The 140,839-nt window shown below is 47.4% G+C and overlaps 7 protein-coding genes and 7 non-coding genes across 16 annotated transcripts; 10 read left to right on the top strand and 4 right to left on the bottom strand.

The window, feature by feature from the left end:
• Positions 1-5,086: 5,086 nt before the first annotated feature.
• On the bottom strand, positions 5,087-27,537 carry LOC118795624 (DNA methyltransferase 1-associated protein 1-like). Of its 2 annotated transcripts, none has more exons than XM_036554248.1 (11): positions 27,441-27,537; positions 26,648-26,752; positions 24,972-25,063; positions 23,874-24,069; positions 23,359-23,517; positions 22,337-22,504; positions 20,600-20,785; positions 15,712-15,783; positions 12,724-12,796; positions 9,841-10,097; positions 5,087-5,726 (listed from the first exon to the last, which is right to left on the bottom strand). In XM_036554248.1, the coding sequence occupies exons 2-11, from the start codon at positions 26,744-26,746 to the stop codon at positions 5,667-5,669; spliced, it is 1,362 nt and encodes a 453-aa protein (XP_036410141.1). In that variant the 5' UTR covers positions 26,747-26,752; positions 27,441-27,537; the 3' UTR covers positions 5,087-5,666. The 2 variants fall into 2 exon arrangements, with proteins under 2 accessions (XP_036410141.1, XP_036410140.1); XM_036554247.1 differs by having other exon boundaries at positions 15,712-15,786.
• Positions 27,538-28,868: 1,331 nt separating this feature from the next.
• On the bottom strand, positions 28,869-30,795 carry tmem53 (transmembrane protein 53). Its single transcript, XM_036554789.1, has 3 exons — positions 30,636-30,795; positions 30,152-30,255; positions 28,869-29,732 (listed from the first exon to the last, which is right to left on the bottom strand). The coding sequence occupies exons 1-3, from the start codon at positions 30,688-30,690 to the stop codon at positions 29,031-29,033; spliced, it is 861 nt and encodes a 286-aa protein (XP_036410682.1). The 5' UTR covers positions 30,691-30,795; the 3' UTR covers positions 28,869-29,030.
• A 634-nt stretch (positions 30,796-31,429) lies between these two features.
• On the bottom strand, positions 31,430-31,644 carry LOC118796165. The gene has a single exon (XR_005005846.1). It is a non-coding gene; the product is annotated as a small nucleolar RNA U3 (small nucleolar RNA).
• Positions 31,645-32,158: 514 nt separating this feature from the next.
• Positions 32,159-32,371, top strand: LOC118796166. Its single transcript, XR_005005847.1, has one exon. It is a non-coding gene; the product is annotated as a small nucleolar RNA U3 (small nucleolar RNA).
• An 825-nt stretch (positions 32,372-33,196) lies between these two features.
• LOC118796169 lies at positions 33,197-33,403 on the top strand. The gene has a single exon (XR_005005850.1). It is a non-coding gene; the product is annotated as a small nucleolar RNA U3 (small nucleolar RNA).
• Positions 33,404-34,294: 891 nt separating this feature from the next.
• LOC118796168 lies at positions 34,295-34,507 on the top strand. Its single transcript, XR_005005849.1, has one exon. It is a non-coding gene; the product is annotated as a small nucleolar RNA U3 (small nucleolar RNA).
• An 821-nt stretch (positions 34,508-35,328) lies between these two features.
• Positions 35,329-35,535, top strand: LOC118796170. The gene has a single exon (XR_005005851.1). It is a non-coding gene; the product is annotated as a small nucleolar RNA U3 (small nucleolar RNA).
• Positions 35,536-36,423: 888 nt separating this feature from the next.
• Positions 36,424-36,636, top strand: LOC118796167. Its single transcript, XR_005005848.1, has one exon. It is a non-coding gene; the product is annotated as a small nucleolar RNA U3 (small nucleolar RNA).
• Positions 36,637-37,755: 1,119 nt separating this feature from the next.
• On the top strand, positions 37,756-37,967 carry LOC118796163. Its single transcript, XR_005005845.1, has one exon. It is a non-coding gene; the product is annotated as a small nucleolar RNA U3 (small nucleolar RNA).
• A 3,179-nt stretch (positions 37,968-41,146) lies between these two features.
• tesk2 (testis associated actin remodelling kinase 2) lies at positions 41,147-77,223 on the top strand. The gene is made up of 11 exons (XM_036553889.1): positions 41,147-41,759; positions 50,007-50,333; positions 56,910-57,031; positions 64,071-64,119; positions 70,776-70,922; positions 71,667-71,749; positions 73,753-73,837; positions 74,046-74,129; positions 74,245-74,331; positions 74,895-75,039; positions 76,331-77,223. The coding sequence occupies exons 2-11, from the start codon at positions 50,112-50,114 to the stop codon at positions 77,221-77,223; spliced, it is 1,917 nt and encodes a 638-aa protein (XP_036409782.1). The 5' UTR covers positions 41,147-41,759; positions 50,007-50,111.
• Positions 77,224-80,411: 3,188 nt separating this feature from the next.
• On the bottom strand, positions 80,412-85,401 carry toe1 (target of EGR1, exonuclease). The gene is made up of 7 exons (XM_036553937.1): positions 84,892-85,401; positions 84,647-84,687; positions 84,379-84,475; positions 84,094-84,252; positions 83,181-83,440; positions 82,424-82,586; positions 80,412-81,808 (listed from the first exon to the last, which is right to left on the bottom strand). The coding sequence occupies exons 1-7, from the start codon at positions 85,003-85,005 to the stop codon at positions 81,161-81,163; spliced, it is 1,482 nt and encodes a 493-aa protein (XP_036409830.1). The 5' UTR covers positions 85,006-85,401; the 3' UTR covers positions 80,412-81,160.
• A 370-nt stretch (positions 85,402-85,771) lies between these two features.
• On the top strand, positions 85,772-87,988 carry si:ch73-382f3.1 (uncharacterized protein LOC100151273 homolog). Of its 2 annotated transcripts, none has more exons than XM_036554755.1 (4): positions 85,772-86,127; positions 86,341-86,491; positions 86,836-87,014; positions 87,557-87,988. In XM_036554755.1, the coding sequence occupies exons 1-4, from the start codon at positions 85,978-85,980 to the stop codon at positions 87,929-87,931; spliced, it is 855 nt and encodes a 284-aa protein (XP_036410648.1). In that variant the 5' UTR covers positions 85,772-85,977; the 3' UTR covers positions 87,932-87,988. The 2 variants fall into 2 exon arrangements, with proteins under 2 accessions (XP_036410648.1, XP_036410649.1); XM_036554756.1 differs by having other exon boundaries at positions 86,839-87,014.
• Positions 87,989-96,773: 8,785 nt separating this feature from the next.
• Positions 96,774-101,740, top strand: selenop2 (selenoprotein P2). The gene is made up of 5 exons (XM_036553936.1): positions 96,774-96,869; positions 97,333-97,579; positions 98,753-98,965; positions 99,533-99,644; positions 100,603-101,740. Exons 2-5 carry the CDS (start codon positions 97,353-97,355, stop codon positions 100,876-100,878), a joined length of 828 nt encoding a protein of 275 aa, XP_036409829.1. The 5' UTR covers positions 96,774-96,869; positions 97,333-97,352; the 3' UTR covers positions 100,879-101,740.
• A 206-nt stretch (positions 101,741-101,946) lies between these two features.
• elovl8a (ELOVL fatty acid elongase 8a) lies at positions 101,947-110,148 on the top strand. Its single transcript, XM_036553934.1, has 9 exons — positions 101,947-102,434; positions 104,271-104,336; positions 104,927-104,992; positions 105,956-106,143; positions 106,440-106,520; positions 106,915-106,971; positions 107,062-107,176; positions 108,973-109,100; positions 109,903-110,148. The coding sequence occupies exons 2-9, from the start codon at positions 104,279-104,281 to the stop codon at positions 110,077-110,079; spliced, it is 870 nt and encodes a 289-aa protein (XP_036409827.1). The 5' UTR covers positions 101,947-102,434; positions 104,271-104,278; the 3' UTR covers positions 110,080-110,148.
• The last annotated feature ends 30,691 nt before the right edge of the window (positions 110,149-140,839 follow it).

The raw sequence follows: 140,839 nt of genomic DNA on the forward strand, positions 1-140,839 counted from the left end.
ATTTTAGATATCAATATGACTAAAAGGTTTGCTATACTCTGAATCCATGCCTTTGGTGTAGTTAGTGTGTTAGAAATTAAATTATAGAAGTAAATAATATCTGGCTTTAAAAGGTTCTTGTTGGAGCGTGTCATTATAATGATCTGAGCGCTAGTTACTTAGCAGATGTCCTTGACCAGGGCAGCCTCCATTGCCCACATTTTTACATATTATCCACTTATACAGCTGGACAGTCACCAAAGCAATTTAGGATAAGTAGTCAGCTCAAGGGTACAACGGCGGCTCCCCATCTGGGAATCAAACTCACAACCTTAAGGTTACCCAGGAAGCTCCCCCTCAGCCTCTACACCACATTGCAACCAGCTGCTGTTGTAGCAATGGGTGTCACAAGGTCACGTGACCTTATTTACAGCGATTAAGAGGTTTGCGTCTCATGCACGATGCTTACCATTCATGACATCATTATCACAGCAACAACGCAACAGTTAATATGAATTTCAACTGAATCAAAGTTGCTACTGATGTGGGTGTTTCAGGTGGGGTTTGACAAAGGGGTTCGCACCCGGCCGCACCCGGCCGCATCTGGACATCATAAACACAGAAACAGGAGAAGATGAGGGGTATCATAAACAGCTGACAGAAAAAAGGGAGCAGTAAGCACATTTTTATACCTGCAGATGGGACTGGATTTGTAAATGCTCTCCTCCCAAATGTTTATTTTTAAACTTCAATTAACTGCATTATTTGTAATATTTTTTTTCATATTTATAGTCACAAAATCCAAAAAGGAAATACCTTCACGTAGTTGCTTACAGAACATAACCAATCAGCAGACATTTACAAAAAGAATGCTTCCAACAGAGGCCCAGGTAATCCAGGTGAGTGACTGTTCCACTTGTAGGGTATGGCCAGGAAAGCAGCAGGACAGACCTTAGATGAATTTGGACCAGTTGCCTTTAAATGTCTGAGATAAAGCACTGCATGTCTGTATGCAGGTTTGATTAAGCTGGCCGCAGTGTTTTTTGACCACTGGCCGCTCTATAAGCGCCCATTGGATTTTTGTATCCTAGTGCTTGTCCATGCATTTTTCTCCATATTACTCGCACACTTCCCCCGGCCCTAATCGATAGGCATATTAATCATTTAGGAGCAAAAAAAAAAAAAAAAAGTGACAAACCAATTATTAATCTGCCCTGTCAAGTCCAATGCAGTAATGAATTTACTAAAAATGGTCTTAACTCCATCCATTCATTAACTGCTGATGGGTGGCAGACTTCACAATGTCAGTGGATTTTCTCTCTTATTGACGCCGGCGCTGGCAGCTAATTTACGGCCCTGCTTCTTGCGCGGGGCTCCAGCGAGCTAATAAAACGCAGCCTGGTAATCACTGAGGGGGCCTGACAGCGGGAAAATAGGGCCCCCCTCTTGCCATGTTTGCAATATTCCGTGCCAACTTTTACATTTGAAGTTAACATCCCCGGGATGTGGGAGGGCGGTGGACAGGCGTGTGAGGGGCGAGCTGAACGTGGGGGGCGGTGGCTGCAGCACTGAGGATAGAGAGGTGGAGTGGCGGCTTGTTGACGTCTGTGCAGCAACTCGGGTAAAGCCGTCTGAGAGAGAGGTGCCTGGACTAGCATGCCAGCTGAATCATGGAGACGCTGCTCATCATCAAGGGGAGGAAAACATCTTTACAGAGCGCTGAGAGAGGAGCTGTAAGGGAAACTCAGGCCAGCTGAGCGCGGGGAGCCAGCTGATCTGAGTGGCAGGACTGGTGGTACATGCTTGCTTTTATGGACTGCATAGGGCCACGGGGGTCAGAGTGCAAAGGTCAGGCCCTGTTCCTGTGTGTGTGTGTGTGTGTGTGTGTGTGTGTGTGTATGGCGTTCTGCTGCAGGTGTGCTCCCCAGCCGTCTCGCCACCTCTGTAAGAGGGTTCATACAAACACACATACAAACAACAACACACACATGCACATATGTGCACAGGATCAAAAACACACACACACACACACACACACACACACACACACACACACGTGCATAGCAAACACACACACACACACACACGTGCATAACAAACACAAACATACACACATATGCATACAAACACAAATACACACACACACACTCTACATGGCAGGTACTGACGGAAAACATGTAACGATAGCCACAGGCATTTCATTTCATTCCCTACTGAGCGTATTGTTTATGGAAAACAGGAATTTCAGATGCCCACACTAAAAGTTTATGCTTTCTGGCAACAGCACCACCCTTATTCCTTGTAGAGAAAAAAATACTGTGTAGAATATTTATTGTGGACCTAAACTAAAGTGAGCTGTAATGTGTTCTTTGAAATAGCAATAGAGCGCTGCTTATTGGGACTCATTTGGCTGAGGAGCTCACCACAGCGGAGTTCACACCTATGACCACCAGAGGTCACTGCTCCTCTCACTGATGTCTTCATCTCCGGGCTTCGATCGGAATATTTATCACTCTGCTGAACCTGATATTGACGAAAAAAGATCATCAAAGCAGGATGCATCAGGATATAATCGACTGAGAGAACCTCTCTCCAGCGACTTTAATTTACGATGGACCAATGAGCTCACGTTTCGGCCGGTGAGCGAGTTGGCATCCGAGTTGTTTTCTGTCTAAACAGACACTTGAAAGGGAGCAGGTCTGGTCACCCACTCCCATACATGCGATACACACTCAGTGTGTCTGATAGCCAGGAATAGTAAATTGACACTGTAACCTGCATTCAAATGGCAGCATTGCCACCCCACGCTCAGATCATACACTATTTATAAACTTTGTGTTTTTGAGAGGAGAAACCTTTTCCCTCCCCTGCACCCTAAATTTGCATACAAATGAAGTGCTAAATGGGCTCAATGATATAATTGACTTGCAATTAGGAATATTCTGGAGAATGGTCACTTTGCAGTGGCCAGAGCGCATAAAATATGAGAAAAAAAGGGCTGCTTAGCATATTAATGAAGCTCGTTAGCTGTCACTTAAACAGGGCTGACAAGAGGACTTATGTATGCAATGACCTTACAACTTAATTTGAAATGAGAATTCAACACTAATTGTTTTGGAGGACATTTTGTCTAATTATAGTAGAAAGAATGACCACGTTTGTAACCAAGTGTAAATGGGGACTGGTCAGACATGAAGATATCATGTCAAAATCACAGCAGAACTGTTTTCTCACAAAATCCCATGTCAGCATAGATCAGGGATAGAGCACTCGTGTGCCTGTAAGACACTGAATGACAGAGGCCGCAGCTGATGAGGGGCCAGCTGGAAAAGGCCTCTCGCTGCCTCAGCCACTGATCAGAATAAATGGGAACATACTCAACAGTGTCATCACAGAGGAAATACGCTGAACCGTGCCCAAATCAACCTGCTCCCATCAAACACAAAAACGACTCCCACGTGATTCAGAGTTCAATGAATGTTTTCACATTAAAATGTTAAATCTTGAAGATTTAAAAACAAAAAAAAAACGACCCCCAAACGTCTCGGAAATGTGTCATCGGAACTCTTGCAGAAAAAAAAATGAGAAAAACATGAAACAAGGTGAAAATATTTGAGTTTTTTTGTTACAGAACCAGCGTCTTTTTCCCCCCTATATATAATTTTATTATTCCCAAAATCACTGCTTTTGAGGCAGTCTTCAGACACATCACCAGCAAAACGGGCAGCACGGCACACACCTTTAATCTCTCTAAAGTTGTTCTTTTATCTTTCGGAGCTCCGCTGTGACCGCACGCTACGCAGTGGAAAAAAGAAATAATAATAATAACAATGAGAGTGGGCGCGCTGTTTGCCGGGTTCCCCCCGCTCCCCGTGGCAGCGGCGGGGAGACATGCTTTATCGCAGGGACAGGTTTAGCACCGGCGCACTGTAAACACGGACCTCGCTGGCTCCTGCAGCTTGTTAACATCATCTCCGTCACTCAGCGGGCCGTTACTGTCAGGCCTCTCGCCGAGCCGCGCGCAATCAGCATTAACCATGTCAGGGGCTTAATGGGAGAGCCATAAAGCAGCTGACAGCGGCTGGCAGCGCCCCGCCGCCTGCAAGACAAACTGCCCCCCGCGCCTGCCTCCCCGAGCCCTGCCGCCTCGCCGGGGCTCTCCGCCGTTTCACCGCCGCACCGCTGACGCGGCGACGAGGGAGACGCCGCTAACGCGAGCCGGGCGAAACGCAAGGCCAGGGGGAAAACACCACGCCGCTAACATAGGCTAAAGCGGGGCCGGGGATAACGCGGGGCCGGGGATAACGCAGGGCCGGGGATAACGCAGGGCCGCTAACACAGGGCTAGGGGACAAACCGCTGCTGTCAGCTGAGTGAAGAAACACGGCCTGGGAAAATTATTTCCTTTTTTGGATCTTTATCTTTTTCAATTTGGTGGCAAAGCTGGCGTTTTGTCAAAGCACCAAGTTCCAGTTGCTTTTTTTTTTTTTGAAGCAAAACATGTTTTGTGTCACAGGGGCAAAAAATCAAAGCGTTTACCTGCAGCGTTCCCTTGGTCGGAGAAGAGTGATGGGGGCATCTGAGAATTGACTCCGAGATGTCTTATTTATGAATAATTTAGTCATGAAATTTGTTTTTCCACCAATTAGTGTAAATAAAGGGACACCAGGGGTAGCGTGTTCCCCGATGTTCAGCGTGTGCATGTGCAACAGACAAAACCCATCCCTGAGACAGACAAACTGGCCTGTGTGTGAATGAGGGAAGCCTCCCAGGCGTTAGTAACCCTGTGATTACTAATTAGTGGCAATTTAAGCTGCCAAAAATGACATTTCCTTCAGTGCTGCGGTCCAGATATATTCCAGTCATTTTTTAAGAGAATAAACACAGATAAACACAGATGTGAACACGCTATGCTGTTTTTGGGGAAAAACAAAAACAGACCTGGGTACCAGCGAAGGCTGAGACGAGTGTTGTCATTATTTTTGACAAGGTACTCCAGAACACAGAGAAAACAAAGACTTAGCTTCTGCTCCAAAAATGTTTCTGTTTTTCAAGAAATGAATTCACACCGAGGCTTGTTTGTGGATGAACACATTCTTTTGAATTCTTTTCATAGGAGAGACACACCGAGCTAACAGAGGAGTGGAACATCTTTGCCTCTGTGTGCGCTGAGACATTCACCCGCAATCTTCTACCAACAAACACGGCAGAAACACAATGTGAACAGCTACAATAAACAGGACAAAAAAAAAAACTATACAATGCCGGTGGAGAGAAAGGTACACATTTAACTAGCGGCTTGTCAACATTTCAATTAAACAGACAGTCTCACTCCCTGGCCGCTCTGATTACTTCTCTGTGGCAATTTTCAGTTCATATGACTTCATTTCGGTAAAAAGGGTGCACCGAAAGGGAATAATGGAATAGAGTGGAATGGATTGGAATGGAATGTCAGTCAAAGTCCACTCTGTGGGTGGCGGTGCTGTCCAGCGGCTGGAGAGGGAGGGAGAGGGAGAGAGAGAGCGAGAGAGAGGTGTGTAGACCCCATGTTCGGGGGACTGGGCCGGCCGAGGGCGGATTTACGGGAAGATAAACAAGCTTCTCTCAGCAGGGTGACTGGCGCCGGGTTTACAGTGCCCGGCCCAGACCGTTTCCAGTCCCAACAGCTTCAAACACGCAAAATCCGCATCAGAGTCTCTTGGCTTTCTTGATGGGTGAGGAGCAGGGGGCCCCCTCTCTCTTCTTCCGCTGTGAAAGAGAGGGAAAGAGTGAACACGTCAGTGGTGTACCTTCAGTTGATCTTGAGAGACCAGAGTCCAGGCTGCTCTTGCGCAATAAAGACAGTCCTCCAGACCTGAGATATAATATTCAAACACCCAACGCCACACGGCAGCAGGGGTATCGAGACTGACAATGATGTGGGGAATAAAGAGAAGCCGGGAGACGAAGGCGCTCCTCTGGAGCCGAGGAGGCCGTAATGAAAAGCGAACATGTGACCCGCCTAAGATGTTGCCCTTTGCGCAAACAGCTCCGAGGGCACGGGGGCTAACTACCTCCCCGCTTCCAGGCAAGGGGTGGCTCTCCGAAGCCGCTGTGAAACAATCTCTCGCAGGTAGGGCTGGGACGGCCACAACTGTGAATGCGCTTGACCTTTCTCTCCCCGGACTAATCTGATTGTGCCTTCTTTATGTAATCAGCCGGTAAAGGTCATTGAGCCATTTAACATGGGAACCCTTTAGCTATGGAATTTGCCTTGCAGTAAATTACCTACATTATGTTTCACTCACATGCCACCCATACAAAAGACTACTTAACTCCTTGGGTGTCAAGAGGCCTGGTTCATAATGTTAACAGTTAATCCTTAATGTAACAGTTTGCTGTGTTTGGGAGTAAATCTTTTGACCGATTAGAAATTAGGTAAATGGTACCGATTGGAGCCCTGCAAACAGTATTTCAGCACACTAGATTTTAAACCTAGAAAAGAACATATATATATATTGCCTTGTGCTTGAAAATGAAATAGCTACAGCTGCCACAGAAATAATCCTGCCTGTAGATTGTTTATGCATGTGTGTGCACATGTATTTATTTCTTCATTTAAATAAAGGACCCTCTGAAAACATTACGCTGAGGAATGCTTCCCCACAGTGGAGCGCACACACAGAAAACGCCAGATAAAACAAATGCCCGAATTCGACCCTCTATATCTTCATCACAGCGATTGTTCAGCCGAGAGGATGAAGAATAGGCCTTCACACGGCGGATCCACGCAGGAAAAGGACGCCGCGATCGTCCCCTCAGTGGGGGAGCTTTCATTCTGTAACCTGCATTATTTGCTTTGCCACGATGCGCTTCCTCTCGGCTATGCTTTGCAATGCATTCTCTGCACCTCAGGGCCGCATACAGGAAGATGCCTGATGTCAAAGGAGCCCCGACATGCGCATGGTGTGTGTGTGTGTGTGACGGGGGGGGGCGTTTGCCCTGGCCTCCACACCCATGGTGCAGATAACAGATACACAGAGCAGTCACATGACTTGAGGCGGAGAAGAGGGCACCAAACCCGTGTGAGTTATAATCAGACGGCAGGACCGCTCTGCTGCAAAGTGAAGGGCATCATGCTCTGAACTCTGAGGCACATGCAGAATACTCATTCTGTCCCTGCGTGGCGGGTGGGGGGGGGGGGGGACGCTCAAACCCAGGGGACAACGCTTTAGATTCTGGCACCCCACCTGGGGGCACAGGGGTGAGCAAAGGGCCCACAGGTGATGAAATTGAATCAGCAAAGGATGTCACCCGCTGACCCCCCCCCCCCCATCAAACGGTACGCAGAACAAAGCAGCGCTTTCTCAAAGCTCTGGGAAGGCATGCATTTCTCATGCAACACATGCAAAGAGGGGAAAAAAGGTAAATAAAATGTACCCACGTTAAACATAAAAGCTGTTAAAGCAGGTGTAAAACTGAAACAAGTTTACAGCGGGCACATAAAATTTGCTTGCTATTAGAGGTCGGCTGACAGATTAATCCATTTTGTCCTTCAGGTTGTTGACACTGGCTTGGGGGGGGGGGGGGGGGAGAAGGTGTGTACTCAGTCCCTGAGCCCACGCTGTCCTCAGATGTTATCATGGAAATACGAGCTCCCCAACCCACACAGCTTAATCCAGCATTGTTCTGAGAGCATTCCCCATGGTGTTATTCACATCTGTTTAGTCTGAGCCATGTGAATGTGAATATGCTAGCCGAGCTAAAACCCTCCCCAACAACAATTAAGGATAACAAATGAAGGTTGATTTATTCAAACAGGTCCCATATGCTGCTACAGTTCTCATCCAATTGCAAAAATTGCCTCTTCTGAACGCGCCGCGATTTTTTTTTAATACAATGTATTCGGGAAAAACCCTTCCCAGTCGTTAATCAAACACTAATGAGATTGCAGCTACAGTGTTGATTTGAAAGGGAGCCCTTGTTGTTCAGGTTCTGGGAACTAAAGATTTTTATAGTGTAGTAATCGGTCACACTCCTGACTGCCTCGGGACCACTGGAAGGCTGAATAACTGAGTAATGCACAATTTAGCGTGGATGCTGGCACTCTCCGCACGCGTGTACAGCTTGTAATTCTGTGCTCTGAGCACGAGTACTGGGAAGTACTTAAAACCTGGTGCTCAAAGCCCTTCAAACCAACACGCTGCACACCCACTTTAGCATGTAAAAGTGCCATGTCTGTCAATTCCAACAACTGGAAGCAGTTTACATAAAACAAGACAACGTCTGCAATGCAGCGAGCCTCATCTTGCATGAAAACTCTTGTTCGTTGTTAAGATCTTTTTACTCTCTTTTCTTCCGACTGGTAATTAATTGTAGTATGATGCAGGAGATGCAAAATAAGTCAAAATACATCATTTATAAAAAGGAAAAAAGCTTTCCAAAATGTTACCTCGTTGTGTCTTACTAAAACATTCACATTTAGCTACATATTCATATTAACCAGCACTGTAAAGTTTTTAAAATTTTACTCATCAACAAAGCAATATATGAAAGCAAATTTACTACATTTAAGAAAGAGAAATAATAATGTTCTATTTCTTACTGTAATGAGTCTGGGGTTGCAGGTTCCAGCTATCTGCAAGGCAGTGAAGTTGTCTTCCAGACTGTGTGCACACCCATTCCTTAAAAATGTATTTTGATTGGGATTTTGCACGTTCTAAAACGCAGTTCCATTTGCTGTTTTCCAATGAATATAATAATGGCCTTACAATTCATTTTTAGAAACGCGGAAGCAACGCAATTAAGTAGGGGAATTTATTGATAGCTTCTAAGATCAATATTTGATTAAAAAGAAAAGCCCTTTAAAAGGGGAAGCCTTTAAACAAGTCTCAAGGAAAAAGAAAATCATAAGCCAAATTATAAAACCAAACAACTCTTAATTAACCCTTTCAGTGTACACCTTATTGCCAGCTAGAACGTTATGCAATTTTTTTGGGGATCTCTTCAATAGATAATACACAGACAAATTTTTTTCTTTATACATTTTCAAAATCAATAGGGCATTTTCACTCTGGGATTGCAAAAACAAAACCCATTTCAGTACAAATTGATGGGACCTAAGAAATTCGCAATCTCTTAAAATTTGTGACATCATTGTATTCCAGTGAATGACCTCCATCAAACTGTACATCATGATAATCTAGTGGCTATTACAAAAACACAGCCAATGAAACAGCCTATGACACAAAACCTATGTAGCGACTGTAGCGACAGCATGGAAAGTCACACAAGACATTTTATTTATTCCGTTTTAGGAATACACTAATGTGCAAAGTTCACTCATTTTCAGTGCTCCCTTCTCCTTGCTGATGTGTTCATGTTCAAAGGAGTGCAGTTACTTCATCTGAAGCAATGATAACCTTTCAGCTCCTGGAATCCTTCTATAATAGGCCCATTTCAGCAGCTATATACAGCTGTCGGTTCATCTAAAATTTTATTATTGGTGTTTCACAGATACGCGATATATGACATAAAGACCTTAGTACAGAACAAATTTACTGACAGACTTAGGGTTGGGGTTTGTGAGAGCCAGCTCAGGGGTGGGAAGAATATGAGGGATTAGTGAATTCATACAGAAAAAATACCCAGAATACACCTCCCTGCTTACCTGAATCCATAATATATCCCACTCTTAGATTAAACAGAGCAATGGCAGAGGCTGCATTCCATGCACCGTATTTCGCTGATGCACTTAAGGCTCTTCCAGTTAGTGTGGCCCGAACAGTGTGTAGAGGGAGGTCGGGCTGGGGTGTGTGTGTGTGTGTGTGTGTGTGTGTGCGTGGGTGCGGGGGGGTCATTTCGGAAACGGCGGGACACGTACCGGGCTGGGGGTGAGCGGCGCCCCCGTCACGTCCAGGGCCTCCTCTTTGGGCTCGGCCTCGGCGTTTTCGGCCTGCCCGTTGGCCGCCGGGCCCTGCGCCCCGCCCAGCTTGAGCAGCGCCTCGTAGCGGTGCTGCAGCATCTGCTGCTCGTACGCGCAGCTCTCGTGTGCCTGCTTCAGCTGGTACAGCAGCACCAGGTCGCTGCGCAGCTCGTTGAACATCTGCGCGATCTCCTCGGTGGGAATCGGGTTCAGATCTGCAGGGGGTGGGAGCGAGGGAGAGTCAGTAAGGACTGCAGCACAGGGACGCAGCAGCCAGGGGAGCGCGTGTCATTACCAACACATCACTGTTCATTTTTACACAGGTGTTAAAGCTCTTCCTGTTTCAAACCTCTGACCTTTCAGGGACAGCATTTAACTTTTTTGTGCTAAATATGGAAAGGGATTTACCATACTCACAATCGTAAGGGGATTTTCCAGGTCATGTGGACAGTCAAGTGTTAAAAAAAAAAAAAAAAAAAAAAATGGATTGTAATACATACATTATATTCTATCCATTAAACTTACAATTTCTCCGCCGATATATTTTATACGCAGCACACTTCCCTAGGTAGCTCCGCTTGTACTGCTTCTGCTGGTGTTTGTAATTATGTACACGCTGCATGAGAATACTGGATATGAAGCAGTGTTATGCTCCCACTCTCCCCGTAAATTCCACAAAACGAACCGCGGTGATGATTTCAGAGGCCTGGGGACCTGTAAACGGGGGGGGGGGGGAAGAGCCGGCAGGTTCCAGGGAGCTGAGGGACCAGCATGCATTTCTCTCCTCAGCAAATCTCTCCCAGCTCCTGACACAAATCAGATCCGCCGCCCAGGCGCGGGACTGCACACCGCACGCGGACCGCTTTGCATTTGTATTGGGTTTAATTGATGCCGTATGCGCACTTTCCCCCTCTGGGAGGGGGGGTAGGGGGGGGGGGGTCTGCCACGCTGATGAGCTTTCTGCTTTACAAGAGGAAAATCATTCAGAGACAGGGCCTTATCTCACCCCTTCCCCCCCCCATGACCACATTGGTCTTTACGCCTCCACCAAAACGGTTCTCATGGAGCTGGGCTTGTGTAATCAAACGCAGGAGCAGGAAGAGGGTCAATCCTCACAGAGGGCCAGGATGCAGGCAGGAGAGCGCGCTGCTCCCCCCCCCCCCCCCCCACTGTGATCACAGGGCCCTCTGAGGACGGATCGGCCCCTCTGAAACACCTCAAAGGGGGCGACAGATCCTGGCCAGACGGAGCTCTCGCGGATCACCTTTAACTCGAGAGCAGAGATCTCCCAGCGACAGCGACGGGGCAGAACTTAAAAGGGGCCAATTTCCCCCGGGTCAGAGGTCGGGTAAATAAGGCAGACCGGGTCATGTAGCTGCAGAACCTCGCAGAAGGTCTAATACGCCAGTGACATTGGTGGAAGCAGGCCGGCCGCCGGCGAACAGCTGAACAAGGTGATTTACTGAGACGGGGTGGAATAAAACGTCATTAGCAAATTAGCTTTTGTCAGCCGAGGTGATCCCGTTGGCTGCTAACAGCACTAGCCGCTGTGCAGGTAGCAAATTACATGCGGGGGTAACGCTAAGCTAAGTGCCCCGCGCAGCACTTTCGCTCAGAGGGCCCGCCGCGGTCACAGCTGCTCCGGAGAGTAAGCCGTGTCACTGCGAAGGACACCCATGTTTAATTCATGCCATGCGCGCGTCTGACTCAAGGCCAGAAATTAGCTGAAGTCCATTAATTAACAATGGCGGCTCTTCAAAAACAGGATCCGCGTTCACCGAGGTCGCCCGCTCCGCCCGTCTGGGGGCGCGGCCACACTACGCTGTAAAGCCACGCTCGCCGCAGAGACAAAACACCGTGAACAGCCCGCTCGTCTCCACGGCGACGGAGATGCGTGCCGACCCACAGGAACGGACGAGCACTCCAATACAAGAAGATTAGAGCCTTGGCGCTAAAATCGTTGATGCTTGGATGACACTGTTATTGGTTTGGTAATTGCGGGAGATTTACAGGTAGGACCTGAGCAGAGAAGGCTGGCGAGAGCAGATCTGGCCGTTTCCTGAGGTGCCTGGCTGCTGAAATGGGGGGTAACTGACACTAAGTGACCCAAATCGCTCTGCGTAGGAGGTAGGGAGCCCCCCTGTGTAAAGGGGAGACAGCACCCCGGATCACGAGCGCGTGTGTGCAGAATATGTGCACTGGCAGGAGGGGGGGGGGGGTTGCACGGAACTAACTGGATGAACATTTAATTTGTTTTGCAAAAAACTATCCCATCCAAGCACACGTGCATACAGGGAATAGCTCAGAGTTACCTCTTATAGCATCAGCTATTATGTCGAGAGAGGATACACTTTCAATTCTATGACAAATCATAAATGTGAGACTATAACTAAGATCCTGTTACACTTCTTTCTCGCCCAGCTTTTGCATACATTTGACGTTAACTTCTAACAAGCAGTCAGGACAGCGGGACAGCTGACATGCTGACCATCTACCACTGCAGACTGAGAATCCGCCGCTGCTGACTGCATCTCAGTTCTTTCCGTTACTTGCATATTCTTCGCTCTGGTTCGCTAGGGTATGCTGTACTGCACTTGTTAATGTTATTGTGTGCACTGTGTATCCATGATGGCAGTTTACACGCGTTTAGATGTGGTCTGCTGAGTTCCGTATGTACAGTTGTTAGTGTGACTTTATTAGATGCATTTTGTTACTCTGGCATCCTAAGCTGCTCAGGGAGAGGATCTGCTTAGTGCGCATGTTATGTGACGAGCAGAGTGATCTGAACGCTGCTGCTTCTGCTGCAGTAGGAATGTCCCGTCAGTAAGATCCCGCACTCACCCACTCCCTGCTCTGTCAGAATCTGCTCCATGGCTTTCACCTTCTTCTGTCCAACCGAACTGGGGAGCTTCATCTGAAAAACACACACCTGGTCAAACACAGGCCTGCACAGGGACAACCCGAGCTCTCAGAGCACCACCACACACCCGACACCTAACCCCAGCACTGGTGACCACATATGCACACTCCAAAACCCCAGCACTGGTGACCACATATGCACACCCGTCTGTGTACTCTCTCTCTCTCTCTCACTCTCTCACTCTCACTCTCACACACACACACACACACACACAAACACAAAGTTGAGAGAACACACACCCCATCCCAGACCATTACAGACCCAAAATGATTCATAATAGGTTTTCAGATAGGAGACTGAAATTACTGCTACTCGCCAATGCTTCTGGCGTAAAAGAAAATAAAAGATGTGTAATTGCACTTCAAACGCCCAGTAAGATCCTCAACAGCCTAAATATCTTGTACTAATTCCATTATAACTCATTTTCAGAGCAGCAATAAAGGTGATGACCTATTGTACAATTACAGAGAGGAAGGAGCGGGATCAGCACTAAGATGCGGAGATGGAGGACTCTGGCAGGACTGTGCACTCTCCAGGAGCTCAGCCAAATTAAGCAGCTTATTCATGTCATTTTTGCTCCAGAGATAAAGCATTAAAGATAACGAATTCCTACATGTTTAATTAGTTGACTTTTCATGCCAAGATACCTGTCATTAGCTCAGAGGCCACTGAGGACATTGGGAACGTCTCTTTTAAGGAGTCTGTCGTTTCTGCTCAGATCTCACCCGCGCAAATGTTATGCAGACAGAGCAAGACAAAAACACGTGTCAATGTGAACTTAACCAAGATCAGATTTCGCTGTAATAGTCCCTGTGTAAATACAAGTAAAAACCCTACTTTACATAGCTTTTCTGTGCCCTTTAGGGGTCTGGAGTCTACAGTAACCGCAAAGAAAAACATTTGTGTTGTTCAGGCTTTCTTGTCTTTATAAGCAGAGCAACGAATATCTGGCTGTAATTTAAGCAATGAATTCACATATACATATCTATATTCAGATAGGGAATAAATGCAGCACAGGCATCAGTCAGAGATGATGGCAGAGATCCATATCACAGCTAAGTGATCAGTGGAGCAGCAGCGGGCAGCTGTGTAGCATAGTGGCGAGGAGCATGACTCATAGCCGAAAGGTTGCTGGTTTGATTCCCTGCTGGGGCACTGCTGCTGTACCCTTGGACAAGTTACTTAACACAGAATTGCCTCAGTAAATAGCTAGGTGTATACATGAATAATATGTAAAAACTGTAACCTGTGTAAGTTCCTCTGGATAAGAGCGTCTGCTAAATGACAGTAATGTAATGTAATATAAGAGGACAGCCCAGCATGTCAGTCAACGAAAGACACAAAGTCACACGTCACACCCAGAGCCACACCAACGTCAGCTTCACGTTAGAATAAACACGACACCCGAAACGAAACGGATATTAATCATTTCCAGGCCCGCCCCCTTCGTAGAATTAAACACCAAGCAATAGAGAGAGAGGCACTTATGTCACCATGTTAATTCAACATAATGCACTTTGGGGGGGGAGAGGGGGGAAGGGCGGGGCTGTTGCCACGGTGACACGTCCAAATCTGTTTAGTTAGTGGAGTCTAGCTAACAGATTATCATCCAGATTTGAGTAATAGACTCCTCATTTAGCTTTAATGCATTTTGCATAGAGAGCATTCTGCTCTCATCACTCTTAAAGATAAATCGGCTTCCTGGGCTGAATTCTAAAGATATTAGTCTGCCGGCAACTGCATAAATCATAACATTTTACTAATGAGAGGGCTATAAAACATAGCGCCGTCCACTTGGGCGCACAGCGGAGATTATTACCGTCTAATATTTCTTTGTTTTGCAGGCGAGGGCCGGGTTGCTGGGCTGATGTTGGGAGCCCAGCGTGGAGGGAGGCCAAGCGTTTGAGCGGGGGATCGGAACAAATTTCCCCTCTTTATCGCGTGCCCGGGTTCAGCTGTCAGAGACGCGGCGGGGGAGGCGCTCTCCAGCAGAGACTCAACCGCCCCGCGGTCCGGAGACGGGCTCGAAGCCAGGGTGGAGAGCGGCGCGTACAGTGCTGGGGTCCGGACCGGAGGGTCATAGGTTCGGATCCCTTGTGAGAAGCTGCTGCTATAACCCTCTGTGCAATCTCCAATGCTCATTACATCACATTACTATCATTTAGCAGCTGCTCTCATCCAGAGGGACTTACACAGGTTACCATTTTACCCATTTATACAGCTGGATATTTACTGGGGCAATTGTGGGTTAAGTACTTTCCCCAAGGGTACAACAGCAGTGCCTCTGTGGGGAACTGAACCAGCAACTTTTCGGTTATGAGCCCTGCTCCTCAAAACCCCAGCCGTCTACACCACGCTGCTGCTCCATTACAGGTGCCTGCTTGACACATGCTTGGCATGGCTGCACAAATCTTAAATATTCAAAAGCAGGTGTGGTAGGAAACTTGAGCTGCACTGAAAACACATTTCAAATTCCTCCTACCCTACCCATTTTTTCTCCGCCCCCCCTCCCCTCACCACACACTACTTCAGGTAATTGGCAGCCAGGTAGATGGATGGGTGTCTGAGTTGGAATTCTTGGAATTCTTCTTATGGTGAATCTAACATTTTCATTTAATATCAATATTTAAATAATATTTTATACTGACATTTCCATGTAAATCACAACCTATATCAGAGGGCAACAGTAATATTAAGCTTGCCTCTGCTTTGCTTGGGCTTCGGTTACCTGTCACAGAGCAGCCCTCGGTGTTTAATTAAATAAAGCGTGTGGAATTCTGCCTGGCTACCTGAGGTTACCTGACACCTGGGGGAGTAGCACAGGTAGGATCCTGAGGCCTTGGTGTGCCCCAGCCTCTGAGAGCTTGCCCACAGCCCCGCCCCCACCGTGCTCTGTGATTGGTTCTTACCCTCTGGCTGCGTAGCGTGACGCCGGCTGATTTGAAGTCGGGGAACTTGATGCCTGTAGTCTCGGGAACAGCCTGCTGGGGGAGGAAGGACAGACACAGTCAGACAGATGGACAGACACAGCGCAGGGTGCCCTGTACTTCCACTACGCCCCAGACACTCGGGCTTTTAAGGATCAGATACGGCTTTCTGAGCTTAGCGGGAATCTGCACGCTCCCACCTGGTGCGGCCCCTGCTTTTCCAATGTTCACAAAATCACTGACAGCACAGAGCAGACAACAGTAAGAGCAAAAACAAGAGGAGCGGAAGTTCCCTTCTCCAACAGAAGGGGGCGCTGCAAAAGAAGCAGTCAATTGACAATGGAAACAAGTGGTTTCCCCAGCGAGGCAATTTACAGCAGAGCAACTCACATAATACATGTTAAAGAGGCAGCACCGTTCGGCTGTTTTATCCAATAAGATAAGGGGGAGTGCCTACTGACTGACATTCAGCCACACAACAGGGGAAGCAGAAATTAACTATGTGTAATTTTTGCAGTGCGTTTGCGTTTGGCGTGTAGCCTCCTCTGGGCTGATGCATTTCTCCTGCCGTTTGACGCAAACACGCATGAAGAATCACGTGTGTGTTTTTCGGACAGGCTGAGGACTCAACCATGGAGATAACAAGCAGCTCTGTAATCAATAGCAATGGCGCCTGTGTCCTAAAAACCCTCGCGCTCAGCCTGCACCCAGGAGAAGAGGATTACACTCATTAATACTCATTATACAGTCATTAAGCACTGTTTAATTGAAGTTACTTGTTTAATTTTGCATTGATTACTGAAAGTGTGTCTCTGTTGCAGTTTTGAGCAATTGTTGTGTTATCTTATTTAAATAGCAGGGACGGAAATTACACTCGCCTGCTCGCCTGAGGTGTGGAGTTTCTGGCACGGCCGAGTGAAATTAGAGAAATTTCGCTTTTGAGTGACACAGGATAAGGACTCTGAGACTGTACCATTTTGGCTGTAAACCGTTTTGGCCTGATAAGTATCCGTACCGAAATAAATTCTAATGTTAGCAGCTGAGGGAAGGCAATTTTAAAAAAAATGATCAATGTGGGACTGAAAACGAAAAACGGAAACGTAGTGGAAAGAATGAAAAAAAGGAAAGAATGGAACAGGACATGGCAAAGAATGGCACTAGCCCTTGTTAAAATTGGAAAGGCAGTGGCATTAGAGAAGGTGTACATATTGTATTTCTGTTACGTTTTTAGGTACTAAAAAAAGCGCAGAGAGAAATGCAGAGCCGGGGAGTGTGTGGTGCTGGGAGCCTGCCGGAGGAACTGCGGAGTGTCAGGGTTTTACATCTCCAGTCCGGAGGAGGGCTGAACTGAACCTACAAGAGCCGCACGAGTCCTTTCATTACCCAGACGGAGTCGGTTCACTCTGCGGCCCCGTCTCGCTCATCCCCGCTTCTTCCTTTAGCAGAACCAGTGTCGATCCAGGAAACCTTCAAGCACCACATAATGACGATAAAAAAAAAAAAACAAAACCCTGTTTTATCTCCGTTTTGAGTCTTTGCTGAGGACCGCGCACGCCGGGCTCCGGCTGCCGGGCGACGCCCTGCCGCGGACGCGCCACGCCCTCTCGGCGACGCAGACGGTGGGCCCGGGAACGGAGCGGTGAGCCGAGGCCGATAACGAGCCCGGCTCCGCTGCCACTCATCGGCGGCGCGCGCCATTGGAGGGATTTAAAGAGATGAAACGCGGCACGACGAGGGGAGGCCGCCTTTTAAACAGGCCTCAGACGGCGAGGGGAAGGCTGCTATCAAAGGCCTGCAGGCTGCTGTCTGTGCCTCTGCCTGGCCGCCAACCCCGCTCTGCAAGGCCTGTCACATACCCTCATTAGAGCTGCCTCAGCGTGATCACCCCACACACACACACACACACACACACACACACACACACACAGAAACACACACACACACACAGAAACACACACACACACAGAAACACACACACACATACACGCACACACACACACAAACAGAAACACATACATACACACACACAGTGCAGATTGATATTGTTCACAATATCATACACACAAACACACACACACCAAGCTGAGTACACACGTACACACACATACACGCGTGCGCACGCACACACACACACACACACACACACACACACACACACACACACACACACACACAGTGGGGCCGAGCACACACACCCAGCTCTGCCGGCACGCCGTGCGGTTTGTTTTGTATGTCTAATTTGACAGGGCTTGTCAGGAGCGCAGTGGCTGGCAGCGAGACGCCGCGCGGGAGACGGAGCTGCTCATTTGAAGCCGCGCATAAAGGGGGGAGGCTTTGAGCCGCTCGCGCTCGCCGCCCACTCCGAGCCGCTCTTCGCATGCTGAGGGCCCCTTTCCCGCTCCTTCCATCTCCCTCTTTGTCTTGCGAGAGGAAGGCTGGGGGGGGTGGGGGGGTGGGGTGCGTGTAGTCCGACCAGAACCCCACGCCGTGGGATCTTTTTCAAGTGTCGCCGAGCGGAAGCGGCTTTGGTCCCGGCTCCCGCTCCTGTCTGCAGATAATGACTCGTTCTGCCTCTTAGAGCACGCTGGGAGTCAGAGAGGAGGGTTTTGATTGTCCCCTGCATGCGGCTTCGGACACTTTGCTCATTAGAAAACACGGACCCGCCAGCCGGGCGATAAAGTTCAGCTCCGCAATGTGGGGGGGGTGTAACAGCTGTAACCGCGGTGTGCCTGAAGGAGAAGGGAAAGAGATGAGGGGAGAGACAGGGGGACAACAGCCTGTTTCCTGACACCGATTCAGAGGACACTCCCGAGGCTTGCAAAACAAAAGCCATCGGGCTGCGGAAAGTGGATGCCAGCGCTTTCAGACTGCTCCGATCTGTACGTTTCAGCTCGAAACAGCGCTGAAAATAAGCCCTCAGTGACCAGACTGGGGATGGAGAGTTGCGCAGGACAGAGTGAAGAGCCTTCGAGGCCGGCAGCGCCACGAGTGCCTTCCATTTACACCGTTTTACACGAGCCGCAGTGCGGCGCAGTCGTTAAGGATCTTGACCCGTAACCGGGAGGTTGCACGTTCAGATCCAGGCAGGAGCACCGCTGTTGAACCGTTCAGCGGGGTACTTAACCCAAATTGCTTCGGCAAATGCACCCAGCTGGATAAATGGGTACGATGCAAAAGAGCAAGCTGTGCAAATGGCCCAGGAAAGGAGCACCTGCCAGGTAAATAAGGAATGCAGCGCAACACTACGAGCTTCCTTCAACAGCGACAGACCTGGCCAGCGCTCCCATTCGGAGCAACCCTGGCTCCGACAGCTATCTGATATTGTAGCGTTCTTAGCTAATGTCCTGGCACGCACCAGTCTGGAGCAGGTCTGTAGTTCAGTGTCCCTCCAACCCCCTGTCTGTGTGGATGCCAATAAGGACGGGGGTGGAGGGGCACACAAATTACGGGGTTTCTTTTCCCAATCTCAACAGGCGCGTGGTCGCTACTGGATATTTGAGTGTTAGAAGGTGGGGGCATTTAATTAAAGTATGTAACACCTTGATATTTCATCATTCAGTGCCTCATGTTCTGTGACAGCAGGTCTGCTTTGCCATTCTAGGCGGAGCTATTTTCTCTTGCTCCAATCAGACCGTCAGTTAAGTGTTAAAAAAAAAAAAAAAAAAAAAAGAGGCAACTCTATTGTTTTCGAAGACCCATACAACCCACAGTTAGCCTGTAACAACAGGGAATAAACGTTCTCTGACAGCAGTCCTGTCCCCGACTCCTTCTTCTATATCTTGGCCAAAACAAAGCCACGCGTGCTTCAATATCAACTGTCCCACACAGACTCAGGACTGTTCTGATCAGCAGAAAATGTGAAGACGTCTTTTTATCACCAGCACACTCGTGCTAAACGAACACTAGGTGGCTTCACGCTTTTCCTCTAAATGAGAGAACTGTCCGTGGTAACAGCTGGGGGAACCACGGCTTTAATCTGAGCATCGGTTCAACACAGCCTTAACATCCTCCATATTTCTGCACTTCAGAACCCCTGAAAGCTGCATCTAAACTATGAACGGTAATCCGGCCTCATGCTCCCAGCACAAGTGGCTTCTCCTCACGCTCAAAACAGATTAGCGAAACTCCCAGCTCGGGCCTCTGCATAAACGCTGTCGATTGACTCCCGCAGAAAATGTCAACAGCTGTGAGTCAGGCTGTTTTGGGATCGATGGGCATTAAAGATACACCGTGTAAAAGCAGGGAGGTGAACTGTAAGAAAGGCAGGAAAGGCCTTATTTGCTTATCAAATGCACTTATCCAGGGCAACTTAAAATATGGTTACGGTTCCAAAACTCTCACCCATTTGTAAAATTAATTTTTTTTAATGGTGTGATCGTGGTCCCCTGGGATTCAATCTACCAGAATTCTACCTGTCAGTACAACAGCAGAACAGTAGCCCTGATAAGAAGAGAGAGAGAGGGTAATGTCGGGTGGAATCAAAGCTGCGCAGCTAATCTTAATAATGACTGAGAAAGGTGTCAGGTAGGTGTCTACTAGCAGCATCGTGGGCTGAGAATCTTTGCGCCCGCGGTGCAGGTGAGAGTGCGTGTGTGCGTGTGTGTGCGTGCGTGTGTGTGTGCATACATGGTGCAAAAGCATGCGATTAAAATGATAAAATCCGGATTTGTTCAGCATGTACAGTTAGACCGTCATGCGTGCACTCAGCGCACGGCACAGACTCCCTAATCCTGCAGCTTCATTTACACTCCGGCAGAGAGGCAGATGCAGACGGCACACAACCAGGGCAGCGTATGTGCATTCAGAGACGGGGTGTGAGGGGAGGGGTGACCGCAGGCGTGGAGGTCAGAGGTCACGGGGGCGCGCTCACCTGCGTCTCCGGCCCTCGCTTCTGCGGGAACTTCTTCTTGGTGGCCTTGCGCTCGACCCGCTGCGGCTCCGTGCTGGTGTCGGCCGCCGTGATCAGCTTCTGCAGGTCCTGGGCCTTCTTCTCGCGCTCCTTCTTCTGGGCCTCCATCTTGCGCAGCTCCTGGATCAGGTACTCCTCCTCCGCCACCTGCGGGGCGAAAGGGGAAATGCGCTCTGACCAGCCCGCCAGCTCAGTCTCCTCACCTGAGGACCTTGTAAAAAGAGCTACTTCCGGTTTAAAGACTGCGCTGTGAGGCTACACTGTGGAAATGGGATTCAACATCATTCAAAGAGAGTTTCAGTGTTTCTCAGTGCGTATTACACGCAGCCCCCAGAACTGGGTCGAATTGGCACCAAATTAGGCTCAGATTTTGTGGGTGGGAGTCTGCTACAGGAAAATCTCCATAAATGTGCAAGGGGTGCTTTTTCCAGAAGGTGACGGCAGCTGGAACATCTCTGGGCCCTGTGCCGAGTGCAGCGGCCAGCAGCGGCCGCTCTCCATGCAGGAGGGTGCTGGAGAGCGCTGTTGACCTCTCTCCATCTTGGAGGGCTCTCCTGCTCTCAGCCAGCTCATTATGAGCTTTCAGTACCACCCAGGACCATTTCAGCACTCTGAACAACCGGCACTGTAAACCCGGAGCACATTACTGTCAAACACCACCGCTCCTCACTGTCAGAGCAGCTGTGGCAGGGGGGTTAGCGCTGGGGCTCCACGACCACCACGCCAACACGGTGAATTAAACATGTCGCCGTTTCACGATTCATCAAATCGCCATAGAAACACACTGACACAACATGGTTCCAGTCTCCACAGGAAATACCTCAACAAATAAAGACTGAGAATAAGATTTTACAGTTATGTAGAATAAAAAGATTAAATATGCATGCCTGGTAAGCTACTGCAGTTGTCATACAAAGCTCATTACTTTTAAATGCACATTTTGAAATGCACACAAATTCATATACGTTTAGTCTGTATATTTGCACACATTTATATCCAGCCATTTGTAAAAGTCAACCTTTTAATATATACTTTTGCATGCAATTAAATACAGCCAATAAATTAAAATAAATTGCGTAAAAAATATTTTAAGGTGACATTCATAGTCAGAAAAACAGTTTTTTAAAATAGTCTGAAATATCTCTAGCTTAAACGGACAGGCAGTCCCAGGCTTGTGTGCTGCGTTGAGATACCGTGCAGCTGCCTAACCCAAGAGTGACAAAGAAAACTGGGGAAATGCTGCCCTCTAGAGGTACAACTGATGAATTCCAACAAGCCGACATTTAAACACAAAGGGGACGGAGGGGATTGTAATAAACACATTCTCATTTAACACTTATCTATGCATTGGCAGTAGTGTTAATCTCTTGTTTGTGAATGGACGGAGGTAGTGGAAGTCTGCTTAAACATGTCGGTCAGACAGAATGGCCTTTTTGCTTTTTCAACAGTGCAGCACAGAGAACACAGTTATACCTGACTGAAATCAAGCCCAAAAACGCTGGCAGGAAAACACATTGCCCCATCAAAAGAGTTAAACATTCATTTTTAAAGAGATGGTACACTACTGAGCTCTCTGCCAGGAGTTGTGCTCAAGTCTCATCAAGATGCACCAAGCGGAGAGACACGTCACCGTTACAGGATTGCATTGGCTGCTGGCTGTGTGATTGGGGCTGAGGGTGAATGGGGGCGGAGTCTCACCTGCTCAGGTGTGCGGTTAAACAGCCTCTCCAGCTGCTCCTTTCTGCGCCGTTCGTGGTTGGCATCGAACACGTAGACCTTGGGCTCGCCCCCGGGGCCGGCGTGCGCCTTGGTCAGCCTGGCGCAGACGCTGTAGTACCGCTCCTTCAGATCCTCCACTGAGCGTTTCTGAACACACCGGAACATTCCGCCGTTACGACCGTGAAACCCGCACCCACCTGACAATCCTGCTGAGCTGGAATCGGGTTTTAAAACACTCATCCCTCCCCTGGGCTGCAGTGTGAAATGGTGGCTGGGTCACTGTAGAAGAGGGGGGTGCAGCTACAGACCGAGGCTAGAAGCTTTACCCCAAACACTCTGGTACAAAGCCAGGTCAATCACTGTGCAAAATTTACACTCACTCAGACCTCTACTCAATCAACCTGTCACCCACATTACCCTTCACTCTCAGGGATCAACTTTTAATTGCCAGTTCTTACACAATATTGAGTGAGCTCTGCGGAAATTAGTGAAAAATGTCCAAAAAACAAATAAAACCTAACATATGCTAAAACGTATTTTTTCAAGATAAGACCAAATCACATTACAGTTAGACTGGATATTGGTCATCTGAAATGAGATCTGGTGCCTGAAAATATATATAGTATGTCAAACACAGTAAGTGAAACAGATTTATGTTTTTATGATGAGTCTTGTTCTGCTATCAAAGCTGTATTTAAAAACTAATAAGGAGCGTGGTGTTTCAGTACAGGTGGAGGGAGCAGGTAAGGCAGGCAGCAGGTGGAAGGTGTGAGGAGTAAAACCTGAGCAAAGACAGAGGTATAACAGCAGAACTGTGGAGGTGTGTCCGCGCTCAGGCGTCGCGGTTCACCGCAGCTGCGGCGTGGAGACCGCCCTCGGTTGGGACACAGCGGCCGGGCGCCAGCCACCCCGCTCACCCGGAACTGCCCCACCCTCCCCGCTCACCCGGAACTGCCCCACCCGCCCCGCTCACCCGTAACTGTCCCACCCTCCCCGCTCACCCGGAACTGCTGGTGGTCGTAGCGGTCCTGCACCACAATGAAGCGCAGGTCGAAGCGCTTGACCAGGTCAAACAGGTGGTCCGTCTCCGATTTGGTCCATCCGTCATCGTGCAGGTACATCTGATACTCCTGCTCAGAGTACACCGGCACCTGCACCTCCTGAGAGAGCAAACACACACACACGCACACACACAGTTTTAAACTAGAAGTGTTGCTGCAGTAAGCAATGTTGCCACTGACCACATATCTGCCCTGAAATATCAAAGGATTATAAAATATGGCTTATACCATTTACAAGTTAATTTAAAAATATGCATTTTCACTTAAATCTTGACTAATGATACATACGCTATTATTTCAACCACTGTCAAAAAATCCCCTGCAAAAAGTAGCTCTTTTCACTATTTACTCTGTATGCTTTGTGATTACTGCTCAGGAAACAATCTGTGGGGGTCACAAGTCACGCCGCCCACCCTCTGCGGAGTCACAGAGTCCCACCCCCACCAATGCCTCACCTTGTTGAATTTGGAGAAGGGGTAGTCCTTGCCCTCCTCCCCGACGCGCCTCCAGTGGTAGAAGACGGTCCCGTCCCGGCGGGCGGGGTTGGTGAAGGGCATCCACTTCCAGGGCCGCACCTTCTTGCAGCCCAGTTTGGCCTTGGCTGTGTGGTAGCCCTGGGTCAGGTCGCTAGGCTGCAGGGGAGGGGCGTCTCTGCGAAAACAGGGCGCTTTTAGGCCTCTTTCTGCTGACAGTGCAGGACAGGAGCCCCTCACTACTCACAGGGTTAGGGTTATCTGCTCATTCTCTAGCGTACGATAATAAATACTTAACCCCTGTTTACTATACAGTAATAAAGTTTAAAAACATAACAGGGCTTTGCTTTCCAAAGTGGAAGTGACTATCAATGTCATAATGGTGTAAGAAAGTGATGTATATCCAGATCTACATAATGCAACAAACTTGTGTAATATGTAAACCAGGGCAAGTGAGAGTGTGGGTTGTCCTGGAATATGTACAACAGGCAGCCCAGGAGCAGAAATGGAGGCAGGAACAGAGAGAGCTGCCTGGCACCAATATTCAAAACCGTGAATCGCTAATAAGTAGAGGGTGAGAGGCTCCTGTGTTTATTTGAGACACTGCTCTCCTGCAAGGAGTGGGCTGCTGGTCCACGTTTGGCAGTGCTGCTGTGAGCCTTGAGGAAGAGAACTGATCTCAACTGCTCCAGAAAAAAATGCAGCTGTAGCAACAGATTACAGACTATAAACACAGTGGGTAAATATAATGTAACCAGCGTAGGTCTTGAGTAAATGCTTCTGACAAAAAAATTCTCTAACGGAATAACTGATGCTGAGCTACTGAAATTTAGATTATTGGCATTAGAACCAGAAAATATTTAGTTTAATACAGAGTACATATTGCATTTCTTCAGACGGTTAACCGCACTTTGCTGTGCCATTCAACAAATCACTACTCAGACGCACACATATTCTGCATTCATTCTGACGTTCTGTACAGTGGTCATAATATTCCTGTACCCCGAGACACCTGAACCATATTTCTCCGGGTAAGAGTACACTTCTACGTTGTGGCAAGTTTTCACACGGCTTTCATACTTTTTATCCGCATACAGCAGGGCGTAGACCTCTCTGTGCATCCCCTCCGGCCTCTTGTGTGTCGGCACGCCTGTTGTTTTCTTGGGCTTCTTCTACCCAGAGAAAGAATGAATAATTAAGAGAAACCGTGAGCTCACCGAACAACTTCATTATGGTGAAAAAGCAGTTCTTACCGTTACCCATACAACTTGGGCAGATTTCTACAGTAACGCGTTTTCTATGCATATCTAATAGCCAGACAGCTTTTCCTGAATGACTGTAATCAGCACTTGCAGACCCCCATCCCTCTGATTTAGCCCCTACGGGTAAAGCATCATCACTCTGCAGCAGACACTTAACGGCAGACATACGAAGTCAAATCCAGTTCCTTCGCAGCAATTGTAAAATGGATTTGTGTCAGCAATGGGCAGCGTGCAACCACAGGGGGTGATGTACATGTGGCATGCCCCATTTCAATTTCTTGCAGCATTTAGCACTTAAGATCGAAGGCTGGTAGCCGTCAATGAGAGCAAGTCCATGCGGCCCTTGTGCTCTTCAGACCGAGGATTCCCTTTATTCAAATGTTCTGTGTCACTTTTTATGGCTGTTTTCAGTTCCGTGAACCATTATTCTGTCTACATCGCTTTCGGCGAATAAAAAACGGACCTTGTCTGCATTTACAGACAGGGATGTTCATAATTCTATACATTCTTAGTAAGTTTCGACCTCGGTCTCCAAGGGCCGGGTTCGGTTTAAACCGGGGCACCTCTGCTGGTGTCTCCAGCCTCCTGTTATCAGCACCCAAATGACAGTTTAGCGAGGGCAGCTACCCTGTGGGAAAAATAAAAGGCAAACTGTGCACTCCAGTAAGCGATGTTCATCTGTCTCTACAAATCTATAAACTTTTCCCTTCTCCTTTTCCTCCGACCGGCTCCAACTGATACATTAAGAAGCAGAGTGAGCTTTCCGGTGAGACAAATGCCAGTGATTCGCTCTGAAATGTCAAATATGACAGCCAAAGACATTCAATACACGTCTCTCCTTTCAGGCCTGAGAAGACGTGGGGCCCTAAGGAGGGTGAGAGCTGGATCCGTCCGCCTTGAGGAGAAACGCCTGAGACAAGCGGAAAGGTAGCCGCTTCAAACCCGCCCTCCTCAGTAAACACTGCAGTGGGAAAACGTCTTTGTCCTCAGCATGGAAAAGTAAAAAAGTCAGCCCTGAATTTTTCAAAAGTAAGTGATGCACCTCCACCGTACAGCACACAACACAGCCCTTTGGTGTTCATATCACATCCTTCAGAAGCGATCCGAAGTGCCCTTTCAAAGATACACTTTTAACCCATGGGTACAGAACATTACATAATTCACTTGCTTAACAAGATGCCCTGATGCAGGGTGACTTACATTGTTCATATTTTCCCCGATAATCCACTTATAGAGCTGGACATATGTACTGAAGGTTGCCAAGCAACAACAATAGTGTCCTGCCTGGCATCCGAACCCAGCCTTAAGCTCTGACATGCTTACATGTGCACTTAAGCTATACTTCTTTTTATCAATATGACGCGAAATTGCTGCTGAAAGACTCAGATTAAATTCATGCCAATTCCGAGACTGGCGTCTGAAATGCCTGAAGCTTTTAATGTAGATGAGGCATATATTTGATTCATTATGGGGTTTGGAGGACACATTTCTTACCTTATCTGCATTAATGATGTCCTTCTTACTGATGGGGCCGGCATCACTGCCCCCTCCGCCCAATTCCAGGATGTCTCTGGCATCCGCACTCGTTGCCATTGTGACCTGCGAAACAAATTTTTAATATCAGCACAACATAGGTACGTGACGCATAACATAATAATTTCATTTTACTTTTTAATAGATTGGACAATCACACGGGAAGGCAGACAGTGTAAACCGACATCATTAACAGTCCGCCCGAGATAAAGTGTCTGGCTAACCAAATGGCGCCAGACAAAGCAGATGCCACTTAGCTGGCTAACGAACCAATTTGGGTGGGTTTTAAAGGCAATTATCTGGTTAGGCTACTTGAATTACATATAATGTAAAAATATATTTAGCACTACAGTCTAACTCCCGCAAGTCTTTAGCCACCATTGTGAAATGGCTACAGCTACACCTCGAAGAGCCGGTGGCTAGCTAGCGCCTAGCTATATAGCTAGCGGTTAAGTGTGGCTACATATTTTTAGTTTTCTCTGTACTAACACGACTTGCAAGTGTAACTGTGCAGATTTTCCAGGTTTAGCTGATTACCTGTGTCTTCACTACGTAAGCATTTAAGAAAACGTTGATAATGTTAGCCAGCCAGATGGCTGATAGCGTGGATAGCTTTAGCTTCCGAGGGCCTAGACCGGGAAGGAAAGACCGAGGATATCAACACGACTTAGCCTACCAACCTAATGGGACCGATATCTTGTTAATAAAAGAAAATAATATCTTTTACCCGTTATATGTATATATTAATCATTACCTGTTCGTAAGTTAATGTCCTTGGCTTCCCTCAAAATAAGACGTCCTCCATTCACTTAGCCCCAGCTAGCTTGCAAACGTTCAGTCCGTCATTGAAGCAACTGCCGCACGTGTGTGTAAACTACAATTCCCAGCATTCCAAGTGTTACCAAACAGCGTCGCAGACTACAACTACAATTTAAACTACTATTCCCATTGTTCCCAGCGTAGCGACGACGAGCACGATCTGGAAGGGAATGAGCACGCACAGGTGCTCATACATTTCCTTTCGTTAACACAAAGGTTCACTGTAATCCTTTAAAGATTTTGGGTGAAAATGTTACTGTAATATGTCCGTGCCCCTTCCACGAATTTTGGAACAAAACTTAAAGAAACGAACGAAGCCGTGGTGGCGGAAGCTGCTTCTTGTCAGTTACAGGTTGCCTGGTGATAGCAACCCCAAACAGCACCCGGTTAGGCCTATTTAGGATTTTGTACGGATAGATGTAAAATGTCAGAGGTCCCAGCCCTTAAAAACTTTTGTACCGCCGTAACTAATACTAACACGTTGGTGCAACAGCGGTAAGGCCCTATAGGTGCTGGTTAAAATCCCAGTAAGAACACTGCTGTTCCCCTGGGAAAGGCAACTGACCCAAATTGCCTCATTAAGTGCCCAGCTTTATACATGGATAGCATGTAAAAATTGTAAACTAAGTAAGTCTCTCAGAATATGAACGTCTGTCAACCAAATGTAATGTACCTAAATTCTGATACAACTTCAGACTTGTGCTTTATTTTAAGAGACATATTGTCATTGTTCAGGACAACGAAATTACAGTTGCAATTTTACATTTTATTTATTGCATGCCTGCCTACTTAATTTTTATCTCCATTGTTTCTGATACTGTAACGTGAGCAATCTCTGGCACAATAATTTCCTTCGGGATAAATAAAGTCTTAATCCAATGCTGTACTTAAGATGATGCCGAACATTATGGAATGTGAGACATGTCATTGTAAAACTACTTAAAAAGAGTGGAAATGTCAGTGTTGTTTAGGACCTTTGTTAAGAACTATCTTGATGTGTTTGTCATTTTTAAGACCTGTTTCATCAATTTAAGATAATTTAATATCACGTATATTAAATTATACCAATTATCTGTGGCATTACTAAAAACTACATTTAGCAAAACTAATTTTAATAATATGGTAATTCTTTTCAAAGACAACCTTACACAAATGTGTACTTTGTTAGCACAATAAAAAAACCTCTTTATTTTTAGAAGGCACATTCATTAAATACAATTCAAAACAATAAAATTAAAATGCAATCTCAGTTATACATTCTAGTGACATATCACAACTTTATTAGAAATTATTTTAGAAATAGCATTTAGTAGAGGTATTGACATACAACTTAATTTCACAATGACCACTGACTTCAGGCTGACATTCAGGCATTCTTCTTCTTAGACATTTTGCACCACTTCAGTCCCTACAACAGATGAGTCTGAGGTGTACTCTTAATACATTCATACATGTAACTTTACAGTAGATTCACAACAAGCTTCCTCCCCATCTTGCGTGCCTGGACCACCACTGTGATCCCGTTTTAATTTGGCACTGAGAAACGCTGCTTCTTCTTCTGGGCTCCCGCTGCCTTCTGCATGCAGCTGGCCAGGAAATCCAGGCACCGCCTGGAGTACTCCTCAGGGAAGTCTCGGAACAGGCTGACGTGGGCAGGGGTGCCGAAGTCAAAGCTGTCCACCGGAACCCCCTTCTCCTGCACGGCCTTCACCATCAGCTCCACGTCCCTGTGCCGGATCACCCTGTCCGCCCGGGAGTAGAGGTACAGCTGGGGCCAGGGCGAGGGGCTGTCCCGGAGGGCGTCGTAGTGGTTCTTGTGGATGTACTTGGTCACGGAGTACAGCACGATCCTCAGCAGGAACACCATGCAGGCGAACAGCGCCAACAGGAAGTAGAGCAGAACCACGTTGATGTTGGGGCCCAGGGAGGCGGTGATGGCCCGCAGCGCCCCTCTCACGTTCTGACTCCCGGGGGCGCTGTCCACCACAGTGCCCACCACCTTGAGGGTGCTGAACCGTCCGTGGCTGCACAGGAGCTCAGCCATGTACCTGTACAGCATGAAGCCACCGTTGCTGAACACGTGGAAGAATATGGGGTTGTTTTCCACCTCGTAGTCATACAGCAGTTCCAGTAACTTGTGGGCAATGGTGCTCAGCTCTTTGTAGCCGAAAGACTCCGATATGAACACTGTCTTCAAGGGAGCGGTGTAGCGGACTGTGATGCATCCCTGTAGGGATAAAAAGAGGGTGAAGTGGTGTGAGGAATGTGTAAGCTGAAATTACTCTTGACATTCAATATGCTTGTATAATTACATTACATTACATTCATTTAGCAGACGCTCTTATCTAAAGTGACCTCCAGCACAAAAGAACATAAGTCTCTCCGTTCAAATTGAATGAGCAACAGTGTCAGACCGGACTAACAACACTTCCAGACCAGTGAGTGTGAGCGTAACACTATTCAAGCCCTACCACAAGTTATCTTGTGTTAAATTGACTAGACAGCCTAGAAACTAAGGGAAGCCAAGCGCACACAATGCCACCCATCACAGGCACAATAAAATATACAAGCAAATAATTTCAGTACAGGTCTGCCATAGGTTATCATCACCAAAATTTTAAAACATGTATAATGACAAGCACTGACCTGTTCGTTATAAATTGAGCTGTACTTCGACAGATGTTTGTCTTTGCAGCCAGCCCAACCCAACAACATGACCACTGGCTCCTTTGATCCCTGCCAGTACTTTTCTGCAAGGAGAATGCGGAATCATTTCATATTTTTCAACAAGTTCCATAGAAATTGTTACCCAAGAGACAAAGTCCACTGACTGAACAGTTGAAAGTTTAACTTGAAAGATTTTATCAGCAGAAACGATTGCCTACAGAAGACAAAGAAATAACATTGGTAGCTAGTTAACACGTTTTGCTTTTACCCCACGTTTATCTTTCTGCATAGGAAATCAGTTATGTAAAAATACGCGAATGAAAAAAACGGTACAATTCAACAAACAGCTAACATCAAGATGAATTACCCTTACATGCAACAGAATGTTAAATTAACTTGCGAGGTGGGGTTTGCTAGTTAGCATGCTATACATCTTTCATTTAGCGAGCTAAGTTTATCTTACCCGTAATGCACGCTTCTGGAAATACTATATTGTAATCTATGTCGACATCTCCCATACTGAACTTGTTTAAATCCCCTGTAACATTGGACTTGTTTATCCGTATCAATCTCACAAGCTAGCCGTCAATTGTTGCTAGCGAGCTGCCGTTTTGTCTCATAAACTCACCCTTTCACCTCTACGAGCGTAACCAGCATCACCAGCGTCAAGACAACGACACCAAGAACAACTTCCGGGTGAAGAGCACAATACGTCAAAATAAAAGTGCTTAGAGGCGTGCAAAGAAGCGCTTCAAACAATACACTTTTGGGTCGAGCATCCTATGATGATGACGTTATACACATATGTGAAATATGAAACATGTTGCGCAGAGGAATTTAGAAGAATTCCTTGTTTAGTATGTAATAAAATAAAAGCACGTCGGAAAATTCGTATGTAATGGTATGGTAAATTTTGTGTGGGGGGAAAAAAGAGGCATGGATTTTTTGGTGCCACTAAATGAAATTCTGATGAAATTTACAAAACCTGGCGATCCTTGACATGCCATATGAAAATAATCAGCTGATAACCAGCTGAAGGGGCAAGTGTAAGTCTCTCATTGTGGATAGGAACACTATCGAAGCTGTGACTCCATTTCCAGAGCTGTTTTGAGGTGCAATACTGTAGGCAACTGACAAAACAAACAAGATGCCCTGGCCATTTTAGTTCTAAAACGAAATATGGTTTCTTAACTTCCTCTTTTAGCTTGGGGCAACAGTAGCAAAACTTTGCTTGTTTTCAGACGTGGATGAAAGTTAATCACTCAGAACGCATCTTTTTCCTCCAAGCATATTAGTATTGCTCGGAACGATCACCAATAGGACAGACATAGTACTGTAACTACAAGCCTGTACTGGTTTCACGTTCAGAAAAGGATGCCAAACCTCTTCATCGTGATTAGCGAGACCAAACTTTCACGAAAGGCATTTCTCCAGTTGAACACTATAGAAATGATCCCTGAAAGTATAGTCTTAGTGAAATGCTGCCGCGCGCACAGGAGCATGTAAAGTGTCCGTACGTTTTACCCACGGTGTCTTTCTACATCGCCTTTACGCAATGCGCGCCAAAGGAAATGCAACAGGTGCGATTAAAAATGCAAAGCTCTTTGGCAAAGGTATGCTCTCTTAACAGTACCAAAGCTGAGCCCAGGGGTAAATTCATGTTACATTCTCACCGCGAATCAAGGTATCCTCCTAAACCGGAGGCTTTTGTTGTGAAAACAGTCCGTTGACAGCTGTAGGTTTTGGAGCGTATTGCTTCTTGTTGTCAGAATGTAACATGAAATTAACCCTCAACCCAGCTTTCTTTCTGTTTTGAGAACGTACCTCTACCAATAAGCTTCGTATTTTCAATCCCCCCTGTAGCACTTGCTTTGGTGTGCGTTCAGATCGTTGAGCCTGAATACCGAGCACGCCGATGTAGAAAGACACCGTGGGTAAAACGTGCGGGCACATTACATGCTCCTGTGCGCGGGTCAACATTTCACCAAGACTATACTTTCAGGGATCATTTCTATAGTGTTCAACTGGAGAAATGTGCTTCGTGGAAGTTTGGTCTCGCTACTCACGATGAAGAGTATCGGTATCCTTTTCTGAGCACGAAATGAGTGCAGGCTTGCAGTCGTTGGACTACGTCTGTACTATTGATGACTGTTCCGAATATTATTAATGTTCGGAGGAAAAGGATACGTTCCGAGTGAGTTGTTTCAATTAATATCACAAATGCAAAAGGTAATGTGCATTTAATTTTTTTCATGTTTTTTGTGCCTGTGTTTTAAGGCAAGGTCGCCATTTCAATGTAGTTGTTCAGTTGCTCTCTTAATAAGGATTATAGTTTTAACAATTTAATAAAGGAAACTAGGTGTCAAACTGATATACTGCTGATCGACAACACTTAATTTCTTCGACCTTGTTCACTTGTTCTTTCAGTTGGTCTAAGGTTTGGTTGTTAAAGTTTTTTTTTTAATCATGAACACATTCACAAAGATATTCATGAGTACTACGTATTGCATTGATAATGATAAAAACAGTCTCATTATTGAAACCTCTATTAACCATTGCATGTAAAGTAGGCCTACGTGAGGCAGTTATGGCCTGCAAATATGGGAATCTATGAAAACCTTTTTGTTTTTTTAAATAATTTCTGTTCCAACTTTACCAAAAACATGGTGATGTATGATACTTTTCATAGTACTTTGCTGGGCTGTGTTGTACATTGGACAAACGGTTAGTAAGAAAGATATCAGATAATTCTTTGGCTATTGTGAAAACAGTCCATCGACAGCTTTAGGAGGATATGTTACATGACGTTAATCCTCAACTCGGCTTTCTTACTGTTAAGAGAACACACCTTTGCCAATAACCCTTGTATTTTTAATCGCACCTGTTGCACGTCCTTTGGCGCTCCAATGCGCACAGGCGTTCGGATCGTTGAGGGCGACAGCGCAGCACACTGATGTGGAAAAACACCGTGGGTAAAGCGTACAGACACTTTACATGCTCCTGTGCGCGCGAAAACAAAAATCTAAGGCTATACTTTCAGGGATTGTTTCTATAGTTTTTAACTAGAGAAGTGTGTTTCTTGAAAGTCTGGTCTCGTCAATCACGATGAAGAGTATTTGTATCCTTTTCTGAGCGCGAAATGAGTACAGACTTGCAGTGCTGTCTGTGCGATTGATGACCGTTCCGAACCGTACCAGTACGTTCGGAGGAAAAGGGTACGAGCTGAGTGATTTGTTTTGATTAATACCATGAAAAGGAGACTCTTATTATAAAAGTGTTATGCTGTTTGCAATGTAGTTTTGTTCGTGCTTTACAGTGTTTGTTTAACAAATAGAGTAGCCTGTTCGTATTATTACGGGCATTTAAACATGTTCAGTTTTCGGCGCTATATAGTTTTAATGGAAAGACGCACTTCCAATATGGTTGGTCACTCTTAAGAGTTGCAGTTGTAACTACTTAACATTGGAAACTGAGCCTAAAACGGGCGATATCTTGCTAGTTGGCAACTCTGGATTCTCTTCATAATCCCTGCAAACTGTGACCTCAGGTCAGAAATGTTTTTTTTCACTTGTTCTTTCAAGTATGTAATGTAAATGGTGTATGGATTATATGGTTAAGGGGAATGTGGCATTCCACTTACAGATGTCTATTATTTATAGATATGGTTTGTTGAATGAAGTTACAATACAAACGTATTCATGAATGCGACCAATTCCCGTGATTCTGGCCAAAATAGTCTCAATATTGAAGCCTCTGTTAACCTTTGCATATAAAGTAGGCCTACGTGGGGCAGGTATAGCCTGCAAATACGGAAATCTATGACATTTTTTAAAACTCTTTGAACACCAAAAACAGGCTTGTCAACCAGATACATATTGAGGAGGGTGATTCGGACCAGTTTGAACCTTGAAATCCAGTCAGTAAGCGTTTTGCACAGTTTCTGTTTAAGTATGAAATATAGCAGATAACCCTTGGATACCTGTTGCCCTCCCTTCGGCGCCCCGCAGCGTGCAGGCGCTCGGATCGCTGGTCTTGGCCACCCTGCACGCCGATGTAGAAAGACACCGTGGGTAAAACGTGCGGGCACATTACATGCTCCTGTGCGCGGGTCAACATTTCACCAAGACTATACTTTCAGGGATCATTTCTATAGTGTTCAACTGGAGAAATGTGTTTCGTGGAAGTTTGGTCTCGCTACTCACGATGAAGAGTATCGGTATCCTTTTCTGAGCACGAAATGAGTGCAGGCTTACAGTCGTAGGACTATGTCTGTACTATTGATGACTGTTCCGATTGTTATTAACGTTTGGAGGAAAAGGATACGTTCCGAGTGAGTTGTTTTACTTAATATCACAAATGCAAAAGGTAATGTGCATTTATTTTTTCTTTTTTTGTGTTTATGTTTTCATGTAAGGTCGCAATTTCAAATGTAGTTGTTCACTTGTCCTCTTAATAAGGATTCAAGTTTTAACAATTTATTAAAGGAAACTAGGTGTCAAGCTGATATACTGCTGATCGACAACACTTAATTTCTCCGACCTTGTTCACTTGTTCTTTCAGTTGGTCTAAGGTTTGGTTGTTAAAGTTTTTTTTTTTCAATCATGAACGCATTCACAAAGATATTCATGAGTTCTACGTATTGCATTGATAATGGTAAAAACAGTCTCATTATTGAAGTCTCTATTAACCTTTGCATATAAAGTAGGCCTACGTGAGGCAGTTATGGCCTGCAAATATGGGAATCTATGAAAACCTTTTTGTTTTTTTAAATAATTTCTGTTCCAACTTTACCAAAAACATGGTGATGTATGATACTTTTCATAGTACTTTTGGGCTGTGTTGTAAATTGGACAATCGGTTAGTAAGAAATGTATCAGATAATTCTTTGGCTATTGTGAAAACAGTCCATCGACAGCTTTAGGAGGATATGTTACATGACGTTAATCCTCAACTCGGCTTTCTTACTGTTAAGAGAACACACCTTTGCCAATGACCCTTGTATTTTTAATCGCACCTGTTGCACTTCCTTTGGCGCTAAATGCGCACAGGCGTTCGGATCGTTGAGGGCGACAGCGCAGCACACTGATGTGGAAAAACACCGTGGGTAAAGCGTACAGACACTTTACATGCTCCTGTGCGCGCGAAAGCACAAATCTAAGGCTATACTTTCAGGGATTGTTTCTATAGTTTTTAACTAGAGTAATGTGTTTCTTGAAAGTTTGGTCTCGCCAATCACGATGAAGAGTATTTGTATCCTTTTCTGAGCGCGAAATGAGTACAGACTTGCAGTGCTGTCTGTGCGATTGATGACCGTTCCGAACCGTACCAGTACGTTCGGAGGAAAAGGGTACGAGCTGAGTGATTTGTTTTGATCAATACCATGAAAAGGAGACTCTTATTATAAAAGTGTTATGCTGTTTGCAATGTAGTTTTGTTCGTGCTTTTCAGTGTTTAACAAATAGAGTAGCCTGTTCGTATTATTACGGGCATTTAAACATGTTCAGTTTTCGGCGCTATATAGTTTTAATGGAAAGACGCACTTCCAATATGGTTGGTCACTCTTAAGAGTTGCAGTTGTAAGTACTTAACATTGGAAACTGAGCCTAAAACGGGCGATATCTTGCTAGTTGGTAACTCTGGATTCCCTTCATAATCCCTGCAAACTGTGACCTCAGGTCAGCAATGTTTTTTTTTCACTTGTTCTTTCAAGTATGTAATGTAAATGGTGTATGGATTATATGGTTAAGGGGAATGTGGCATTCCACTTACAGATGTCTATTATTTATAGATATGGTTTGTTGAATGAAGTTACAATACAAACGTATTCATGAATGCTACCCATTCCCGTGATTCTGGCCAAAATAGTCTCAATATTGCAGCCTCTATTAACCTTTGCATATAAAGTAGGCCTACGTGGGGCAGGTATAGCCTGCAAATACGGAAATCTATGACATTTTTTAAAACTCTTTGAACACCAAAAACAGGCTTGTCAACCAGATACATATTGAGGAGGGTGATTCGGACCAGTTTGAACCTTGAAATCCAGTCAGTAAGCGTTTTGCACAGTTTCTGTTTAAGTATGAAATATAGCAGATAACCCTTGGATACCTGTTGCCCTCCCTTCGGCGCCCCGCAGCGTGCAGGCGCTCGGATCGCTGGTCTTGGCCACCCTGCACGCCGATGTAGAAAGACACCGTGGGTAAAACGTGCGGGCACATTACATGCTCCTGTGCGCGGGTCAACATTTCACCAAGACTATACTTTCAGGGATCATTTCTATAGTGTTCAACTGGAGAAATGTGTTTCGTGGAAGTTTGGTCTCGCTACTCACGATGAAGAGTATTGGTATCCTTTTCTGAGCACGAAATGAGTGCAGACTTACAGTCATAGCACTGCATTTGTACTATTGATGACTGTTCTGGACATTATTAATGTTCGGAAGAAAAGGATGCGTTCTGAGTGATATCTCTTTCTTTGTGTCGTAAAATTACAAGCATCCGTTACTAACAACCGGAAAAAAACTAATTAGTTTTGTTGGTCTTAATCACTATCAAGCAAAACCGTTCAACTGAACTTGTTTAAGAGTTAAATTTCTAATGATTTAATGATAATGGAGCATTAAACGGTTTGACCAAAAGGAAACATAGGTACAGAGTCATGTACAACGGTGATGGTGAAAGGGTTATTGTACATTGCAGTGAATACAGCCAGTGAATGACAGGTGAATTACAGTCTATAAACCTGTAGTATACAGTCACAGATAAAGTATTCAAAGCTCTAGGGCACAGAGTGGGACAGGACCTGGAATGACTCACAGTTGGTGACAGAGACACCTGTTAACAAAAAAACCCCCAAAAACAATATATAACATATTATGCAAAGGAGTTGTGATTAATTGTGGGTGTCCCTTACCATAGTGCAGCCTAATCGAGATGTTTCAATTCTAGGAACACACCTCAATGTATTGTTTATTGATTTGCGTTTGAATGCATCATAGAAAGTCTCTTTCTATTGTGTCTTATGTATCGCTGCTCATGGCATGATGATGGAAAAGTAAACGCTTCCCTTTTGAGCACCGATTTGTGTTTTCCACGATGGGTTATGAGTGGCGCCGAATTCAGTATATGGACTCTTGCACATGCGCACTAAAACACATCGCCTGATATGACAATAACCCAAACATTATTGATAACAAGTACAAGTAAGAAAACAATGGAAACAGTAATGGGAAAACAATGTAACAAATAACTTTGTACGGCCTAATAATATGGCGACTTACTGTGACAATGTTACATGCCTCCTGCCTTCTGCCCCGTTTGTCAGATACCTGCTTTGGAAAGCTTACATAGCTACAGATTTTCCGATAACGACTTGCTGTATCAATTACGTGTATGCATGCATGATGTGTTCATCATCGAACGTTGGCATTCTAATTGGGCACTTGTCATAAACCCGAGGCGCATCAAAACGCAGGGCGCGCAGGTTATTGACCATCAGCACATGCACATTGCTTGCGGGAAAAGAAACCATGGGTACTGTGTATAGCTGCTTTGTAGACTTCTCTGGCGCGCCGCATTTGAGGCAAGACTATACTTCTAGGGATCATTTCTATAGTGTTTAACTAGAGGAATGTGTTTCGTGAAAGTTTGGTCTCGCTAGTCACGATGATGAGCGGTGGTGTTCCCTTCCGAACGAGAGCCGTGTAAAAGAATGTGTTCTATCATGTTCTTTTGTATCGATGATCGTTTTGTTTCACATTAGTGAAACAAGAGGAAGGGAGCACGGTCTGAGTGATTAATGTGCTCGCAATTCGTTTAACTGCAGTGAGAGATAAAATAGTGATATAGCACGCTGTTTTAACTTATTCTTGTCATACATGTAGTCTGCGTTCTTTCGTCTAACACTTTGCGCGCACACTTTACACTAGAACAAAAGGTTGAAAGTGCGTTCTTTGGAATGTAGTTCTTCAGTTTCCCTGCACGCCTGTCGCTAACCCATAATGTTGGTATAATTATCCTTTAGGACAAACATCTAGGAAATTAACGATTTTGACGAAATTAACTTGCTCCCTAACTAGTTGAGTGAACGTTTCAAGTATGGTAGTTGCGAGCCGATTGTGTGCATTATATATATGATCACCTCGCAATTTCTCTTAAGACTGCTTACTTTTTAAGTTAATTACGTTTAGTGGTTTAGTTGAGTATTGTTTTAGTAAACACTTCCCAATCTTGTGGAGTCAGTGGTCCACAGGGATCAATAGGCCTTGACCCAGGGTAAGTTTATTTATCTTTTCATAACAGGTGTGACTAGAGATAGCCCGTCCTGGATCCCGAATGTTGCCATATCTGGGTGCTTAAGGCCTTATCGCCCTGCAACCCCACCCTTTTCATTGTTACCATATAACGGTGAACTCTATGTGATATCCTCTGAGTGACAAAGTTACAATTTAATCTCGCCATGTGCTCTCGTTTTTCAGCTATTGAATTTATGTAGAATTTGAAACAATATGAAGAGACACTAGCATGCGTGCAAATAAAAAAATAAAAAACTACAAAAGAATGCAACAGGAAGCATGTTTCTACGCAGAAACCTGAAGCAGATTCATATCAAACTGCTTTTCCACCAATGGCCAGAGGGTGGCAGTAAAAGCTTTCTCATAGTGTCCTCCTTTACTTTCGTGAAACTGAGTGGTCAGATGCGCCCAATCGTAACTACAGGTCCCAGGATATTGTAACGCAGTTGTTGGTGACCCACAGATGCCCCTCCACATAAATCACCAGTTTCATTGTGGACTTCAGCATTTACTTTAGTGCGATCCTTACTCGTTTCCACAATGCTGAAGTGTTGCTTGGTTATTTCTCAGACAGGAAGATAAAATAGACGATGTGTTAAAGAGGGAAGGTGCATTCCAGCTTCAGATATTATGATGATACATTAATCTTCCATTAGTGTAGTCTTACTCTGTCCTGTACAGCATTATTCCAGTTAACACATTTCACATGCATCATTTGTCAGGGTGATTTACAGGGCATCATAAAATACAAATGCAGAATTCAAATGAACACACTACAGCATTAGCATGATATAAACGCAACCAAATATCTCTCTGTCTTTATACAATTTGAATTAATTCTTTGGTAACACACCCAGCCCTGTGGTTGTAGCTTTCATAACATGTACATCATAATTGATTGTTTTTATGATTATTTATTTTATGATTATTTCCCCTTCCAAGATATACATCACAACTGAAGAGTTGGGGAGAGAAGTATGCCACAAGAGAATATATTGATTCATTCTCATATATCTGAGGCATGGCAAACCTCAACAGCTGCTGGAATTAAACTGACAAGTTCAATGGACAAAGAAGATACAAGTACATGTTTAGTATAACCAGATTGCTCACTCAACTTTACAAGCACAGCATAAAATGCAGACCCATAATGTGCCATTCCCTTATATGCTGCAACAAGACAGATCATCTCTGGGTGATATTCCTACAGCTGACTTATTTGCCACCCAGAGCTCAACAGCTGGAAGAGGTTATTTCTCACTCTATCAATCAGAGATCAGTAATGAATTATGCTGTGTCTAAATTCAGTTTATTGACACTTATGCAATCACTTCCATCCATTCATTTTTGTAAAAATGTTTACTTTATCAAGTTAATGCTTTCATTTATGTCTGTGTATAACACAGTTGTTGTGTAATATCTGCCTCTCTGATCTCCCTTCCCTTGAACTCGTCTTTTTTGCATTTCAGCGGGATTTCTAACATTTTGACATTCCCCGGGTCGTGCATGTGTGAATGAATGTGATTAAATATTGACTGAATCCAATAAGAGGACTTTCCTGAGGGTCGTGTTGATCATGGCCTGAAAATTGCACTAAATGTGCTATGCATCCATTGGGGACACTATTGGTTGCAAAATATCGGTCCTCATCTATTGGTCCTTGTTGTAGAATATTCACTAGGTTCTTCACAACATTATTTTTGTCACATGGCCATTGGAACCTATACTTGCCTGTTTTTTCATGGCATTCTGTTCAAGAGAGGACAAACGTCAGATTGTGTAGTCCTGCGTGGACAAGTTGTCCTTTGGACACATGTGGGTGTTTCTTGTCTTGTCTCTTCCAGTGATGTCACTCAGAAAAAATCCATTACTTCGCTGAAAATAAACAAAACACACAAAAAAAATGCAAATGCAGAATTTACAATTATTTAAAGTGCTCATGCTCAGACCAGGTCATGGTAAATCACAAGACCAACTTTTTGTTGTTGCTTTTCATTCAGCCTGAAATGTACGCCAGTAACCATGCAAAATGGCAGTCAGTCCTCATAATTTCACACTTATTAATACAACACTGAGACATCCGATGCGCCTTGCCTACTGAAGAAGCTATGCTGTTCACCATGCTGTTACTGTGTACCTGCTATAGACCACCTTTTGAGGCACTCCCTAGGCTGAAAGGCAGATGACATCTTTGTCATATTTACATATGCTACGTCATGTTCACATTACGCGGGCATAAAAAAATATTCATATTTTACAGAATGTAAAATTAGCGACATAAAATGTTAATGGTTTTCAAAAGTTTTCTTTTCAACAGTGTTGGTAAAAAGCTGTGTTTTAATACCGCTGTAATTTTGAACTTGTAAGGATTTGACAAAGATCCGGTGTTACCTGCTTTATGGTGTAAATTCACTGTAATCTACAGCTTGTCGATGTGCGAACGCACATACTTACCCCTCGCCCCCTCAATCATAACAGAGCTTGTTCGGTCATTTCTGGCGTTTAGGATTGGTGTAGCAATAGCTATCCAATTGGTTTACGTAACCGTCAATCATATTCAACCCAATGACGTAAGTTGACAAGGGTGTTAGTGTCAAAGTGTCCTAACGATTCGTTGGCAATCCTAGCTGTCAATCATATTCGTGGGCGAGGTGGGTCAAATTGCAAGTTGGGTCCTTTGGGAGAGGCGAATGTTTGGAGAAGTCAAGACGCGATGTTTGGCGGCGCATAGGCGCTCAATGGGATGACAGCAAAGACGGCAAAAGGAGTTTTTGTTGCTAAATTGTTGATGGGGAGAAAAACATCACAGAAGTGGAACTTCAAGGCTTGGTTAATTTACTAGATAGCAGAGCGAGAGTGATTTCATACCATTGCACGAAGTACGGCCGAAAATAAGAGGATTTCTTTTATTTAGCTTGCTAGCGAGCTATCCAGACAGGGCACAAATACACAATGCAAGTCGCGAGTTTTGCGCACTTAAGTCGTTAGCTGGTGGGCTACTACGTTAGCTAACTTTTTAGCGTTAACTGGACTGGACTCACTTGCTCGCTCGCCAGCAGAGCTTTTTTTAATGCAGCAAAATTCCTTTGTATTTTTTGCGTTTTGCATTTCACATGTTTTATGAGGGCTGTAAGTAACCAGATCGCTTGCTCGTTCGCTAGCCAGCCTGCTATTCATGGCTAGCCACATGAGCGTGTTATGCGTCGTATGGATAACATGCCAGGCATTGGATTGAAATGAGGGCCGCCGTCCCGACCCCAGGATCGCTTCAGCTACACCATGACAAACAACAAGGTAAGGCGTTTAGCAAACTTTGTCAGCTTACTTGTTAGCAAGCATGCTGGCTCCTGCCATTTTCCGAAAAGTATGACCAGCTCTTGAGCTGGGTTGTGTTGTACTGGGTCTGCAAATGTTAACGGCGTTACATGTTTTGATGGCAGCTACTAACGTTACGTTAGCCGAACTCCCCCAGCATACTGACTGCACAACAGGCGCATTCCGCTCCAGTGCATGAACTTTGCTATTAACGCACAGCTCACATTAGCCAGCTAGTAACCACCTCAACATACTTGGGGTATAACCCTACAACCTATTTTGGTCTCCCGTATCATTTTAAATTTGGAATAATGTAAATTCTGTGCAAATAGTCTACATCACAACTGCCTGTGTTGTCCCCACATGGTTCAGCTTATTAGCTAGTTTAGTTGTACTGACGAACAAGATGGGTTACAAATTCAAGGTGAATTGCTTGTTTATTCCAGATGAGTTGATAGCTAGCTAGTTTTCCAGCTTGCTAGCCGGTGTGAATATCTGGCTTAAAATGGTGTTTACAAGTGGCTCGCCAACTTGCCAGCGTCCTCATGGACCCGAGAAAAAGAATGCGCACTCAGCTGTGTTAGCTATGTGGCTAACTTGCTACACAGCGTAGTTAACGTAGTACAATTGCGTTAGTAAATATTTGATTTGACAGTTAATATTAGGTAACAGTTTCCATGCCGAGTTTATTGTATATGGGCGTAACGGTAGCTGCTGATTGCCTTGCTCTCGCCATAAATTCAAAAAATTCCGCAGTAGTCTAGGTACTTATTCTTTTAATTTTTAATTTTTCCATCGTGTGTTATCAAGAGGTCCCCTTGAAGAGAACACCGTTGAACAATTCGTACTTCTTTATGTTTTATTATGAAGTGCAGTACAGTGGGGGTGTTATGTTTTTGAGTCTTACTAAAGTTGACCGACGAAGTTACGTGACATTGAACTATATTCTATAAGTGTATCAGGTATTTTATTTACTTTGCAGGCAACGCAGTATTTAAAAGTGAAATTAAAGCAATCATTTAGTTGGCTTCAGTAGCTCACTGATTTGTGGACACTACAGTAACTCACCCACGGCAACTCGCTGGAGGTACCGGCCTTATTAACTTTGACAGTAAGATTTTGTGAATGGTACTATGTCTCCGCTAATGTGCGAAGTTACTCAAACAGCGTGAACTTCAAACTTAGTCCTGGGTTTGGGTTCTCCGATCTCTCGAAGGCGTTTTTCATAGAGGTACCGTAAAGCCCAGTAAATACGCGACCATATTAAATCCCAGTTCATACGCGACCGTACATTTGACAGCCAGCCACAGAGTCGCTGTGGGTTATGACTCCGCTCGCAGCGTAAACATTTAGCCTCGAAGGGGAAATGTTTTGAAAGCAGGCTTTTGGGGACTTCCCAGATGTCACCTAAAAATTTGACGGCATTCCCGTAATGTCACAGCAAGGGAAAGCAAACATGAGCGTGGCCTCATAGAAATTTTAGCTGCTGTAAGCGTGTTAATTATTCACATCCTGCCTTTCTCTGAATGAATGGTTCGTCGCGGTCAGAGTTGGGGGCAGTTCCATTTCGGTGCAGCCAGTGCAAGAAAAGAACTGAATTACAGTTTATTATTTGAAGAATCTTAGTAGAAAATGACGGGGGTATTTTCAGTTCACGAAATGAATGTCATTTAATTCCCTGAATTGATTGAGCTGAGATGGAATTCACTGACAGCTCTGGTTGTGGTTTGATCAACTCGCTCCTTATTAGAAGCGAGCCCCACTTCTTTGATATTACCGACGCGACGTCAGTCATTAAGATCGTTAGTATTGGGTAATACTGTTGTTTGCTTAGGGGTCCTCCATTTTATGATCTGCAGGGGCATGTGTCTCACTCCTCATAAATGTGATGAATGTTTAATTTCACCAGCCTGTAATTTGGAACTGAATGTCCCCTTAGTCATGTAAGAAGTGAAGGAAATACCATACTGACAATGCCTTTTTTCCCCTCTTTCTCTGTGATGGGGGGCATTTCTGAAGTCATTCTGCTGAAAGAATTCAGTTGTAGACTTCACATTTCCTTGTGAAATTGCCATTGGTTATGCCAGTTCATCAGATCTATGCTGCCAAAATGAACTAACACCTATACTGGTGGCTGTTACTGATTTTTATCAATGTACAAATTCATGAACGTACAGTTTCCCAGTTTTTTGTGTTAAGCATTCGCTGAAGACATGATCACAATACCCATGTTCATTTTGTGTCACATTATAAAGTCCATTAACAACTGCTGTCAACAGATTCACAGCTCAAAACAAGTTTAAAGTGTTGAGTTACTTCACTGCAGACCCTGTGGGCATGAACTTGAGGTTGAACATTTTGTTAATGTTCAGAACATACTTGCTTGCGGGCAATCCTGCTCTCTGCTGTTCCAGACTAAACTTGCCCTGGTCACCTGCTTCCCATCTTTGTGGATGTTACACCCACACACGCCCACACAGTTGTTTGGGCTTTAATATCTTTAGCCTAAGAAAGATGGATCTGTTATGTGGTCTTCGGAACCAGTGATGTCTCAGCCAGCTGTAGTTAGTGTCTGATTCTCGGGAACATTCAAAGCTACATTTTATGCTTCAGCTTTTTTCCATTTAGCCTATACTACAGTTATGTGAAATTGAAGTCCTGTATTGAATCTCTTATGAATTTGACCCATTGTGATTCTAAAGCTCCACAACAATACTAAGTGAGAAAGAGAGCAGTTAGCTATCGTCTGTCCTCTGTGAAGCTGGCACACCACTATCAGCCTCCTAAAGTGCACTCTGTATGCTGGTTCCTTTAGTTCCAGTCAGTCTCTCTTTTCATTGGTCAGATTGATTTATTGGCCGTGTACATCTTCATTTATTGGACACAGGGCAGAAAAACAGCCTTCAGCTGTCAACTGTCGTTTGTAGAATTTAAAAACAGAAGTAAATGGTTGGACAGATGACATATTGAAGAGGAGATGGTGACGCAAAAAAAAAAAAAAAAACAAACAAAACTTGCAGGAAGCTCAGGTTGGGTCACCCCAATAGGGAGAGAATACTACTGTCAGCTGAGCCTCCATCAGGCCTTTATGAGAGCTGCCTTTCCCTTCACATTCACAGATGTATACAGAGACCTCGTTGCTTGGTGACGTCTCTGGCTTGGAATTCTAAGTGTCTTTGGCAAACAGTCAGAAATGTCGATTGGCTTTCCTGCGCTCTGTTACAATAATAGTCCGGTGGGGGTGTGTGTCTGTCGCTTTGGCATCTTTGGAAATTGCGTAACTTTCTTTTTATTATTTATCTTGTCTTAAAGAATGGCAGCGATTTTCTTCGGCTTGTTTATTTCTTGTACGCGCATAATTGAAGAGGCTGGACTGAGACAGAAAGTACCTCGCACCGAAACGCAGACCTGCTCCCTGGTTATTATTTCCGATGGCTGGAATTTCAGGCATGCTGCTGTTCTGATCCTCTCTGTGTAAAACACATTGCGTAACTTGATCACGGGAGTCTTACAGTACCTACCACCTGTCGAGATGAGACAAGCTGAGCGCAGATTTGGTCTGATCTTTGCATATTTGCCTTTGACCTCAGAACACCAAGTAAAGATATGGACCAGAAAACAGTTGGTGACAGAACATTTAGGTTTGTGCTATTTTTGTTTGGTTCTAATAGTGGATACTGTGGTTTAGTCTGTAATGCACTTGGCCCACTCTAACATTTTTCTTTCAGTTATGCGATTTGCCTAACCCTTCGGTCTTAAACTAACAATGGAAAGGTACAGCTTTTGCTGCAGATCAGGCTTTTTATATTGGAGATTTTTTTACCACGGCTCTCTGCTTTGAAGATCTTTCTGTCCTTTGTGAGTGTGCATCAAAGGTATCAGTATTTGATTTTTTATTATTTTTTTTTTTTATCTTCATGCTGTGTTGAAGGAAGGGTTTTTAATATCTCAGTAGAGGGCATGGATCGCTGTGTGACCTGAGGGTAAGTTCAGTGAAAAATGAAGACCGTCAGTCATCCCAACTCCACCTCCTTGCGCCTGTGAATACGTTATGTCCCAAATTCATAACAATTCAGTAACTGTATGTATTTATGTAAATAAAACACTCATTAGTGAATGAGTTTTATAGTCAAAGGGAACAAAGTTTAATGAAACTCCCAAGCTTTTTATTTAGAGGTGGAAAACTTTAACTGTGTTTTCTCCTTAAATACAGTCTTTACCTCTGTATACAGTGCCATTGTATTTATTTATTTTTGTTTTCTTCACAGAAGCCTTCACGCATAGAGGTTTACAGTGGTCTTAGTATTCACCAAAAGAAAAACACATTTCGTGATTGACGGACCCACCTCCCATACAGGTTCCACTGCATATGTTGATTCTTACAACAGTAGGGTATTTCCCCCCTTCCCTAGCTGTTTAGCAAAACTGGCACTGTGTCCATAGCAACACTTATCTAAATCGTCCGCTTTGAAATTCTAACTCATCCAAAGATAGATATCGCAGAAGCAAAAAGTCACACTTGAATCTTAGAAATCTGAAACAGTGAAAGAGTTCTTGCAAATGAAGTCTGTGAAGCTTTGAAGACACAGTCAACACTGAATGCAGGCTTATTTGATGGACCATAAAGCAGAGAGTTTTAATCTGCATTTGACTTTTTTCCTCAAACTGAAAGTGATACATTTTCAAGATGAACCATGAAAGTGTCTTTGCACCTTTTTAAAGTATGTGAATAATACTAATTTGCATATCACACCAAATGTATTAAAATGAATTGAAAATTAGTCAAACTGTCAGTCACGCCAATATTAAAATAGATGCATCAATCAAGGTTTTGCAAGGAGCAGCAGACGGTGCTGCGATTGTCATAAGTCACACTTTCAGTAGAGAAAACCTGGAAATCAGACTGAGATGTGCCTGTCAAATGCCTACAGAAGGTGCTTAATGTTTTGGAAAGTTGCCCTGAAGATGATCTGTTCTGAGTTAACTTTCAGGTTCCTTTGTCATATGATACTGTGCGAGCCCAACAACACTTTACATTTAAGAATAAAAAATGAATCATTTGTGTTCCTCCAGTTGTATAAATAGTATTATTCTCCTGACAAGCATATTGGAACTAAGGTCCAGTGCAACATGTTCCGCACACACAAATTCACACACAAACACACACACTCTTTACTGTGTTACTCAATACCCGTTACATATCTTGCAAACCAAAGTTCACCTGCAGCGGCTCATTTGTGATAGCTGTGATGGTGCCACTGTGCTTCTGAGCTGGCATTCAGCAGCTCTCAGCTCCGCTCTTTGTGTGAAATTAAATTACAATTGTTTAATTATAATTTTCTTAGCATTTGATTGGCATATTATGAATTTGGAGTAATTCAAACACAGTAAGTCAAGACGCAAGTAAATCAAACATATTATTTCTGCTTTAGGCAGGAATAATATGCTTTGGACTGCATCACCATGTAAATGGTGTGTCTGTTTTGCAAAAGCAGGAGATAAAGTCGCCTGTGAGCTTTGGATGGATTTTAATCTGTCACTTTTATACCAATATAATTCTTTTGATGTTTTGAAGTAAGTCGCTGAAACTTTTTTGATTATTCAGTCCGGTGTGCAAAGTTCGTATATTTTATTCCATTGCGTAATCAGTATTTGAAGAGGCGCGGGCTCGGTGCCTCTCTGAACGCCGCTCGCTGTGCAGCAGTGGGTCTCTGTGTGCGTTGCTAGTACCCTCAGCTGTGTACTCTGGGTTATTGCCTGAGTCAGCCCAGGGATCGGATCTCCGTGCATGGCCCGGGGGTTGGGGGGGGGGGGGGTTGGCAGGGGCGGGGAGAACTTAAGTGTCTATTGTACAGCCTTGTAAACATGTGTGTGCCGGGGCAGCAGCTGAGGCTGTTTGTGGATTGGCGCCAGGTGTTACACTCCCAGGCCACCCCGGGGCTGCCCCCACTTGCCCCCCCCACACCCCCCTCCTGCTAGAAGTGTTCACCCTCGCGCTCTCAGCTCTTAACACCTTCACTGTTCAGTATGCTGCTGTGCTTCATGGGATTTGCGTGCAGACACCCTTGTACAGTGTCAGTTGGTGTCACACGGCTCTATTCCGCACGCACCCTTTGACCCGTTTTATGACGCTGGCTTTTTCACGGTGCGGTTGAAGTGGATCACCTTGCGCCACACTGCCACAGCTGTCCCCCCCTCCGATTTCCACCTGAATTAAACTAATCGTGCTAATGCTCACAGGAGACTCTTTCCCATGTGAAGAGACTCCACTGCTTCCTGAAGAATGAGGTGAAATTTATTGCACTGGTGAGCAGTGAACAGTGTGTGAACGCTGTGAGAGCCAGACAACAGCGTTTTTGGATTGGCAACGGCCCCCGACGTGAAATCGTTCATGTTTGTGCATGTGGTCCGTTTTAGGTGCCATTAAACGCTGGTTAAATTATGAGTGAGATTTCAAGGAAGCGTCAATGTCTGTTTGGTGAGATTTTGTGCTAAAATTCCTTGGGATAATGAGTGGTGAGCTGTGTGAGAGTCAGGCAGCAGCTTTTTGGAATTGGCAAACGCTCCCAACGTGAAATAGCTCGTGCTCGTGCTCGGACACTTGAGTTCATTTTTTAGTGCCATTAAAGGCCGGTTACACCGTGAGTGAGATTACAGGGAAGCGTCTGCGTCCCGTTTGGGGAGGTTTTGTACTGAAAGAAGGGAAATGTGTCATAACTGCCGCGCTGTGGCTGCACTCCCTCACCAAACAAGCAGAACTCCGGCCAATCGCCACCTCCGGCACCGCGTTTGTGCCTTTCCCGAAAAGCCCGGCCTCGCATTCCCGGCAGGGGGGGTTTTACAGCCCAGCTGCAGAATTGTGCCAGGAGCGGAGCAGAGCGGAGCGGAGAGGAGGAGGAGGAGGAGGAGGAGAGAGCTCCTTTATAAGGAGCGACTCTGAGCTGCAGCAGTGATGCAACACTTTCCACTCGATGTGTTATTGATGCACCAACGGGGAATCGATCTCCGTTTTTTCACTCTCACTTCGTCTCCTGTTTGCGGATCAGCCTTTTGTCAGCTGCACCGATGCTGTGCCTCTAGTGTACATTCCATAACCTTAAAACGGCTTTGGCCGCTTTAAACGTTAAATACAGTTGTCTGATAAAGGCGCTGGTCTGGGGAGTTCAGTGCTGCGAAGTGAACGCGTTGCCATAATGATGTTATAATTGGTGAGGAAGGAGTGTAACTCCTGGCTCTCTGTGTCAGCATGGGTAGTGTAGAGAGCACAGGAGGCAGCGGGTTTGGTGTGCAGGGGAGACGCGGTGGCAGAGGGTTTGGTGTGCAGGGGAGACGCGGTGGCAGAGGGTTTGGTGTGCAGGGGAGACGCGGTGGCAGAGGGTTTGGTGTGCAGGGGAGACGCAAGCTGATCCCCTCATTAATGCTCTGTTTTTGTAGGCTGCTAGGCCGCGGGAGGAGGAGGAGAGGCCGTTTGATAAACACACACACACACTCACACTCAAACACACACACACACAGCACGATTGTACCGGGAGAAGGCCGCCGCCGCTGCCTTAATCTGATGCATCGCTGTGTAAGCAGAAAGAGAGGAAGGATGTCATACACAGTGATGAATCGGGGCTCTGTTCTATAAAAAGCCCGCTAATGAAAGGGTCTGGGGCCGCGCGGGGACTCGCAGGCCGCGGGGGGCGGAATCGGGGGAAACGGGGGAGGCTGGACTCCCACTGGAGGGGTGACGGCGTAGGAGCCCCGCGAGGAGTCAGCCGCGCCCCCCCCCACAGTGCTGCGGTATGGGGGTGTGATTGGCCTGTTTGATTTTCAGGGGCAGTCCAGCATGCTCTCTGTGTACTTGTCTGTGCTGTGGTTGGGTGACACCTGTGTCCCCTTCCTGAAAGCTCAGGTCTCAGCCTCCACTCAGCCTCTTATTTCGGAGTTGTACAGGGGACTGATGAGGGAGGGAGATCGACCTACTGTGCACACATTTGCTTTCATCCTGGCTGTTGAAAGGGGGGGGGGGGTGAGATGGAAAGATTATGTTTCAGGATTTTCCTGAACACCGTAACTATGATGAATTGTCTCAGGGGGTCTGAGGCCGACAAATCGTTTGAAGTTCCTGTTCCAGCAATAACAAACCCGGAGTGCAATTCTAATTTTAAAACCTTTTTTTCCTCTGTGTGTGTATGTCCGTGCGTGTGTGTGTATGTCTGTGTGCCTCTCTCTCTCTCTCAGGTCTGCCACAGCCTCTCACCTGCGTGTGAAAGCAATGCGAAGCTCGTTGCCGGTTTCCCGTTAAAGTCGTTTGTGCAGCAGTAGCCCCCCCCCCCCAGCGAAGCCATGGACCGAAACAAGCGCAACTCCATCGCAGGGTTCCCCACGCGGCCGGAGCGGCTGGAGGACCTGGACGGCGGGGGTGCGGGGGACACCACCCCCTCCCCGCTGGGCCGCGTCTGCCCCTCCTCCTACCGGGCGCTCATCTCCGCCTTCTCCCGCCTCACCCGCCTGGACGACTTCATCTGCGAGTGGATTGGCTCCGGATTCTTCTCCGAGGTCTACAAGGTCAGCCGGTCCCGTCTGCCTTGATCGTCTGCTGTGGACATTACATTACTTTATGTTACATTGCATTATGTTACATTACATTAAACTACATTACATTATGTTACATTATTGTCATTTAGCAGATTCCCTCATCCAGAGCGACTTACGTACATGTGTGTTACAGTTTCATCCATTAATACAGCTGGATATTTACTGAGGCAGTTGTGGGTTTAGTACTTTGCCCAAGGGTATAACAGCAGTGCCGCAGCCGCGGGAATCAAACCTGCAACCTTGTAGTTACAAGCCCTGTTCCTTACCACTGTGCCACACTGCTGCTCAATTCAAATGATTAGAATCCCCCAAGTGCATTGAGTGTAGAACCCTTACGTTTTGTACTTACTGTGTTACTGTGTCGCAGCAGTTTAGCATGGACAGATTAGTGTGATCTTGTGGTTTTATTTTTTTCCCCAGCTCCATTCACTTGTAAAGCCGGCTCGTTCCCAGCCTGCGCTGCGCTGTGCTGTGGTGATCTGAGTTTGCCCTCTGGCTGTGGGGAAAGCCTGCGTGTTTTCACCCTGGCGCTGAACGCCTCTCCCGGGGCCCCGCGCGCTCTCTCGCGTTCGGATTCTCCGCATTCCTCCTCCGCTGGCGTTTCCACTCGAGCAGTGAATCCGGAGCGGCCTGCAGCGAGAGCGTCTGGCCTGCGCTGCAGCCGCAGAGGCAAGAACAGGACAGCTGTCTGCGCAAACGCAGCTATGAATCCTCAGGTTGCGCCTGTCAGCGGAGCCCCGATGACAGGCCCAGGGAAACCCGCTGAAGCCTCTCTGTGCTTTAAACATACATGAGGCTGGAGCTCTGCCAGGACAGGGGGGAGGATCTGGAGAGGCCGATTCAAGCGCGCGTGAATCAAAAGCACATGTGTGCTCCGCCTTTATGAGGGCCGCAGAGCATCAGACAGCCAGAGGCAGCGCGGATACTTCAGGCTGGCTCAGTGGCTTTTTAACTGCGCCGAGGAGAAACCGGTCTTCACCCACCCCCCACCCCCACATCCCTCATTCCCCCACCTCCCCCCCCGATGGCTCACAGTCAAACATTTTGAAGCATTTTCGGTTTCCACGACTTTGAAAAGAGATCAGTCTTTTTTATGGAGTGAGAAGACTTTCACCCCCTTTTTATTTGGTGCTTAAAATCGAATTATGCGGCTGCATTACGCACTTCACAGGCGAAAGGGCGCTCTTGAAGTTAGCCGCGTTACACTCTGATCTGGAGTAACGGGTGAGCTTTTTACAGACAGGCAGAACGCAATAAGTTGTCCGTCATTACAGAGCTCATGGAGTAGGCCTAAGATTGCAGCCACACACAGGTCAATCATGTTTACTTTGCTGAAGTCTGATAGTCTATTAATAGCACTGCTAAAAGGCCAGCCAAGAGGCATGTATCCCCTGTGCCAGGACCAAGAGTGAAACCGTTATTACCGAGGATACAAATGAGTGATAGTTCCTTAGGTAAGGTTAAAACTGTAACCTATGTAAGTCTCTCTGGGTAAGAGCATCTGCTAAATGACAGTAAGACAGTTAAATAATGTGTAAGAATTCAGACAATGACCAGACTAGCTGAGTTTCTGGTTAGCTCTGTCCAAACCCTTCTGTACTTCTTCCATAAATAACAGGGACTAAATAATCCACTGACCTAAAATGTTTATCTCTTTTTATTGGATTGTAAGATTCAGTCCACTGTATTTTCTGTAATAATCCATGGACAGGAAGAGGGCTGTTGGAAATGACAGGGACTGGCCTGTTTGGCATTGGAGGTCAGACAGGCCCCGGGGGCGTGGTGTTTTTCGTGTGGCGATGGATATTCCCATCGCACGGGTCGATTCGCTCATATCCGCGCTTCGGGGTGCGCGAAACGCAGCGCGCCTCTTTGTCACGTCCGCGTTAGTGCTCTCGCTCTCACCCCATGGAGATATGCAGAGGTCTGCTAGCCCTGGTTGGTTTGTTCAGTTAATATTGTCCTCAGTTTGGATTATTCTGTAAATCTGAGCGAACAACACTGGTTACTTCAGACTTAGACAGAGCCCTTGCCATAGGGGCTTATATATATATATATATATTTATATTAGCTGCCGATTACAGAATTAGACAGACTTAAGGGTAGAGGGTGTGCTGTCATGATAAGTACCCAGTTTGTAGGTCTCACGATAGGTCTGCCATCGACGAATCAGAGAGATTGCTAATGGCTCTGCTCAAACTCAGGCTTCACTACAAACCCTTTCAGAGCAATGATGAACATTAATGGCTCCTGGTGATGAATGCTGTAGGGAGTCTCAGTAGCATCGGTCTGCCCTTGTAGAAAGCTGCTCAGCAGGGATATGCATCCAGGACGTGGATGGATCTGTTTGCTGTAGTTTATCATGTAGCCGCAGGGGTGCTGTGATAGGCTGCATTACTGCGTGGAATATTGGAGTGGAATATGCTGGAAGCTGTGCTTATAACAGGCGCATTCCCTGGCCAGGGATTCAGGCAGCAGTGTGGCGTCATGGTCATGAGCAAGGCCTCCCTCCCTTACAAAGCAGGCAGAAGTAGCAGCAGTAAAATCTGACTTGGTTACAGTCAGGATCTTTGCATGAATGGAAAGACTCTGTGGCCAGGCGGGATGGGAGTTGGGGGTGGAAGGCTTGTCAGGCAATCCTGTTAGTGCAGGGCAGTGCCTCGGTGCCCCGCTGTGCGGCGGCATGCCGTCTCAGTGGCAGGCTTTGGCACAGCGTGCGGGGATTAAAGGGTTAACGCGCCGGAGCAGAAACGCGGCTGGCGGGGGATGGGCGGCCTGCCACTGGCCCGGACAGCGCTGACATCACCGCCGGCGGCCAATCGGTGCGGCCTCCGTGGAGCCGGCACCCCGCCACGGGGCAGGGCAGGGAAGACGTCCCTCAGGCCTGCGGTGTTGTATGGCCCCGGTGTGAAGAAGCGGAGGAGTCGGTGTGAGTTACGGCCTCCAGCCTGAGCGGTTTATGCGCGTTCAGCGCTTTTCCTGCAGGCCGCGGGGACCGGGGGACCAGGCAGCTGCGATTCTCGGGGCCCCGTCCAACTGTACGAGCCGCGCTGGTTATGTCAGCGCTGTGATTTGCTGCCGTGGCGATGGCACGGGGACGGCCCATCTGCGAGCGTTTGGGAGCGCGCCCCGCGCGTTTATGACATAATGGGATTAGCGTGTTTTATTACGGGTCCGAGGCGCTGGAACGCCGGCCGCTTTGTCCCGTCCCTGAGCTCGGGTGGAGGAACCCCGGGTTTTATTCCGCTGCCAGCACTGAGGGGTGGGATTAGTCTGACAGGAGAGCCGGAGCGCTGCGTGGATCCAGCGTGTTTGGAACAGCTTGGCAGCGTCGGGGGGTGGCACAGCGGGCTGTTCCAGACCGGCTGCTCTCTCCGCAGGTGGGGTATCGGGGAGGCGGGGGGAGGGGGTGTTTGCAGAAGCCCCCTTAAAGCAGCCAGCCCCCCGATTTCACAAGAGAACTCTCTGTAAGCCCTCAGAGTGCCATACTCGGCTTTGATTGCTCCACCCTGTACCTCCGTGCTTCTATCCCTCTGGCTCTCCCTATAGGCCTCTCTCCCTGTAGGGCTGTCTCTCTCTGTGGACCTCTTCCTGTAGGGCTCTCTCTCCCTATAGGGCTGTCTCTCTCTGTGGACCTCTCCCTGTAGGGCTGTCTCTCTCTGTGGACCTCTTCCTGTCGGGCTGTCTCTCTCTGTTGGGCTGTCTCTCCCTGTAGGGCTGTCTCTCCCTGTAGGGCTGTCTCTCCCTGTAGGGCTGTCTCTCCCTGTAGGGCTGTCTCTCTCTGTCGGGCTGTCTCTCTCTGTCGGGCTGTCTCTCTCTGTCGGGCTGTCTCTCTCTGTGGACCTCTCCCTGTCGGGCTGTCTCTCCCTGTAGGGCTGTCTCTCCCTGTAGGGCTGTCTCTCCCTGTCAGCCTCTCTCTGCAGGGCTCTGTCTGTCCTTGCCCTGGTGTCTCTCAGCCTCTCTCTGCAGGGCTCTGTCTGTCCTTGCCCTGGTGTCTCTCAGCCTCTCTCTGCAGGGCTCTGTCTGTCCTTGCCCTGGTGTCTCTCAGCCTCTCTCTGCAGGGCTCTGTCTGTCCTTGCCCTGGTGTCTCTCAGCCTCTCTCTGCAGGGCTCTGTCTGTCCTTGCCCTGGTGTCTCTCAGCCTCTCTCTGCAGGGCTCTGTCTGTCCTTGCCCTGGTGTCTCTCAGCCTCTCTCTGCAGGGCTGTCTCTCCCTGTCAGTCTCTCTCTGCAGGGCTCTGTCTGTCCTTGCCCTGGTGTCTCTCAGCCTCTCTCTGCAGGGCTCTGTCTGTCCGTGCCCTGGTGTCTCTCAGCCTCTCTCTGCAGGGCTCTGTCTGTCCTTGCCCTGGTGTCTCTCAGCCTCTCTCTGCAGGGCTCTGTCTGTCCGTGCCCTGGTGTCTCTCCCTGTCAGTCTCTCTCTGCAGGGCTCTGTCTGTCCTTGCCCTGGTGTCTCTCAGTCTCTCTCTGCAGGGCTCTGTCTGTCCTTGCCCTGGTGTCTCTCAGCCTCTCTCTGCAGGGCTCTGTCTGTCCTTGCCCTGGTGTCTCTCAGCCTCTCTCTGCAGGGCTCTGTCTGTCCTTGCCCTGGTGTCTCTCAGCCTCTCTCTGCAGGGCTCTGTCTGTCCTTGCCCTGGTGTCTCTCAGCCTCTCTCTGCAGGGCTCTGTCTGTCCTTGCCCTGGTGTCTCTCAGCCTCTCTCTGCAGGGCTCTGTCTGTCCTTGCCCTGGTGTCTCTCAGCCTCTCTCTGCAGGGCTCTGTCTGTCCTTGCCCTGGTGTCTCTCAGCCTCTCTCTGCAGGGCTCTGTCTGTCCTTGCCCTGGTGTCTCTCAGCCTCTCTCTGCAGGGCTCTGTCTGTCCGTGCCCTGGTGTCTCTCAGCCTCTCTCTGCAGGGCTCTGTCTGTCCGTGCCCTGGTGTCTCTCAGTCTCTCTCTGCAGGGCTCTGTCTGTCCTTGCCCTGGTGTCTCTCAGCCTCTCTCTGCAGGGCTCTGTCTGTCCTTGCCCTGGTGTCTCTCAGCCTCTCTCTGCAGGGCTCTGTCTGTCCTTGCCCTGGTGTCTCTCAGCCTCTCTCTGCGCTCAGTGTCGGCTCGCGAGTCGAGAGGCAGATGAGAAGGGAGCGAGCGTTTCCTGTTCTCGAGGCGATATTTACAGGCCTGTGCCCGCATGCACGGCCCTGCCGGTCCACCCTGGGGGACCCGCTGCAGGGCTGACGGCTGCTCCGCACCTCTCTCTCTCTCTCTCTCTCTCCCTCCCTCCATCTATCTTTACATATCAGCTGTAGGAAGTGATATAGCGGCCTATTCTTCTCACACTTCGGCTTCCTGCGGTCGCGCTCTCCCGCGGCGACAAGCCAGCGCTGCTAAAAGTGAAATGTTTCTGTAACGTGAGCGAGTGAGTGCAGTGGGCTTTATGAGGCAGGCGCGTCCTGCAGAAAGCAGCAGGCAGCGCGTCACCCCAGCCTTTTTAAACCCGGCTCTATTCTGGAAGGACTGTGTCATATTTACTGCACTCTACGCGACACGCTCTCAGGCTGCAGGAGGGCTTGTGGCTGTGCCCAGCCGTAGCTTTAGATGACTCAACGTGAAGTGAACTTCTCTTTTCCCCCCCTGTCTAATGCTCTTTTATCGAGGCCAGTGTGACCCGACCGGCTTCCACCGAAGAGGAAATGCACATGATACACGTTTGTTTTGCAATTCGACCTGGAACAAGCTTGTGTGTGTGTGTGTGTGTGTGTGTGTGTGTGTGTGTGTGTGTGTGTGTGTGTGTGCGTGTGTGTGTGTGCACGTATTTTTGTGCACAGTTCTGTGTGTCATCATCGCTGCCTGTTCTCTCAGTAGTACACAAAGGCAGGCCCATTACTGGCGGGGCACAACAGCGACGGAGCCCTTTAATTACATCAGCAAATTGAAGGCAGAGCTTTTTCAAAGTGAAGAGAAAGTGAAATTCCCTTCCGTGAGTCAGGCGGCCCTGGCATTCTTACCAAATGACATAACGCGCTCCAAATTTAGCCCCTGAAAGAGTTGACAGCCCTGCGCATGCGGCTGCTTCAGGCTGGCTGGGGTGTGTGAGGGAGCGTGCCTGTGTGTGTGAGAATGCGGAGGAACGAGAGGTCGAATTGGTCAAACCGCACTGCTGTCTGTCTCTCCAATCTCCTGCTGTCTAATGACCCTCCTTCTCTCAGATTTAAATAAACTTTCAGCTGATTCAGTGTGATTCATCATTTCGCTGTTCCAACTCGATTCAACCCCATTTCTCTGCTTGCCTGAACATCCCCAGCTTTATTTGCATAGTAACAGGATGTCTAACTGGGTTCGTATACGGAAGGATGTTATTGATAGTTGTTATGTAATATATTATGTATAGGATATTATTGATGTTTGTTGACTTCAGGATTTCAGATGTGCTTTGTCTGTCATAGGTTCCATGTAGTCAGGGCTACTGTAACACTATCCCAGAATGCCGTTGATAACTGATGTCCTGTTTGCATGTGATGCGCTGCATTGGGAGGGGTGCGTCAGAGCGGGACAGGGAACCCACTGTGTGTCTCTGTGTTGCAGGTGCGACACCGGGCCTCCGACCAGGTGATGGCGCTGAAGATGAACAAGCTGAGCAGCAACCGGGCGAACATGCTGAGGGAGGTGCAGCTGATGAACCGGCTCTCCCACCCCAACATCCTCAGGTGAGCTCCCCCCCCCCCCCCCCCCCCCCCAGCCCCCGCTCACATTCTCCCACCCCAACATCCTCAGGTGAGCCCCCCCCCCCCCAGCCCCCGCTCACATTCTCCCACCCCAACATCCTCAGGTGAGCCCCCCCAGCCCCCGCTCACACCGCTCTGTTTTCAGGACAGAACTCGGCTGTTTCCAAAGCAGTACCAGCACACACGCGCCACGGCCTGTTACCATCATCTTACCTCTGTAAACAGTAAATAATCAAACAGGATGTGCGACTGACGTTAAAGCTGCTGCTTCCAATAATAGCCATCTGTGAAATAATGTAAAATTATTAGGGGACCGTTACTCCTCGTAGGGGGGAACCGCTCCTCCAAACTGCCGTCTGCCCGCTCCTTCCATCAGAAGCTCACCTTCTCGTACAGAGTGTCTTACTCACAGTAACAGGAAACTGTGACGCAGCCGTTAGTGGCTGGGAGGGTTAAGTAACTCCACGCGGCTCAAGAACATGCAAGTGGGGCACTGAGCACAGCATGAATCGGGTGACCTTTTACCCTTTGTGTGTGTAGCAGCCTGTAAATGCTGTTTCTGAAGCCATAACTCTGTCCAGCAGCGATTATCGCAGTAGCACAGGATGGTATGTTCTCTGTAATTTCCACAGAGGCAAGTTGCCACTAGTCTTCTATGGCCAACATCAATCAATGTGACAGCCGTTCACGCACACACAAAGCAAACATTACAAGAATGTTGCTGTAAAAGTGATTTTACCGTATTGATGGGCCATATTGATTCGCTGGTGAGAGAGCCCAATCCACCAGCCAGCTGGACCTCTCTAAGGTTAGCTCACTTCCTGGTGGCTTGTTGTGATTATTGACTGATGCCACTCAGCTATGCTTAGCGAGGATTAGCGGAAGTAAACCAGAGCTGAATCGTGCTCTGAGTCGTCATTGAATATGCTCGCAAAATGACGGTATTGTGTCCCATGATGATTATGAGGGCAGCAGTGTTGTGTAGTGGTAAAGGAGCAGGGCTCGTAATCAAAAGGTTGCTGGTTCAATTCCCCACGGGGGCACTGCTGTTGTACCCTTGGGCAAGATGCTTAATCCACAATGGGCTCAGCAAATATCCAGCCGATAACATTGTTATCTATGTAAATCAGTGTGGATAAGAGCCTCTGCTAAATGATAATAATGTAACGATATTGGTCTTTTTAGTGGCATTGGGGAAAGCTGGAGGATTGCAGTAATCTCTGTGTGATGCCCCATATGAATCACTAACAGCGGGACTAGAAATAACTGGAAATTACAAGAAACCACAAACTGTAGCTAATACCACATGATGACGAAAGTGCAACAGAATCAGAGTGGGTGCATCAGTGTGTCGTAAACACACAGAATAGCAGGAGGTGCTCCTGTCTCCCAGCCTTTGTTTGGGGCTGTGTGGTTAGCCTGTCCAACTCGTCTGTGCTGTGTTGTAATCACACGCCAACGTATACAAATAATGGCATTTTGGCATTGCGAGTGTAATCATTTTCCCACCTTTACTGTTGGGACACGTAATGGCAGATTGGTGTAAAATTGCTGGAAATTAATGCCGTTACAATGCTGGGGTTGCTGTTAACCCCCCAATCCTATTAAATCTGTAGTATTTCAGTTCTGTAGTATTCTTGGTATTTTTTGTGAAAATGCTGGCATTTCTTTGGAAGCAGGTGTAGCGTGAACAGGTGTGAACAGGATTGCACTGTGAGGGAGTTAAGCCATGCTCTCTCATTCTTTCCGATGAGAGACGACTCTGAGGAGCATGCCTGGGTTCAGCCCAAGAGGCCACGAGCGCCTCACTTTCTCCCCGAACATTAAGTCAGAAGTGAAACAGCCCCTTGGCCGCACCTGAGGACGGCGTGCCTGCATAAAACATGTGATCTGGAAAGCAACACAATCAGGGGGAAAACAGGAGGGTCAGCTCGGTTACCAGTGCTTAGCGACGGAGCGGCTGTCCAGCGTCGCCGCGCAGGAGAGGCCCGGAACGTTCACTGCACCGCTCCAGAAGTAAACAGATGCAGGGTGTACCAGCGGAGGTCCTCGTTCGCGGGTGACGCAACCGTGCCTTCGCCCGCCGTTTCCCCTCACTTCTCCTTTTGCGAGTGTGAATGAGGGGCGGAACGCTGGCAAAGCTGTAACACTGTAACTGACTGATATTATGACACGCTGACACTCGCAACACTTGAGCCACCGGGGCCTGCCATTGGCTTACGCTTTGACAGTAAATAACTGTTTATAACGGTTCGGTAAAGTTATGCTGACCGTGGCCCTAGTGAGACAAGTACTGTTGCATTGCAGTCTGGCTCACTTGACCATGTGTCTCCCATTTCAGTGGCCACTCTTAAACATAGCCTCGTTCTTGAAGGCACAAGCTTTATAATCTATAATTAGTCTGGCCAGGTTATTTTTAACCGATTACACAGAAAAATAAAATGTTTAACGACACCCTGTTTTCAAAACAGTGCCAGTAAAAAAAAAAAAAAAAAAGTGGTGAACTTTTCAAAGAGGAGAAGGCAGAAGTCGACGAGGTTCTGTAAAACAGTCACGAATGACGGCAGTTTAACAGATTGGCTTTTTTATTTTTTAAACTCGGCAGACATGTAATCCTCTTCATGTCCACCAGATGTTTGAGGACTGCAGTTAGCAGACCTATTATATTTTTAAGAGACCCGGGGCTACAGCTTTCAGTTTGAATTGCAAGTGTTTTCCTCCGTTCGTAATGGAAGAGGCTGCGTGGCCGCTTTGCAACCCCCTCCACAGAAACCAGATCAGAGCCCCATTAACAATGCATGCGGTGGAAAAACGTATCCCGCGGTTGTATTGCGTTGTTTGCTTGTCTGTGACATCCAAGGACACCGTGCCCGTGTTTCACTTTCCTGTAATTAGGGCCATTCACTTTTCAGCTGTGCGCCGTTTTTGTGCAGTGGTGATTCTGGAGGGATGGTGGTGGGGTTGGGGTGGAAGGGAAGAGGTTGGTTTCGGGTGAATATTGACCGCATCATATTTTACACACACCCCCCCCTCCAGTGTAAATACCGCCTCTGGAGGAAGGGTGGGGGCTGATCTGATGTTTCCAGGTGTCGCACATTCTTCTCTGGAGCAGTTTGGCAGTGTCTAACAGGGATGTTTTCCAGCGTAAATGAACATTCAGAGCTCTTCAGTGCAAGCTCTTGTATTGTTCCTGAGTACAGAAACATTTTACATTACATTACATTGATTTAGCAGACACTGTTATGCAGGGCGACTTACAGCACAAAAGAACAGAAGTGCATCCATTCAAACTGAATGAGCAACAGCGTCAGACCAGGCTAACGACGCTCCCAGACCAGCATAACACCATTCAAGCCCTATTACAAGCTGTCTTGTGCAATCTGACTAGACAAGGGAAGCCAAGTATACTACCGTGTATCAGTCACTAGATCGCATTGCAATACTACACGTAAAATAAACAGCGAGTAATATAAGTAGCAGGTGCTGGGGGTGGGGATTGAGGTGAAGCCTCCGTCTGATTCAGATCGGGGTCACTGTGATGTGATTACAGCTTTGTGTGTCATCACTGTGACCTTCCTGTCAGAGTCAGCGCGTAGCCCAGCTCCTGCAGTCACTCACTAATCCCACCAATGGCCTCTCTGTTTGTGCTGTGACGTCACTTCCTGGGTTATGTTTTCACCTGCCGCTTCAGTCCGCTCTCTGGCTTGTCCGCCTGGCCTCCGCTGTGAAGACGCTGCTGTTCTGTCTGACAGGCCTCGGGCTTAAAGGCTTGTGCGTGTCGCGCGCTCGCGAGAACAGCAGCGATCCCTCGCGCACCGCGCGGAGGGAGAGCACTTCCTGCCGAGCCCTGCCGGCTCAGTCAGAGCGCGAAAACCGCCGTTCAGGCACGGGAGGTTTCTCAGGTGGTGAGACACTCACGCTCGCCACAGAGCTGACTCTCTCTGTCTCATATCCTCCTGCACTGTCACTGAACCACACGCCCAGGCAGAAGCTGACTGTTCTGAGCTCTAAACTGCCTGCACAGAATGAAACCAAAACAGCGTTTGTAGCGGGGTGTTTAATTGCTGTAATCGGTGTAGTCCCTATGTTTTTTTAATAAATAAGTTCATTTTGTTTTTTGGTAGCTGACCAAGCTCTGTTGCTGTTGGTGTAGGTGTAGTTGTTCGTGTTAGCATCCGCAGGTTTGGTTGTAAGGGGTCGAGATTGACGAGAATCTGTTTTGGTCTGAAGCCTGAGCTATTGTGTGTCCCACTGGATCCGTTAAGTAAAACCGCCCTATCCAGTATCCTGATAGAATGTCCACACAGGGGCACCTGGTATTCCAGAATGTCGCTGGCTTCTGTTTTAGAACAGTCTTTGAATTTGAAATTTGGGGCGAAAGATTCTGACTTGAGTCCATTCCAGCATGGCTGAACACCCAGGACACTTTCAGGCATTGCGTTTGATAAACGGGTTCATTAGCAGTGATGTATCTGTGAGCCCAGCTCCATATAGGCGCATTACTCTGTACTCTGTTCTGTACAAAGGAGAAAGTGTGCTTAATATCAATTGGTTAGGTGAGTCTGGGTTTGTGTATCAGTGTGTGCATTTCACTGTGTTGCAAACAATTGCACCCTTGTTACAGTGAGATCTATGGGGGAGAGGTCTGGGGCCCTGCTGTTGACAAGTGGGTTCTGAGGGGTCTTTGTTGGAGAAATAGTAAAATGAGTCACAGTAGGGTCCAGCTCCATGCACAGGCACATAACTCTGAGCGCGCTAACAAGTAACACTGTGGCCACTCTGTGAGGAAACTGGTGTGTTCAGCTTATTAAAAAGTTATGAGTTGCCCAAAGTCTGACTCCTGCTAGATTTGTACATGGAGGCAAAGAAAATAGACTAAGGAATGCCAGTCGAGAGGAAGCCCTACTGTCTTGTTTTTCCTCCAAAAAATGCCTTTCTCGGTTATAACGCTTGTCAGGTCTTGCCTGTCTGCGAGGAAATATTTAACCATTCACATATTGAGCGCGATGCGGTTTTGCCCAAAAAAGGGAATGCTGAAGTCTGATATGTTTGCGTAAGGTTTCGTTGTGTCTCTCGCACTCGGAGGAAATACTCGCTCGGCGTTCTGTAACCTGCCAAAAAAGTGCTCCGCTGTGTCTTTAAACACATGCAGGCAGATTCTTTCCATAAATCTCTCACTGGGCTCTGGCTACCCAAGAGCCTCTGCTCTGTGTGAGTGTACCGCTGTAACCCTGAGTTATGGGCATCGTTAAAGTGCCCCAATAAAGCTGTCCGTGTAGATGTGGGGGAGGATCACAGGCCCTGTGTCCCGTCAGGGCTTCCTCACACTGCCCTGGCCTGTTCCCCATTGCATCCCTGTCTGTGAAAAAGCGCTAGCGTACACGCCGGAAAAAACGTTATAATCTCCGTTAAGGCGCAGGAAACTTTGCTTTTTATAGATATGCACGCTTGTTTCGCAGAGCTCTCTTATCGCAAGGAGCCGCCGGCCTGCGTTATTTCAGAGTCCGTTTGACTGGAGGGAGGAGGGGATGGGTCAGGGAGGGAGTAGTGTTTCGGCGGAGGGGGGGAGGCCTGCGATCGAGCCCTCCTGTCACTGACTGACCGCCAGGCTGTCAGGGCTTGTCTGTCACAGGCCAGCCTCTCGCTGAGGGAAGCCGCAGAGGTCCTAATGAAGAGGGCTAATAGATGGCCTCTCTGTGCATCAGTAACGCTGACAGGACACTGCTGGGGAAGCGGTGATAAGCCAGGGATGGGCAGATGCCAGTTCTGTGCTGAGACAGAGAGCCGTTATGCTTCCTGACAGCGCCAATCAAGTACAGTCCTGCCTGTACAGTCAAATATTTCTGACCCTCACCGGCTCAATGCTACGGTGAACCGTGACAAAATTATAGAACAGAGAATAAACAGAGGGCGAAACATTGGAAAAGCTCCCTAAGAGTGATCCGGTGAACCCTACAGCGAGGCATGCGTAGAGAACAGAGTCACCTTGCCATACAGATCGGAGTGAATAAAAGAACACTAATAGATTAAATAAGTGCTACAGGCACTGTTCATGGGCTGTGACTACTTTACTGGGTCCCCTTAGTGGTGAATTCTTTGCCATCTAGTGGTAAAATGAAGGTAATATTGTTGCTCAGGGTGAGGTGTTCAGTCGATGACGTGAGTGTGTAGATTATGGCCCTTTCAGGGCTGCTTCCTGAGAGCCTAAAGCATGCAGGTTCAGGGCAAAGTCCTGATCTGCTTCTTCACCCTCATACCTGTATCTTAACTACGTTGTTCCCCTGGATCCTCCTTAAGAATTCGTGTCTCAGTATTGACTGCAGACACAGCAGCGTGGATATTTCTGAGAAAACGATAGTACTGTGATAATGGGAGTGGGTGACTGAGTGTCCTGTACTTTAGCACGCAACATGTCACAACATTACGTTACATTACTTTCATTCAGCAAACACTCTTACCCAGAGCGACTTCCAGCACAATAGCACGTAAGTGTAACCATTCAGACTGAATGAGCAACAGCGTCAGACCAGGCTAACGACACTCCCAGACCGGTGAGTGTGAGCATAACACCATTCAAGCCCTACCACAAGGTAACTTGTGCAACCTGACTAGATAACCTAGAAATTAAGGGAAGCCAAGTACACACTCTACCAGAGGTGGAAAACCCCGGCTTCAGAAAGTAAAAGTCCTACCATGTATTTTGTTCTAGCCATTCACTAAACAAGGTGATTTCACTAATTAGCTCCTCTACCTGGCTGAAGAGTTGTGCTAATTAAATTCAGCTGGTGTCGTGCATGGATGCTACAAATACGTGGCAGGACTTTTACTTTCTGAAGCCGGGGTTTTCCACCTCTGCACTCTACCATACATCACAATCACTAGATAACAGAACCCATAACACATTGCGATACTTGCCGTTTATTTCACGCATAGTAATACAAGTAGCAGGTGGTATTAAAGTCATTAAATGCTAACGGTTATTCTCTGCTGAAACGCTGCTGTGTTTCGCTTTATGTTGCAGGTTCATGGGCGTCTGTGTTCAGGAGGGCCAGCTCCACGCTCTGACCGAGGTAAGAGTCAACGCTGTGTTTGGAGCTGCTGGATTGGGTGGAGTGTTTTGTGTGGTGTATATTACAGTTCTGTTTGTTTTGGTGTTTGTAATGGCCATGTACACAAGGAACAGCAACTTGGAGCTGGTTAGTACAGCACCTTGTGTCATATTCATATAATGACACTACTAGTGGAATTATTTTTGAGTTGGAACGCTTTGGTTTGGTTTGGTTCTGTCCACTTTGAATGCATGTTTAGCTGATGCTTTTATTGAGTTAGAACGTTTGAATACTTCTGTATATATGGATGTATTTTTGGGGATGGAGTTTGGTGACGTCTGCTTTTGGTTCTTCCTGTAGGGATACCTCAAGTGTTGATGTATTGTTAATTGCTCATTGTTAACCGGTTTTGAAAATGGAGAATACACAAAGGCATAAAGCACACTGCTGGCTGTGTTTGATCGTTCAGCAGTGTGATAGTCTTGGGTTTCTCTGGAGAGGAAGTCGGGAGCGTGGTCTGTTTGAAGGGTCTTCAGATGGGAGCAGATGTCAGGTGGTTTACGGTGCGCGTGTCAGTGTAGCTGAGCAGGACGTACAGAGTGTTTCACCATCCAAAGGGATGAAAGGTCTTAATCCCAGAGATCCTAAAGCTGGGTAGAGTAACAGGTCAGATCACCACAGCCACCAGCAGCAGCGGCATGCAGCCGACCGAGTGCTAACGCGCTAAAGCGTGCCACTGTGCAGATCCATACTGAGGAGAGGCTACACGCACGCACATACACACACGCGCGCACACACACACACACACCTCATCTGCCACGGCCAACTGGTCCCCTCTGCTTGCCCTCCCTCTCCTGTTCATTATACCGACAGCCAAAGATAAAGCGAGCCCTGGCGTGACAGATCGTAAGAGGTTTCTTCGTTAAGCTGGGTTGCGTGCGTGCGTGTTTGCATGCGTTTGTATACGCCTGAGTGCATGCGTGTGTGCATGCGTGTGTGCACATGGTCATATGTGCAGGCTGGGCCTGAGTGTGTGTGTGTGTGTGTGTGTGTGTGTGTGTGTGTGTGTGTGTGTGTGTGTGTGTGTGTGTTGTACCCATGTCTGGTTTGGTGTAGGTACATGGGCTTGTGTCTGTGTCTCTGTGTTTGTGAATACGTGAATGTACATAGCGGTAGGCATGTGGTATTAGTCAGCGGCACTATAAACACGATTCTCCATAGCCTGACGCAGGAATGTCTCCCCTGTAATCAGGAAAGCCTGCACAGACCATAATTGCACACATCACAGAGCAGGACTTCACATAGTACAACTCGTAAATTTTGACAAGCATGTACGCATAAAGAGAAAAAGGCCAACAAGAGCAGCACAGCTGTGATCTGTGAATAACGTAAACAGTGACCGCATCAGAGGTTAAGTGCCACGAGGAAATGCGGAGTGCATGCTGTTCTCACATTAGCACACTGAGGGCACTCCCGGCTGTTTATGTAATAGTCTAGGCCTTTTCGCTCATTTTGTGACTGTAGGAGTCACGCTGTGAAGCCGTCCATTGTTGTTGCCGGGAGGCGACTCTGCAGCATCCGTGTCCTGCTTAGCGGGTGAGCAGAGGTCGAGAGTGGGAAGCCCCAGGTCCTGGCGCTCTGGGTTTGCGCCCACAAACGGAGCCAAACCAGGACACCCTGTCCACCGGGCTTCACGGCGCTCCCTGTCCGAATCGGGCCAAGCGGAAAGGCCACCCGCGGAGCGCATTTTCCCCACCCGATACCCTCCCTGGACAGCGGGCGTTTTTAAAGGATGAATTTTACAGAGTCACAAACAGCAGGCTTGACCTCACACAGGGCCACCTACCGCGCGGCCGATTTTTCCGGCCCTCTGATTGGTGGTTCAGGTTGAGGAGAGCTGATGAGATTCAGAGCTGTTTTAAGCGATGTGGCTGAATGCTCCGGTGCCGGTTGAGGACGGTCAGATCCGCTGCTGTCAGTGTGTGTGCCCAGTGTTTGAGCGTGGTTTGGGCTGCCCATCCTCCCTCGGTGCCAGGCCGAGCAGAAACCCACACCTCCGGCCTCGGGAGTGGGTCGGGCCGTGTGGAAACACGAACAGCCAGCTCCCAGCCTGTTTCCAATGCATTATTCAGAAATCAGTACAGATGGCCATTGTCTGAAAGGAGAGCAGCGTGCTTCGAATTGCTGCGTTCCAGCCCGGGCTCTGAAGATTCCAGCCGGTGTCCTACGCATCGCTGCAGTGTTTGGGGGCATGGCAACATTATCTAAGTTCTCAAACACTAACCGGGCAGAACAAAGACATCGTGTGTCATACAGCAGCTTACAGCTGAGAGCGTTTCAGTCAGAATAGCTGCTTATGGCAGTGGCTGGGCTTCGGACAGAGTGGTGCTCTTATGAACACACTGTCACCCCCATAGCTCAGCCACATTCCACAGAGCGCGGTTCCTGGTTGGACAGACACAGCGTGGGGTCTCTGGCGTGTGTCACGGAGGTGACGACTTGTGCCCGATGAAGCTGTTGCTCCAGTCAGGTCAGGGCTTCTACCTCTGATCCGCGGGGTTATTTTTAGGCCTGTGGCCTTTGTTGTGGTAAATAATTTGTGCAGCTCCATGTCCCGATGAGGACAGATAGGGGGTGCAAAGGTAGACCTGGGCCCAGCCCCGCACCGGCCGTGGTGAGCTCTTGGCTCTGACCGATTGGCGGGGGTCTCTCTGAGCAGCGTGTGCCGGCTTGGCTTTCATGGGGCGTGCCAGTCCTTTTGAAACTGTCCTTTTCCCCTTTGCCTAGATGGGGATTCCCCAGGGAGAAACCACAACAAACGGAGTGGGTTTTTTTTTTTCTTTTTGTTTAAATAGCAGCGTTTCATCTCTAATACTGCCTTTCGTGGGTCTCTGTTCTCCGCTGTAGGGGAGTGACATTTCGGTGGCAGCTTTCAGTCGGCAGGTCTGTCAGCTGTCTCACTGTGTGCCTGACATTGACGGGTCTGTGTTGGGGCTTGCACCAGGAGAATGGGAGCAGGAACGAGTGGGGATGTGTGTTTGGAGGCAAAACGTTGCAGGCTCAAAGCTGGGATGCTGCTGTTGAGAGAGCTTACATTTTACACACTGTAAAGCCACCCCGGTGAGCAGCCCTGGCTTAGCACATGAATGATGGAGTGTCACAATAGTTTCTTTCTCTAGAGAGACAAAGGAAAGGTTCTGTTAAACTGTCGAGGATCGCCACGGGCAGGACGGGTTATTTTTAGTCCCGTTTAAAGCATTCTGCGTGACAGCCTGTGAGTGGATTCTTGTTGTTTCCCAAATGGATAACCTTGCGCCCGTGATTAGGGCTGATTATGTGGAGGGGAAAGGCGTAAGAGTGGCTGATCTGAGAACTGTGGAGTGGGGATGGCAGGGGGTGCTGTTGGGGGTGGGGGGGGGGTGGGGGGGGGGGCTACTGGCCAGCCTCCAGTTCAGCCTGTTCCTGCCCTCTCACAACCCCCACGTAAAGAACCCAGATAAGACAGAGCCGGGCGGAGGACATTTTCCATACACAATAAACAATCGGCATCAAACATGTGTTTTCTCCCCCTTCAGCGTGGCCTTTTTACCGCGCGTGTCCGTTTGCTTTCGAGCGCGGACAACGTCGTTTCACAGTGTCGCGTGTGGAGCGATACAAGCTGTACTGAGCCCTGCGGCGGAGCCGAGTGTGTCCCGATCTCACTGGAGTCGCTCCACCCGCATCAGCACAGCAACCTTTGCTCCGTTTCCCCACTGCCTGATGTGCATAACCCTGAGAAGAATTAGCGCAGTCTTAATCCCTCGTAATCCCCGGACTACGGGGGATTATGCTATTATTTGAAACTTCGGAGACTTGCTGGTAAAGCCCCTCGGTCTGAGGCTGGGGCGTTCTGATTGGTGGAACACTCAGGTTGGGTCTGCTTCCGGAATGTTTCTAGCGCAGCCGCCGCCCTGTTTCTCTCTCCTCTGTATTAGAGGCAGTTACAGACTCTTTAATTAGAACCCTTAGAAATGGCCGTGTTTGGGCGTGGCTCTTGCTGCTGCTGACCTGCACGGCTCCTCTCTGGCTGCATGAGCAGGTGGGTGCGGACGGTTCCAGGTTACAGGCCCAGCGGGGATCGGCCCTGCAGAGTGGAGGTGGAGGTGGGGAGGCCTCGTGGGATTCCAAACGCAAACGTCACGCTTAGCCTTGGCCGCATGCTAACCTTCGACGCGGGTTCAGAGATCGGATTGGCTGGCGTCCAGCCGTCTGAGACTAGACCCAGGATTTGAGGGAAGGGTTTACCCCTTTAGATGGGACTGAGTGGGGGGCAGACAGCAGGTGCAGTGGGGCTGTGGAGTAATTTGCGGTCGATCTCTGTAATCCTCTCCAGCGACTCTGGGGGGGGGGGTCTTGCAGGAGTGGTGACAAGGAGGGTGGCAGAGGGGGCCAGGATGCGGCCGGTTGGCAGGAGACAGAACTGCCACTGTCACCTCTGACCACAGTTGGACACGGTGTGGAGGGCCAGACCGGTTGGACGCTCTTGGCACACATTGAGCTTCGAAAATTGTTGTTTTCCTTTCTAATGTGGCCCTGTGTCTGTTTGTGAGACAGTCTGTGTGCAGCTTAGAGTTCCTTGAAGTAAACAGGGCAAAAATAGACAGGGACCTGCAGCAGAGAGAGTTGAATAGTAGGCTTTTAGTAAGGTTTATGTTTCTAGCATACTTTCTCAGGGTGAGCACAACAACTGTCTTAACTACCCTGTCCCAGGCTAATTTATATACAGCACATCGTCGTTTTCGGCATAAACATGTAATTTAGCAAAACGGGGCGAGGCACAAAGACTCTCTTATCTGTGTTTCTGTCTGTATTTTCATTGTTGACATTGTGTTTTCACTTGTTAGAGATATTTACTTCATCAGCAGTTTCTTAAAACTAAAAACGAGCTCGGAAACTCACAAATTGCATTGCTTGCAAAATTTCTCGGGGGGGCTGGTGGGGGTGGTGGGGGGGTTGATTTCCTTCTGCGTTCTGTGTTTTTTTATAAATTTCACAGATGATACCAAGCTCTTCCCGTTTTCGCGAGAGCCTTTTTTAAAAGTGTTGGTACGTAGTCATGACAGACCGAATTGTTTATTCCGCGGTGACGAAATGTATCGCAGATTTCTGAAACTGGAAATGTCCCGTCTTGTGAGCGTGTAGCGGAGGAAGCAAACAGACGCAGAGGTGAAGCTCCTGATTCGATAAGAACAGTCACACGCGATTGGTTACCGTTCAACTCACAGTGCGGGCAATGTAAAGTAAGGGTTGGTGTTCATCCGCGTTCAGTCGTGGTGAGAGAGACTGCAGGAAGGATGGCCTTCGTGCAGAATAACGGCGCTTTGGCGGATTCAGCGCTGCCCGGTAATCCCATCGAAGCAGATTAACCTGCAAGAGACACGCCGGAATAAAAAGGTCGACCTCACAGCTTGAATGGAAACAAACTGGGTGTACCTGCCCAAGGGGTCATGACCTTCTGCCTTAACTCCTGTCAGTGCAGCTGAAAGTCTGTCATGACAGCCAGCCCTGCACTTTTCTGTATGTTTAAGCAGATACTGTTTTTTTAAATGCCCACTTTTTTCACTTGTTTAGTTTAGTTGTAGGGATGATGCACAACACATTAGTTGCACCAGATTTAGCTATGTAGCTAATGTTGCATTGGCAGTGCTTGGGCCAGAAGCACATTAAAATATATATATATTTGTACCAGAATTACTGAGGTGGAGTGCCCTGATGAAGGGCACAATAGCAGTGGCCCCCTGGGATTTGAACACACAACCCTCAGGTTCAGAGAGCAGTATATCACATGCAGCATATCGGTGATTCATCCTTTGCTGTCAGAATGCCCTGTCTCACAGCGGCCGACTCTTTGTGAATGACGAGCTTGTCGCAGTTAGAGCCGGCAGACGTGTCTTTTCTGGGCGTCATTACTGGTAAAACCACTTAGAGGATTGTGGTTAGGCTCTCGCTTTCTCCACAGGCGGACGCTCCTCTTACAGAGCTCGCTGCCCGCGTCACCGCTGTCAGCCTCACCTGCAAATAGACTCCAGGTTAAGTTTGTGAAGCGTAAACCCCTTCACTTCCTGGCTCTGTCTTTCCCAATATAATCAATCCTCAGCACACTGGCCAAGGGGAGCTGCACTTCATGCATTTTAAATGGAAGGCCGGAAGCAAGTTTTAGAGACCTTGGATGGCTAAATAGAAGGGGTCAAAGGTGAAAGCAGGTCACTGTTTTCCATTGTCCAGTGAAGACAGGTTCTTTCTTTTGGGACAACATGCCTCCCTGCCATCCAGGAAAACTTCCTCTGTCCCTGATTCAGTCAGTTTTGTCTTGTGTATCAAATGTGTTATGCTTTATATAGGCAGACACAAGCCACCTCACAGAGAGGCTGATGGGAGATGAAGTCCTTTGCTTTGCATCAGCACTTTGCTGTTCTGCTGTTAGCTGCCTGTGCAGCTCTGTATCAGGACACCTGCTGAATCGAGCAGCGTGAATCGAGCTAATTGATGCTGAGATCTCCGAGACCTTTACCGGGAGCTCCCTAACAATCGAATAGTGCAATTCACGAATCTGTTAGTTGTCTCTGTGTTGTGGTTTGTCTTTGCTAAGGCTCGAGACCACTGGTGCAGGTGGCTGACCCTGCTCTCTGCTCTTTCAGTACATAAACGGGGGGAACCTGGAGCAGCTGCTGGACAGCAACAAGCACCTGAGCTGGACGGCGCGGGTGAAGCTGGCCTGTGACATCGCCATGGGGCTGGGCTACCTGCACTCCAAGGGCATCTTCCACCGGGACCTCACCTCCAAGGTGTGTCAGTGCAGCTCCTCTCCACTCTACCACCTGTCCCTGGGGCTCTCAGGCACACGCACACACGCACACGCACACACGCACGCACACATACACACGCGTGCGCACACGCACACACACACACATACACACATACACACACACACACACACGCACACACGCACGCACACACACGCACACACGCACACACGTACGCACACACACATACACACGCGTGCGCACACACACATACACACATACACACGCGTGCGCACACGCACACGCATACGCACACGCACACACACATACACACACACACATACACACGCACACATCACAACCACAAGCATCAGTCTTAAGCACAGCTTTCTAGGTCATGAGTAGCTACCAAACCCACCAGCTGAGCCCACTGTGGCTGATAGCTTTAATCAGCTGGGGTTCTCTGATTTAACTGCTTGCGTGATTGCATTGTTTATTTGTCTTATAAGAGTCAGAGGGCTCATTTTTTTTTACCCTCTGCATTTGATAATACGGCTGTTTTTTAATGGGGATTTCCTTTTTTTAATAAAAGCCTTCCTCAAGCCAGAGATCCGGAGTTCATCACTCTAACCACTACATCACCTGATGTGCTTAGTATGGTTGTTAAAATGAACAGCAGTTATTGAAAGTAACTGCAGACTCAGTGCGGTTTTTCAAGGGCATGTGTTCTCTGTGTCTGCTCTGCCACGTGTGAGCAGCTAGATGTTGACCTCTCTTTCTCCACAGAACTGCCTGATCAAGTCCGACGAAAACGGTTACACGGCCGTAATCGGGGACTTCGGCCTGGCAGAGAAGATCCCGAGCCACGAGTGAGTGCGATTCAACGGTCGCTTCCCTTGCCCAACCGACGCTGCCCCTCTCTTTCTGCCTCTGTCTGCGGAACGCAGCCAGTCACGTACTCAAAAACAAACCGTAAACAAAGCAATCGAAAAAAGAGGAATGTGCAGAGGAGAAACTGTGGTTCTGCGATTCAGCCGACTGTCATATCTGACTGTCCTATCGGGGAAATAAAGGCATGACTCAGCCGGCTATTTTTAGTGCACGTTTTTTTACGTTGGCCTTGGGACCTCAGAAATTCCCCACTAAACGATGATTAATCCCAACCAGCTCACGCCTGAGGCGGTATTCTAGTTTTCGCTTAACTAGCGTTGCTCAGCACTAAGGAATCCTCCAGCTGCCTGAAACTGAGTAATCTGATGACATGCGAAAGCGAGAAATTAGCGTTTTCATCCTTTTTGATTCATTCAGATGACACAGTGTACCAGACATTCTGGGTTTCCTGTAATGAGGATAAATTTGGCGGAGGTTAATTAGGGAAAGCTTATGTGGCGCGGCCCGCTGATGACTCCAGCGGCAGCTGATGCAGTGTTTGTGAGGCACCGGGTCCCGGTAAGGTGATCAGTGTCCGTTTGGCCTGCCAGCTCCTCCCTCCCCTGGCCCCTTCCTGTCTGTCCACAGGGCAGCTCTCACTGTGTTAAAGGTCATCTTTAGATGAGCGTTGATGGACAGCTCTGTGTGTTCTAAGTTTATCCTTCTGATAGGCCAGCGCCGTGCACCTTGTAGGGGTGGGACCAGCCCGGGTTTTACCGCGAAACCCCCACATCAGCTGCTGTCCCGGTTTTGTCTTTCAGCGTAACGCGGATATCCTTCCCTTCCTGCCAGTGACCGGCTCGGCACAGTTCTCAGAGTTTGGGCACACGAGCTTGATTGACAGCTCGTTTGGGGGCTGCATGTGTGGTCAGTGGGGATGCTGTAATTTGCGTCCGCACCTGGCAGTACGCCGGGGGGTATTGAGTTGCAGTCATGTTATGCCCCCCCCCACACACAAGGAGGGGCCTGTGATGGCTTGCTATTGTGCCCTCCTGTCACCACAGTCATGTGACCCCAGTCATGCTTTCACTGCATCGCCGCGGCGCATATGGAAACCGTGCACCAGCGGAGACTTGCACACCTCTTACTTTCGGGAGTCTCGTTACATTCTGAGTATAAATATCTGGCCAGACTCGACCGGCTGGCGTGGGACAGCCTGACGAAGAAACGGAACCATCACGCGTGTTTCGCGTCCAGTCGGCCATGATTCACCGGCTGGTGTGGCAGTGTTCCCCGCCGGTGGCCGTGACGAGCCGGCTATCTTCAGATCTCTGTCTAAATCAGGCTTCAGACGTCTGCTGAGCCACGCCTCTGCGTGAAGTCGTGCAGAGAGGAGCAGAGGGAAGGCGAGAGCGTGCTCGGAGAGCAGGGCTAACCTGTGGGGGAAAGGGTGGACCTGTGCCAGGGGGAAGGGGTCACCAGGGTGCACAGGAACATAGCGTTCGAAAGCAAACTCCGTGAGGGCCAAAAATAACGGGCTGGGCCAAGGAAGCCCGCCTCTCCCATGACTGCTGTACACATGAGCCTGATAAAAATGTTCCTCTAATAGATTATTCTTTTTTTTTTTTTTTTCCCTTCGCTAGTGTTTGACCTCAGTGTTCCATATTAGATCAGCAGTTTCAGGGAGCATAACCAGTTTATAAATGAAAGGGTACGAATAAGCTGTTTGTGGTATAAACCGGATGGGCTCTGGCCACGGCAGCGCAGGCTGTAACCAGGGCTGTCCAGCTTTGGGCTCGGTGGGCCTGAATCCAGCAGGTTTTCCTGTCCTCTGCAACACCACTCGGAACTGTGGAGGGAGGCCAAACTGGCACAGCCGGGGCAACAGCTCCTTGAATCAGGTGGTTCAGGACCTGGCTGTAATGAAAGCCTGCAGTCGCTGTGCCTCGGTGGTCACTCCCCGGGTTTAAGTGACCCCTCTTGGCCTTTGTTTGTCTGACAGAGCTGAAGGGGAGAAGCTGGCAGTGGTGGGCTCCCCCTTTTGGATGGCGCCGGAGGTGCTGCGGGACGAACCCTACAATGAGAAGGTGAGGGTTCGGTCTCGGGGAAGGACTGTTCAGCATCGGGGGCTGCTGGGGGGGGGGGGGGGGGGGGGGTGCTCTTATACAGGGTGGTATCCTCTCTGAATTCGTGGTGAAGTGATTATATTAATATGAGTGAGGCACACTGTAGCTCTGCTGGGGGTTTGATGGTAAGGCACAGCGCGGGCCTGATGCAGGGTCTCCTTGTTTCCAGGCCGACGTCTTCTCCTACGGGATAATCCTGTGTGAGATCATCGCTCGCATCCAGGCCGATCCCGATTACCTGCCCCGGACCGAGGTGAGTCAGAGCGGCCGTCTGGACGGCTCACTCCTTTCAGGTGCGGATTACCCGGGCACCAGCGTGAGGTCTGGAGTTCCAGGCTAACCTATGACCCTCTTTGCTCCCCTGGCAGAACTTTGGCCTGGATTACCACGCCTTCCAGCACATGGTGGGGGACTGCCCGCCGGACTTCCTGCAGCTGGCCTTTAATTGCTGCAATGTGAGTATGGCTGTGTCCTAAACCGGGTCCTTCGACCCTGCTTCCTCAGTCTCCTCTGACCCCCCAGCAGCATTCAGCACATCACACAGAGTGGTCTGACTCAGTAGTCTGGCCAAGTAAGGATCTGGCATATAAAGCTCATTTTATCAGTTAAAAACACAGCGTGACTGTTGATGTACTCTGGTTAGCCCCTGCACTGGTCTGATTGCATTGTGTCTGTGTGTGTGTTTGTGTTGTTTCCTTGTGTGTCTGTGTTTGTGTGTTTGTGCTGTTTCCTTGTGTGTCTGTGTGTGTGTGTTTGTGTGTTTGTGCTGTTTCCTTGTGTGTCTGTGTGTGTGTGTGTGTGTGTGTGTGTTTGTTGCTGTTTCCTTGTGTGTCTGTGTGTGTGTGTGTGTGTGTGTGTGTGTGTGTGTGTGTGTGTGTGTGTGTGTGTGTGTGTTTGTTGCTGTTTCCTTGTGTGTCTGTGTGTGTGTTTGTGTTGTTTCCTTGTGTGTCTGTGTGTGTGTTTGTGCTGTTTTCTTGTGTGTCTGTGTTGTGTGTCTCTGCGTGCCTGCGTTCTCCAGATGGACCCCAAGCTGCGGCCCTCCTTCCCAGACATCGTGAAGAAGCTGGAGGAGATCCAGAGCCGGCTGAAGGCGGAGGAGTCGGAGCGAGAGAGGGAGAGGATCCACCTCGGCATGGATGTGGACCGCAAGACCATCGCCAAAGGTGCCACCTGCTCACCGCTCCCCCACATATGCACACACACACCAACCACACACACACACGCACACACACACACGCACGCACGCACACGCACCCCGCCTCAGCAGTCAGTAAAACCCCGCACTCACAGCTGCCTTCTCACCAGTGCTTCCTGCCGGTGTTTACGCCGAGGCTAACAGAGATTACAGTTCTGCGCTGCTCCTCACCACTCCACACCCACTCTCCATGTCCCTGTGGAAAAAAACTTGCTTCATGACAGATTCTTGGAAGCAGCTCAAAATCGTGCTGCACTGAGCCTTCCAGTAGCTCCCTGTGAATGTTAAATGCCCATTTATGATATCAAGGTCTAAATGGGCTCTGCATCGAGGCAGTGATACCCCTAGCCCACCCCACCCCATCCCTGACTCTCTCTGCATTAGTTTTATTATAGACAGTATCTCCTTACAGACTCAAATTGCTACACCAAGTTAGACCTTAGGAAATTATCTGTGAAGCTTTTTTTTTTCTCGACTCGGCCAAGAAATGCAGGCCGTGGAAGAATCGGTGATTTGCAGGCAAGCTGCCTAACCTTTGAGCCACAAGGCAGGTTCTCAGGAGGGCTGCAAATCACACGAGCTTCTTGGATTCTGTTCTATTTCTAATCCGGTACATTTCTCAGCCTGCGGTCGGCTGGGTTTCCTGCATATTACACAGGCCATTCCTAAAAGCTGTAAACAGCCTCTTACAAGCGCCTTATACACTGATACTGTAAGTCTGTAATATCATTCAGATTTTCTCCTGTTAGGAGGTTGTGTATAGCATGGGTATACTGAAGACATTTTCAGATGTAATCAAATTATCTAACGTAAACTGACATGTGCAAAATGTGCCACAAGAGCCAGGGTTTCTTGATAGTCATATCCTCGTGACTACATTACTTCATTTAGCAGATGTTTATTACGCTGTATTTCTGGATAGTCATATCCTCATGACTACTACACTCTGTTTCTTAATAGTTATGTCCTCATAACTGTTACATTGTATTTCTTGATAACCTTGTCCTTGTGACCATTACGCAATTTTTTTATGTGATTTGGCTTCATTTTGCAGGTTTTATGATCATTTCAACCCTCCATTGGTGTCAGAGATGCATCTCTGTCTTCTGTTGTTGTGGAGCTTGGAAGCAGAGTTCCGGGTGTACCCGGGGTGTCAGAGATGCGTCTCTGTCTTCTGTTGTTGTGGAGCTTGGAAGCAGAGTCCCGGGTGTACCCGGGGTGCGGTGATGTGTCTCACAGCCGGTCCTCTCTGTGCACAGGTCCCGGCGAGAAGGTCCAGGGCATGAAGCGGCTGAACCCGCTGGGCCTTCAGGACGATAAGATCCCGCCCAAATCCCCGCGGCCGCGCCGCAACATCTGGCTCTCCCGCAGCCAGTCGGACATCTTCTCCCGCAAGCCCAGCCGCAAGGTGAACGTGCAGGACCCCTACTACAACCCGGGTCCCAGGGCACGCAAGATCAACCCCTTCAACGCCCGCGAGGACCTCAAGGGCGGCAAGATCAAGTTCTTCGACATGCCCAGCAAGTCAGTCTTCTCCCTGATGTTCGACCTGCACTCGCCCCCGAGCGGGTCTGTCACCTACCACTCACAGCTGGGCCCCGGGGCCCCCGACCCCTGGCAGGAGCCCTGGCAGCTGCCCGGCCGCCGCTGCCATTCGTTGCCCGTGTCTCCCCAGCTGCCCCCCCGGGACGTGCACAAGGCCGACCCGGCCCCCCTGGGGGGCAGGGCTCCAGGGGGCTGGGGCGGGAAGTACTCTGTGCTGGAGATCCCCCCTTTCCAACAGAGGGCGGAGGAGGGTGAGGAGGAGGAGGAGCAGGGCTGGTCGCCCCTGCCCTGCGAGAGGGGCGAGGCCATGGACTGCTCCAGCAGCTGTGGGACCCCCGAGGGGGAGGAGGACAGCCCCTTCCTCCCTGCCGAGCCCCAGAACGGGCCCTGCGCGCGGGGGTGGGCCTGCGAGGACATGGAGGCCGAGGACCAGGAGCAGGGGGCCACGCCCGATGCCGGAGTCCCCGGCCTGGACAAGGCCTCCTTCAGCCTCAGCCTCTCCGTGGAGCCCCTCTGCCCCACGGCACCGGAGAACTTCAACTCCATCGTGCTCGCCCCCTGCGGGGCCCAGGAGGCGCCTGGCATCCACTCCAAATGTGACATTTAGTGCACTCCAGCGGCCGGCGAGAACCGCGCAGGAACCGATCTCCGGACGGCGGAGATTTAACCCGAGAGAGAACCCTCCTCAGATCCAAGATGATAAGTGATTTTACTGGACGGCCTGCAGACAGAGATTATTTTTAGATATTGTTATTTAATATAATGAAAAAAAAGATGTACATATTGTTTCTTGAAATGAGGAATCCCTGAACTTTCACAGGGCTGGTATTTAAGCACTTGGAGTGGAAAAAAAAACTATCCAAAGTGTGAGGAATCGATCCAGGTCACCTCCAGAGACCGTAAATGAAGGGTCTGTCAGATTACCTTGTGACCGAATTTGAGGTCCCCAAATGAACAGAAGTGCCTTCAACAGTGAAACGTCCCTCCACCAGCAACTCTCAGCTGTAGCATTAAGGCAGTTCCATTTGGCGCAGCCCTGAAAGTCGGGTCACATGGTAAACAGATCCTTCGTGTATAGCTGTTGCTTCCCTTCAGGCCTCCTAGTATTACCACATGGAATAACTCCTCTTTCTCCTCTAAGAATCCAGCTGTAGCATTAAGGCAGTTCCATTTGGCGCAGCCCTGAAAGTCGGGTCACATGGTAAACAGATCCTTCGTGTATAGCTGTTGCTTCCCTTCAGGCCTCCTAGTATTACCACATGGAATAACTCCTCTTTCTCCTCTAAGAATCCAGAGGTTTGAATGACCATATCGAAACAAATGATTGATGGATCTATATCAGCTACTTTTACAGAAGCAAGTGGGCCGATCGACATCTGATTTAGACCTGGCTCAGCAGAGAACCTGACTTCCTGTGCAATAATGACCTCAACTGGTCAGTTGGGAGAAGATACAAAAGTAAAACCGGCAGGCCTAGCTCCTCTTTCAGGGCTGGTTGCCCATTCCTGCTGAAACACAAAGCTAACAAGGAAACGGAGAGAATGTGACAGCTGCAGAGGTCTCTGCTACGACAGCAACCGAACCCACAGCAGAGCTCCTCTCACACAGTAAATAGCCAAGAGAGCCAGAGTGTGGCTTCCCTTATATATTTCCCCGTGAAATATTGATGTAAAAAAACAATCAGTACATACCAGAGGTCTGCCCTTATATTTAAACACTTTGTTTGTCCTGATTTATATTTGTTGTCCCAAATGACTTACTTCATGTGGTGGCTGAATTCAGAAGAAAACAATGCTAAAACCTCAATCGTTAGTCTGCTAAAATGCCTGATTTACAGCCCTTGGTTTACTTCAGTTCATAATAAAAAGCTGAGATGTACCCACAATTTCCCAAACTGCTTATGGGACATCCTGTGTTGTTGGCAGAAGTCTGTTTCAAATGCGTTGTCACAAAGAGCAAATTTAATTAATATAGGTTGGTTATTTTCTAAATGTCAGTCCCGGAATATGATGAACATGTATCTCCCTAGCTCATTGTGCAACAAGGGCAACGTTACCTTTTAACTTCAGCTTCTAAACCTTCTTTGACATGTCGAATTGATCTCTCCTTATCTGCTGGAAGTCGTTTTCCAAAAGGTGTTCCGAGCGCTGGATGTGTGACCCCCGCTTTAATTGCTTTGTTCGGGCATGACTCAGCTTCTCTGTCATTGCAGTATGGCGTGAGAGTCCAAAGGAGCATTTTACGGGGTCGTCCAAGTGCGTAAATCAGAGATGTGTCAAAGGCGACATTTCAACATACAATGATGCCTGTACACAGTCGCTGGTTTATGATAATTCAACAAAATAGAGATTTACAACGACAGACAAGGGAGTGAGAACGGCCGTAAACAAATGCAGAAAGGGCTAAGGAGGCCGCACGTTGGGGTCGTGTGCGTCTGTTGTGTTGTCTTTCGTGTTTTAATTTGTTCTGACTCGGTGAACACATATAGAGGAGCGGAAAATCAGTTTCTTCGCGATGTTTCACTAGCGCTGCAGCTACACAGAAAAAGCCGTCCAAGGCCGTTATACGCCACGGTGTTCCCAAGCCGCCACGCAGCGCGCGCAACTATTCTCAAAATTTACGATGTACTTCATGTGCGAGTGTGGTTAAACGGACAGATGTTTAAACTATATGAATATTTGATGCCATCTTAATATTTATCTGACCCCTGGATACGTATCCCACGCAACTCCTGCTTATAACATTGCGTCTCTGGGAAAATAAGAATCCGTTCCTGATAACAGGGTTTGCAACGGGTTTCCAGAAGTGCATTGTGTCATAGAGGCAAGATCGGCTCGTACTGACAAAATCTCTCCTGTTTTGCACCTCCCCTAGGTTTTGATTATTGTTTGATCTGTATGTGGGGGACGCCTGCTTGTAAAGGCCTTCAGTCATTAAGGTCACCATCTTTTAATGGACATCAAACTACACTGGATGCTTAGGAAAGAGCTTGACATGAGGCGACCTCAGCAGACAGTGCAGGCCAGCACAGATCTTTCTCACACTTTGTGATCTTCGGGGCTGCCGCAGAATCCTGGCCTGTTACTACTTAAAACATTAATTGCACTTGAAAGGAAGAAAAAAAAAGTATACATGTATATTTAACCATGTCTGCATTTGTCTTACATTTCTATGCAATAAATAACTGCAACAGGATAGCTACATTTTACAGAGATGATCTATTTTGATATTTATAAAAAAATACTATGTCTTATTTCGATATCTGTAAACAGACTTGTGTTTAAATACTAAATGTGCTGTCTTTGTAAAATACTGAAATTCGTTGTAATGAATGCCATTTACAGTAAGTTCCACCCTGTTCTTTGTAAATTCATCTTTGGTCTGAAATCCTGACTGTTTTAATAATACTGTAAATTTGTGTTTGTTCCTGAACAGCAAGTGTGTATTTAAACCAAAGACAGATCAGGACTAGAACTTTTCATACATATTGCTTTTTACAAATGTTTTTGAAAGAACAGTGTCTATATATAAGCACATGTATGTATTCTCAATCGCTTTAAAATAAATTTAAAACTACTGCACTTGTCCAGTTTATTTCAGCAGAAATTAAGCTCTCATCCCCTAAATACAGTATGCAGCGGTAATTTATTTTGGAAATCAAAATCCCACTGATGGAACTAATTTAAAATGTAAAATGTAATGGCAATAAAGGCCGTCAAACCAACCTCAAACCACACAGCAATCCAGCAATACTCATCAGCGTATTGGTTTTGTGTACATTCTTTGCCTGTTGTTTTCAGAGATGACAAAATTACAACAGTAACAGAATAATGGCTACAGGAAAAAAAAAATATGGAAGATGACTGTAAAATTGGAAATACTTTAGCACTCTGATACTTGCAAAACAGTTCATTTTATTTTTCATTTTCATTTTTCATCTAGTGAGTTTTTGGTCACACAGAACCTTACGCTGACAGATCCCGCAAGACCAAAGCTTGGTAAAGATACAAAAATGTGTGACTGTTTTGCAGATATCAGTGTCAGAGGACTCTTTCCAAGTTCACAGTGTTACCCTACTCTCAGGCCCCTGAGTTTAGCTGGGTTTGGATGCACAAATGTCTGTGGTCCTACTCATTAATTATTCAGAAGACAACTTGTTTCCAGTCACAGATAGTTTCATGAAATTTGCAGCTTGGATAAATGCATTTCTAAATGAGCTGCGATGTTTGCTTTCCTGTTGGACCAGCTGACTCCTTTGTGTGTGGTTTATATTGTTCCTGTCACCAAGAACTACACTCAAGAAAAAGAAAAAGCCTTTTAATGAGTTTCTCCAACATGTTAACCACCCAGTCCATTGTTAATCTAATTCATAAAAAAGCCTCCTGAACCAATGCTGTTCTCAAAATATTTTTCCCTGACATGAGAAATGAATCCCTAAGCTGGCAGGACCACGCTCCTAAAGAGTGCAAGTTAAGTGTGATTCAACTAGATAGAAAATCAACCATCCTTCTTGCCTAGAAGTCCCCACTCCCTACATATCTAGATCAGCTCTTCCCCCACACCATCTCCATCTTGTGTGTGTGGGCTTTGGAGGACTTGGAGAAGGTGCTCTTCACGATGTGAAGGGGGACAGATTTTCCGCTGAGGTAGAGCTTATTCTGACACTCAGGGAGGCGTGTGTCTGAGCTCGACTCGTCTGGCCTGCCCTTCAGGGTGCAGGCGAAGGAGAAGATGTACCCTGTCATGAAGGCGTCGAATCCCGCCCGGTGGGTGCCGCCCTCCGCCTTCTTCCCTTCAGCCCCCGTCTTCGCTGCGGGTGGGGGGTCGTCTGGCGTCCCATCTGCGGACGCTGCTTGAGGCTCGTAAGCCCCGTTACCGCAGTTCCCCTCGGCTGCCAATGTCGGTGTTCGCTCGACGTTCAAAGGCTCCTCTTCTCCCTGGGGCTGGTCATTCATTGGTTCCCCTTCTGCGCCAGGTGCCGTCACTGTGTCGGACACCCCCTCCAGGCATGGCTTCTTGCCCGAGGGCACACAGTCCTCCTCCTGGGACCCTGCCTCCTGGGCCGCCTTCTGCTTCCTCTTCTGCTTCCTCTTCCTCCTCTTGTCTGCCTTGACCTTCTCATCCTGCTGAAGGATCAGGTCAGTGTTGTGGGACATGGGGCAGCTGGATCCGTTGGGGCACCAGCCGTAGGCCTGTCAATAGGTAATTCAAATATTTGTGAGTCCTGGCTCATTTTTCAATGATAAGCATTATTATAAATCTCCTGGTTGATGAAGAGTGCAAAGGAAAGTGTTGGAGACATGAACCTCTTGGTGTAGAATGCATAGAACTAGTCCTCAAAGTCAGGAATGGTTCTCACTTCTCATATATCTTCAACAGGATGAATACAACCTTGGACTCAAAGTAAGGACTGTAAATGTATATAGGAGATCTTTCAGCTCTACAACCAGAACATGCTCAGAGGTATATCTATGAGTTTAGGTCTCATTCTTTGGTTCCTGGTTTAATCTCGAGTCTGATGCGGCACTTGTTATGTATCTGTCACAGTACAAAAAATGCATCTGAGATGCTCAGCAGTTTATTGTGATTGAAATAAACCCAGACACTTTTTGCTTCTCATCCCCGAACATCTAAATTCTTAACATTTCTTTTTGGAACAGCATAGCTGGGTGGGTCTCAGAGATGGTCCCGGAATTACAACCGGTCCAGACTGAAGCATGGCAGGCACTGAGATAAGCCCCCCCCCCCCCCCCCCCCACGATGAGCGGAGCCAGGCCCCAGCGGGGAGGAGGTGGCTGAGGACTTACAGAGAAGCGCAGGCAGATGTCCAGCCGCCCCTCCTGGCTGGAGCAGTCCGAGCAGGGCCGGTAGTCGATGTAGCTGCGCATATTCCCTGAGTAACTGCAGAACTCCAGGAACAGATGGGGCCCGCCCCCGCCCACCTCCACCAACTTGCAATTTTCCAGTTTGCTGAGCAAGAGAAGGAGAAAAAAGCCTTTCAGGGGACATTTTTGGCTCTGTTCTGCTGAACATTTCTTGACTTTCACACACTAAGGGAGTTGGGGTTGAAGATGCAGCCTGCCACATCATTTTAAGTACTGAAAATCAGTCATTTCTTGAGTTATTCTTCAACAAATCTTAACATTACAATGATAAACATTTGTGTGGCAAATACCATTCATAAAAGATTATTCAGTAGACTTTTGATGATCCATTACTTTACATTAAAGTCATTTAGCAGATGCTTTTATCCAAAGTGACTTACGCAGGTGACAATTTTATCCATTTATACAGCTGGATATTAACTGAGGCAACTGTGGGTTAAGTACCTTGCCCAAGTATACAACAGCAGTTCAAGGAATAAAACCAGCAACCTTTTGGTTACGAGCCCTACTCCTTACCACTACGCCACACTGCTGCCCCTTCAGATCCTTTCAGTGAATTTTCACATTAACTTGTACTTTGGGATACTCTGGTGTTTTAATTCTTATTCTGTTTTTTGTTTCTTCATTTGCTACACAGTTAAGGGGCCAAGACCACAGTCTGGTGACAACGTGCACCCACCACTTCTTGTAGGCGTACTCCAGGTACGAGGCGGCGAATCGCAGCTCGTACTCCGTGGCGTACTTGGTGTCAAAGATGCCGGCGGGGAACATCTCGGACAGGTCTGCAGTGAAGGTGCCCAGCCGCTCCGGCAGGTGGGCGTAGAAGCACTGGTACAGGAAAACCATGTCGATCAGTCCGTTGTGCAGCACCAGCGGCTTGCGGGCCCGCAGCAGCTCCACAAACAAGGTACGCATGTTCTGCCCGTGGACATCCCCGCCCTGGGAGACATGGAGAGAGAGAGAGAGAGAGAGGGCTCAGCACAGCATCACCTGACCTGCGGGGGCGTGTCTGGTCAAACGTACACAAACACTTAAGTAGTGATCATCTGTGTAGAGCGATATACCAAATAACTTAACCTGCTCAGACATGTCTGAACAAAGAAAACACACACCTGTTGAATGACCTAAATAACAAAAGCAGAGATTAGCCAGGGGGGATATGCGTACCTTACAACCTCCACCATTAAAGCTGAGATGAACCAAGACGAACACATACTCTTAAACACTTTAGTGTGTGTGCACCAGGAGGAAGATTACATCAGCATACTTCCAGAAGAGTTCCTCCAAATTAGAGGGAACGAATTAAGTGCAAACACATTGAGGACTGTTGTTCCGCGCCCACACATATGCACTTTCCCCATTAAGAGCAGTTAAATCAGAACACCAGGCCAGATGAGTCTAACAGCTACTTTATGAATTCAAGGACCCAACATCATCTAAGACCATATAAAGATTCCAGTGTTACTCGGGTTTACAGTACACTCTCTGCCCTGTAATTACGTACCATTACTGTGCAGAGCTGCTGTTGTTGGGACAGAAAGAAGATTCATTACCTGGTCTCCACAGAAATGTGGGGATTGAAAATGACTCACCTTGTCATTGCCCTTGTAGTATGGGATGCCCTGGGCATACTGTTTGTTGAAGTCGAATCCATGCTGCGCCAGGAACTGTACAGACTGGGGTTCTATAATATACTCCTCTGTGCACAGCAGTGTCAGGTTATACACCTGCACCAGGTAAGTGTCATCAGCCTGGAAAAGAAAGCCCACTGAATAACAGGACATCTAAAGTAACTGCATACTTGCTTTATTATTGTAATTAGTAGTACTAGTACTAGCCAGATGTATTTTTACACATATATATAGAGTAAAACTTACTTTGTTCTCGAGTTTCTTGTAACAGGCGATTCCCAGCGAGAGAACAGAGCGTGTGCGAGCCGCATGGCATATGGCTTTGTATCGATCTTCGATCGATCTGAAAGTCAAAACAAACGCGTTGCGATGCCAGTGTCACACGCAACAGCGTTACTGAGTGAATGAAGCTTGATTGTGTCTGGTATACACAGCGTAGCAGTACAAGTGGAAAAGGAGAAAGGAACATTTCATATGTAAGGGGACGCAGGATGTGAAGAGGCTAGCTACTCACTCTGCCAATAAAGCCTTTCTGGTTCCCAGTCCACTTAATTCCTACGAAAGAAAACATTGAATTCATATTGGTTAAATAACGACACCAGAAGACCAGCTACGTTAGCCAGGCTTGCAGGTTAAGTATGTTTCTGCAACCTCGTGGAAACACCGGATGCAGCATGTTTACTCGGGAGCTAGCTTGCGGTTTGCTGCTTTTATATAGTTAGTGGCTACGGAATGAGAGACTAGTAGAGCCACACTCACTGTATCCAGCGCAATGAAAGACGAAGTTTTAATCGCCAGCAGCATTGCTGGCCACAGCTCCTTGAAATTATTGTTCTGCACATCGATGACCGGGACCATCATCGAGGAAGTCATTACCAACACCCACAAGATATCTAGCTAGCTCAGTTAGCTAGCCTGGACCTAGCTTGCTGGCTGACCTGGCTACCTAACGAGCTGCGTCTCCCCGTATGTTGTTGGCTAGTTAACCAGTTAACTAACCACTTCTACGATCAGCTGTCATTTCGGTCCTATCCGAGGATGCGGCAAATCGCTTCCCCGCTAGCGAATTAGCATCTCCAGCACATGTGGCTAACGTTACTCCCAGCAACAGCTAGCTCTGCTCGTGGTTATCCCTGGGAGAAACCAGGACAGCAGATACCTAGCCGGTGGGCATAAGCGTGAATGTTTTACTAATGCTGGTATCTGCTGATTGTGTAACATTTAGAAATATCACACTATCTACGCAACTATTCCACTGCCATCACTTTCTGTGCGTTTAGCTGGCTAGTTTGCTGCATGGGTCTTTCCATTTTCGTGTGTGTAAAAAAGGGCCAGAACTATTTAGAACTATTTATTTGTATTTAGATTTTGTTATTTAGCCACGTGTGTTTTTAAAATAATTGATAAAATATGGTGTTTTCTAATGTGTTTAACTTGGTTTGTACACATATTGATAGATTATAAGACTCTCTTTGAAAAGCATTTTATTACGGCATCTGCGAGGGCAGCTGTGATTTATGACGTCAGGAAACTTAGCCGTTGAGGGCAAAGTGGCCATTTTGGCTCAAAATAAAGTCGGGGTGGCAGAGCTTTTCTACGAGAATTTTTTTTGTTTGAACTGTGTTTCAGAACATCTTTAATCGAAACGTTCCCTGTGCGAGGCGACAGTTTCGTTTCATTTTTTGGTTTTGGCCAAAGTCGTAATTACAGCCTCTTACAAAAGCAAGTTTTAAGTTACAGCTGATGTTAGCCAGCTAGCTGGCTAGCTACTGTCACTGAACTGACGTTAGCTGGCTAACGTTACTTTGCTAACAATCGAGAGCGCAGCTCGCAGCTAGCTAAATTATGGGAGGATGCTCCGCTCCAAACTGCTCCAATTCTACAACAATAGGAAAGCAGCTGTTCCGTTTCCCGAAAGACCCGGTGCGCTGGAGAAAATGGGTTATGAACTGCCGACGTGATTTTGTGCCAACTCCATGCTCAAGGCTGTGTCAGGCAAGTTTGGGAATTTGAAACGGCACCTTGTCACCAACAAGTAGCTAACGTTAGTTAATCTCGCTGACAGCCACATAAAGTTTTTAGCAATGTAGATAATAGACTATTACTGTTTCAGTAGTTGGAATCCATCACAGTTTTAAAAAAAAATGTGCATCAGCATTAATCCAGCTTGCAGTGCAGTGCAGTGCATGAACATGTCTTCGTGCGCAGGACCATTTTGAGGAGAGCCAGTTCGAGGAGATCGCCCGGTCCCCTGCAGGCGGGAGGAAGCTGAAACCCAATGCAATCCCCACTCTGTTTAACGTGCCCGACCCCCCTTCTCCCATCACCCCTGTTGCGCTACCCGTCAAGTCAGAGCCGGGTAAGACTTCCCTCTTATGGGCCAGACACCCCTCCTGCAGTATTAATTACCTGCGACTGAACTCACAGTTTGAACACCTGGCACTTCTTGGCAGATTAATAACCGTTGCCATTTTTGTAATTCCATTGTTCCTGGAAACGATAAACAGCTTTCAGAAAAACTGCCTGATGTGTGCCAACATATTTCTGTCTTTTTAATAAAATAAAACCCTATAGGTTTTTCCCCCCCTCGTAATTGAATGATGCAGGCTTGCAGTGATGTCTTATATACAGATTAAAAGGACATAACGCAAACCTTTGATGTAGTCAGCAATAGCCCCAAAGTAATACATTTCACCCTCACAGCAGAGAAGGAGCAGAATTTGGGGGACCACGGCTACGCCCGACGTCAGCCCAAAACCGATGTGGAGGGGGGTGAGCGCGGGGGTCAGGGGGCGGAGGAGGAGCACCCCTGCTCCTTGTGCGAGCGCTACAAGGCCCTGCTGGAGAAGCAGCAGCAGGACACAGCCAGACTGCGCAGAGAGGTCGGTCTGACTGCGGGAGGGGGGACACCTCTGAGAGATCACTGACCCCCATCACTCCCTCTCATTCCACTGACAACCACTTCTCTCCCTCCACTAACACTCCTCTTTGCATCCTCTGTTCTCCTCTGCCATTACTGGCATCCAGGTCCCTCTTTGTGTGATATACCATACAATAATCATTTCAGTTAAGCAGTCAGTCAGGGAAACAAGGCTCTACCATTTTTAAAGTCAAAGAATCTGTCCCCTGTCAGATAACGCCATGCAATACAACATGAGGTGCCCTCCTCAGATTGTGCAAACCCAGGAACGGCAGTATAGTATAGTTATCAAGAGCAGAGCTCGTGACTGAGAGGTTGCTTGTTCAGTTCCTCGCTGGGGCACTGCTGCTGTACCTTTGGGCAATGTAGTTGTCCCTAGACATGCCTCAGTAAATATCCAGCTATATAAATGGATTACATGTAAAAATTGTAACCTATGTAAGACGCTCTGGATAAGAGCGTCTGCTAAATGCCAGTGAGGTAAGGTAATGTCTGTTTCTGCAGGCAGAGGAAATGAAGAAGAAGCTGAACAAGCTGAATAAGATTGAGAAGGGTCTGCAGATGTTCCTGTACGAGGACCAGATCCGGGCCCTGACCCTGGCCAAACGCTCCCGCAGGGCCCTGTGGTCCCAGGACACGGTGATGACGGCCCGGAGGATCCAGTGCGCCGTGGGGATCAAGGGCTACGAGTTCCTCCGCGAGCTGGGCTACCCCCTGCCCTCCTACAGAACTTTGTCCAACCGGCTGAAGCCCAAGATAATGGGCCCGAGCAGCATGCAGGAACAGCTAGCCGAGCTCGGCCTGGGGATAATCACCACCTGCGACAGCCCCGAGGACAACGCGGCCAGCGAGGAGGGCTTCATCGGAGTCATTTCATAATGGAGCCGCTATCCGGCGGCTTCCGCCAGCTTTGTGTCAAGTGTAAATGTTTAGAGTGCCGGCTGTGTTTGACTTGCGCTGACTACATACAGTACATCATGTGAAAAAAGGTCTCCTCTGTACTAATTGTACAGTGAAGAAAATTCGGAAGCATGTTAATAGCTCATAATTGCATTCGAGAAGCCTACAGTCACCAGATCTGATCTGACAACATGGTTAGGCAAGTTGTACACTAATATGTATGATTTTTATTCCTGCTTTACGAATGGCACTTTTTTTGTATGATAGGGAGCGTTTTGTCCTCCATGGAAATTGATAGTGTATCGGATTTCATTTCCCCTCTTTTTGTATTATTTAATGAAAGTTCACATTTTGGGGGGATAATTTAACAGGCCTTGCATCAATTTGTGTGGATGAAGGAGTGGTGTAAAAACATATTTTTTGGAAGGTGTTTGGTTACTCTGGGTTGCCTCCTTGCATATTGGTGTCTGCTGAAGGCGTGTAATATGAGCACAGACTATCTGGGAGGGAGAGGCAAAGTTGCCGGCAGTGCTTTCAGGACACTTTTAGATTAACGGCTGCAATAGGACGCTTTATTCTGTTCTCCATCAGTAGTCTAGCACAGATGACTGACTAACAAAAGAACTACCAAAACAGTAGGCTATGCCATACCCTTCATAGGGGCTGAAAGGAGATCTGCCCTGCAGTTTGTGACAGTGTTTGGCTTTGGAGAGCTGCACTGTAGGTTATTTTTATATCCATCCGCGTGGTTAGACTGAACTTTTGCACAGCACTTTGTGTGAAGTGGTTCCTTCAGTCTTTTACTTGCAGCAGACTGTAGAAACTTTATACTTTGTTATGTCAAGCATGCCGCGATAAAAGCAAAGGTTCTGTATTGAAAAATAAAAAGTTGCGTTAAAAATGGTTGTGGTTTCACTGAACACTGTGACCAGCTTTAGATATCATGTTAGCTTGAAGCAGCCAACACAAAGGCTGGAGAGTTTACTGCAGATGTGAGGTGATGGACAAACTTGACATACGATGAGAGGTTTCCTGAATATTATTCAGTTTGATTTTTCTCAGAAACTACCAATGAAGTGGATGATTCTGAAAAAAAATTATATGGCAGGGATTTGAAAAGATAAGTAAACCATTTTATTACTGTGTTTGAATTGAGAGTTGTTTGGTTTGAGGGATTAACATGTAAATTTCCCAGGAAAAAGAGGAACAGTCAGGATGGTCTGAATTGGAGGTGTGTGGGTCTGGGGTTTCCCCTTGTAAATGCTGCCATTCTTAAACATTATTCATGGAAATTCTCCACATTTTTTGCGGCTCTTCATTTTAATTGTAATGTAAGTGATGACTTCAGTACTTGCTTTCAAGTATGTCTATATAGCGATATGACATCCATCATCTCTATTATGAAATGCAAGCACAGTCAAAAGGCCAGCTCTGAGGCAGGACAGATGAATCCCTGCTGTATGTTTAAATTGTCAATAAAACATAGCACTTAAGTATTTATTATTAGCTCGTTCAAACCATATGCATGAGTCTTCCGCCCCATACGAGGGCCAAGATGGACTGCGGATCGATGTGATGTATAATTCAAAGCTAGCGTATATTTTTCAGCACATTGTTGAAATAATACATCACCAGGCCCCTGTCCTCAGCACCCCCTCCACTGTCTCCCGGTTAATCAAATCAGGGGCTTTTTCAGATGGGCTGAATACGTTTAGCGAGGCCTCCAGAAAAATGGTGCTGTCAGGGGTGGCAGCAAGCTGAGACGGGGTGCCCAGGGGCTCTGTGCCGAGCGGAGAGGCTGATGTTGTTTTCGTTTCCGAGGTGACAGGAGCAGGAGGCAGAGATGTGATTACATTTTTCTGCTGAGTCCTTGCCTCCAGGGCCATCAGTGCTGGTCCTTCTGTCACTGACGCACCACCGTAACCCAATTGTTCTGTAATCAGACGCTGATACAATTAAGCTCCAGTCTCCCCCAGGTACTGTTTCTGGTGTCAGTCACACTCATTTCTAGAGCATGACCTCCCAGGTAGATCACCTTATGCCTAGTAACCTTAACCAGGCCCTTGTAAAGCTCCGAGGCGACCGTGTTTAAGATGTACACTGCTTTGATGTACTGCTACACCAACAGGAATGTACAGTGCTGTCAATCTTTGTGTAACCACACAAGCAGAAGAGAGTTCTGCCCTGCAATGCATTCTCCATCCACTAGAGGGCAGAAATTACCAATGTTGCTTTATGTCACTGGACAAGAGGCGGAGCACAGAATAGAAAAGCAGGGTTCAGCCATGTAATTCTGCCACGGGTCAACTTCTGCTTTCTTTCCAGCCTGATAATATTTTGTCTGTATAAACAGATGATGAGAAGGAACTCTTGTTTATGCAGGCCTTAATTAAAATGAGGAAATGAGAAAAAGAACTTCATTCCCACAGCAAAGCATCCAGAAATTAGCAAAAAGGTGGTCAATCAGCCACTTACTTCCACGGCAACAGTAAAGACAATACACAGTAAAACTACAGCCCTGAAATTAGTTCTCTGCACAAAATTTACTGACGAATTCATGCTCTGTAGTGTTAGTTTTAGTTATATAGCCTGTATGGTAAAGTTATAGCAATGTTCTATTGGATTGGAAGCTGACTCAAAATTAACAGCCAGATATATACCCACTTAACTAATACTGGAGTCCTAATACTGGGATGCAAATTTATAGTGTGCCTATGCACATAGCTGTCTGTTTGGTCATTTTTCAAACTCCCAGGAGCTTCCACTTTGATTGACTTTTCACATGGAGCATCCAGTTATGTCCTCATTTCAAAATTCCTGTTTGATTTAAGGTTTGAATGATTTAAACCAATTGTGAAGTGTGGGTTCATATTTTCTTATGGAAAATAATTAAGATATTTTAAGTGATACAGCACTATCCTAAGGATAAACCTAAATTAATCTTTTCCCTTCTTCCTTTAGTCAAACTACCACAACAGACATGTGGGAGTGTGGAGGTGGTTTTTTTTTACTCCTACGCAGACCAAACTATTATTTCTCAAAAAACCTCACTGATCCATAAACAGGCAAGAGGTCGTGGAAAAGAGGAGAAAAACAAGCGATCTTTTAAAGTGTATTTGCACTTCCCCCTCTCTGTAAATGTTCTGGGACGTCAGCACGCCAGGGTTAGGTCCAACTGCAAAACAGACATCGCCGGCCCCACAGCAGCCAGGCCAGGCTGCAAAGGAGGCAGGAGGTCTTTGCTGCAGTAGCCAATGAGGACGCTGTATCGCTGTCAGTCCACGGAGGGCCATTTCATTTATCCGTGACTATTTCTGGCACAGGTATTTACCTGAGCCTCCCCTGGAGCCTGTAAGCTGGCAGAATTTTCCATGCACGGGTTATGACTGGAAAATAAAAATAGAAAAATGGTGAGACTTGAATAGAACAGACATGCTGATTGTGCTCAGAGGTTACTTCTGGCCCGAAGCCTGTCTGGTAGCCGGTGAAATCGACCCCAGAGAGGCCGATTTCCTCTACTCAAGGGAATTAAGGTTGTTGCCATTGCCCTGGCTGTGATTTAATGATACAGTCTGAAACTATGGTTAGTGAAATTCAATAGGATGGTCTGAGGTGCAAGTTAACAGAAATTGAGCTGTCCTGTTCTAACGAACAATTGTGAGTAAAACTGAATTGTTGGAGCAGGGACAACAGAACTGAATACAGACAAGCTGGTCAGGATACCTTAGGTACAGTGAATGCTATGGTAGGTGACACATTCTGCTTGCCTTTATTGAAAACGTTCAATGAGATGACCGCATTGATCCTGCTCTTTGTGCTGACTACATGATGGAGGGCCATTCTGAACCACAGGCAGTCTCCATATTCCCCTCGGCGTGAGTAAGGACCTGTGGGGGGCGTCTCGGTGGAAAAGGTATCTGCGCGAGCTCTCTATGTTTGGGCCACCCTCTCACGAAGCGCAATCTAAGGCTAAACAAGCCTTGGTGATCTCAGAGAAGGTCTCTCACCCATCAGCGTCCTTCACCTGTTATTGCCAGCTTGCAGCACTACAGGGGGACTCCAAACACATTCGTAATGAGCATGAGAAATTAAACGCATTGCTCAGATCGCATGAGAGGTGAAAGAGACTGAGCAGTTGCGTTTTGCGACACAAGCCTATCTCTGCGGACCTCTGGAACGGCAGCAGGTATTTCGACACCCGCCGTGCGTGAGCCAGGAGTATTAGGAAAGCACACAGCAGGTATGTGTTTGAAGAGAGGCATGCTTCACTGTGCCATGATCACATGACCTGGCTGAGTGTACGAGCAGATGCCCTGCTGGCCTTAGGGGAGAGAGTGTCAGCTTATTAGGCACATTTGCATTTACCTGTAGTTACTTAGCAGACACTCTCATCCAGAGTGCCTTACTAATGTCACAATATTCACAGGTTATTCATTTATACAGCCGGATATTGCTTGCAGTTTGAGTTCAATTTCAAGTTAAGTACCTTGCCCAGGGTTACAAGAGCAGTGCCCCGGTGGGGGATTGAACCAGCTCCTTACCACTGCTGCCTGTGTGATTCCCGTGTCTGAGTCCCCTCTGTGGGTATGTGGGGAGGGGAAAAGTGGCTTGTTTCATAGCACGGCGCTTTCCTGAGTTTGTTCTCTCATTAATTCAACCAGTTGCAGGTTAATTAAGTAAGTAATGTTCTTCATTGTACAGCGGGTCATTTGTGATTACAGTGTGCTACAGCAGACCCAGAAGGCTGGTTTAAAATGATCCATCTCCTTACTTATGGGAAGGAAACAGGATGAAAAAAAGGACCTGTTGTTGGACCTGTGGGGTTTAGAATCCAGTGAACTGCTATTACATGAAGCCACCTTGTGGAAACCCACAAGGTACTTCCCTATTAGATTGACTGGTGAGGTCCCAACGACCTCAACATTGGCTTGATGTACACAGGCGATCGTTCTATGTAATAGATCCTTAATCTGTGACCTATAAGTGTTTTCAGCTATTTTAAGGCTGCCTTTTCATTCTTTGCAATGTTTTGATCTGAGGCTTTTGTAGGTGTTTTGTTCTGCTTGCTGCCTGTAGACTACAGTCTGGTGTTTGAGCAGCAGCGGTCAGCAACTCCTGAGGTGGCCTCTTATGTCATATTCAGGAATGTGAGGGAGAGGAGAGGAGGGCATTTTTTACTATCTCGCTTTTAATTTTCTGTCATCTACCCTTTTTTTTCATTTTTATTTTCACTCATCTGTATTTTACATTCAATATTATTGAATAGATTGCTTTTAACTGTCTAGTAATCCTTGTAAATTGTTTTATAATTTTTTAATAACAATCTTATTTTTGCTCCCTTTTCTCCTGATTATTCCCTTCCTTCGTAAAAGCACTTTGAAACCTCTGTGTGAAAGATACTACATAAAATATTCGTTTGTAATTACTTTTTTTTTTGCCAAATGGCCAAATATCCCATTAAAGAGCAGGCATAACAATGGCTGTCACATGATCTGTGACTACTGTTCCCACTAGTCACTGTAGTCACTAGTCACCAGGCCGCCCCCTCTAATCCATTGCTCTGGCAACAAAGAGGCCTGATGGGGTGCTGGAGGCAGGCTGTGGGGACTCTCCTCACACACACATGTGACACACAGCCAACGCCTGTCTGATTGGCTAGAAGCAGGTCTTTGCAGATATAAATGGAGAGGATGCGCTGGCTTACCAAGTTAGTGGCTTAACAATGAGGTTGGCGTCTCCAAAATTTGTAGTTACAGAACTGCTAGCTTGATCGAACGTCCTGTCAGATACGCGCAAAGCTGCTGCATTGAAAATATTTACAGAGAGGATAGCTGGCTGACGTTGCATAAAGGGGCAAAACAAGTGCTGAACTGGAGCACGCATATGGAGCGTCGTGTCCTTGAGCCCCTCCCCTCAGGAAGAGGAAGTTACATCTATTCAGCTGGCCTGTGATTGGTTGGCGGACAAACGGTTGCCTGGCTAGGAACAAAATCACGCTGACATTCTGACCCGACAGGGGGAGTGTTAAATATCCTTTTTATTGAATTACCGCAGTTCCGAGACAAATAATAGTGCTTGTCTATCCCTTGACAAAACAGAAATTCTGTTTCTATGTCCAGAGCCATGGAGACATAGATACTGGCTGTGTCCCCTTTCCTTGGTGCCAGATGGAAGGATACTACTGATGTTCAGACACAAGCTACAGATCTTTTGCATGGGGTCAATAGCAGGCACAAGTTCACCAGCGTGTAGCTGAGATTTGTCTTGCTGCTGGTTAGCAAACATGTCCCTACCTTGCCGATCGCCAGAGCCTGCTACATCAGAGGCCTCACACGGACACAATGCCGAGAGAGAAACAGTTCAAACACTGTTCTCAGAGTGAAAAACAATACCCCTTTATCAGTAGGTGAACTGCGGGAGACATTTTAGGCTGTCAGGTGCTTTGTTCTTAACGGTGAGAAACAAACACTGTTGAGTGAGTCCGTTGGGGTGTCGAGCGGTCGGTGTGTGTGGGGTGTGAGCAGCTGGACAAACGTGGCCAGTTAGTGTGAAGATGCAGCCTGAGGAAACGACTTCGACATCACACCGTATACCACAAGCACAACTCCTCTCACTCATTACACTGCCATTAGAGTGCCCTTTCACAGTGAAACCGGATGAATCTGCTAATAAAAAATCATATTCAGAGTCCTTGAAGGTCAAACCAACCAGCAGACCGAGCACCGGAGCTAAATAGCTTTTTTTTCTGAGCTAATTTTATCCACCGTTTTCAAATGGCAGACTCCCAACCTTGACAAAGAGCCCTTGAATGCTCAAACCTCAATGCTAAAAGCTTTGTAAAAGGTTTATAAAAATGTAGCTCTGGAATGGAGGAGGAAAAAAGGAAACTCTTGCTAGAATAATTAGCCCTGAAGTGTGTCGGAGCCCACCTGCAACCATTTCTCTGAAGCAGTGAATTCTGTGTCTGTGTTTGCACATGAGAGGAAATGGCATCCATTCCCTACCTCCATTGCCTCAATCAGGACAATAAAGTAATTGATGAGGCCTTTCAGTTCAGACTCTTTATTTCCAGCCCTCTTTCTATTCAGAACCAGAGTCCTGGATACTTTCGGGCGTGCTGTTGCATACTTCTTTCTTTATATAACACTGTTAACCGTGTTATATTGTTCTTGAAAAACAAGTCTCACCCTAAGAAATAGAAGTGTTTTAAAGCTACCCCACTGACTTTTCTCCACAGGTCTGCTGGTGTTAGATCTTTGTTGTCATTCCCACCAGCACAGGAAGATATTCCCCTGATCAAATGACTCGGCAAACAGTCAGCAGAGTGACATCAGAGCATTACTACCTGAGCAAGATCTCCTCACACATGGCCAAAAATCTATACAGTGCAAAAACCAAAGGTCTATTTGCAGTACATCCTGGAAATACATAACTGGACATACCACATGCCACATACCACAAGATCCACATTACCCCACTCCATCACAATTCTGTGGCTGGAAGATCAGACATAGATGTTATAATATATATGTTGTATAACACGTACATGTATAGTAATATTATGCATTTGATATTTTTGCAGCGGAAATTGAGATGACAGTTGGCCATTGAAAGCCGTAGCTTGTTTCTCTTGTAGATGTTGCCAGTTAAAAGACATGCGAGATAAAGGAGTGGTGTCCTTTACTGGCAGTCCTGCAGATGTTCGGCTGTGTGCGCTGCGGAAACGGAGTGAAACCCAAATGTGAAACATGCTTCCCATTATCATTTCAAATGGCGCCTCTCCCCCCAGTCTGAATGCCAGTTCAGCTGCCTTTCAGGCCCGTGAGAGCGGAGACTGGGGCCGCTGTGGCCTATTCATCGTCATGGTGAGAGGAGAAGAATATGGAAGGCAGCGGGGCTAGGGGGTCTCCACTCATTACCCACGATTCCTGTGGGCAAGGTCACCACCATCAGCTCAGAGAGAAAGGTCTGACGTCTCGTTTATCTGAATGACCCCTTGGTGCAGCTAAAACCAACACCCTCACCGTGGGTGTCTAGGAAACAAGAATTCCAATAGCGAAAAGGGATCGAATCGAACAAATCAAGTGGGTTTGTTTTGTGGTGTTTTCTTTTTTCTATGGCTGCAAATTTGGTTTTGGAATCTGTTTTGCGTACCTTTGCATAATTTTGATGGAGTGTTGCAATCTTCCTCACTGTGGATATTTCAGCCTGTTGCTCGTTGTGAAATCTAAACGCTCACAGAGGCCTTGAAGCTTAACAGTATTTGCCAAAGGTAAACCTTTCCAAAAAGATAAAAAAATCCCACTAACGTTATGAAACCCGTCTTTGTAGTGATATTTCCAGTGAGGTGCCACCCTGCACGTTTCATATATTTGGATGGCTGTTTGGAAACTGCGTTTTGTTTTCCTGTTACACACTTGACTGGGCTTTGAGGAGAGGTCATGTGAATGCTGTTGGTCTCTGTCTCTGTTCATCACCATCATTTGAATGTTGTCTTTATTCAGCCTTTTTCACAGTCACAGTGGAGGCACCGGGACAATGCCACACAGACACTGAGCTGAGGACAGAGAGAAGTTGGACCATTCAGTTTGCACTCACCATAAACCTCAAACCAGATCTGCCCTTTGGTAAAGGGCTGCCTTTTCCTTGCCCCCTCTCCATGGTATGCAGTTTAATTGGAGGATTCATTATGCATGTATATAGGGGTGATTAAGAGTGTATCTAAAGAGGCAAAAGTCTGAGCCCTGTAGAGTGCTGGAATGTTTGGGTAGTCCCTCCCCTTCACTGACACCTGATTGGCTGTCCCGCAGCACTGGGGGGCGGGCACGGTGCTAATCTGAGCCTTTAAAAACTCCAGAGTAAAGGCTGATACTTCCAGTTTTTAGAATTGAGCAGTCAAAAAACAGACAACAAGAGGGTAAGTGTAACAATGCATTCATGTTTTTGACATGTCTACATACTGTTTTGAGTACATTTGCATTTAGTCATTCATTCATGCTCCAATCCAGAACAACTAACAAAATTAGTTTGTTGCTTTATCATTTTAAAGGTTTTTAACAATATATAGTGTTGTGGGACAATCAAGCAGCGCATTTTTTGCTCTGAATAAGCTAATTATTTTAACAGTGATCAGGTAATTCTGGAGTTTGCGTGCAGCAAAAAATCTCTTCTGATACATTGGAAATGCCACTGCTTATGCAAACGTTCACCGTCATATTGCCACATATTTGTTTGCTGAAGATGACACTTTTTTAATGTTTCTGGAGCTTGATGGCATGCGGTCTTGCCTTTAATATTTTAAGATGCAGGCAGAGTTGAGGAGTTAACGTGGCGTGGACCTTCACTGGGTAAACGCTTGTCTGCTGATTGTGTGTCCGCAGGGGAGAGGCCGGCCAGGACAATGCAGAGTCTCTGGAGCCTCTGGGCTCTGTGGCTGTTGGCTCTGCCGGGACACCTGTGGGGGGCATCCCTCTTCATAGAGGGGGACAATGACGCTTCAAAGATATGCAAGCCCCCGCCCCACTGGGAGATCAACGGCACGGCCCCCATGAAGGATCAGCTGGGGAAGGTGGCGGTAGTGGCTCTGCTGAAGGCCAGCTGACAGTTCTGCCTCACGCAGGCCTCCCGGTAAGCGTGAGTGTGTGTGTGTGTGTGTGTGTGTGTGTGTGTGTGCGTGTGTGTATGTGTGCCTGTTGCATGTGTGTGCGTTTGTGTACGTGTGCATGTGTATGTTGCATGTGTGTGTGTGTGTGCTTGTGCGTGTGTGCGCGTTTGTGTATGTGTGCGTGTGTGTGTGTGTGTGTGTGTTTGTGCGTGTGTGTAGGTGTGTGTGTGTGCGTGTGTGTGTGTGTGTGTGTGTGTACCACACTGCTGCAGTACAAACAGCCATAGGGAGGTCAATTGCACAAGCACCTCGAGATGGCACCCATCTGATCACGATCAGTTTGTTTTGGAAATGAGCTTTTGTGCACAGTTCTATTTGTGCTGCAGACTACATTACACTCTTCACCTCAGGCTTACTTGACATTTCGTCCTCTCAGCTTTCACTGCTTCAGGTCCTTCAGTGACGCATTTCCCTGATGGGCTCATATCTGTCATTTAAGCCGTTTTCCCAGAGTAGATCAGTTTTCACCCAATACAACAGGAGAAACTAACTACAGGCAACCAGTGTGCTGAACTACACTTCAGAGGAGTGCATTATAGTTATATGAAATAACCTCTTTCTGAATATGTTAATTAGTCAAAATGTTGTTTTTGTTTCTACGTCCTAAAACACATTATCATGCAATATAGCAGTGTTTCTCAGGCCTGGTCCTGATGCACCACACCACCACTGGTCCTGATGTAGATTCTGATTTTGTTAAGGAGATTGTAGGGAGATTTTGTTAACTTATGCCTCTTTGAAATACATATCACTTTGAACAATAAACTATTAAACTGTCCAGTTAAACATAGCAATACAGTTTAAAGTAATATTATGAATTTTCCTGAAATATAATTTATTTGTTAAATTTAGTGCATTGTGCCACTAGATGGCGATATTCTCCTTACTCTGACTTAATGGTAAGTCTATGTCTTCCTTCACTTTTATGTGTAGAAACATTGATTGAAACATCTAAAGGGTGGTCTCCCAAAGTGGTTATACATATAAAAATCTATAATTGAGCTGCTGGTAAGAGTCGGAACTGGAACGATGACTCCACTGGCACTGGATTGGCAGTGGCACTGGAAGCAAGGCACCGCTAGGCCCTGTCATTCCCCTCCCTGCTCCACTGAAGCTGACTTCCCTCTCTGGTGCAGGCTGGGAGACCTGCGTGACAAGCTTGCCCGGAGCGGGCTGACGGACGTGGGCTTCCTAGTGGTGAACGAGCGGGAGGCCCAGTCCAGGGCCATGTACTGGGAGCTGAAGAGGAGAGCGGCGGAGGGCATCCCGGTCTACCAGCAGGCTCCGTTCCAGGAGGACGTGTGGGAGGCACTCGGGGGAGACAAGGACGATTTCCTCATATATGACAGGTGGGAGACACGCCCAGTACTCACTGGGGAACAGGTGTCTTTGAGGACAGAATGTCAAACTTTGAGAGGGTCAGGATAATGGAAGGTGCTTTCACCTTTCCAAATTTCATTTAAGTGACATCATAGATCAAGGGAGAGCTTCTATGGCAGTAGACCCCAGAAGATAAAAACATGCTTCAAAATTTGCCTTCTGGGACTCAACATCTACTGCAGTTCTAATGTTCATGAATGCAAATTACAAAAAATTCAAGGTGTCAATGCCTAATTATAGGTGTGAGTGGTCTGGCCACTTCCAAACAAACTTTTTTTTCCTGAATTTTCTTTTTTTTTTGTATTTTCACATATTTGCTGAAGATTTATTTCCAGAGAACTGAAAATCGTATGACACTTCACACCTCAGTCAGGTGTTGGCATTTAAAAGAAGCAAAACCTAATTGTGAGACGTGCTTTCCGACGTTAGCGACAGCATTGATCATTTTTCCCAGAATGACCCTCAGTGCCCTTTATGTCTCATGCTGGGGCATGTTTGAACTCCCCTGTGCTGAGCTCTCCCCCTCCTCCCTGCAGGTGCGGCCGGCTGACGTTCCACATCGTTCTGCCGTTCAGCTTCCTGCATTACCCCTACATCGAGGCGGCCATCAGAGCCACCTACCTCAAGAACATCTGCGGGAACTGCACAGTAAGCGCAGACCCTCTTTCACCGCTAGTTTTCATTGATGCAACATTTAGTTTATGCACAGTTTAGCTCATTATTGTAGCACAGTGTTTCTCACTCCTACTCCTGGAGCCCCCCTGTCCTGCATATCTTCTATCCATTTTTGCTTCAAACACACCTGATTGAAATTAGTGTGAGCTCCTGATTAAATCAGGTGTGCCCAGCTAATCAAAAGTGCCACTGATGACTTCAGCCAGGTAGGTAGAGCAGGGAAAGATGGAAAACGTGCAGAGCAGAGGGGCCCCAGGAGCAGGATTGAGAATCAGTGTTGTAGCATTTCCCTTCGTATCATTACCTCGGTGGCCTATCAGTTAGAGTCTTCACCCTGCTGTCTGAATCTGATTGGTTAAATATGTAGCCAGTTAATACCCAATATAGTCCCTCTTACAGTGTTTTAGACAGATTGAAGTTCTTGTCTTGTGAAGGACTAGTGTGTTTTCTAAGCACTTATATATCTGGCCTATTAGTGATGCCACACATTGGACAGAAATTATTCCTACAGGAAAACAATCACATTTTACTCTCAGTAAGATCCCATCTAAAATTTCATTACATTACTGTCATCTAGCAGACAATCTTATCCACAGTGATTTATACAGGCTACAATTTTTACATGTTATCTATTTATATAGCTGGGTATTTACTGAGGCAACAGTGGGTTAAGTACCTTGCCCAAGGGTACAGCAGCAGTGCCCCAGCAGGTAACAGAATAAGCAACCTTTAGGTTAGGAGCTCTTCTCCTTCCCGCTACACTACACTGCCACCCCTAGGAGGCAGTATTGTTCACATAAACAATTCATCTATTAATCTTGTGAGTAACTGTTACCTGAGGAAAGAAAACAGGGAAGGATTACTTTTTGGGGGGTCCAGGTAGCTGGCAGAGGTGATGTGAATGTGTCAGTAACCCTTCCTTCTGCCACAGGCATACAACTGCACCCTCTCCGCACAGCAGAGCAATAATGGAACCATGGGCACCAGCTGCAATCCGACGGAAATGCCTCCCACCCAGGAGGCATCAAACACATCAGGTGGGGAATCAGCGAGGGGCTCTGTCCACACCCCTCACGAGCCTCACCACCGTCCACACAATCTGGGGCCTGACCATACGGAGAAGCACGGTCACCACCCCGTCCACAGACACGGTCAGGACCACGGTCAACACGGCCACGGTCACCAGCATGACCATGGCCAGCAGTAACACCAGCGAATGCCTGAAGTGGTGCTCTGCCGGTCCTCTCCCTTTGGGCTCCAGATGCTCACCTAGAACGGACTGCTGCTTGGTCTATTTTTCTCAGAGAATTCCAGTCGTATCCTTCAAAGCGATTGGACAGAGACTGCACCCTTCCTTGTAATTTACCAGCCTGCTCCACGGTTCACCATCTGTGTGGTGCTCGTGCTCCCTCAGTTTGAATTATTGATGGTCACTGTGCACTGATACGCAGCTCCTCCTCGTATGTGTAAAACTAGACGATGCCACAGGGTTGCACACTGGCCTTGTGTAGATGTAGAACATTAGTAAGCACATGTAATGCTTTCAGAATTGACCTTGTATGCTTTAACAGTATTGTGACATTTTTGTATAGTGGCCTTGTACATCTTGCGTGATGTATCTTGTATGATGTATGAATACTGAGGTCTGTTTCTAGAAACATGCTATTCATTGGTGACAAAAAAAACATCCTCAGCGTAGATGTGGACAATGTCGGGGATAAAGCAGCCAGCATATTTCTCATTAAATATTGCTCATGGTAAATTGGTGAAAACCTCATTCTGGGGCTTCATTCGGGCCCTGTATTTCCCCGCGGCTGTGTGCTCTTGGTGAATTTGCTTGTGGTCCTATTGTACCGTGCACTTAATGAACCCTGCAGTTTAAACCACAGTGCTGGATCTGCAGGTGGATGCTGTGCAGGGTACAGGTAGAACTAACGGGATAAACCATCGGCACAGGTGGTAGGGGGGTACTGCTGAGAGTTTGGGTGCCTTCAGGTACCACAGAACCCATGACATGTTTGCAAAAAGCAGACCTCACCATTTGATTTGCTTGATTATTTGGCTGCGTATTTTAAACTGTTACAATCTTTATATTACTGCTTTCAGAAGATGTACTTGTTTTTGGAACAGTAAATCATTTTTCTACAACTGTTTTAGGAAATAATGCTTCACCGCTATGGTGCAAAAAAACAATAAAACGATAATACATTCTTTTGTAAATAAGTCTTATTTCCCACATTACAGTCAAAACAGGTGTGTTTTGATAATTCCATCAAACCGACTTCTATTTTGAAACACATATGGACTAATACTATTGTCACTGGTTTCTTTCAAATATTTTAGTATTGGCCTATAATACAATAGAAAATATTATTCTCCTCATTCTGAAAAGCTAGACTTGGACTAGTCATTCCTGGAGTTTCACAGGAGTGAGTCATGATCACAGAGGTGTGTTTTTCAATTTTATATTGAGTATATCTCTATTGTGAGCATATACCTCTGTGTCTGCTTAGCTATCTCAGTGACGTATTCGTTCCCCTGAGAAGCTCAAAGCGACAAAGGGCAAATCCACGGAGAGAAGCTCTCTGAGCTGCTCTTGCTGCCGCTCTGTGAGGCGGTTAATGGCTCGGATTCAGGCGTTCGGGTGGGCGATGCCGGCGCTCCAGTGCTGATAAACGCGAACGCACTGCATTGTGAACCGGGATCTTCTCGGAGCCGCCGTGACAGACCATACAAACTTATGCGGAAGTGTGTAGTAGCAAAGTAAGTGTGGTTCCTCTCGGTATCGAACTGGAGATGACGTTTCTGTATCTGAAAGATGTTTCTTTAGTTGCTTAGTGGGACGTTTGTGTTTATCTTTTTGCATGTGTTTTCCATTTCGAAAATGATTGTTCACGACTGGAATTAAGCATGCTTATCGTACTTGTTAATTCTGTAAAAAGTCTGCTTGCTTTGTTTTGGAAACATTGGTATTAAATATGCTATGTTACGATTTTGTAATTAGTACTGATGCTTGTTTTCGTTAATTATGGAACTGTTTCTGCAAATGCTTCGTATACATTTGGAACAGTAAATAAAATATAAGGCAGTACCATCGATCTGTGCATAGCCTTCGTGCGGATTGCCAATGCGTGGCTGCACAGCGGATTGTCTTAATGCGACTGGGGCAAATAAACTACTTAGCTTGTCCAAACGGCTTGTCTTTTCCGGCGAACATATGTTGTCCGTTCACGGATTTTCTGACCCGTGAAAAATAGCCTATAGTTGTTAAAATCTTTTTTTCTTGGCATGACTTCTGCAAAAACTGTACATCTTGTCATTAGGCGGCAGCAGTGATAAGGCTATAGTGCCATGTAGGCCTATGAATTTACGTTTTCAGTTAAGTTTTATAAACATTGTATGTATAGTAGTGGCTTACGCAATACCTTGCAGGTCATAAAATTTACATTTTAAGAATAACCTACTGTTAAATCGAAGATCGCTGCACGTGATGGCAGGGAATATAAAGCCGTAACAGTTTTTTTTTTTTTTATGAAGGATTGTGTATAAGAGCAGCACATGTACAAGCACATCAGAATACAGACTGACTAACACAGTGTTTCATAGTATGTGCTGTTTCACCACCCTTTTTATAAGTGATATAGTTATAACATTCTGGTATGTTATGACATTTTGAGTTTTAATACAGCAAGGTGAGTAGCAGTAGAGATGGAATTAAGGACAAGGGGACAAGAGTATCAGAAAATAAAAAAATAATAAGCTGTTGATGATTTACACAAAGTCCTTGAATGCCTTGCGAACTTGGTGAATACACTGTATACAGTTTCCAATAAGACAGTAACACAATGCAGATTAGGGAAAAAAAAAAGACAAAAAATTTCAGGCTATGCGCCATCAGGGCCCGGCAGTACTTGACTTACAGGCACTACCAGTACTGTTCCTACTCACTTTGACTTCTTAGGAGTTTTAAACAGGCTCCTGCAGTGCCTGTAGCCCCTCCCCCAGGTAAAACAACGTACAGGTCAGGTATCCCATCCGTATGCCACGGACTATATTCAAAATGGGCATTACCGGCAAAGTTCTAGAACATTATATGAATAAAAGGCACACATGTTACACTCAATAGTTGTCTTGTCTCTTAAAAAAACTTCTGTTTTCAAATTCTGTTTAACCAATGCAGTCACGTCTACCAATCGAGTTATTTAGGCCTAGGCCTTCCCCTGTCCGGTTCGTGGACTTTCAGTCCGTGACAGTCTGTGTGATGTCACATGTGATACTGATTGTGACATGGCACACCCTAATGTAATCTGTGCTGGTTGGTATAAGTGTTCATGAAGTACTCCTGTAGTACTGAATATTTAGGTATGAAATATGAAATTGAGCTGTCTCTTCAAATAAGTTTGGAAATATATTAATCATATCTCTATACCTCTGGGACATTTTCAGTTTCTGTGCAATTCAGGCATAGATGTGAGCCGCTCTGTTGTTCGTTGTATTCAGCAGCGGTACTGATCCCAGTTCAGAATAATAACTAACTGCCTTCTTAATGTATATTTGTTTAATGGTGGAAATGCTTGACTGAATTGTTTCTTTTTGCAGCCATTTCGATGGCATCAACGTGGCAGAGAATCCAGATCGTCTCCCAGGGGATTTTGGAGAATGGAGGTATCTGTTGAGTGCGTAAGGCAGGTCTGAAGGCCTCTCTGAGAATCTCTCTACCAAACTCTCAACCAGAGATAGTTTAACAGATGGGATGCCAAGCTCATTTTACACTACAAGTCTGGTTAGAAAGATCGTCCTTTGAAAGCGATTCATTACGACAAGAATTTAAAGAAAAATGCAAATAAGAAATTGAGTACTGCTAATCTGGCATTATCACAAAATTCTGACCTGGTGTGTTAGGGTAATGTCACTTATGATATGTATGGTGACACAGAACAACCTGCTGTAGTCCATGTCAGTTAGTGCAAGTGTTCGTAAATATTTTTACAGTTCGTGTGCAGAAGATGTCGTGTACAGTTTATGAAATCTTCACATGCTTTACATAGTTTTGATGTTTGAACATTTAGTCCTGAATGTCTGCAGCTTCCTTGTTCATTATGGTGAAAAGTATTTATACTTTCACTGTAATAATAAATAAAATTTAAATGAATTAATTTAGTTTTTACCCTGAGTTACACTTAATTACTTTTACCCTCATGATTTATGGTATTTTAAACACTTAAATGCCTGAATTATGTTTTTTTTTGTCGTAGCCGTCAAGATTACATCAGCATGGCAGAGAATCCAGATCTTCTATCAGTGGGTTTTGGAGAATGGAGGTACCTATTGACACCTATTATTGAGTGTGTGTGGCAGGTCTGAAGGCAGAGGAGCTCTCTACAAAACAAAAACCAGGCTCTGACTAACACATGGAGTGTCAGCTCATTTTACACTACACGTCTGATCAGAAGGATTGCCCTCTGACAGCACCACAGCACACTGAAAAACTCTAAAACAGCAAAAAAGAAATGAAGTCATGATAAGAATAACAATGAATTGTTCCTCCATCTTTTCTTTCTGATGTGGCAAAATGTTTGAGAGAGACGGATCCCTTTCTGTTCATTTGGCCTTTCTGTTTTTTTCTGACCCTGAGACTGAAACGAGGGTAGGAACTGCCAGTAGCAGCCCACTCTAGGTTAGGTTGTGGTGGTGTCTGGCTCATCCCAAAAATGCTTTTTTCATTTCATTACTGCTCAGGCCGCAATCACAACAGCACATTTGGATAGTAACTATGTACATTTGGGATATATGCAGTGTTTCATTGGGAGACCTTAGGTCAGAGGACACATTTTAATATATTTGAATATATTTGTACTGACATGTATGTGTGAGCATTCTGAATGACCTCTTGTAAAACCACATTCCTTCCATCTTCCTCTTGCTGGTAGTGCAAGTTAGCCTTACTACCAGCCAGCATCTCATTACAATGAATGGTATACCGCAAGAAAAAACTTGTTGATAGAAAATATGCTTTTTTTCTGCAGATATCTTTTTGATCTCTTATGCACGCAAAGCGTAATGTGCAAGCAGTTCACATGACAGTGTGTGGTTTTTGCACAGTCGTTGTTCAGTGAGTGAGGGAAAGCCAAGGCTTGCTTTGCCAGCCAGCCATCCTCTACTGAAAGGATGCGTGAGCTTGGTCTCCGGTTTGGGTTCAGCTGTCTGGCGTTTCCTCTCAGTTTGCAAAGAACAATACCACGTCTCCGCACATTAACAGCACGTTTGCCGTGTGTGTTCTCCAGACAAGAGGACAGACCCGTGGCTGCTGGTCTACTCCCCCATTCCCGTTATCACCATCTTCCTGACCTACCTCGTCCTCTTATGGGTCGGGCCCAAGCTGATGAAGCACAGAGAGCCGGTTAACCTCAAGGCCGTGCTCATCGTCTACAACTTCAGCATGGTCTGCCTGTCCGCGTATATGTTTTATGAGGTAGGGTATGGCGTGGGGAAGGTGTGGAATCCCTCTGAAGATACCAGCTTCCAAAGTTCAAATATCATGTGAGACATTGATCTTGGAAGCTTGATTAATTTTCCAGGAATATCCTGCTGTATAAGTGAGCCATATAGAATCTCAGTTTCCCTGTCGGTGCAAGGAATATACAAAATGTATAGAAATTTAATCCGAACAAGGTCTGCTGCAGTCTTACAGGTGATGTGAATCATTTGTCTAGTTTATAATAAGCATGTTGATGTACTCTGATGTGTGTATTCTCCCTGCTTTTCCAGTTCCTGGTGACCTCCTGGCTTGCAAACTACAGTTTACTGTGTCAACCTGTGGATTACAGCAACAGCCCCTTGGGAATGCGGGTGACTTTCAAATTAAAAATTAAACAGAACCAGGGGTACCTTTGGATTCCCAGTCCTGGCACAATGTGTGTGTGTGTGTGTTATGCAGCCTTTTAGAAGGCCTTCTCTAGAGCAGTCTGACTGCCTAGACTTTAAGAAGTTGCATGTGTGAGTCTGTTTACACATGACAAGTTTGCTCATAAATCCTTACTGATTTATCCTCTACCAAATTATTTTATATGTTTTAACATTTGTGTTTTATAGCAATGATATGGCAGTCATATTCTATGCATCAGATATATTTGAAAATTGTATCCAGAAAGAAAATGTATTTTGAAAAATAGTTATAGACATGTTAGCTACTCTTTTACCAGGCACCAACTGAAAAAAATGAATGCTTTGTTTCCTTCTGTAGATGGCAAAGGTCTGCTGGTGGTTTTTCTTCTCCAAAGTCATTGAACTCAGCGACACAGTAAGACATGTTTGGTCACTTTAGAGTGGTGACACACTGTGCCACCAAGACGGGATCTGAGGTGTCTCTGATCCACCTCTCCATTTCCAGATGTTTTTCATCCTGAGGAAGAAGAACAGTCAGCTGACCTTCCTGCACGTGTACCACCACGGAACCATGATCTTCAACTGGTGGGCGGGGGTCAAATACGTGGCCGGGGGACAGTGTAAGCCTTTTGCTTTCCATTTAACACTTCACTGGGGACCAGAGGGTTGTCTCCTCAAATGCTAACTTTTCTTTTATCGCTGTGAGCTGCACCTCATGTTATGAAATCCCAAAATGAGGATCCACAGAACTCAGAACTTTCCAAACTTAAGATCATGATTTTCAGCTTCTGAGAATACTGAGGCTTATTATGTAATTTAACTTTGCCCGCTGAAACAGGGAGTACAGGTACATTGTCATGGCACGGATCTGCTGATGCTATTGTCCTTGCCAGCTTGTCACCAATTTGAACAGGATGATGCTTTTAAGAAAGGAAATGGTCACACTAGTTCAAAAGAAAATTTACTGAAAGTAAATTGGAGAACTTTTAAAGCTCCCTGGCTATTATGGAAAACCTCTTATCAAAAATAAAAGGTATAACCATTATAATTGCAATAGTGAAAAGTAAAGTGTTTAGTTCGGCATTTTACAGATTAAACCTTCGGTTTTCTGTCCACTGACATTTTCCATTAGACAGACACATGGACGCCAAATTCAAAGATGTCACGATAAACAAATTTTCATCACACCATGTTGCTGTTTCTCCTGCTTCCTTGACATTTAAATAATTGTGACTTTTCAAATGCATTTCTGCTTCGGGTTGTAGACGTTCCAGCTGTCATCAGATAATGCGCATAGTTTTAGGTAAAATACAAAGGAGAGGTGTATGATAATAACAGTAATTCAAAACTAAAAACGTGTAGCGATGTCATTTTGAGCATGCAGTTGCAAGGGCATCTTATGAGAATCTTAGAGCTGTTTGGAACTGCTTCAGAGAAGGGAAACAATGGGACCTGTTAGCCTAGCCACTGATGCACCTTAAACCGAACTTGCAAGGAAGTGACTTTGTGTGGGTCTCAGTGAGTATGATTCAGCAGTTAGCTTGCAAAGTGCAAAGTCAGCCAATATACTTTAATAACCACCCCCCCCCCCCCCCCCCCACAATAAAGGGAGAAACAGTAGTATTACAGGAGTATCATATTCACTCAGTTTGTTTTTGTTGTAGAGTGTCAGATTCTCCGTAGAGCTAAATGTGTTGTACGTACCACGGAGCCTCAGAAAAAGCGGTTGGAAATCCAGGCGCACCTTCTTTAATGCATCTGACATTTCAGTAATGCCGGGACATGCACAGCGGTGTGCATTGATAGTTATTTTAGCCCTTTACTATTGGAGTGGAACATTTTCTGGTGTGAAAGGAGCAGTTAATAAAGAATAGCTTTACGTGGTGAGCCGCTTGCTGTAGTCACACTTTAATTTGTGTGAAATGGCAGTGGAGGCCTGTGTTTTCAGCGCTGGGTGGTGCTGCCCCCTCCCACACTGAGAACTGATGGGTTCGGACAGAAAGTGGTGCCTTTATATGAACAGTGGAGAACCAGGATCCAGCTGTACAAAACTTTAGTAAAGCCGGTCCTCCTGTACAGTTCTGAGTGCTAGCAAATGGCCAAGTGTGTTATGAGTAAGATCGAGGCTTTCCACAATAGCTGCCTTAGGAAGATCTGCAGAATCTATTGGTCTAACAAAATCTCCAACAAAGAGCTTTATGAAAAGACTCAGTGCCCACACAAACTTTTTCCCAGCATGCAGTGGGAGTCGTGACCTGTCAGTGGAGGATGGGTGGCCTTTTGTCATGTTCCTCTGGAGGCAACTTGAGCTCAATCCAACATGTTATAAATGGTATGGTAAATCTTGGAGAGGGAGCTGAAGTGTGTAAATGGAATTGATCACAGTGGATCTGTGTTTGTTGTGTGTCCTTCCCAGCATTCCTGATCGGCGTGATTAACTCTTTCGTGCACATCGTGATGTACCTGTACTACGGTCTGGCCGCGCTGGGGCCTCGCGTGCAGAGGTACCTGTGGTGGAAACGCTACCTCACCTCCCTGCAGCTGGTGAGTGCCTCCCTCCGATGCCGCCGTCTCTGCTGGGTAAACCACAGGCGCGTCTCTGCACCGTGACAGCGGGGACCAGGTGGCTTTCAGGGCTTCACAGGCAACCAGTTGAACCCCACCTGTCCAGTCCTGTTGAGTTTCTGTTGTGGGCTTAACCTTAAAACAGCCCCTTCCCCCGCTTGTGTCTGGTTTGGTGTTAGAATGTGTGGTGGAGTTTTGGTGGAGTGTCAGCTGCCATTTCAGGTAAGCCCCTCCCTTACGTACCAGTTTTCCCAAGCCCAAACCCTGTAGTGGGTCAACTTTCATCCATTTCCAAACATGATACGGAGGGAAATGTTTCTGGACTCTGAACCTGAGAGACTTGCTTTATGGTGTTATTGCTGTTACGGTTTTGGCTGTTTGGTCTACAGGCAGTTAAAGAGTAATCAATGATATCATATCCAGACAAGGACAGAGAGGGAGAGAGAAACAAATAAAAAGGTTGTTGAAAGGCGATTACATGTAAGATCTCTGTGATGCCGCCGTGATGTTACAGCAACATGGTAAAGTAACAATGGAGAAAACAATATTTGCTTGTGTCTGCATGTGTGCGTGTTTTATGTGTGTTTCTGTGTGTGTGCGTGTGTGTCTGTGTCTGTATTCATGCGTGCGTGCGTGTGTGTATGTGTGTCTGAATGCACGTGTGTGTGGGTCTGAATGCATGTGTGTGTGCGTGTGTGTGTGTGCGCGCTTATGTGTGTGTGAATAAATGAGGCGGCTTAACACTGAGTGACACGGCACCAATGCCTTGTCCCCCCTACAGCTGCAGTTCTTCATCCTGACCATCCACACGGCCTACAACCTCTTCACCGAGTGCGACTTCCCTGACTCCATGAACGCGGTGGTCTTCGCCTACTGCCTCAGTCTAATCGTGCTCTTTGCCAACTTCTACTACCAGAGCTACCTCACCCAGAAGGCCAAGAAGGCCAAGGAGATGTAAAGGGCAAGGAGTCGTGTGGGTGTTGAGTCTGCAGGCTTACAGGGTCAAGCAATAAAACGGTGGTTTTGGTTTAAATCTCCGCTTTCCTCTGTGACTCACTGCAGTGGCCACATAACAAGAGTTATGGATCTGGGGTGTCCCGGCAGAGCTGTCCCCCGTTATCAGCCCTGCTGTCTCCCTGCTGGCCCTCATCACCTCCATCCCAGCCTCCCCTCCACAACCAAGGGCAACCCCCCTTCCCCCTCTCTCTGCCCCTTCCCCCTCTGGTCATTAGAGATGGAGTCCTCGCCACGCTCTGGTGACTCTCCCAAATTGAAATAAACCCGACTGGGCCTTTTGCTCTCCACTCCACTTATTTATCTAATCTCCTTCTGTGACACTTCATTTGTCTTATAAATTATTGGCTGGGCAGTAGCCAATGGCTGGCCAGCTGAGGTCTATAAATGCGCCCGAGCGACGCCCACTCTCTCCCCCTGCGCACAGATGAACGGCAGCGATTCCGAGCCCTTTGCCCCCGTGACATTTACACTCGCTGACCTACGGGGGGCAGTGTTTACCTGCTGTGTCCATCAACACGCCGCAGTCCGCAGCGTAGGAAGTAGTCATTTCCCTCAATAGCAGGTGACCTCATGTAAGGGCCGGAATGCGTTTTAAAAAAAAGTAGAACGTGAATCATTGCTTGAAAGAGTGACTGTATTGCTCGCATGTTAAAAGTCTGTCGGTTTTCAAAGAGAGTTTGTCTGCCTTTGTTCTGGGGACCTTCATGCTCTCCCCATGTGTTTCCCATCTAAGATCTGCACACAGAGGATGCTGGGAAGGAATCCAGGCAGCCCGGCATGTATCACACTTTTATAGTTTTCTCACAGCTGCCCAGTCATGAAAATTATCATTAAAGCCCATTTTTACGATACTTACAGCTGTCCCATAAACTCCTGAAAGCTGTATGTCAGAGGATGACAAATGCAAGCTGGCTGCGGAGTGAGTGAGCGCTGGCTGTTCCTTCCGGTGCCGCTGTCTCTCGTGGGGTTTGTTTTTTTTTTTTTTTGCGTGCGTCGGAGTGTCGCAGAGGGGTCTGTGTGGGGGTGCAAGCCCACTCCTCTGGCATGCGTGCCAGCCCCCCCTTTTAGAGCACAGAGGGGCTGGTTTCGGGCAGGGAAAGGGATGTCTAAGTGGCACACATTGTGACAGAGGACAGAGCTGCTTTGTGCTAATGTGAAATTGCCGGTGTGAAATGCCTCCCTGGAGGGCGGGGCAGAACAGTGTCAGCCCCGCATGCTGCTGGCGCTGGTGTCTTATCGGGTTGAGGAGCTTCTGCCCACACATATGGGTTGGTCTGTGTCACTCCGACATCTCGTTGAAAAATGTGAATCAAATACCGCAACCCTGCGTATAGTGACTCCTTTAGATAGACGTGTCTTGTCGATGCATCAGCAGCTTTGAAAGGTTGTCCAGGTTAACAGGTATCACCTTTGTAATGTATGAAGAAAGCAGGCCTCAACGCTTCAAGATCAAATCGAGGCCCTGCATCCTTGTGCAATTTTGGGCCATTTCTAAGTGTGTATGTTAGAGAGTTATTTTAACTACCTCGAGACGCTTCAAAATGTCAAATTCAATCTCCAATTGGCCACAGCATCTCCAGCAAAAATGCTGGTAATATACCCGAGTCGCTCAGCTCAAGAATTCAGGTTGAAGCCTGCTGTATAATTGAGTGTCCACTCCACACATAGGGGCTGTGTTTCATATACAATCAGGGAGAAAACATGCCTCTTGGTCCTCAGAGCCAATCAGGTGAAAGTGCAGTCCCCTCCCCCATCAGACACGCGTGTTCAGAACACGCTGCGAAGCGGGCAGCGTGGTCTCCGTGATTTACGGCACGGCTTTTGTCAACTCGTCCCATTGTTTCGCCGTGGCGAACGCCTGACGGCTCTCTGCCTGACAGCTCCCCGCCCGCGGGTCTGATGTCACCCCCGCCCTCCGGAGACGGGGGATGAAGGCTGTTCTTTAGCACGGCTGTCACTGTGAGTGCGGTCTGCTCTCTCAGCTGATGCGGCTCGTTCAGGAGGAGAGGAGCAGTGGAGTTCTCCAGCAGGAAACCACAGTGACTCTGATCGCTGATGCTGGTAGACAGCACAGGCCTCCTCTTCGGGTGACTCTAATCATTCCTGAAATGAACCGAAGCATGACATACTAGCAAGGTCTTTGCACCGTAGTGGCCATGAAAGGGTGTCTGTTCCACAGACCAATAGAATATGTGTTTCCTTGTGTGGAAGGTGCATGTGGACTGGCCTTGTTGTCATTCAGTAGCAGATGTGTGTCAGCTCTTGATGGGTATTTATTTTCTGTTTCTGTCTGTAATTTGCTGTTGAAGCTGGGCGGGCCCTGTTCACAGCAGAGAACGCTGTTCTAACCAACAGCACAGATATTCTCCTGACACCTGGATATTCACTCCCCTTAACTTCGTTTTCAGCATGGACCCTGAGTGCTTTTAACTTGTGAGAGCAGCACTGGAGTACTGAACTGCCTTTAACATGGACAGACCCGGGATATAACCCCCACAAAACTGATTATGGAAATATGCTGAGGGCAGGCTATGCAAACTGCTCATTGAGGCATCTGTGTTGTCAGCGGAAGACGTGGAAATATCGTAATAATAAATTAAAAAATACACAACGTGAAGAAGGTCTATGTGTGATTCCACCAAAACTCCGGTGGGACCTTAATGTCACATCACTGCCTTATTTGGAGCTGCACTTGGTGACCCTGCTTTGCTGTGGACGATGGTTTGATGGTCAGGCAGGGAGAGGGAATTGTGAACTGGGTGGTAGTGATGGTGCTTGACGCAGGAATAGCGTGTAGACTGCTGGATTCACACAAAGAAAGTCAACAGCAAGAGAAAAAAAAAATCAGCATCCAGGGGCAGCAGGAACAGCAGACGTGACCAGGCAAAGGCCAGCGAGGAGCTTGTGCTTTCCCAGCTACCCACTCCACCTTTTACATTCCAAATGACCAAATCAGCGGAAAGACTATCAGACATTAGATGTGTGTTTTCCATTAGTGAATTAAATGCTAATATTAACTTTAACAAGAACTGGAAGGACTGTAAACTTAAGCATTGAAAATGTACACAGCAGATTCCCGGAATTGTGTGTCTGTTTTAATAACCTATATGCTCTGTAAACCAAGCTCGTGGGTAGAGCCAGTTTCTCTTATTAACATGTATTATTAAAGCACTGCAGGCTGGGATGCCTGGTGACAAGAGGGCAGTACAGAAGCTGTTATTTTGCAGCCAAGGTCTCTTCAAGCCTTGCTCAGTGAAGCTCAGAAAAGAGCCCCTTTCCCTCTGTTGTAGGCGTCACCATTCCTGCAACCAGCGTTCCTGGTTAACGTCTCATTTATCTGAATTTACAAAAATGAGCACTTTTTGCAACCCTTCCCACAGCTGAAATTCTGCAGCGAAGGGGCAGGCAGAGTTTGATGTCACTGCGGGTTTGTCAGGTCACTTCTGCTATTGGCCACGGCACCGAAGTAGTTTGCAGTATCCTGGAATCATTTAATTGCAGACCATGTCCTGGACGTGTCTCATGCGCTTAGTAATTGTGTATCACAGACCAGCTGTGGATCTTTACTGTGGATGACACACTTGGCAAAGCTGGATATTGGTGGTCAGCCTCAGTATTCACAAAGAATTAGAAAATATCTGTGTATGGATCTTACCCAGTGCTGAGACACTGTGGCACCCTGGAAACAAACAGGAAGGGCCTTTGACATTGTCTCATGCACACACATGCATGTGTGCAATGCACACTCACATTGCCTTACATTACATTGTTGGCATTTAGCAGACGCTCTTATCCAGAGGGACTTACATAGGTTGCAATTTTTACATGTTATCCATTTATACAGCTGGATATTTACTGAGGCAGTTCTGGGTTTATTACCTTGCCCAATTGTACAGCAGCAGTGCCCCGCTGGGGAATCGAACCAAAAACCTTTTGGTTACAAGCTCTTCTCCTTACCACATACCACACTCACAGCACACTCACGTGGTCAGACGTCTGAAGAGTAAAGGGCAGCGGTGAAAACGGAGGAAAACGACCAAATGACACCATCCGGATTTTCGTGGTGCATCAGTCATCCGTGTCGTTGGCTGAATTTCAGGGCAGAGGCAACCCGTCGGTGTGGATTCCTGCACTCTTTTCCCTTCCAGCCCTTGGGAATCGGCGTCTACCGTCTCTGCGCCACGGGAAGGAAAGAGGCAGTGCGCACTCAAGGCGAGAGGGCCGGCCTCACCGGCTCCTTAGGAAGCTGAAAAAATTATGCCTCCATTAATATTTAATAAAGTGTGGGACCGGGGAGAAGCGCTTGTGCGAGGGCCTTTGTCTTTGTGTCATCTGAAATGTGCTTGGATGCAGCAAAAACCATTTTAAATTAAACAGATGGGGAAACCAGCGCGCCTCGGTGATTTAAACTCTGAATAATAGAGAGGTTCGGGGGTGTGCAGCTCGAGAAGGCGGAGGGACAAAGAGCGGTTTTCACGGAGCATTTGCGCCACAGAGGCAGACCGACGTGGCTTTGGACAAAACCGCTGTTTACACACAATAACCAGAGCAATATCTTTAGCAGGAATCAGTGCAGGTATTGTCCGGGAGGATGTTTTTCCATGGCAACATTTTAAATCTCATTCCATCAAATCCTCAGAATTGAGAGCCCTTAGTCCCACAGACGGCCATCAGACATCCGGACATTGGAACAGACGTTGCAGACGGTGTGAGCGCGGTGTCAGTTTCATTTTGGGTTCACCTCAGCCTCCCCAGATCAAAAGCACATGAAAGGGTTTGTGGGCCGAGCTTAAGTGGCTTACAGAACATTAGATTGTATATGGAGCGCCGTCCAATGGGAATACTGTGTTGCTTTAGAGCACTACAAATGTGATGTCATAAGGCTTTTGTTGCACTGACCTTCCAATGACCTCATTTGTTCTGACCCTCAGGAGCCTGCTTAAAGACACTTAACACCTTCATTTGAGAGTGAGAGGGTGAGAGAGAGTGAGAGAGGGAGAGAGAGAGAGGAGGCATTCAGGGCCTACATGTAAGTCTAGCTAAGTCTGTTTTCCAAAATAAAGCTAAGGCTTTGTTATCTACACCACCTTCACTCATTTATTTGCTGAGCAAGACATTCTTATCGAAGGTGACTTTCGCTGTTTACATATGACACGTTTGTGCAGTTGGAGTACGTTGCTCAGGGGCATTGAGCAGTGTCCCACAAGGATCTAAACCTTTCGATGCTGAGTCTCGAGGCAGAATTAAGCGTATGTCCTTCAACTTACAGGGCCATAAATTCAGCTTGAAATCCACAAAACAAACCTCATATACTTAAAATAATGTTCTGTTCTGAAATTAAAGAACTGTCTTTCCTTAGCTATTTCTATTTTAATCTCAAAACACATTTTTTCTGTTTTTCTGTCAAAGACAGTTGCTGGCTAGCTACCAAAATAAGCTATGACTAGCCTGCTGTTTCAATTTCCAGAACTAAGGAAATAATGTGTTTGATTTACACTAAGCCAATCACTGACAGAATGTCTTGAAAACATTTCTTTTCTTAGAACAGGATTTTGTTTGTTGCTACTGAGGCGTATTAATAATTTCGTATGTGATGATTTTTGAAAAACACACCATTGTTTGGGTACATACAATGCTGCTCTTTTCAAAATTGCTAGTGTTAAAACCGTCTTATTTCCAATTTATCTTGGCAAAAGAAAAGTTTTTCTGTTGAGTCACGTTTTATAAAATGTGTATAATAAAGATTAAAATACACCCATAACACAAGGGTATGAATAAATATGGAAGGAAATGGATATGTATACAGTGTACTCCCAGTAAGTGTATGTACATCACAGGGGGGAGATATGAGTCTGTTTGATATGGTTGGTAAGATGGATATTAGGTCACTCTAGGAGGCTCTGTCCTTGCAGACCTGGTGGGGAGAGACCGCTGGACCCCCTCAGCACCCTCCCACCCCTCTGCGCTCCCCTGGGGTCCTGACAGAGGGCAGAGGGGAAGAGCGTGCACAGTGACACAGTGATGGGGATCGAGCGCAGGGCTGTTGACCCAGGTGGCCCTCTGAACAGCTGAACCAAGCAGGGTGGCGTGTGCGTATGTTTGGCTTATGATATATGTACGTATTTGCGAGATTATCTCTTTGAGTATGTACTCGTGGTTGTGTGTGTGTGTGTGCACGTGTGTGTGTGTGTGTGTGTGTGTGTGTGTGTGTGTGTGTGTGCTTGTGCGTGTGCTGCGTGTGTTTGTGTATGTGCAAGTGTGTATGTGTGCACGTACAGGTGTGTGTGTGAGTGTGTGTGCACACGCATGTATGTGTGTGTGTGTGTGTGTGTGAGAGAGCGTGTGTATGTGTGTGTGTTTGTGTGTGTGTTTAGTGTATGTGTGTGTGTGTATGTGTGTGTGTGTTTAGTGTGTGTGTGTGTGTACGTGCATGTTTTTCTGCATGTGTGTGTGTGTATGTGTGTGTATGCGTGTGTGTGTGTGCGCATGTGTGTGTGTGTTTAGTGTATGTGTGTGTGTATGCGTGTGTGTGCGTGTGTGTGTTTAGCGTATGTGTGTGAGCAGCACGGTGGTGCTGCTGGGAGGGCAGTGTGCTCCCGCTGTAATTGAACCTGACAGTGCAGCTGCTGAAGGAAACGCGAACACATCGAGACGCTGATGCCGCGCCCCAGATAAAGGTCACCCCTCATCCTCACGTCGGGAGAGTCCCCTGAGCACATCAGGGTGGGGTGTGTGCCTGCGGAGGCCATTTTAAATCCTCCCCGGGAAACGGCCTGTGACATCACAAAGCAGCGCTCGCTGACTGACACAGACCCTGATCCCTGCAGAAGATGCTGTTGAAAAGCATACAGGGCCACCAATCTCTCACGAATGGCCTTGTCAATAGGCCTTGCTCTGCAAGCGTCTTTGGCCTAGAAAACATCATTGTTCTCCCATTTAATTATTTTCATCCCTGTAAGAGGGGAGGCGGGGGTTAAAAAAACCCGAGCACATAAATCTTACTTGGCCAGCTCTCGGGACGAGCGTTCAGGCTTTCAATAAACTGTCAATATTCGGAGGCTTTGAAGCTGCCACTGCGGCTGTGAAGGTTCTGCTTGCCAGAGGTAACGGCTCCTTATTTCTCTCCTTCAGTGCTTTTGGCAGAAAACAATGTCAGCCTTAATGGGGGGCTTCTAGACCAGATGGTGACTCCTCTTTTTATAAATGAGGGGTCACCCTCAACACAGGCCGGGGGGTGTAGTATCGAGATACACAATCAATAGAGGAGTGATGAGACAGAGGCCTGATTCATTTCAATCCGGCGTGTCTGCGGTCTTGTGTAAAGGTGAGGGAGGGTAATGAGGTCTGTTCCTAACATGCAGTGTACCACCTATTGCAGGAGGTGTTCTCTCTCAGACACAGCCTCAGATTGTATCGTATGGCATATGAGAACAGCAGGCCTTTCAGGCTCCTTATGGGGCCTGAGAAAAATGTTCTGGTTCGCGCCTCATACATAATGTTCTTTCAGCGCTGAGGTGATGTTGCAGCAATGTTGTGGAGCTTTAACAATTTTCCATTAATAGAGTCAGTAGCATATAGTGGTAAGGAAGAGGTGCATGTGTTATTGAGAAAGAATCTCTGTTCTTTATGAATACATGGCAGATTATTAGATGTGTATGGTCATTATCATGGAAAAAAATGGACTTTTATGTTTGTCATTCACAAAGCAACTTCAAGAGGTCACTCTTTAATGAGCCGTGATGAAAGTATTCACAAAATCAAGTCGGTTTTGTTCGAGCGGACTCACCAACGTGGGTGTATCAGCGCTGTTGTGTGTGCAGGCCTGACAGTGGTTTGTTGTATCAAATCCAGTGCAGGATTTCTCGATCTGCCTTCACTCCCTTTCTCCAGCTCCTCCTAGCTTCGCTGGAGGTCTGTCTGCAACTGTAGCGTACCCCCTGGCCTGTCCCGGGACCCTCAAAAGCCTCCGTCCCGTCATTTCCTGCACATGCCCAGAGGCACATGCCCACCCCAGGCTCTGCCTGCAGCCTGTGGCCAGCAGCCCCTCCAGCGCTGCCCTCCTCTACGTCAGCACTGCAGCCGTGCAGAGACGCAGAGGCCACAGGGTCAGCTGCATGCTGCTATTATTGCTGTTATTATTGTTACTGTAAGCCCAGGGCTACCTACATAGATGGCAAAATAGACACATGGACTGTAATACATCACTGTTGGTTAGGGATGAATAGACACTACTACTACTATTACTATTACTACTGCTACTACTAATAATAATAACAATAATATTGCAACCCTAAATGGTTGTAAAACATGATTTATGACAAATTATTTTCCTTTAAAATCCTTTCCTGGAATGCAATTTTTTCTTTTTTAGTTTTCTTTACTATCTTTGCTCATTGCTGTTGAAATGCATGTGTTTGTGTGTGTGTTAGTGTGAGAGTGAGAGAGAGTATGTGTAGATGTGTATATGTGGGTGTGTGTGTGTGTTTGTTTGTGTGTCTGTGTGTGTGTGTGTGTCTGTGTGTGGATTATCGCCTCCATGTCCTGAGTGCTGCATTTCAGCCTGTAAATATTACAGCTGGAGAGCCATTATTCATGAACAGCACAGACCTGGCTCCGCACACACACTCACACACACACATCTACACATCTACTCTCTCTCTCTCTCTCTCCCTCTCACACACTCTCACACACCTGCACACACACACACACACACACACACACACACACACACACACACACACACACACCCGCCCTCACTCACACACCCACCCTCACTCACACACACACACCTGCACACACACACACACACACACACACACACACACACACACACACACACGCAGTACAGCCCTGGCTCTGCAGAGCAGGAACTCCGCGCCGCTCCCGCTCTGAAAGGTGTATCTCCTCCTTCCCGTTCTCCTGCCCTTCTCTGTTTCATAGAGCAGTCCCCCCCTCCCCCCCCAAGCCCACGTTGCCCTCCCCTCAGGGTCACCCAACGCTTAAAATAACCCTGACGCGAGGCCTCGGAGGGCCCCGCCTCGCACCCTCGCCGGCGATAGAAGTGAATTACAGCGCCGTTCCACGTTATTAAACATGACACTCACGGAAGATAATGGAGCCTATCTTCATCTCAATTCAGAAATCCTAATCTCATTTCTTTGATTAATAGGCACAGATCTGCATATCAAGGGCTCTTGTTAATTTACTCGGGCAAATCCCTTTTTTGTGGTGTGTCTGTCAAAAAAAAAGAAAACAATATTTGTTCTTTTATTTCTTCTTCTTCTTCTCCCTGTGCTGATCCATCTGAGGGCAGCTGCAAACTTGAGAGGGAGAGAGAAGACAGAAAGAAAGACAAGGGAGGGAGTGAAGGAGGGGGGATAGGGGATGATGGAGGGAGATGACAGAAACTAAAAAAGTGCCTAGGAAGGAGGGGGGAGGGGCACAGGTGGGCCGGCGGTTTGACCAATGGGAGGAAGATGGACTTGACAAGCGGAGTCTCCCACTGGCTTATTATGGAGGCTTGTTGCTGTGTTGAAGGAGAATTTTTTTGTTTGTGTTGTGGAGGACGTGTTGTTTTCAGCATGTTGTCTGAATTTCCACCTGGAGAGAGGAGGAAAGAAGCCCCCTTCACAGCTCAGGATATACACTTTCCCCTCCCTGTGATTGCAGGGGCTTATCAGAGGACCAGGGGCTTGTTTGTGATTGGGGCGTCTGAAGATGTGGGTCCGTTGCTCCTCTAATAAGGGCTTGGAGTCACGGGGGGCTGTGTGGTTTCCGTAATGAGTTCTGTGTTGTGAGAGACTCTGTGAGCGAAATTGACTCCATCATTCAGATGAGATGTTAAAAGGGTCCTGACTCGTTGTATTCATAAGGGCTCTGGAGTACGAGCCAGCCCCCCCCCCCCCCATGTGTCCTTTCCAAATCCGGCTCTCTCGGTCTGGCCATCGAATAATCCTCATTTCATCTGGCTGAAGGAGTCCTTGCCACTCACCCCTCACTCGTGTGTGCTGAGCACTCTGCCACACGATGGCCACTGTGCAGAGCCCAGGTGTTGCCTTGTATTAATGCTAGAGTTTAATAGTGCTTTGTTTAGTAGTGGTGTGGTGTAGTGCTAGGGCACAGGGCTCGTAACCAAAAGGTTCAATACCCCATTGGGGCACTGCTGTTGTACCCTCGGGCAATGTGCTTAGCCTACAATTGCCTCAGTAAATACCCAGCTGTATACACGGGATGAAGTTGTAACCTGCGTAAGTCGTTCTGGATAAGAGTGTCTGCTAAATGACAATAATGTGAATGTAATGTCATTTATCATCTTCGTCATCGTCATCACGGAATATCCATTGGGGTCCTTCCTGTGCAGGGGCTGATGGGATTGATGTCTTCACTGTTTCTCTCCATGGTACTTCCTGTTCTCTCTCTTCCTTCCTCCAGGATGGCCTTTGAGCAGTGCTCAGTGCGTTGCGGTGTCAGCAGTGCGTTGCTGATGAGGGTGGCAGTGTAGCATAGAGGTAAGGATCAGGGCTCGTATCCAAAAAGGTTGCTGGTTTGATTTCCCACCGGGGCACTGCTGCTGTGCCCTTGGGCAAAATACTTAACCCAGAATTGCCGCAGTCAATATCCATGTAAAAATTGTAACCTATGTAAGTCGCTCTGGATAAGAGGGTCTGCTAAATGACAATAATGTAATAATGAAATGATCTGAGGTCTGTAGGGACCCTCTCCCCAGAGTTGAGCTGCTCTCCTGTGTATGACTAAAGAATGGAGGATGACAGCCTATCCCTTATGAAAATATATCCTAATGTGCTCAAATAAGGTATTTTTTTTTCAAATTTCAGCATGTACAAGAGCGAGCTGTATTGATTTATTTCCTGACCAACCTCAACTTCTCTCACAACCCCCGTTGTGGGAACCCCTTACATAAACTGTTATTTTGCTTTGTGAATATGATACCATCTGCATGGTGGATTCTGAAAACATTTTGTCTGATGCAGAGCAAATGAAAATAAGTGAAAATTCAAATTATATGGAGGTATATTAGAGGACTTATAATGTTCTTTCTGGGAAAAGGTTACACAGGAAAGTGCAGAACTGAATCCAAAGCATTTTCTGGTTTTCCAACATCAATTTACGATTGATTCATCTGAATTATGCAGCAATACTGTGCTGAGCATCAGGGGTTACATTACATTGCATTACATTAGTGTCATTTAGCAGGTGCTCTTATCCAGAGCGACTTACATAGGTTACAGTTTTATCCATTTATACAGCTAGATATTTATACAGGTAATTTTGGGATAAACACCTTGCCCAAGGATACAACAGCAGTGCTCCAGCAGGGAATCGAACCATCAACCTTTCAGTTACAAGCCCTGCTCCTCATCACTTATGCTACGCTGCAGCACAAAAAAAAGTTAAGGCCTGGTTTTAGGCTCCGGTTTGTCCCTCCTGAGCTGTGTCAGTGTTCTGTGGAGCGCGTGCAGAGGGGGCTGTGTGACCCAGTGCGCTCGCACCTCGACGCCCTCCACACCGACGCTCCGGGACTGACAGAGAGACGGCGCGGCCTCCGCCGGACCGACATACTGATCGTTACAACATCAGCCGTTATCTCTGACCTTTCCCCACCAGCTGGGGACAGGCAGGAGACAGGAAGCAGCAGGCCCCCTTCGTCTTTATCTCCAGCCTACAGACCCAACTTCCTCTGCTGGGGGGCAGGAAGTTAGGGGGGCGAGGGCTGTGGGCGAGGTCATTAACGAAATTCTTTGCCCCGTGAGAGAGGGGCAGGTCGCCCCAGCCATGGGTGACTCGGGACAGTCCTGCTGGGGTTGCCAGTCGTCGCGGGAGGATTGTGATGTTGGTACAGTGTCACATCAGCATGGGGAGATTGTAATGAGGTACTTGCACAGGTGACTAAGTCTGCTGGGCAGCCTCTCACAGTCAGGCTCCCCATGAAGTGTGCATCTACCCATGACAGGGTTTTTCTCTCTCTCTCTGCCTCTGTCTCTGTCTCTGTCTCTCTCTCTCTCTCTCACTCCCTTTTTCTCTCTTTCTCTTTCTCTGTCCCTCTATTTGTCTCTACCTCTCTCTCCATCTCTGTCTCTTTCTCTGTCTCTCTCTCCCTCTCCCTCTCTCTCTCTCTCTTTCTCTCTGTCTCTCTCTTTCTGTCTTTTTCACTCTTTCTCTCACTAACTCTCTCTCTCCTCATCACTGGACTGTCTGTGCACACAGTGAGACTCGGAGTGGTGTAGTTTCACTTCAATGGGAGCTCCTCCAAAGGGTGGTGGTGATGGGGGGGGCAATCACAGGAAGCCCGCAGTGTATACAGCACACAGTCTTACCACTCAGGAGCCCAGCAACAAGAACAGCCTAACCAGACCAATCAGGCCCTGTGAAAATAAACCCGCTGTGCTGAACAGAGCATATTCATGGCTGTGTACGGGTTGATACGCTGGCATCGCTAAAATGAAATCCTGTCTGTTCTCCTTTCTTCATATCTCGCCCACAGCAGTCAGTTATCTGATGGCTGAACCCGACTGCTCAGTGGGAGATAACTGTTATTCTACCAGCAATAGCTCATCAATAAATCACATGCCTCCAAAAAGCACAGCTGCCTTTGGATACCAGGTGCCAAAATGAAATTCTTTTGCTGAGATTTGGTTTCCTACCACAGTTTCCTATATTATTTCTCCAACATCGTGGTGATCTTTGGTTTTCTATTTGCACTCGTGCTGTGGGGGGTAGCTGGGATGTAGGAAGGGAGGAGGTCATAATGGCTATAGGCTTGCTGTGTGTCCTTGGAAAGGTTGGCCTTACCTATGCCTGGTAAACAGCACACATACGCATACACACGCGCATGCACACACACAAACACACACAAACATCCTTCACAGCAGTGCCTCACCTGTACACACCACATTGTATTCTATCATCAATACTAATTTTGATCAGTGATCAATGTCATTCGGTATGTATTCAGATCAATAACAATGCAGCATATTGAACCGAGCTCCTTCCTGCTCTCAGGTCTCGGAGATGAGCTGTTTTTCTGCAGCGGCTTCAACAATATTTGCTAATCCGTGGCTCACAGCCAGCGGCGCGATAAGTTAATTAACCAGCTCATTTCCAGAGCACCTCTGAGGAACTTAAAAGCCTGCTTGCCCTAATTTATGGGTTAATTAATAAGACGGGGAAAAAGGTAAACATTTTAAGAATCAATTGCCAGGCCTAGCTGTGAGGCGAGGCCTTGAAAGCTCTGACAGAGATGATGCATGTGGAGAAAAACAGCCCGTGGTGCCCAGAGCGGGGCTCGTCCCCTCTGAATAGGGGGGCATGGCTGACGACAGACAGAGCAACACAGCCTCTATTGTGGCCACATCAACGAGGTTTTTTCCTGGCTGGCTGCACGTGGAGCCGCTGGGACGACCCAAGTGAGAGAGAGAGAGACGCAGTTAAACCTTTTCCAGTGGAGGCTGTCCCAGAATACACTGCATCAGAGACACACCGGGCACGGGGCTCCATGTTGGCCGCGTTCGGTGCTCGGCTCGTCGTCCTGTCCCCTGAGAAACAGGTAGAATAGGAGACCCACTGCAGGACCGTAAAATCTATCTCGTAGCATTGGTATCAAAGATCGTGTTGCCAGGGCAACCGATGAGGCCATTCCAGTATTGGAGATGGGAGGTGGGGTTGGGGGGTGATGAGGGATCTGCAAACCTGGCAAACCTGACCTGTCCCCCCCCCACGCTTGCCACATGTCGGTGTCTGGGACAGTGCCAGTGTCAGTCAACCTGTGAGATGCATCGCCCGGCCTCCCGGAACGGCGATCGGGCTTGGCGGCGAACTATGTATGGGATCCAAATTGTGATTACAATCATGCAAGATAAATCACTTTGCCGCTGGAGAAAATAACCTGGCTAAGATAATGAGCGGGTGAGGCTTTAGCTTGATTGGCATTTTGGGCATAAATAACCTGGAATTATCCGTAATAACCATGGTAACAGAATGGTAATTGCCAGAAAGTTCTCTTGTCTCGGAAAATAGCAGTGGAATAAAGGAAGGAGCCAGAAATTAGTCCTTGCACAGTTAAACCTTCATTAATTGTGTGCATTGTGTGCATTTATTTATGTCACAAAGGACCATGCTGGTTCTGTCTCTAAGGACTTCTTTCTGTTGCTCAGAATGAAGGCAATTAGCATTAAGGTTTGTCCAATGTTTTTTTTTCTTTTTGGATAAAGGAATCAGATCCCAACACAATTCACAGATAAAACTTGTATAGGCTTTGGAAATGATGTAACAAGGCAATATTTAATCCTTTTGAGAGGCCATGCTAATGAAATGCTTTCTTCCCACAAAACAGTTTCCCTGTCTAAAGCGACCTCCTCTCTAATGCTGATGTTTTCCACCCCTCCGCAGTGCAGGGCCGCATATTTGCACCCTCCCCGAAATGCCCTGTAGGCCAGGCCCAGAGCATGGGTGCACATGCGGCTCCTCAGCAGACTGGCCTTGTCCTGTAGTTCCTGTACTGCCTCTGAATGCCAGCTCTGTCATCTACAACCTCAAAGCCCAGCACATCACAAAGCACAGAATCAGGCACGAATTGGCTATACTGGCTACGCTGCACCGTACAGGCTGTATGAAGTGTGTAGATGTCGTAATGCTGTTCTATGTGATAAAGACACATAGTAAACAATGTGTATCTTCAGTTCTTCAATGGGCAGCAGTGTGGCATAGTGGTGGTGAGTAGGGCTTCTAACCAGGTTCGTGGGGCACTGCCTTTCTACCCTTGGGCAAGGTACTTACCTCAAAATTGTATCGGTAAAATCCAGCTGTGTAAATGGATAAGTGGATGTAAGTTGCTCTGGATAAGAGCTAAATGACAAAAATGTAATGTAATATAATGTAATCTTGAAGAGGTGTGGTCCTCCACAGAATGAATAGGTGTCTCCTTTAGCGCGTTAGAGGTCCGTCATGAGAGGGTGGGCCCCACCAAAGCCGACACCTCCCCGGCTCAATGCCACTCTCTGTTCTCCTTCATGCCATTGGATGCCACGGGAATACAGTTCAGTCTGTGCCGGTATTTCCCAAAGTTTCCCTCCTGTCTCACTTCTGAAGAACCCCCCCCCCCAACTGCCTCACAATGCACGGGTGTTTGAGCGTGAGGGGGCTGTGGTATTCTCTCATTAATAAAGATGGCATGCGAGCGCACATTCCGTGCCCCCACCCCGGCCCCTGAGCTCCGGAGACCGTGTGGCACGCGCGAGGAGGGGGCGGGCTGGAATCGCCGAGAGGGTGGGCGGAGCCAGGAGGCGGGAGAGACCTCAGATCTGAGGCATTCCGTCCCTGCCGTAATGCCACCGAGGCCACGGGTAGGCTCCTCTGCATACATCAATCCTCGTCTTTTGATTTAATTTCATTCTAATGGTAATCGCAGCTTCGATCCGTCACAGATCTGAAAGTGCGCTCCTGTGTGTAAAGTCTGCATGAAACATGAGGGCCGGGGGGGGGGGGGGGGTGTTGGTGGGGGGGTTGTGTTTCCTGCAGGGGTGGAGTGAGCATCGGACAGCGGGTATGCTGGGATTTTTGGAAGAGGTGGCACTCCCTTCGGATGCACCACACTGTCACAGTGATTTATGTCACATCACCGGCTACGTCTCCAGGCAAGAGGATGATAGCTTTTCCGAGCACAAAACAGTAGGCGCAATATAAAATATCCAGTGCTGTCAGCAGGTAATTATTTTGAGATTCGGCCCAGGGAGAAAAAATGTACCCCTCACATTATAACCACTGAGGAGGAGGAAAATAAATGCCTAAGTTTGTCGAAGTTTGCAGATTCGCGAAACACATGCGATCCAAATCAATGCGGTTAAAATTGTGGCCGACGCCTTTTAGGACACTGAATTTACTGCACGTGCCACTTAGGGCCAATTTACAACAACCTCTGCTGTTTTTTTTTCCGTGCAATGCTTTGCTCCTCCTGCAGATCGTACACCTTGTCCCTCAGTCGCAGCGCTTGCAGAACTCTCCGGCTGTTTGCGGGGAGTTTCTGTCTGTTTTGCAACGTTCCTGCGGTGGCTGCTGCCACGGCTTTGAAGCGGCACCGCAGCGCGCCTCTGTTAGCAGCGGTTCTCCAGTGGGCCGGGTTCTCCTCCCCGTCCTGGGCTCGGAGGAGGAGAGGCGCTGCCTGCCGAAAATAACAGCCGAACAGGGAGAGCAGGGCAGACAGCAGGGCTGAGGGAAGGCGGCGGAGCTCAGGGGAGGGAGCGTCGCTGGGCAGGGCTGGGGTGGGGAGAGCCTCCCTGCACACCCCGCTCACCCCGACGCCCCCGTTTCATCTCCAGCTTACCCCTCTCCCGAGGCCGGCTCGAAAGGGCCCCGCTGCCGTCCCTCTGCCCTGTCCCCCCGCCACCCCCTGTTTGAAGTGCGGATCAGCCACCAGCCGCAAACTCTGGGGAGGAGAGGGAGGGCGAGGAACCCGTCTTTCTCTCTCTCTCTCTCTCTCTCTCTCTCTCTCTCTCTCTCTATCTGCCCTTTGTTTCCTTCCTCTCCGTTTCATCCTGATTGGCTGGCCCATCTGCCCCGCTGCTCTCCCGGCTGCTCACCGCCCGTCGGCTGCCCTCTCTTTCAGCTCCTCCTCCTTTCTCGTGCGCCCTGACTCTGTGGCCGGGTGTCCCCCTCTCGCCGGGCACCGCCTGCTGCTCTTTCTCCTGCAAACACGCGGCGGGTTCGAAGAGTTAGCCGAGGAGTTAATTTGTGAGGCCCCCGTGCCCCCCCCCCTCCCGTGGGACAGAGGGGCTCTTTGTTCCCGCTTGCGTCCCCTTGGACCTCAGCTCATGCTTGGGATTCCCCGGGCAGCAGGTGTTCCCGTTGGAGGGCTGAGTTCAGGGGGGGGGGGGGGGGGGGGGATAGATCTCTCCTCCTGCAGCTCCCTGCTGAGACCTCCAGGCTGTCCCGGCTCCAGGTAGGCCTGTTGGGAGCAGGGATTCACACAGGGAGATATGCCTGAAACAACAAGATCTTTCACACTGCCAAACAGATGCGAAGCTGACATGCCATGATTACAGTCTAGACTCAGGTCGGACGTGTTCTGTCCCTGATACGGCTTTGTATTGATCCGTTCTAACTCCAAACCGCCTCCTGAAGTGGTCTTGGGTTAGCAAGCCAGTTTGGTCCGGCTAAAATGCGCTAGCTACGCTCTGTGTCTAGCTTGTATTTGTTTGTTGTGCCTAAATGTTAAGGTAATACCTTTTAGCTGGACCAAGCTGACTTGCTAACCCATGACCACTTCAGGAGCTAGAAAGAAATCAACAAGGTCCATGACAGTGCACAAAGTAATGACTCTAAATTTAAATAGGATTTAAGAGGATGAAAAACATTGTTGGGCTTGAAAATAAAACTCTGTGAATATGTTGTATAAACATAACATTTCGTGCTAGTTAGTGCTAGTTTTATTAGCTGCACAATGTAAATTTAGCATATCTGACTAAATTATCAGTGATATTATATCTACAAAAAGAGACCTCGAGAGCTAAAACGACAGGCTATTTTGACAATCCCTGAGCAAATCCTCCCAGCATGCTTTGCATCATTTGTTAAAGCTGTATCATGCTTCCAGCCATCATGCTATCAGCCATCTCCAGCTGATGGAGCCGAGTCTGTGGTTGGTAAAATCAACCTGAAAAGCAATCAAACCAGATCAAAAGAGTTTTGTTATTAGCTGGAATAGCTGTCTGGCCCTCATGTGGAGAGGGCTAATGGCACTGGGCTACTCTCAGTCAGCAACATGCAGCTAGACTGCTATCTGATTCTTATGGTTCAAACTTAAGCTAAGCTTATGCTAAAATCAGAACCAAAACTCACACTCAGATTCACGTAAAGCCTTAAGTAATAAGGCTGTGGGTGTAAATGAATCTCCATGAATTTCGATGAATCACAACTTGTTTGAGTCGTCGGAGGAGTGACAATAGTCACGATTCAATCATTTTCTGGAGGAATAAACAAAATCATAACACAGTGCATCACGTGACTGTCGTATTTCCAAACTTACACATGGATGCAAACGTGAGCGGCAAAGCGGACGTGGCACAGTTTGCGCAGTGAGCTGGACTTTAGCGCTAACAGTACAGTAAACAGTGGTGTATGCTGACAGGCTGCAGTCAGCACGTGAGAGCGGTTGCTTTCCTCGCCTCGGAGAACAATAGTAGTCTGGAACCGCTGTCCCTCCAGCCTCTGTTGTTATCCCTTAGACAACTGGAGCAAACGCGTCCCGGTTAGCTGTAGCAGCCCTCCGGAGTGTTTATTTAATGGAAATTCGCTGTTCAGCACGTCCCCCGAGAGGCACAGAGGTAGAACAGATTGGCGGGACCCCGAGCTCCGAAACACGAGGTTTACCCTCCACTGGCACAATAAATCACTCACATCAGGACATCCTGGTGAACACAGGCCTGTCGCCCCCCCAACCCCCCCCCCCCCCCTTCCGTCAGGGGCGCCGTGTCTGCCCCTATTCGCCCGTTCATCCCTCTTCGCAATCAGGGCAAAGGAAGCATTAGAAAGGTATTGTTCCTGTACTGAAAAGACAGAGATTGGTTGATCTGAAGCAGCCGTATTAACGGCTAGTTAATCAAATGGATGGCTGGCTGGGGTTTGCTGGCAGATAATTGGAAAATAGGGTGTAGGTCACACAAGACCCTGGAGTTCAAAGCTTGGGGGGGGGTGTGAATAAAGGTTTGGGTGAGCCTGGGAGTTGGATGGGGGGGCGCAGGGGGAGAACACAGATTTTGGAGTGGTGGAGGGGTGAGTTAGCACCCCTTGCTGGGGGCAGGCTGTCTGACAAAGCAGGCGGGCGAGTGCTTCTGACATGGACAGGAACGAGTTCCGACAGCTAGATTAAGGATGGAGGAAAGAGCTTATTTCACGGCTGATTTGTTTTCATATCTGAGCAGCAGTGGGAGAGCATAGGGGAGCCTGGCCATGGGGGGGGCTGGGGGGGGTGCACCGGAGGGAGGAGCGAGGTGAGGGAGGGGTGGAGGAGGGGAGGGGGCTTACAGGAGGGGAGGCAAAACAAGGGGAAAGAGGAGAGATGAGCCAGAGGAGGGAGGGAAGGGGGAAGAGAGAGGGGAGAAAAGAGAGGGAAGGAAATGGAGTGGAGGTGGAGGTGATGGAGCAGAGAAGACAGACGAAGAAGAGATAAGTAAGGGGGGGGGACCTGCAAAGAGGACACAACAACAGAACAAGGTGCCCTGAGGCGAGAGAGGAGGGCTGTGGGGGAGACGAGAGGAGTAAGGACAGGAAAATGGGGTGCGGGGAGCTGGGGGAGTGACTAGGGGGACATCGCTGGAGGCATCAGCCTGTCAGAATGTAAAAACACCCTCATATGGAAGGATTTCAGGAGAGGGGCAAAGTAAACACAGACAGCAGTTCTTTGACAAGAACATGTTAGGGCTGGGGGGGGCAGGGAGGCAGGTGAAGAACCCCTTTGAGGAGAGGAGGGGTGGTCGGGGGTGCAGGCAGGAGAGGGAGAGAGGCACAGGAAAAGGTGGATGGGATGGGCACGGCCTGTCGGTCTGAAGCCATGCATCCTCTCAGCGTTCCTGTCACGCTGCAGCTGGGTGCAGTGGAACAGCAGCTCGGTGTCTCGGTATAAAAGCTGAAATGGTGATGAAAAGGCCCTGAGCTGACCTGGATGACACAGAGAGTGAGCAGGGGGGGAAAAAATAAACACAGATACATCCAGCCAGCAGGTTATACGGGTCGGGGTAGGAGAGGAGTGGATAATCACAGAGATGCAAAGATGAGATAGACGTATCGGAGAGGAAGAAAAGTACCTGGATTCAGGATCACTGCTGGATACTCCGAGCCGGGCCCAGGGGAGAGGATCCTGCTGGTATACCGGCTCAGAATTTGGGTCAGTAGGTGAGTGGCACTCACAAACAGCACTGTTCTGCAGGATCTGCACTGTGATGGGGGCATGTCCCACTCTAACCCCCCCCCCCCCAATCGTGTGAGGTCTCTCTCTGACCCACTTACGGGCACCCTCTATCCGAAGAGACCTTATCTGTGACCCCTATTCATTTTAAATGGTGAAAAAAAAAATCTAAAAATCATGTATACTAACACACACACACACACAGTCCGCTGCTCCACAATGAGCTGGAAGAGCGAACCTCCACCCCATTGCAGCGTGAAGTGTTGCTCGCACGTGGGACTGCTCACTTGTGCGGTCTGCGCAGTTGAAAATGCATCGCAGCACTGAATCAGTTTCGAGATGGTGGAAGTGTTTTTTTTGTTTTTTTTCTCCTTTTTAGAGAGGGGCATTTTGGACCCCAGCTGCTGTCCGGGGCCTGCCTCCAGTCTGCAGTAATGGCGTGATTCATCCTCTGACGTCCACTGTTTCATGGAACCGCCGCTGAAATATCAAAGCCAGTGGAAGACAGAATGGCCCTTCAGAGCGCTACAGTTCCCTCTTTGAGCACAGTTTGGAGTGGCTCAGGCACAAAAAACAACGAACGCAATCGATCCCCCCCCCACCCCCCCAGCGTTGCCGAGCTGCATTACCATGTGCAAGTGAACATGCTCGGATCCATATTTGGAAGTGTAAGTACTCGGCGTCCTTTAGATATGGCAATCGTAGCTGTGCCATGAGGTATGCTGTTGGTATGCCAAAGTGGCGTGCTTGTTTGAAAAGCGGTCCTTAAATAAGCTGCGAAAAACAAAAAGCAGTGATGTGCAACTCGCTATTTCTCCACATCACAGTCTGCTGCCATTATCAGAGGGCCGCTCTACACACGCACCGCGTTGGGAAAGGGCTGAAGAAAGCTCCAATGACACAGGTCCTGTTTTTGCCACAGTTGGGAAATGCATGGTTTGGAATTGGGCAACGTTTCGCTTATCGCGGTTATGTGCAGCGAGCTGCGCTGTGATGGCAGATTTCTGGTTTCACCCAAACGCCTCAGCAGCAGATGAATGCCACGCGTTTCCATGCTCTCATTTCGATGTAGCAACCGTTTCTATAGCGTTACATCGGCGACCAGGACTGAGGGGAGACAGAGAAGGGTTCTTTTTGATGAGCTGGGGGGCCGGAAACAATCTCTTTTCAAAAAGTAAGAGAGCACACCCGCCCCAAGGCCCTCGCCTCAGACACGAACCCCTTTCAGAGGCACTGGTGACTGTGGAGCAGTGTGTGGAACCACGGCGGCAGCACTGTGGGCCCAGAATGGAGAGGATATGAGTCATTCTGTGGAGGGGAGAGAGGCCGCTTTGTGTGGAACTGTCTCATTGACAACTGCGGAAATAATTACCTCTTTTCAAGTATTGCCGAATAAATTGCTCAATAACTTTTTTTTTTTTTTCCTCCCCCTGTTGATTTTACGTGGCTCAGCGCAGGACTCGCTGTCTTCCTCAAGGGCTCTGGGAGTCAGAAAGGGTCTGAGCAGGGAGATGGAAGTGGGAGGGGAGTCAGCAGGGGAACGTGGGAGGGGCAGGGGTAAGTGCGGCCTGTGACATCATCATTCCTTATTTAAAAGCTTTGCGCTGTTTGTACGGGGATGCATGTACGAGCGGGTGTGCACGGGTGTGTATGTGTGCATGTGTTTGTGTGTGTGTGTGTTTGTGTGTGTGCATGCGTGTGTGTGAGCGTGTATGACTGTGTGTGTTTGTGTATGTATGTGGGCACGCATGCATGCATGCATATTGTACGTGTATAGGTGCATGCATGCATATGAATGTTTATGTGCATGTGCGCATATGTGCATTTGTGTGTGTGTGCATGTGCGTGTGTGAGTGTGTATGACTCTGTGTGTGTGTGTGGGTGTGTATATTGTGTGCGTGGATGTCTGTATACGTACACGCGTGTGTATGTATGTGTGTGGGTGTGTGTGCATGCTTGCGCATGTGTGTGTGTGTGTTCAGAAACCCTGTGAGCAGCGTGGGTGTCACCGGTGCTCTAGTTAGCTACTCATCCCTGCTCCCCGGCTCTCTGTGGTGTCATTACTGTGCATTCCACATGGCTGGGCCCCTAATGCACGCCCGGGAACGCAAAACGAAGACCTGTCTGCGTAACGCTGTCTGAGACGTGGCATTACACGCTCTTTACTGCAATGTTACTGCAGCAAATCCTCCACACAGGGAAATCCTTGGCTGCTTTCGATTCATGCAAACGACTATTTGAAATATTTCACATGGCACAGCAGGGTAGATTCTGAAAGCAGATTTGGATACAGACATCTTCAGGCTAACAGGTTAAACACAATTGAATTTACTCTGGATACAGAGACGTTTGGTCTCAGCTCTGAACCATATCTGTCTCTTGAAGGTAGATGCATAACTGCGATTAATAATGGCTAGTTTCCATAGTTCATGCCAATCAAATAAATAGGACTAATGAGTACAGGCATTTTTTAATATTTCAGCAAGGTAATTATATAAACATAGCATGTAAAAGCATCTTACGTCTTGACTGCCCTCAATCCTGTGAGGTGTTAAACTTTAAGCTGATGAAGACGGGGGTGGAAGGAGGGCTAAGATTAATGAGGAATGCTGTGACTGTCACAACTCCCACCTCAAGTCTGTGTGTTTTCATGGACAGGATGTCAGATCGGGAACAAAAATTATTTCACCTTTTTTACTGCCTTGTGAGTGATATAATAAAAAAATGCAGATAAATTTTTTTTTTCCCTGCAGTTCACTCTGAAACATCCCAAGAAAATAAAAATAAAAAATTCTCTGTGCTGGGGCTCGTTTTGCAGAGTATTGGATTAGAGTACTGTTGTTGCATCAGTAATGAAATGGTGGTGTTTCGGTTTGCTTATTTCAAGCCTGCACGAAGGGTAAAACTCAACAGATGGATGCTCTCGGTCCCTGTGCTAGGGTGTTGTCCCACTCCCTTCTTTCCGACAGCCTGACCCCTCCCTAGCCCTATCCCCTCCTCTCCCGAGTCATCTCTCACTAGGCCCAAGTCTGACCCCTCACCCCCCCGCCTGATTGGCTGGGCCAGTTGAGAGGCCTCACATCCTGACAGAAAGTCCCGGTGCTCCTTGCGTCTGAGAGTTCAGCTCCCCTCCTGGCCGGCCCTGTGTTTGTTGTTAAAGCCGTCGTCCATTTGTCAGCCTGGCACCTTGTGTACATTAGTGGCGGAGGAGCCGGAGCGGAGTGGGGTCTCTGTGGTAAGAAACAGCTGCGTCACATGAAGGCCCCCTTCATCTCCCTCCTCCTGCCTCCTTTTCATTTGTAGGCCTTGCTTTTGTTTTCAGGGGCGTCTGAGTTCGACCTGTGCATGTGTATGTCTTTTTGCTGAATTCCTCAACACGCTACAGGTTCTGCAGCTTACCAATGCTTCTTACTCTGTTATTCCAACACAGAATTTTACAGTGGACAAAATTGCCCTGATGCACAACAGGCTGGTTTGTATTGTTTTTCTGTTTTGTGATAGTGAATGTGGTTTCCTCAGCATTACTGGACATAAACATTATGTACCATTCAGGTGAGGATGGGGTTCCAGGCCCTAACAGATGCCGTGGTCTACTCAGTACGAAGGTTGGATTAGCTAGTCACAGCCTAGGACTAATGTTTTAATAATGTCTGGTTTTGTTATGAACAGTCACATGCCAGTGAATAGGAGCAATGATTGGTTATTTAGTTTATGTGGCACATTTTTAACTTGTCTAATTTACCCCGGTTTATCTCATGTGATTGGGTTCTGCCACTTTGCAGTTTTGAACGGCAGTGTGGTGCAGTGGTAAGGAGCAGGGCTCATGACCAAAAAGCTGCTGATTCGATTCCCTGCTTGGGCAAGGAACATAACCTAGAATGACCTCCGTAAATGCCCAGCTGTACAGTATAAATGGATAAAATTGTAACCTGTGTAAGTTGTTCTGGATAAGAGCGTCCGCTAAAAGACAATAATGTAATGGAAAGAACAGTATCGATCACCCCACTACTTCGCAAACTGAGTAGTGAACATCAGCTGCAAGACAGAAAACAAACGTAGAAAACAAAACTAAGTAACACGCATATCTTGCCCTCATCTGTTAGAGTTCCTTTCAGGACATCAAGAACAGCGTTTTGCCTCTTGAAAGGCAAGACAGTCCTTGCATCACCCACAAGTGAGTCTTTCCTTCACTGGTTGAGTCAGTGTCTGTTTGCTTCCTTATTGTGATGTAACACAGTGAACCTTCATAGTCTTAACTGCGTTCACGTGTAACATCACTAATGCCACTGATTACCATGGATATCCACACTGTTGCTAACCACTGAGCCGACTCTTCTGTTTTCTGTCAAATCCGAACGCTGCTCTCTGGGAAACCAGATATCGTGTATCATCCTGAATCGTGATCAAAGAGTCGCCTATGTCCCTTGAATTAAGGCACTGTGAATGCGAGATGCTCACCGCATCTCGGCTGGATTGATGCGCATACCTCAAAGCCATCTCCAGTCAGAGAGAGTGAAAGGGACACTGTCATGATGTCATGGAAGTTTTTCCACCTTGTGCTTCTGATACGGTGTTAAAAGGGTTCAACTCCCTCACAAGAAAATGCTGTTTTCTGTGATGTTTTGCTGTAGTTTAATTTTTAAACACGTAAAGAACCCTGAAGCCAAAATTGATCGTCTATATTTTAGAAGAGATACATTATATGTACGTCAAATTATATCTGTGAGAGTTCACCAGCTATGGAAACGATCCCATTTAGGCCTATTTTGGGTCTCATATTCACTGATGAACTGCTGGTGAGTCACGCTGGTGTTAGTCTGAGGAGCACAGAGAGAGGTGCCACTTGTTAATAGATAGTTAATGTACTTACAGATAAGAGGTAGCAAACAGACTTGTTTGTTGGGTGCTAATTAGCCCGGCTCAATGCGGCTGTTGAAGTTCTGCACATCACCCCTCCCCCAACACCCCCCCCCCCCTTGCCCTCCCCTCCCCAGTTGGGTACTGGCTCTTCCACAACCTGAAGGGTCCAATCAATACCCCCTTCCTCCCCCAGGGCTCCACCTCTTAAAGCCCTGTCGCTGGAGAGCAGCTTTGGTGAAAGAGGTAAATGTCATCCATGGATTACTGCCATCGCTTCCCCTACTCTGCTGGGTTAATTAAGTGGGGTCAGCCAGCTCTTGACCCCAGTTCCCATGAGCCTCTGGGCATGAGAGGAGGGGGGGGAGTTAATGCCGCATACCCTGCTGTGGTGCTACAGTAGATATACAGGGGCTAATCAGTGATTAGGTTCGGCAGTGGCCCTGAGGGAGCCTGTTGACCTGCTTCATGGGTCAGAGGTCGGGGTTCAGGCGGCAGGCATGCCAGGGTAAGACAGCGGGAGAAATTAACGGGATGGATAACTTGTGGGGAATTGTGAGGTGTGAGAATGGCAATGTGGGAGAGATGGGCTGTGAGTATGTTAACTTTGGGGAGGTTGGTTGGTGAGTGTGTGTGTGTGTGTGTGTGTGTGTGTGTGGTGAAGGGTGTCGAGGGGAAAGAATGGTTATTTTGTGGAATGCGTGAGGAGGATGGGGGAATCTTACATGTCTCTTTTTTGTGTTACATGTTTTTTTAAAACCCAAGTTTGCAGTGTTGTTCCTGTCTGTGGAGGCAGGAAGCACTGAGATGTCAGGAATGTGTGGCTTACGGGCAAACCACCAAAGCCGAGACACACAGGCTGTGTTCCAGAGCCGACCGCTTCTCCCCCACCTGACACACAACGCTCTCACAACCTCGCGGCAACGTTGTTACAGCGCAGTGCGCGTTGGCTTCGTCTCAGCCGGTGTTTGCGCGTTGGTGCACAGACAGAGCACTGGGCCGCACCAACAAACAGAGGGAGGAAGTGGAGAGGCAGAGAGGAGGCGTGACGCGGACCCACTGCGCTCCCACTGCTGTCTGTGACCTCATCCATCTCCGCTCTCTCCGTGCTCTCAGCGCTGTGATCCCATTGGCTATCGGTCACGCTTTGCAACGGGTCTGGTGTCGGTCTACCGGGCGTCAGCAGGGGTAACTCCTACTTACTTGCAGGCTGCCATCAAACCCATTTGTCTTATTACATACATTATGTAAGTAGGTCCCTGCTATAATTTTGATGTCATATAAAGGCTCCTACCTTGACATCTCTGTCTCTGTCCCCTATTTTTAATAATAATAAAGAGACGTCCATCATGGCAAGTCCCTCATAATCCTGTCTGTTCAATCCTTGCAGACAGAGAGCATACCTCATGCTAATCTTGATGTGACATATAACCTGTATTACTGGCTGGTTATTTACTGTTCTGCCTAGCAATCACATTGTCTCAAATTGTTGTTCTGCTTTAATAAAAATTTTAAAAATTTAAATAAAATAGAGAATTTGTTTTACAATTTGATGTTTCATCTTTTTTCCCCTCACAGAAAACCAATTGGATTAGCTAGACTGATATCTCTCTTCTTACAGGTCATGCAGCTAAATTTCTTTGCTTTATACCAGACCAAAAGTGGGAGGATTCAGATAATCCAACTGATTTTTTTCAGTGGCTCGGGGTACCTTTCATGTGAACAGCCATCATCGTAATAGTGTATAATAAGTGCAATTTGACTGGTAACCACTGCAGATCCCCACCGCAGACCAGTCTGTGTGGGCAGGGCTAGATGCTATCCTCTGAGAAATATGTATACAACGTTTGCTGAAACCTCAATACAAATCACTCGGGTGAAAAGTAGTATAAGCTAAAGCTAAACCGGCAACATTAGGTGGGTGTACAGCGTACGCTTGTGTATGCATGGGGCTGTTTCAGCACGCTGAGTGATCCGTGTGCTCTCTGTGATCCCAGCCCTGTCAGTGATCTCCGAGATCTGTCCGTGCTCTGTGTGCTTTCTGTGGTCTCTGTGATCTCACAGATGTCTGTGATCTCCCCACGGGCGCACCGCTCCACCAATCGGCTGCCTGCCCTTTGTCTTGTCACACCTAATCTAAATTAACCAGGGCAGCGCACGAGGAGGGAGGGGGGGGGGAGGGTGAGAGGGGAGGCGGAGAGGGAGAGGGAGAGAGTGTGAGAGAGGAGGCGGAGAGCGAGAGCGAGAGCGAGAGAAATGATACGAGGGCAGGGGTGGCGAGTGGAGGGGAGAGGAGAGGTGCGAATGGAATGAGGACAAAATGCAGCTGGCAGGGTGAGGTGGGGGGGGTCAAGAAGAAGGAAGGAAATTGGTCAGGAAGAGGGGATGGGTATGGGAATGGGGAGCACTTACAATGAGTTTAAGAGATGTATAGAAGGAGGAAAGAGAGGGTTAGAGAAGCAGGGGCTGATTGGTTGAATCATATAAACTCTACTGGGATTATAATGCACCTTTTTACTGCCACTACACAGGAAGAGGACAGGCCTGAAGCTGCAGTCTGCTTCAGCCCCCACTGGCTGCTTTCCTGGTTTGATGCTCTACCCCATACTGTGGCTGGATGTAGGATGACAACAAAGTGATGGACAGCTTTGGGCTCCGCCCAGAGAATCCGCCTAATGCAGGAGGGACGGGCAAGCGTAACTCATCATCCCCCCTACACGCCCCCCCCTCCCGGACAGAGAACATTACCCGCTCCAGAAGACAGCACACAGCCATTTCATTAAGAGATGGGGCCGGCCGGTCATACCTAGCTGCACCCACATGAGGCCTCCATGATTAATCGTAATTGATTTACTTCTGTGTCCGCCACGTCAGGTGCATTCTGGGAGTCGCGGTCCGCCATCACCGCGACCCCGTTATCCCCTGCTGCGGCTTCGCTCTCGGAGACCGGCCCCCACGCCGCAGCGGTGCACTGTGGGATACCCAGCCGTCAGTTCTGATCTCGCCCACTAGGCACTGGCGCTGACGGGGAGAGAAAGTAATTAAGTGCAATTTCACAGCGCCGGGTGATTTGGGTTTGTTGTGCTTTTGTTTACGGAGGAGTCATTATGATATCAGAGTGTCTTGAACCAGATAAAAGCGGAGTTTTCATCCAGAGCGCTGAGCTGAATGCGCAGAGCACTTTCTCTTTCCTCTCCATTAAAAGAATGGAGCTGCACTGCAAGAAATGACTGCCTCTCTGCACATAAATAAAATGCTGGCTACCAGGGCTGGCACAGCGGAGAGTGACTACTAAGCAAAGGGTAATTTCACAGCAAAGAATTTATTTCACTGTTAAGTTATACTCTGACACAGAATTCTGACTGGCCCGGTTTTGAGTACAGGTTGAGCCCTATGACCCGGGTTCGAAACTGGTCTTGTCATCTGCTGATAATGACCGGAAGCCCACAGCAGCAGAACACATTGGCTTTGTTCCACCAGGCAAAGGAGTGCCTCATCGGGCAGCTGCAAGCTGCTCAGATGACATCAGTGAAGTAGCACCAATCCTCCAATTACCACCCACTCTGCTGCAGTGCACTCTGGGGCTTGTAGTGTGAAGAACTGTCAAGTCGGTGTGCGAGTGGGAGGATTGCATATGCTTTGCCTGCGCCTCACAAGTGCAGAGATTGTTGCACTGAGATGAGTTTAATGTAGTACAACTGCTAAAAAAGGAGAAAAATAACAAAAATCACACTCTGATGTCTGCCTGTGACATCCTCTATCTTTACAACCTGAGAAATGGAGGCTTCTTTTCTTCCTGCCAAAACACAGTTTTGCTCTGTCTCCATGAGATCCTACAGGTAGTTGTCCTAAACCTTCTGAGTTTTGTACATTATGTTGAAATGGTCATTTTCTTTCTAATTGTGGTTGGTTTTCTCATTTTGTTCCTGTTTGCCTACAATTCCCAGAATGCACTGCGCAGCTGGTCATAACTACGCATTCTGCTGAAATGAATATGTAGGCGGATGGCCCCCTTTTATTTCACAATCTGCTCTTGGAAACCCCCGTTACGAACCAAAGGGAGTTGGGAGTTGAGTCTTATTTTCCCGTAAAAAAAAAAGCATCATTAAATTGGATGTTTCTCAAGTTACTCGCCAGACTAAAACCAACACATATAAACATGTGAAAGAATAATGGAGACAGCTGGAGAAAGGGGGGGATTCTGGGATTATATGACTGCAGCAGTAGAATTTCATAAGCATGATCATCATGTGTGATGACAGCGTCTTGCTCATAGGAACACCACAGTATGCAACACCACATGGGACAGGGTGGGCGTATGGCAGAAAAGCAAAAATATGCTGGAAAACTCCAGTTTGGCGTGAGAGGAAGTTAAATTAATTACTACAGCATTTAGTGTAGAATTAAGCAAAAATGTTAAATACAACACTCACAGAAAACTCCTCAGCTCCTCAAGCAACCCCCAGCCTCGGTCATATCCCTCTCCTGGAGGCAGAACAGGGCATAACTGCAGCGTACAGCGGTCCTGGACGTCCTGCTCGTGAATCGGATCAGAACCAAAACAAGTGGCAGTCTCATTGCTGGTGAATGTGTAGTTGGTGGCTGTATTCACCAGAACTTTGTGGGTTCAGGAGTACCAGGGCAGAGGGCCGGATGGTGAAGCGTTTCAGACGTCCTGTTGGTGAATCGGACATTTCTGGCTCAGCAGCTGACTGAGAGCTCTGGGCAGGGTGTGGTGTCCCGGGCCACTCTGAGGGGACAGAGAGAGGGACTCGGGCAGAGAGAGGGACAGAGAGAGGGACAGAGAGAGGGACTCGGACAGAGAGAGGGACAGAGAGAGGGACTCGGACAGTGAGAGGGACAGAGAGAGGGACTTGGACAGAGAGAGGGACAGAGAGAGGGGCTCGGACAGAGAGAGGGGCTCAGATAGAGAGAGGGGCTCAGATAGAGAGAGGGACTCGGACAGAGAGAGGGACAGAGAGAGGGACTCGGATAGAGAGAGGGACAGAGAGAGGGACTCGGACAGTGAGAGGGACAGAGAGAGGGACAGAGAGAGGGACTCGGACAGAGAGAGGGACTCGGACAGAGAGAGGGACAGAGAGAGGGACAGAGAGAGGGACTTGGACAGAGAGAGGGACAGAGAGAGGGACTCGGACAGTGAGAGGGACAGAGAGAGGGGCTCGGACAGAGAGAGGGACTCGGATAGAGAGAGGGACAGAGAGAGGGACTCGGACAGTGAGAGGGACAGAGAGAGGGACAGAGAGAGGGACTCGGACAGAGAGAGGGACTCGGACAGAGAGAGGGACAGAGAGAGGGACAGAGAGAGGGACTTGGACAGAGAGAGGGACAGAGAGAGGGACTCGGACAGTGAGAGGGACAGAGAGAGGGGCTCGGACAGAGAGAGGGACTCGGACAGAGAGAGGGACAGAGAGAGGGGCTCGGACAGAGAGAGGGGCTTAGATAGAGAGAGGGGCTCAGATAGAGAGAGGGACTCGGACAGAGAGAGGGACAGAGAGAGGGACTCGGACAAAGAGAGGGACAGAGAGAGGGACAGAGAGAGGGACTCGGACAGAGAGAGGGACAGAGAGAGGGACTCGGACAGAGAGGGGGACAGAGAGAGGGACTCGGACAGAGAGAGGGACTCGGACAGAGAGAGGGACAGAGAGAGGGACTCGGACAGAGAGAGGGACAGAGAGAGGGACAGAGAGAGGGACAGAGAGAGGGACAGAGAGAGGGACTCGGACAGAGAGAGGGACAGAGAGAGGGACTCGGACAGTGAGAGGGACAGAGAGAGGGACTCGGACAGAGAGAGGGACAGAGAGAGGGACTCGGACAGAGAGAGGGACAGAGAGAGGGACTCGGACAAAGAGAGGGACAGAGAGAGGGACAGAGAGAGGGACTCGGACAGAGAGAGGGACAGAGAGAGGGA

This window comes from Megalops cyprinoides, chromosome 20 (assembly GCF_013368585.1).
Source record: "Megalops cyprinoides isolate fMegCyp1 chromosome 20, fMegCyp1.pri, whole genome shotgun sequence".
NCBI lineage: Eukaryota > Metazoa > Chordata > Actinopteri > Elopiformes > Megalopidae > Megalops > Megalops cyprinoides.

Coding starts and splice junctions, on each gene's coding strand:
- LOC118795624 (XM_036554247.1), bottom strand. CDS start 26,746: ATGGCAACGAGTGCGGATGCCAGAGACATCCTGGAATTGGGCGGAGGG. Junction 23,518..23,873: donor CCTTCTCCAAATTCAACAAG/GTGAGGCATTGG, acceptor TTGCTCTCTCAG/GAGGTGCAGGTGCCGGTGTA. Junction 20,786..22,336: donor TTAACCGCACACCTGAGCAG/GTGAGACTCCGC, acceptor TTCGCCCCGCAG/GTGGCGGAGGAGGAGTACCT.
- tmem53 (XM_036554789.1), bottom strand. CDS start 30,690: ATGGGAGATGTCGACATAGATTACAATATAGTATTTCCAGAAGCGTGC. Junction 30,256..30,635: donor TCCAGAAGCGTGCATTACGG/GTAAGATAAACT, acceptor TTCTCCTTGCAG/AAAAGTACTGGCAGGGATCA. Junction 29,733..30,151: donor GCTCAATTTATAACGAACAG/GTCAGTGCTTGT, acceptor TTATCCCTACAG/GGATGCATCACAGTCCGCTA.
- tesk2 (XM_036553889.1), top strand. CDS start 50,112: ATGGACCGAAACAAGCGCAACTCCATCGCAGGGTTCCCCACGCGGCCG. Junction 73,838..74,045: donor ACGAACCCTACAATGAGAAG/GTGAGGGTTCGG, acceptor CCTTGTTTCCAG/GCCGACGTCTTCTCCTACGG. Junction 74,332..74,894: donor TGGCCTTTAATTGCTGCAAT/GTGAGTATGGCT, acceptor TGCGTTCTCCAG/ATGGACCCCAAGCTGCGGCC.
- toe1 (XM_036553937.1), bottom strand. CDS start 85,005: ATGACTTCCTCGATGATGGTCCCGGTCATCGATGTGCAGAACAATAAT. Junction 84,476..84,646: donor AGAAAGGCTTTATTGGCAGA/GTGAGTAGCTAG, acceptor TTTGACTTTCAG/ATCGATCGAAGATCGATACA. Junction 81,809..82,423: donor ACATCTGCCTGCGCTTCTCT/GTAAGTCCTCAG, acceptor ACCTATTGACAG/GCCTACGGCTGGTGCCCCAA.
- si:ch73-382f3.1 (XM_036554755.1), top strand. CDS start 85,978: ATGGGAGGATGCTCCGCTCCAAACTGCTCCAATTCTACAACAATAGGA. Junction 86,128..86,340: donor CATGCTCAAGGCTGTGTCAG/GCAAGTTTGGGA, acceptor CTTCGTGCGCAG/GACCATTTTGAGGAGAGCCA. Junction 87,015..87,556: donor CAGCCAGACTGCGCAGAGAG/GTCGGTCTGACT, acceptor CTGTTTCTGCAG/GCAGAGGAAATGAAGAAGAA.
- elovl8a (XM_036553934.1), top strand. CDS start 104,279: ATGGCATCAACGTGGCAGAGAATCCAGATCGTCTCCCAGGGGATTTTG. Junction 104,337..104,926: donor GGGGATTTTGGAGAATGGAG/GTATCTGTTGAG, acceptor TTTTTGTCGTAG/CCGTCAAGATTACATCAGCA. Junction 106,972..107,061: donor TCATTGAACTCAGCGACACA/GTAAGACATGTT, acceptor CTCCATTTCCAG/ATGTTTTTCATCCTGAGGAA.